Source organism: Mirounga angustirostris, unplaced genomic scaffold (genome assembly GCF_029215605.1).
Source record: "Mirounga angustirostris isolate CCGP_5_RB_7025 unplaced genomic scaffold, mMirAng1.0.hap1 SCAF_10, whole genome shotgun sequence".
NCBI lineage: Eukaryota > Metazoa > Chordata > Mammalia > Carnivora > Phocidae > Mirounga > Mirounga angustirostris.
This window is the reverse complement of record NW_026991718.1, coordinates 71,604,530-71,726,425: the sequence shown is the minus strand read 5'-3', so window position 1 is coordinate 71,726,425 and position 121,896 is coordinate 71,604,530. Positions and strand designations below refer to the sequence as shown.

Here is a 121,896-nt window from a genome sequence, read left to right as displayed (position 1 = left end):
TGATGCCGTCAGGGCAAGGGGGTGAGGGGCTGCAACGCCAGGAGAAGGCTGTGCCCTAAGACGTCTCCTGGCAGGAAAGCTCGATTCCACCCCCAGTGCCTCTGCGTTATGCCTGTTAATATGTTTAGAATGAACAAAACTGCCGTAATCATAATTTCCCCCCACTTTTATTATTTTGATTTTTAACCAGTGGAAAGGGAAATCCCTTACCGGGGAAGGTGAGGTGAGGATAAGTGGGCTGTGGAGGAGCAAATGTTCCCCATTTCTGGAACAGAGAGACTCTCTAGCCAGTAGAAACCTCCCTCCAGCCCTCTTGCCTCAAGCTCTGGGTGCTGAGAAGAGAATCTAGGGAAGTTGGAACATGGAAGAAGGAGACAGATTGAGAGACTCTTGCGAATCTTGGGGTGTTTGGTTAATAGTATCAGAACTGGGCTGGCAGAGACCCTGTCACATAAGCACTAAGTCAACGCTGGAGACAACATTTGTTAGAAGTGTAATAGGAGATGGCTGGAAATTTGTCTTTTTTTTTTTTTTTTTTTTGAGAGAGAGAGGGGAGGGGCAGGGTCAGGGTCAGAGGGAGAAGGAGAGAGATAATCTCAAGCAGGCTCCATGCCCAGCGTGGAGCCCAATACAGGGCTCGATCTCACGAACTTGAGATCATGATCTGAGCCAAAATCAAGAGTCAGATGCCTAACCGACTGAGCCATCCAGGTGCCCCAGAAATTTGTCTTTTAAAGGAAGGAATGTTAGGGCTTACATTCAGCTTCAGTCCTCTGAAGCCCAAAGTCAGCAAGGTGGATCAATGATGCCCTAGAATGGCCTTTTTTGCGGCCTTTATCTGATGAGTAGGGTCCCCATCTCGATCTGCTGGGAGCCCAGGCTTCTGCTTCCTTCTGATCCATCAGAACCTTGTCTTGGAAGAGGCTCCACGGACAGTCATTTACACTTTAGTGAGAATATGTCATTGTACTCTCTGTCCCACAGATGTCTGCATTCCAAGACTGAACTTTCCCATGAAAGTTGCTACTGCTACGAAAGACATCCAGCCCTCCGAGAGCAGGGAAGGAGTTATCCTGGGTCAAGGACAATGTTAGTTCACATTTTTTCAGTTGCAGGGTGACCTAACTCAGTCATAGACAAAGAGGGAAATTACTGGCTCGCACCAGTGGGAAGGAAGCTGAGGATCCTCCCAGATCTGGGGGAAGAAATGCAGGCGCCAGCCTCAGGGGGCACAGCTGGGCTAAGGCAGGCCTGCCTCTGCTTCCCTTTGCATAGAGGTTTCCTTCTCTCTTCCTGCAGGTTGATGCTCCCTGCAGCGGTGGCCGAGGGAGGACATCCACTGCCCCACAGTCCTTGCAGGCAGGATGTGGTGGACAGGCACTCAGCATCCATTCCACACTCTTTTTAGAGGGCTGCCCTGTATTGCAGAGACTAAGAGGCTGGAAGCTATGTTCCCCAGACTCTCTTGCAGCTACCGATCTGGCTGAGGTTTAGATTCTGCGTGTTAGATGCATTTGCACAAGATTTGAGAGGCAGATCAGAGGCAGAGCCTCTGCTTCCGCTGTTTGCTGCTGGCAGGGGGGTGTGTCTGATTTTTCTGGAGTGACTTCTTTGTCAGGGTGGCCTTTATGCAAACGGCTGCTTCCTGATTGTAGGAGAGGTAGTAACCCTCTTAGGGGCTTGGCTGCCTGGGTGTGTCTCTCCCCGAGAGTCAGTCCTGAGAGCTTCACCCAGAGTCTTTTCGGCTTTCCCAGTGACATACAGGCTATTTGATAGCCCAGGTTAAATACAAAGTAAAGCTCATTAGACCAAAAATAGAGTGAAAACAATGTACGGCCAAGCAGGAAACCTGATCCAGGACAGGGTCTGGGAAGGCTGTTCAGATGAGGTTTAGGGAGGAGAGATGGGTAACATCTTTTAAAATCAAAAGACTGCAAATTCTGTGTCCCAGAGCAGGAAAGCAAAGTCACCTAGTGATGCTGACAGATGTGTCAGTTGTGTAAGCACAGGGGGACTGGAAAGGGCCTGCTGGGGGCTGGTGGCGCCTGTCTCAGGATTATGGGTCCAGGTGTCTCTCTCAAGCACATAAGACCCTGCGGGGGCCTATGGCACCAGGGCCCTGCAAACTCAGTTAGGCTGTCAGTGTCAGTGACCTCGGTGGCCAGGTCAGGGTTTATCCCCTGTAATAAATCTCACCTGCTTAAACCAGCTGAACTGGATTCTGTTGCATTAACTTGGCCCTGACCAGGGCACCAGGCCTCGCTTGTAACCTACAAGAGGAAAGGGCCACTCAGTCACCCCTGATCCTTGGAAGGTCAAGGAGGTGCTCCCTGGCCTGGGCCATGTGCCCTCCCTTAGACCAATGACCGTGTCTGAGGATGTGGAACCAGGGGTGATCCGGCCTAGAGAGAGGGTGCCAGGTACTGTATGTGGGTGGTCTCACTCCCTACATCCTCTTGTAGAGGGACTGTTGCAGGTGATGGTGACCATCTTCTGGTCAATGAGATGTCAGCAGAATGGCCCCAGGGAGGCCTAGGAATGCCACCTCCTGGGAAGGCTCCCTTCCTACTGCCTGCTGCTGGTGACACAGACGTGGGACTTGGAGGTGTGGCTGCCTCAGCACCTGAGGTGACCAGCATGAGGACCAAAGACAACATGCTAAACATGGCAGGTGGGAAGAGAGGAGGAGCCGGCCTTCCTGCCTTACGGCAGCACCTGCCACCAGACTCTGGTTATGTGAGTCAAATCATCCCCTTCTTCTGCTTCTTTAAGCTCCTCTCTATTGGATTTCCTGTTACTTGCAGCTGAACACATTCCTAACTAACACAGGAAGCACCCTGGGATTGACAGGTCCACGAGACCACAGGGAGATGGGGTAGTTTTTCAAAAGGACAGGACAGGGACATATTGTTCCCAGAAGAAGGGGACAGGAGAACGCCCAGGACAGATAAAGGCAAAGGCTCCACAATGTACTCTGATGGGCCTTCTCAACACCATGGTTTGTGCCTCCTGAGTGGAAGCCAGCAGGGCTGGGACCTGATGAAGAAGAGAAGGACTTGAAGAACCTGATCTGGAGCCATCTGAGGGGGAGGAACAGAGAGGATGGGGGTTGGGTAGAAGAGGTCTATAAACTCCCATGTTCACTGGCTGCTGAGATTAAATACCAACTCCCCCCCGCCCCCCCGCCCCGCCCCAGGGCGGCCCTGGAGTTGGAGCTTTCTGACCCCGGAGCTCTCTCGAGCAGCCCTATGTAACAGGCCTTGCTATCTGCACCGTCCAACATGGTAGCTATTAGCTGCATGTGAGTGTTGAACACTTGAAATGTGGTTTCTGCAACTGAAGAGCTGAGTTGGCCATTTAACTAAATTTAATTTTAAATTCATTTGAATGGAAATAGCTGTGTGTGGCTGGTGGGCGCTGCACCCGACAGGGCAGCTCTCCAGCACGGTCCTGTATTGGTCCTGGAGGAAGCAGAGACACGTCAAGACAAAGGCCTGGAGCTCACAGAGGTTCGCACAGGGTGGGAGTGTGTGTGGAAGCTGCAGTTTTCAGCAGGAAGCCAGCCAGCCTGCCACGGGCGCGTTTCCTTCCATCCTGCATCCAGCTGGCCGGTCCTGCTCAGCGCAGTCCATGGAGAAAGAAGCGGCACAAATGGTCCATGTTGGGTTAGGCACTCGGCAGATGTTTGCTAAGTGTGGTTCTTAAAGGAATCCCCGTGGACTCCTTCTTTTCTCCCCTCACCCCCTGTTCTCCTGAGCCTCAGAGTGACAGAGCCCAAAGGCCCGGCCCTCACAGGGCTGACATGGACAAGGAGCCCCAGTGAGAGGGAGAGGCCTGCTGGCCATCAGCGAGAGGCAGCCACAGGGCAGAGGGGAGCCCTCGTGGCCCCTCGTTGAGCCTTTCTTTAGTGATTCCATCAACATCCGTTCTGTGAACATTTCCCTCCAAATGGAGTAGCAAGAGGCCAGGGATATAATTTGCTTTGCCCAGACTCCAGTTCTTTTTTTATTTTTTGTATTTTTTAAAATTTAAATTCAATTAATTAACATATAGTATATTATTAGTTTCAGAGGTAGAGTTCAGTGACTCATCAGTCTTTTTTTTTGACAGAGAGAGAGAGAGAGCACAAGCAGAGGAAGCATCAGGTAGAGGCAGAGTGAGAGAAGCAGGCTTCCTGCGGAGCAGGGAGCCCGATGCGGCACTCGATCCCAGGACCCTGGGATCATGACCTGAGCTGAAGGCAGACGCTTAAAGACTGAGCCACCCAGGCACCCCAAGGTTTTCTCATCAGTCTTACATAACACCCAGTGCTCATTACATCACATGCCCTCCTTAATGTCCATCACCCAGTTACCCCATCCCTCCACTACCCCTTCCCCCCTCCACTCCAGCAATCCTCAGTTTGTTTCCTATGATTAAGAGTCTCTTACGGTTTGTCTCCCTCTCTGATTCCGTCTTGTTTTATTTTTCCCTCTCTTCCCCTGAGATCCTGTTTTGTTTCTTAAATCCCACATATGAGATCGTATGATAATTGTCTTCCTCTGATTGACTTATTTCGCTTAGCATAATACTTTCTAGTTCCATCCACGTCGTTGCAAATGGCAAGATTTCAGTTTTTTGATGGCTGAGTAATATTCCACTGTGTTTATATATATATATACTACATCTTCTCTATCAATTCATCTGTCGATGGACAGCCCAGACTCCAGTTCTTACAGCCAAGGGAGCACTCCATGTCCTTCCCTCTTTGGTCTTGTCACTTGCCACTGCTCATGGCTGGGACACTCCTGCCCCTCGTCAGCACGCTCAGCTTGGACAGCCTGCCTCTGAGGGCCTTTCCTGACGGCGGGGCAGTGGGCTGGCTGCCTCCCCCGGGTACTCCCACAGCCCAGGCTGTCCCGTAGATCTGTGGCACCCATCCTGCGTAACTGCGGTGCCCAGTCTCACGAGCCTGGAGGTCAGGGACAGTGAGGACTGTGCTGTCTTTCTCCCATGTCTCTCCAGCCCCTGGGGCGGCTGGGTGGCTCAGTCGGTTAAGCGTCTGTCTTTGGCTCAGGTCATGATCTCAGAGTCCTGGGATCAAGCCCCACATGGGGCTCCCTGATCAGCAGGGAGTCTGATTCTCCTTCTCCCTCTGTCCCTCCCCGCTGCTTGTGCATGCTCTCTCTCTCTCACTCAAATAAATAGATAAATAAAATATTTAAAAAAAAAAATTCTGGGGCCATGTCTCTCCAGCTCCTAACAAGAGGGGGGTGGCTGGCCTTAAATTAGACAAGTTACTTACCCCTGTGACCCAGGACAAAATGGGGGAAAGTACCAAATTCCTAGGGTAGGTAAGGGACAATGAGATAAATATGCAAACTCTCGTCCAAGGGCCTGGCTTGGAAAATATAAGTTCTGTTTTCTTATCTTCTCCTCAGGAGAACAGAAAGGTAACTGACCATAGAAGGGAGAGGGTTGCCAGTCCGTTGGGCATGGCTGGCAGCGGGTCTAAAATGGCAGAAGAATCATAGGCCTCCCATTTGAAAAGAAGGTAAGGAGCACCTTGTGCAGGTAAATCCCCCGCCTGAGCTGATTACACAGCTGGGGCCCAGGGCCCGGAGAGACAGGAGGGTTGAGGGGCACCAGAAGCCAGGCCCCTCCCACGCCACAGCTGGTGAATGGGTCTTAGCTGGAAGCAGGGTAAGAGGACTCTTTCATTCCAGAAACACTGCAGGCCAGTGTTTTTCAAACTGCTGGGTGTGATTCATCAGGAAATCAATTTAACAGCTTTAACCGGCATTAAGACAAAACAAAAGAGAATGGAAAATAGGATACTGCGGGTCACTACAGTGCCATGAGACCTCTGGGGTTAGGGGAGAGAGAGTGATTTTGTAGATTGAGGTGGGCGGGGCCGTACTTGAGTGACCTGTAAACTACTTCTCAACTCCAGGGAGGGCACCCCAGGGAAAAGGATGACCCAGGGATGCTGTGGAGTTTGCACTATTATGATGGCACCACGGGCAGAAGCAATCATCTAGATGGAACCTTCTTCCCCGGCTGGCCCTGCAGAAGCAGTAAGGGCTACCTGGTCCCTCTCAGGGCAACCCTTTGCATTTGTGGAGAGCTGACACTTTTCAGTTCTCAGCCTCTCATTTACTTTTCCTAAGACTCCTGATGTGGGGGGTGGTGTACATGGTATCATTATCCCATTTTAGAGATGAGAAAATTAAAGGATCTGAGCCAGCAGAGTGACTGCCAGATGCGGAACTAGATTTCAGGCTTCCTGGCTTCTAAGTGGGTGCGCTTTCCACACAATGACCAGAGTGCTCTGTGTTTAGAGTGTGGGTTCAAGACACTCCATTAGGAGTACCTGGGCACCTTCCACAAAACTCCAGTGTCTGCCTGAGCTCCTCCTAGGACTGAAATCAGGATCTCGGGCCGGGGGGCCAGAGGCAGGAGCGGGACAGGGGGCGGGGGTAGGTGGGGGTGGGAGAGATGAGGGGTGGGGAGTAGGGGTGGGGTAGGGCCTGGGCATCAGTATCTTCTCAAGTTGCCTCTGGAGAATCTTGTGCATCACCAGGGTTGGCAACTGCTACCACAATGGGGCCAAGTTTCCTCCGTGCCCATCTTCCCACCAGGCTCCGCTCTTAGAAACTGGCCCCACCCAATTGGGTCAAGCTGCCCGCGAGATCCATTGGCACCTCCTGGCTCAGATGGATGTCACCGTTGTGTTGCTGAGTAAACGTCCCCAGGGAGCTGCTGCTGGGGCCCAATCTGAGGAGCTGAGGTCTCCTGGGGCCCCTGAGAGGAGGTGTGATCAGGGAGGTGGGGAGGCAGGAGGCTCTGACAGACAGACAGCAAACAGCTCAAAGGGATGGCAGGCTGCATTTTATTCATCGTTAATTTCAACACCCTTCAACTCCTCTCTTGGAGTACTGCTCAGAAAAATAAATGTATTGTTTAAGAAACCCTGCAGACTTGCCCCGCATGCTCTAACCCCCCTCCTGAGAGAACACAGTAGCATAGAAAATGATCTGTAAAGCGAGGGGGAGCTTCCCTAGGGAGGGGGGGCGAGGAGGAAGAGGCTGAAGGAAAGGGGAGAAGGGTCTCGGGCCCGTGAGTACAGAAATCCCATGGCTTCTCAGCGCTTAAGGAGGTGCCTGAAGGTGCCAGAGCTGCTCCTGGGAGGGGGCACGAGTCCAGGCCCCGAGTCCGCGCGGAGGAGCCGGCCCTGGCTCGGGAATGGTCTCCGCAGCCCTTCCCCCACCCCGGGCCGCAGAGCGGGCCGCCTCCGGCCGCCCCGCGAGCAGCTCGCAGTACCGCAGCCCTGCAACAGAGAAGCCCCAGCGCCTCTTCTGGACTCAGAAGGGCCCTAAGCAGTCTGTCTGGCTGTGCTTTCCAGACAGTGTGCGGGTGGAATTGTGCTTTTCGTTTGTTAAAAAGGTAAAAAGTTACAGTAAGACGGAACCCGCTGGCCCACAGCTCCCGGGGCCGCCGCCACCTCTGTGGGCTTCCATCTGCCTCGGTTCCCCAGAAGCTTCTCCTTTGGCTGTGAGGCCTCAGCCACCCTCACCCCGGAGCACGCAGGAAGAGGGCGTCTGCTAGGAGGCCTGTCTGAGGGGTGGAGGAGCCTGCGTAAATTTAGCAGCTATCTTCCACGGTTTGGCTTGGGTTTGGACGCCGGCTTCTATGTAAAACACAGATTCAAATTCATGCAAAGTGTACGCGAAACTCCCCCAAGGCGGAGAGGAATTTTCCAGGCCCTAGTAGATCTCCAGGGAGTTAAAAATGGGAAAGCTTTCTCCTCAACGTGATCTAGACTGGGATTTTTCCTTGGGGAAAGGGGCTAGTAGCTCTTGGTAAGGCTGGTGTGTGTGTGTGTGTGTGTGTGTGCGTGCGCGCGCACGCGTGTAAGTACACATGATGCTGTGATGTGTGAAGCTCCTGGGCAAATGCCCAGGACTGTCTGGCATTTTCCACAAGCAGAGGGCCTGACACAGCCTGAGCCTTCTGACTTTTTCTCCAGGCCCCGGGGGCTCTGGCTTCGATCAGAAGACAGAGGAGCCTGACCACCTGGCCTCATTAGCAAGCAAGGACATCAGGGGGGGCTTCCCTACCTGTCTGCTCATCCCAGAGAAGTCCCAGCTGCTCACTAAGACCCTGGCCTCTGTGTCACCACAGCAGGTGGCAAGGGCTGCTTAGAGCCCCAAAGCCCCAGCCCCAGAGAGGTGAGTATAGGCCTAAGGTGAGACAGCAATCCCAGGAGTTGGGGGGTGGGAGTCATAGACTGCAGGGAGCTACCAGCCGTGGGTCAAACTGGAGATCCCCACATGAAGGGAGAAGCCACAGCATCTAAGAGGATGGAGCCTTTGCTTAACCTGAGGTTCAGAAGAACCTGCACCAAAGAAAGGGTTTCCTATCAACATCATTATTCCTGAAATGATGGTAGGATCCCAGTCCTGGTATTCAACGCTCAACAGGATGCCAAGTAAGCTTGAGGCAGGGGTCTAGGCTCCAGCAATCCCCCTAACTTTGGGAGCCCGGCTTTTCCCCCCCAAGAAGCAGCCACTGACACTTGGGACACTGAGCTCTTCGGCCTGAGGTGAAGGACAACCAGGGAATGAATTTGGGTGGGGGGACTAGGGGAACATGGGCAAAAATACAAGCACGCCATGGGATCCTGAGCTACTTTTGTATGTTGGAGGGCTGGTGTTTCTCTGGGAGGTTGATGAGAGGGAAGGGTCCCTTCCCTGTCCCCATTAAGCCAGGCTTATGGCTCCTTCAGAAGCTTGCTCAAGCTGCTCACAATTGTCTCCTTCCAAAGGCAAAGCATAGAAGTGAAAACAGCTAAGGCTGCAGCATGAGCAATTTAAGATAGACTTTAAGAAGCACTGCTGACAGAGAAGACTGCCAAGGAAGGTTGTGAGGTTTTCTTCTCTGTAGGTGGGTCCTGCTCCCTCCCGTGGAGACACGGTTCTGTGCAGTCTTGTGCGCTGGTCAGTGGGATCCCCTGGACACCTCTTGGCCTGTCTAGCTCAGAGAACCTCGTTAGCTAGGTCTTAAGCTTCCTGTGCTGTTGCTGGGGCTCACTTCACTGGGTTGACTGCCGTTTTGCCTGCTGTCAAGTCCTCTTGGTCTAGATGCCTCCATCATGGGGAAATCTCACCCCCTCTGTATGCTTCAGATCCCCAAGTTATTGCTCGTTGCCTGGGTGACACCTCTAACTGGATTCCTTTTCATCTTCCCTTCTCCTAGAGGGATGGGCATGGCACTTAATTTCTAGGCCCCCCGAGAGAGCCTTGGCCTAGAGTGCGTGTGCGTCTCTCGGTGTGCTGTCACTGCAGTGTGAACGAAGCCATGGCTTGGGCGGGGCAGGGGTGCCACCAGCTGGCCTGAGCGCCCGTCCCGGTGACTCCTGAAGCGTGGCTCTCTGGAAGCCTACCCTTCAGGATTTAGCAAGACTGACCTCTCTCCTGGCCGCTCTGCCTCACTGGCCTCACCCGCAGATTAGGGCCTTTGTTGAAATCCCAATCCCAATCCCAATGAGAAATTACCTAGAGTAGCTAGAGAGTCATTCAGATCCCAACACATTTTCCCCTTCTGGTCATGAACTGGAGGGGGAGAGGGGAGGTTGACATTCAAGCAGGACTCCTAATGCTGTGTGCATGTGTGTGCATGTGGGTGTGTGTGCATGTGTGTGTGTGTTCCAGGCACATATGCTTCCTTCGCTGCCGGGGAGGGAGATTTCACGGCTTCCCATGCCTCGCAGGCATGCGGTGTGAGGCGTCCTGCTGCTTTTCTAAGACTTCCTGGCAGAAGCTGTAGATACTGGTGGGTCACACCGTGTCTGACTAGACTCTGGCATTTGTCTTGGGATCATCTTTTTAGATGAGGAAAATGGGCCGAAAGAGCATTGTTCCTTTACAGTTCAAGAACCCCATCCTTTCAATGAAGAAAGCATCTGACCTTCCTCCAGGTCAGGGACCCCTCTGCAGCAGTGGGCGGAGAACCGGTCCCTCAGCTTGAGGATCATCCAGCTCAAAACTAATTCCAAAACCGCTTCCATCCACCCATTCCATCAGCTCCCCGCCCCCCGCCTTCCTCCACCTCCAACACAGACTGTGAGTGGAGAAAACAAATTCACTTGACTATCAGTGGAGGCCAAACAGGGTTTAGAATGGGATCTGTCCCCAGAACATTATGGTCTCTGGAGCTAACTTCTCGGACATTTGCAGGATGGCTGCTGTGGGTTCCTGGTGCTGGGGAGCCCTGACTCAGAGGAGGAGAAGGGGGTTCCGGAGGCTGCACTCTGCACCCTTAGGGGGAAAACGAGTTGCTCAACGGCAGTTAAGAAACGAAATCCACACCAACAAAGCAAGATCTTGTCGGAGAAGACCCAGACATTCCTAATTAGTAATGAAAAGCATTCCCAAGGATAACGCTGGTGAAAGGAAGGAGGGTTGGGGGATTCTGAAATGGGCCCCCAGCCTCAGAGATCAGCTGGCTGAAGCAAAGCAGGGCTCCTGCAGCCTGCGTGCTCCCCTCCCTGCCGGCCACCCTGGGTTTCCGGCATTAAAAGTAGCTGCCCTTTGTGCTGGGCTAAATGCACCAACCCCAGGCTGAGAAAGGCCAGCTGAGCCCCTTACCATCCCAATTTCCAAATCTCGGGGAAATGCCACAGTCCGCAAGTTGGTGCTGTGTTTCATCTCATTGCATAATACTACACCATTCTCCGTGTGTAGCGGCTGTTCTATTTATATACATCGGTAGGCAACATATGGCTCTCCCCACCCCCACCTGTCAAAACTGTGACTACATCACTTCTGACGACCAGAAGGAAGCTGCTAGGCTGGGCCAGGATTCTAAATGCTGCGGAGGTAATTCAGAGCCATGAGAAGTTGCACCATATGCTTTGGGGTTGCCGGCTGCTTATGTGCATGGGGACGGGGTTTAGCCAGTCCGCAAAACCCAGGGATGGCCCTCTCCTCGCTGCGATATGCACCGGGTGAGGGTCTGGGGTGCCACTTTCTCTCCCTGGAGGAGAATCTGCCGGGGGCCACGGTTCTTCAAGAGGGGACCCACGAGGAAAACAGGCTCCCCCGAAACCTGCCCTGGATAACATCAGGCCTGGCCAAGTAGTATTTCTTTAAAAAAAATTTTTTTTTTTTTGGTTTGATTTTATTGGGTAAAGATTAAGAAAGCGCCAGCGTCTGAGAGAAGGAAAGCAAACCACGGCCGGCGGCACGCCAGCCTGCCGAGGGTCCGTGGCGCGGCCCGGCGGTCTACCTGGAGGCGCTGGTCTCCGCCAGCCGGTTGTTCATGATGCCCAGCGCGCCCACGCCGCCCGAGAAGCCGTTCTGGCGCGTGTTGACGCACACGCTGCGCGGGTAGCCGTTGGCCGTCTCGGACAGCTGCTTCTGCAGCAGCGCCAGCGACACCTTGTTAGAGGCCGTGAGGTCGCGCATGGAGATGAGCTCGCCCGACAGGCGGCGGCCCTCGGCGTCGCTGTCGCGGGCCGCGGGGTCGGCGCCGAGCGCGGCCAGGCGGCGGCGCAGCCGGGAGCCCGGCGTGATGGCGTTGCGCCGGGAGAGGGGCGCGCCGGGCGCCGGGCAGCAGCGCGCGCAGCAGCGGCAGCTCAGCTTGCGCAGCATCCAGTTGAGCACCTGCTTGATGAGGATGGAGATGACGTTGAAGAGCGAGTAGATGCAGCACACGCCGAGCAGGATGAAGAGGAAGTTGCCCAGGCGGTAGAGCCCCTGGTTCCGGTAGGCGGCGTGCTGGCTGCTCACCAGGTCCCCGAAGCCGATGGTGCTGAAGGTGACGAAGCAGAAGTAGAGCGAGTCCACGTAGTCCCAGCCCTCCACGCTGGTGTACATGGCCGAGGCGCAGCACGACAGCAGCACGGCGAACAGGCCCAGGATCAGCAGCACGTGGTACACCGAGGGCTTCCAGCCCGCCAGGCAGTCGGCCTCCGAGAGCGCCGAGCCGCGGCGGAAGGTGGCGGGCAGCAGGCCGCTGCGGCGCAACTGGCGCTCCCGGCAGGCGCGCATGATGAAGGCCAGCAGCGAGATGATGCGCTCCAGGAAGAGGTTGAAGAACAGGATGGTCCCGGCGCAGCCGAACAGCCCGTAGGCGATGAGGAAGGCCTTCCCGCCCACCGTGGCGGGGGTGGTCATGCCGAAACCTGCGGAGACAGGGCAGGGGTCAGCGAGGCCCTGGCTGGGCGGGTGGCGCCTGCTGGGCGGCGAGCCGGGCGGGCCTACGCAGGTGCTGCCGTGGCTTCCACCCTGAGTGGCTTCACTCAGAGGAGGGGAAACGGTGCTTGGACATTTCTCTCTCCTTTGGCACTAGGCATGATTCCAGATCGGGGCAACGCCTAAGCTGCTGGAGGAGACACAGCCCCTGGTCTTGGGGATCTGTAGATTGAAATGGGCGGGGCAGGATAGTCACTAGGAAGGACCCCTAAAGATGCAGGAAATGAAACCACTGAGATACCTACAAAGCTACAAAGAGATGTTTTGTTTTGTTTTTAAAGGTAACCAATGGCACACATGGGCCTACTTAGGACCGAATTCCATAAAGGCTTCACTTTAACGGGGATTATTAGGGACCAGGTAGAGTGTGTTCAGTCCAGGCAGCTATGTGCGATGCTCTCTGAAAGAGGGTTTATGAAACTGACAAAAAGATTGTTTGAGAATGAGTCCACATACTTCAGAGAGTGAGCTGGCTCTGTCGTTGAGTGTCCGACTTGGGGCTCGATCCCAGGACCCTGGGATCATGACCTGAGCTGGAGACAGCCGTTTAACAGACTGAGCCACCCAGGCACCCCTATCAACCCACTTCCATAGAAGGCTTGATTTCCCACCGGTGCCTGCCGGCCCCTGCCCTCCAGGGCAGCCCAGCTCTGCCCCTCCCACTGAGCTCTCAGCCCACTGCCGCTGTGGTCTCCTCGTAGGACCCATGGTTGCCTCACTCTGGTTATAGAGGGCGTTTAGTCTCTTGGCACAAAGATTCACTGCTGCTTGGAGCCCGAGCTGGAAATGGATCATCTGTCTGAGCAGTCCCGTGGCACCTTTCAGCCCCTATGCAGCAAAAGTTCAGGGACATCCTGTGACGTTTATGGCCCAGGTCAGGAGGGCTGCCTGTGTGCTGCTAATACTAGTGCGAGAGCCAGGCCTGGGAACTCGATGGAGAAGAGTTCTGTCTCCTTTGGCTTACTATTTCCTTAAAAGAGCCAGAGAAAAAATTGTTTTCAGTAATTCCTTAAGCCGATACACTAATCATTCTCTAGATTCCCTGGAGGAAATCTCAATTGCCTAACCGCGGCCTTCATCTTATGCTTAATGACTTAAGTTAGGAGAAAAGCTTATGACGATACCCAAGTTGAAGAAGATGAATTATATCCCTAGATTCAGATTTTGGCCACAAGAGAGGAAAAACAAAAACACCAAAACCATACTAGCAGCGTAACCAATTTAACAGAGGGATTTTTCCACACTTTAAAGCCAAACCCAAGGGGTGCCTGGGTGGCTCAGTCGGTTACGCATCTATCTGCCTTAGGATTGAGCCCTGCGTTGGGCTCCCTGCTCAGTGGGGAGGCTGCTTCTCCCCTTGCCCTTTGCCCCTTCCCCGCTCGTGCTCATGCTCGGGCTCTCTCCCTCTTCCTCTCCCTCTCTCAAATAAATAAATAAAAATTTTTTTAAAAAATCTTAGGAAAAAAAAGCCAAACCCAAGTTCTTGAATTCACAAAGAAATCAGCTCTGAATCCATATGATTATATGTGGAGTGAAAGTGTTTGTTATTTATGTGTCTGTGAGCACATTTATATGAAGTCCTAGATCGATGACCCAAATATCCAGCACCATACCCAAGTCACGGTCTATTCATACAAGGAAATAGACAACAACGAGAACGCATCAACCACAGCTACATATTCATAATATGAATGAACCTCACAGAAAGAATGTTAAACGAAGAAGCTGAACACCTTCTGTATTATTCCATTTATAAAAAACTCAAAACCGGGCGCCTGGGTGGCTCACTCGGTTTAGTGTCTGCCTTTGGCTCAGGTCATGATCCCAGGGTCTTGGGATGGAGTCCCACATTGGGTTCCCAGCTCAGCAGGGAGTCTGCTTCTCCCTCTGCCCCTCCTCCCTCGTGCTACTCGCTCTCAAAAAAAATCTTTTTTTTTAAAGATTTTATTTATTTATTTGACACAGAGAGACACAGCTAGAGAGGGAACACTAACAGGGGGAGTGGGAGAGGGAGAAGCAGGCTTCCCGCTGAGCAGGGAGCCCGATGTGGGACTCGATCCCAGGACCCCGGGATCATGACCTGAGCCTAAGGCAGATGCTTAACGACTGAGCCACCCAGGTGCCCCTCAAAAATAAATCTTAAAAAAAAATGCAAAACTAAACTATAGTAATTTTTTTAGGGATGCATTCTTGGTTGGTAAAATTATAAGAAAAATCAAGGAAGTGTTTTGGGTTTTTTTTTAGTTTTTATTTATCTGAGTAATCTCTACACCCAACACAAGGCTCGAACTCATGACCCCAAGATCAAGTGTTGGATGCTCTCCCAACTGAGCCAGCCGGGTGCCCCTGCTCCTTTTTTTAAGTTTTTATTTAAGGGAAGTAATTTCAATAAAAGTCAGACTTGGAGTTCCCCTGGGCGTGGCAGGGGGTTAAACGGGAGGGGATACAGGGACCTCTGGGGTGCTGGAAATGTTTTGTTAATCTGGATAGTGGTTACATGGGTGTTGTATAATTATCTGTGTGTTTTGTAAGGGTTTTTTTTTTTTTGTACTCTCATAAGAAAAACTGTAAAAAAAAAAAACTAGACTCTTAATGGTAAGGGACCTTAATTCTAATCCACCTCTCACTGTATAGGTGAGGGAGCAGGGGCAGAGGGGACATGACGTATAGCTTTTTGGGGATAGATACCATACATGTGTCCTGGCTTCTAGCCTGGTGCCTAGACCATTCTACCGGACACTGCCTCTACACACTGAGGAAAAACAGCACCTCTAATAGGGGATCCCTTTGCTAGATTCTGGAAGAAATGGAAAGTCCTGAGCCTGGAAAATTAATACTTGCCTGAGAGAATATTGAATGGGATTTTCCCAATCTTGAGGTTTTTTAGCTGAAGTTTCAAAGCTAAGAGTGACATGTGGTATGTTATACCCTATTTGAGAGAGAAGTTCTAGATACATCTATGCTGGATTACTAGAAGACCAAAACGGGTCTGGTTATTTAGCACACCCCACCCCACACCTCCAGGCTATATGGAAAGGCTAGAAATTATCCGGGGGTAATGGGAGATGGTCATGAAGCAGCAGAGCTTCTGTAGTAGAAGGTGCTGTGCCATCCCGCACCCACCCCCAGGGCAAGTGATGGGGGTGCGGTCAAGAGCACCTCAGGCTGCAGCAGAGAGCGGGCAGCTCACCCCCGGAGGCTAGCCGAGCCATGGACACAGGCAGGCCCAGCCAGGGTCACTGGCTGCAGTATAGTGACGGTTTGGGGAGAGCCGGAGGCATTTCCTAGAGTCTGAAACTGTGTTGGAGAATTCTCTGGATGGGAGGCTGGCTGGAGCAGGCCACGCAGGCAGGGGTGGGAAGGGGGAGCAGTCCGCACTGCCGTCGACGCTTGTTGCCTCAAGGGTGTGTGAGAGTGACACAGTGGAGCGGAAGGCAGCCAGATCCGAAGAGACTCTGCCGGACGGAGGGGCCCCTAGCAGTAAGAGGCTAAGGGGCAGGGTACTGGGGCAGCACTCCAGGTCCTCACAGGCAGTAGGATGGAGAGGGCATGCCCACTGAGGGAATAGCGCAGGGCAGTGGTCTCCAAACACCCAGAGAGGGGCCCCATGAAAGGGCCCATCTGTCCCAACAGTGGCCATGGCAGCGTCACCAGCAATAGCTAAAGAAAGGTTAGAGTGGGCCCAGCGATGTCAGACCAAGAGCGAACAGATGGGCCCTCCCGCACTGCAGGCCCCTGAGCGGAGGGCCAGGCCTGAGCGGGCGGGAGAGGCGGAGCTTTGATTAGAAGTGAACTTGAAGACTGGATTTAGATTGGATTGAGCTCAGACTGGATATCTGAGACCGAGTTTCAATTTTAAAGCGGCTGGTACTTAAAAAAAAAAAAGACTAGTTGGAAAACTCCAGCATTTGCCCAAGATGTGAAGGGAACCAAAGGGAAGTTCTTTAAGACAGCAGATGAAGAAGAGGCCATTTCCCGGGTCAGCCCATTGAATAAACTGGTTCCACCTGGATTTGCTCCCTGCAGGGAAGGCCACCCCCCCGACCCCCCTCCAGCGCCAGCCCTGCAGGCCTCCTAGCTTCATCTCTGCAACAGCAGTGAGGGAGGCACACCCCACTCCACAGACAGGAAACCGTGGACCAGGGGGTTAAGTCGTTGCCAAGGCCCCACAGCATGGAGGGTAAGCTGAGACGGAAACCCAGGTCTGCTGGGGCCCACCGTCCACGTCCTTCCCACACTGCCTTCCGAGGCACCGTGGGGCCTCCATTCCTCCTAGAAAACCTAATTTCCATCCTCCAGGGCTGGCAGCCAGGAGAGCGCTTTCACATGGGGAGGCTGACCCTCAGTCACGACTCCTGTCCCCAGCAGTCCTCTTTTCCCTGGTGGCTCTCTTTCCACTAACCATTGCTGGGGGGAGGGGCCACTGCTCCTCCTTAATGTTCCCACCAAGGTGGACTCTTCACCCCTCTTGTGGCGCAGTGAAGACAAGCATGGCTTTATAACCAGACTCAACCCCGGGGTTGGTTAGGGACAGCAGGAGGAATGCAATACCGAGGGGACCTCTACTTTTGGCTAAAGGTCGGGCTGACTGCCCACAGGCAGGGGACTCATCTGCCCCTTGGGTCCCTCACAGGACTGCCGCTACCTGACCTACCCCCCTGAGTCAAAGGCCATGCCCTCCATCAGGAGCATCCTCACATTCCTCCAAACTCCCCCATGTCTGGCTTTCTGGCCCCTCTCTGGAGCTGGATATCTTTTTTTTTTTTTTTTACAAAGATTTTATTTGACAGAGCACGCACAAGCAGGGGGGAGGGGCAGAGGAAGAAGGAGAAGCAGACTCCCTGCTGAGCAGGTAGCCCAATGCAAGGCTCCATCCCAGGACCCCAAGATCATGACCTGAGCAGAAGGCAGACACTTAACTGACTGATCCACCCAGGTGCCCCTCTCTCTCTCTCTCTTTTTTTAAGATTATTTATTTGACAGAGAGAAAAAACATGAGCAGGGGGAGGGGCAGATACAGAGGGAGAAGCAGACTCCCTGCTGACCAGGGAGCCCAACATGCGGCCCGATCCCAGGACCCTGGGACCATGACTTGAGCCCAAGGCAGACAGTTAACCCAACTGAGCCACCCAGGTGCCCCTAGAGCTGGGTTTCTTGTTGAGGATGTCTCTTCCCTTGACGATGGGACTGAGAATGAGATGAGTTTCCTCACCGACCTTCCCTGAGGGAGTGTGGCCTTATCCTAGGGCCCTATAAGGCACAGCACTAGATATGCTGCTGGAAGACCAACATCCACCCATTCACTCCTTCAGCAAACACAGTTTGGCAGGCTTTGTGCTAGGCTCAGGGATATGGTGGAAAACCAGACAGAGGCAGTTCCTGCCCTCATAGAGTAGCTGGGCTGTCTTCTTAGAGGTTTTGTACTGACTTCTATTCCCCTGCTCCCGCAGGCTCACCCCTGGGCTGGGGCACAGCGTTGCCCTGCTGCCCCCACATAGAGGCTGGGCCAGAACTTGTTCTGGGGTCTCCTCATGGCCATGACCACAGGCTCATAATGGTGCCAAATGCTTGATTGTCTGCGGGACCCTCCTCCCAGAAGGAAGGCGACAGACAGGTTAGGAGTCTCTCTGGCAGCACAGATGGTACCCAATCAAGTGTCCCTCTCACCAGCCCTATTCCTGAGGTCTGGCTCTGTGTCCACTGTACCTCCTTTTGCTTTCCTACAGACGACACTGCCTGCTCAGCTCAGGAGATAGGGTGGAGGTGGCATTTTACCCTCCTTCCCCCATTCACACCCATAGACTCAGAGCTCTGGGGGGGGGGAGGGCGCTGAGGCCTTGGGGTCAGGCTTCTTGCTGAGGGCTGGGGGGGGCAGGGGGGCTGTCTATGCCTGACTCTGCTGTCTAGCCAGGTGCTTCCCAGAGGGGAGGAGCCGTCTCCCCCAAGCCCTGGCAATCTGTGGGGAGCCAGGCTGGCCCTGGAGAGGGGCCTTGAAGCCTCAGCCAGAGAAAAGGCAAACCCAGCCATCCTGAGAGTCCCTTCCTTCCCCCACTCACACCCTGCAGAGGCGTAATCTGTCCCTGGGTTCGCACCAAGCCTGCTGTTTTGTTTATGCCACAATTGATCTGCCATCCCAGTTTGCAAAGAGCAGACACTTGGGGGCTTTATTATGCCACTTTGACAAAAGCTGTGAAGCTCGTTCCCACAGCCTGTCTGGTGCCGCCTTCGCAAGTGGGGCCCTGGTGACAGGGCCTCTGGAGTTCAGCTCAAAGAGGCTGGAATGGAGATGGGGAGACCAGTACTGATCTGTACCGGGTGCTCCTGGCGGGCAGCCTCTGGGCTGGACACTGGACACATATCCTCTCATCCAACCCCTCCAACCACCCTGTGAGGGAGGCATCATCAGCCCCAACAAGGACATGGGCTAAGGGAGCTGAAGGTGGTCGGCTGAGTTCCAGTTTGTAAGTGACTGAGCTGACCCTGAAGCCCTTTCCGCTGGGCCAGACACAGCGGGAGTCTTTGCTCTTCACCTGGGGAACATTTTCCTGCTGGCTCTACAGTGTCAACTTGGAGAAGGGGAGATATAATTTATAGCCCAATCCAGTATACTTTTGAGAGTAAAAGGGGCACTAGTAATAATTACCTCAGGACAGCATGTAGAAACCAGGGCTGATCCAAGCAATTTAACATTTGTTAAAATGCAGATTCTAAAGCAGAGGCCAGTTAGCTCAGTTGGTTAGAGGGTGGTGCTAATAAAAATGCAGATTCCAAGGCAGGTCCCCCTCCAGAGGTTTATTTTGTGGGTCATGAAAAGGGTGCAGGAATCTGCATTTTAACAAATGTTCCCTGATGATTCTGATGCAGACGGACTAAAGCCCAGTCTTTAAGAAACAATGTTATAAGATAGCCCTGAATGCCCTGCTGGTCTGAATCTGCCCGGTTTCAAATATTTTGATTTATATAATTTCTTAGTTTCTTTTAAAAAATGGCTTTATTGAGGTATAATTAATATATAAAATTGTAAGATATTTAAAGTGTATATTGTTGATTTAAATTTCAAGTGGCCTTCAACACTTGCGGTGGATATTGTAGCCGTCTCCTTAACCGCACCTCCCACCCCCAACGCCTACATGAGGCAGCAGGGCCACTTGAAGAACTGACCCAAGTCCAGGGGCGGGCTCCACGTTAGTCTAGCCAATGGAGATGACCCGCCCCTTACTGTGATTGGCTCAAGGATGGACAGGCCTAAACCAATCAGTGCAGGGCATTTTTCGGTCTCCAGAGATGGGTGTAGGAACGGGCGTGTGACCCCATTCAGGCGAATCACAGATGAAAGAAGAGTTTCTCCGATGGGTTTTGGGCAGAAAGATTGTCACTCTAGAGTTGCCCTGGATGTGGAGGGAGCAGGAAGGAGCCCCAGGAGTGGCTGGTAGCCATCTGTGGCCGTGAGGTGGAGCCAGCCTTAGATGAAGCCGACAAGGCAGGAAGCCAAGTGGAGGCAGCTGAAAGAAATGAGGCCCTCAGGACCCCAATGAGCGGTCAAATCAAGCTGGCCATGCTGCCCAGGCTACCTCTGGATTTCCAGTTGCTTGAGCCCATAAACCTCTTTTTCTGCTTACACCTTCCATGACACACAAAAAAACACCCTCCAACTAATGTGATGGTGAAGGGCCTGGGCGAGCAGCTCAGGGTCCAGGAAATAGGACCACACCTGAGCTCAAAGGTTTGACCTCTCCTGTGGCCTCTATGGGCCAAGTGTGAAGCAAGTCACTACCACGAACTTCTCTGAGCCTCCATTTCTTCATCTGTAAAATGTAAACCTCCCAATGTGAACGCTCTTTGTAAACTGTAATAGAATATGCCCAAGTATGCTCCTCAAGATGATAAAACAGACTTAATGGTGGTGGGGAGAATTCCCAAAATTAAAAAGAAAAAGTGGATGAACGTGAAACAAGTTTATTTATGGCAGGACTTTTCAGAGCACTTATTGTGTTACTGTGATTTATGAATCTGAGGGGGCTGTGCTAACACTATCCAGTGTTCCCCATACTAATCTGACCACAGATTGTATTTAATTGCCTCTGGTGAACTTGAGTGTTTCAAAGAATAACCTTTGGGAAATGCTGCATTCTACCCTCATGAAGACTTAAGGCTGAGACATTTTAAAAAATGCTTGAGGAGTACCCACATTTTTCAATAGTCACCGTGACAATGCAGTGCCTAGAATAGCCCCTGCTACGCAGAACGTGCTCGAGCTAAGCTTGTCGAGTGAATAAATAGACTCTCCCTCTGCTTGTTCAGAGCAGTGATTCTCAAACTAGATTGCCTAGGACCCACCTGGGGATCTTGTTGGATTCTGGGGCAGGGCTCCTGATTCTGCATTTGTAACCTGGCTTCAGGTGATGCCTCTACAGCTGGTCAGTGACTTTTACCTTAAGTAGCAAGCACAGATGACGTACCGCATGAATTACCTGCGGGGGCCTGTCTCCACAATGAGACTGGAATCCCTCGCAGGTGGGGCCACATCATATCGGCTCTTTGGAACTGTGTTTCTCAGGTTTGAATCCTAGCTCCACCACTCCCAGGCTGTGTGTCTTTAAGCAAATTAATTAACTTCTCTTTGCCTCAATGTCCTTATCTGTAAAATGCAGATAACTTAACTACCTCAATAATTTTTTGTATTGAGTTAATATATGCAAAATACTTAATGCCTAGCACATTAGGAAGCCCTTAATAAAGATTTATTATTAATCTTTCTGTGCTCTACAGTGAACCAGGGAATCTTATGTAAAGTAGGCATTGATAGTTATTTGTTGACCGAATGAAAGTAAAAATTTTAAGAACCTCTCAAGCATGAGAGTTAACTATCAGAGTGGGAAAGCAGAGGGGTGGGGTGGGGTCAACAGGCAAGGATGGGCAAGGCCTCATTAGGGTTGCCAAATAAACTACAGAACTCCCAGTTAAATATCAAATCACTTTTTAGTATAAGTATGTCCCAAACACTTCATCAGGCACACTTGTGCTAAATGATTCATTATTGGGCACCTGGTTGGCTCAGAGGAGCATGTGACTCTTGATCGTGGGGTTGTGAGTTTGAGCCTCATGTTGAGCACAGAGATTACTAAAAGAAATAAAATAAAAAAATGTTCTTATATTTTAAAAAAAGGGGAGGGTTATATATTAGGAGCGCCTAGCTGGCTCAGTCGGTACATCATGCAACTCTTCATCTCGGATTTGTGAGTTCGAGCCCCATGTTGGGTGTAGCAATTACTTAAAAATAAAGATTTACTTTAAAAAATTCATTATTTATCTGAAATTCAAATATAACTGGGTGTCCTGTATTTTTATTTGCTCAATCTGGTGACTCTACCCATGGCTGCTTGGCACAGTTCTCTGGGAAGCCTTTCCCAACATCCTCATCTCATTTGATCCTTTCTGACTGGCTGGAGGAAGGATTAACAGCCTCACTTTAATAATCAAGGAACCTGAAGCTCACTGGAGGCTGGCCTTACTCAAGGTCAGGCTAGCAGCCAGGCCCTCCCATGCCCTTCCCTCTCCAAGCAGGGAGCAGGGGGAGATTCCAGGTGGGCTGTGGGGTGAGGGGTCCGACTGCCGTGAGGCTGCTCTGTGGCTACAGCTAAGACACTGACTCTCAGGGAGAAGGAGGGCGGCTCCTCCTTGGAGGAAGGCTGAACCCTTGAGAGGGCATTAGGCTATCGGGCCAAAGAGACTTCCCCGGGACACGAGCCCCAGCCCTGGAACCTTGGGGCTGCCTATTCATCCAGCTCTAATCACTACCCTGAGGCCGGGGGAGGGGGGCAGGGGAACAACTCAGCAGCCTGGGTAAGCACCATTTTGGGAGAGCTGGGGCTGGAAAACTCACTAAAGCATTCCGTGAGGAATAAAAACGTGGCAGGGGCTAATAATAGCTGACATGTACTGAGCCCTCACTACTTCTGGGCCCTGGGCCAGGACTTCAGGTATATCCATGCATTTCATCCTCACGACGACTCCGTGAGGCACTGGGTTTCATTCATTCTAAGTCACAGCTTTTTTTCCTTGAATTTTAACATGCCTGAAACCAGGATGCTTCTTACAATGATGACCTGACAGTTTATTTGGCAACATTTAAAATTCTTAATGGCATACAATACTGGTGCATTTATAATCGATGGTGCAGTTATAATCTCAGATGGGATGAACCACAAGTGGGATGTTATTATCATTCCCATTTCTGAGATTAGCAGATGTAGTCTCATTTAATAAAGACTCTGAAGTTAAATAACTTGCCCAGATCACACAAGTGGCAGAGCCAGGATTTGAGAGTGGAGGAAGGAGCTTGCGATGTGCTAAGGGAGAGAGTCAAGTGCAGGGGAGTTCGGAAGAAAGAGAGGTAGGTTGCTTTTGGCTGGAGCAGCAGAGCTTCACTCCCGGCTGCACGAGAGAATCACCGGGGAGACTTAAAGCTGTCCCCAGTGCGCAGGCGCGCCCACACCGCGCAGGTCAGAATCGGGGCTGAGGTCCTCCGGCTGGAGGGTCTGGGAAAGACTGACGGAGGAAGGCCTCTTTGTCCAGAAGGGTGGTTGGGGTTTCGAGAGGGAGGAAGTAGAGGCCCGGCCTTGAGAAAAGCATGCGCGCTGGAAGGGTGCCGGGCAAAGGGCCGGGTTGCGGGGGGCTCGGCCTGGCCCCCAGGCAGTGTCCGGTAGCACTCGCCTACGGAGTGCGTGACCGTGTGGAAGAAGGAAGAGGACGATGTGGGAGAACTTCCCATCCACCTTGTTCTCAGGCTGAACTTTATGGGAGCGTTGTGGGAGTGAGGCCTCTAGAAGCTTCTCCAGCATCTGAGCCTGACATCTGGCAACATGCCCTACCTTGGACAAACTTACGGGCTCTGGAAACCTCAGGCTGCATGAGACAAAACTGGCGAGTCTCCATTCCCGTTCCTGCAGGCTTGGGAAGGGCAGGTCACCTTTCTTGGAGAGCTGGGAGCAGGGACTGTGGCGTCAGGCTCTTGCCTCACTTGCTAATGGGGCAACATGGACATGTTACCCCTCGTAAAGGGCCTGCTGCCTGCCTACCTCGGAAGGTTATTGTGAGCAGTCAGTGGGGAGGTGGTTCCCCCAGCTTCCCACAGTGCCTGGGGCCTGCTGAGTGCTCCCCAAGCAGCAAGCTTGACTGGCAAACAGCACGGGAGAGGCACGGTCCCTCCATCACAGCTCAGGGGCATCAGGTGAAACGTGCGAGCCAAGGGCCAAGCCGTGACTGGAAGTTTCAGCAGCCAGAAAGAGCTCCCCATCTACACACGGCGGACCCGACGCTCCCAATGAGTGCTTGCACCTCACCGGCCTCGGTTTGCTCAGGGCTCCAGGTGAGTGGCAGCACGCCCTGCGCGGGGCGGGAGGCCCGGCTAGAGGCCCGCACGCCTTTCCCGTCCCCACTTCCGGCATGGCCGCGCGGCGGGAGGCTGGGGACGCGGCTGGCGCGGCCCTGCTGTATTGGTTGGCGCTTGTGGGTTTGTCTAGATGGCAAACCCCATGGCCCGCTTCCCGAGGACGGCAGCCCTTCGTTCCCTTCTCTCCACGGCCGAGCGTGGGGTGGGGCTCACACTGGACGCTCGGTGACTCAGGACAAAGTGGCCCCGCTGGCGAAGCATCTGGGGAACGTGGGCCCCTCCTCTCCCGCGTGCTTTTGGCTTGTTCTGGGAAAGGCTTTGGGGTGACCTTTGTCTGAGGAGAGCAGGTGGGGGTGGCTGAGAGGGCAGAGGGCTAGGAAAAGAGGACTGAACCCCCCCCCCCGCTCCCCTAAACTGCAGGCTGATGATGTTTCACATTAGAAAACTTTTGGTAAACTGTGAGCAATGGGCAAGTGACCCCAAGAACTGGTCGTGAACCTTGGCACGGCTTTCCTGGCCCGCCGGGGCTGACTTGAACCTCCTCCTACTCTGTGCTGCTTCCGTGGGATTAAGGTGTTCTCTCCTCACCAGAAATCATTCAGCAAAATGAGTTCTTAAAAGCCAGTTAACTACTCCTGCCTCTGGGTAGCTCCCGCTTAACAACGCCTCCCGGGCAGCAGCTGTCAAAGCCGGGCCCGAGGGGAGATGAGTCATTTACATGGAGCCTGTCCTCCGTCCTGCCCCCCAGATCTGTCCCTGCCTCTCTGATGACTAATTCTTCTCAGGGATGAGATCACTGCCCCTCCTGCCCCCCCTCCCCAAAGAGCAGAGCCCTAGCCTCAGCCCAGGGCCGGAGGGGGAGGGGCGGGGGAGGAGGCGGACTCCAAGGCTAGGGAGGCAGAACGGCCCCTGATGGGACACAGGCCTTGCGGGCAGGAGCCTGGAGCCGGCCTGGTGACATGAGGAAAGCCTGAGGCCCGCCCTGGCCTCGCTCCTTGCTCTTGGACCTCTGGGGCCCCACAGGGCTGGGGTGAGGCTGCTCATTCAGGGAGGAGCTTGAGAGCGCGCCTGCTCGGAAGTGTCACTACAGTGTCAACTGAATCTCCTGTCACCTCAAGTCCTGTATCGTAGGGGAGCAGAGGTTGTCAAGCCCATGGCGGTTCCCGTACAGCAGAGTCTTGCTCTCGCACGGACAGTTCACCTCCTCTCAGTCAGTCCCGCTTTCATGCACCCCGTCCTTCATCCCTGCCTATGGAGCTGCAAGCCACATTTGAAGGAGGGCCTCCGTGCCCTGCTGAGCGGAGACACAGGGAAAGAAGTTGGGTGCTGGGAAGCTGGGTTCTGAGCCCTCAGGGACAGGCTTCCTGTGCACAGGGGGGGCACTCTTCAAGGCCCTGGTCTGTATGTGGAGTTGTCCCAGCACTTGGCTCCTCCCCCCACCTCTCCTCACAGAAGGGGGCCTGTGGGCTGCTCAGGGGAGTGACAAAGACAGGAGGCACGATGCGGACAGCGTCACTGTGGAGAGCTGCAGCTGGGGAAATGCTCCCGACGGTCCCCGCAGAACCCTGTGTCCGCCCGGGGGCCCACTGACATGCCCCCTGCACTGTAGACCCCACAAGCTAGAGGGGCTGCCACAGCGTCTCAGCACAGGGGTCTCTGTTAGGGCCTGGCTGTGTCGGGAGGCATTGGACTTGTGGCCTCTGGACTGAGGTTAAGGGGTCAGGAGCGCCTCTTCCTCCAAATGGGACAGGGTTGCTCCTGCACGTTCTGCTCTCAGCCACCTGCAGGGAAGGGTGGTTGATCACCAGCTCGCAGGAGGTGAGGGATGGGGGGACTGGGTATGGAGCCCTACCCCATGCCCGGCATTCTGCTCTTGCTTTCCCAGAGGTGCCCCCCAGAGCAACTCTTGGAGCGGGTGCTTCTGGTCCTTATTCAGGTGAGAAAACCAAGGCCCAGAGAAGTCAAGTAATGAACAAAAGAACACCAGCACACAGGTCCCAAACCCCACACCCACGGCTCTTTCCATTCCCCGCCCCCCCTTGAGGCCCGATTCAGCCTTTGGCTCAGAGAATACCCTGTGATCGGGCCCTGAAACACCACAGCATGATGGGGGAGCCGTGGCCAAAATGCCTATCCTGGGTCTGTGGCATGAGTGTGCCTGAAATCCTGAGTGACAGGAGATGGAGGCCGAGGCTCAGTGGTGTTAAGGACCTCGTCCAGGGTCACAGACAATGGCAGACAGTGGGATTCCAGCTCAGGTTTGCCCGTCCCCAGATCCCACATTCCTCATCAGCTTGCCTTTAGCCGCCTCCCGACCCCCATTCACAGAGAAGCCTGATGCCTTGGGGCCCTCCTTCGGCAGACTGTCCCAGGTGGACTGTCCTGCTCAAGCCGCAGAGAGCTCCCAACAGGAGGGCCCGGAATTTCTCAGACTGGCACTCAAGGCCCTGACCCACTTTTCTCGCATCATCTTCCCTCTCTGAACCGTCTTCCTGAGGCGCTCGGGTCCCCTCACTGTCTTATGCAGACACACATTCGTTCACCAGGAATTCACGGAAAGCCTGCTCTGTGTCAGGCACTGGTGGAGAGGAGGCGAGCAGGATGGGCAAGACTGCAGCCTGCACAGAGCCTAGTGTGGGGCAGATGCACCACAGACCCTCCCCCGCCGTGCCTTTGCATCTGCCGTTCCCCGCCATGCAAGGCCTGCAGTGACTTCTTTCCTTTCTTTATATTTCTCTGAAGCCCATTCATCACCTGGCAGCACGTTTAGCCCTGTGGTGGCCCCTGTGCAGTTGACCATGTTCCAGGGTGTTCGTTACCCCTTTGTGCTGCTCTGTGTCGCCTTGTCAACGAGGATCCAGCCCGTGTCTTATATTTCCTCTCTCCCTCCACGACGTAGGTGCTCAGGGAACAGCTGCTAATTCCCAAAGGAACTGGCACTTTGTCTAGTGGTCACGAACAGGGTCTGTCTCAGAAACATGGTTTGCACCTTAGCTTGAGTGAATTCATCTCACGTGTTTTTGAGATCTGCTCTGTGCCAGGCATGGGGCGCGGGAGGGAACACTGTGATGGACAGTATCTATCGTCCAGGCCTGGCAGCCAAAGGCCACCAGGAACACACCTGCAGACACACACAATTGAGTTTCCTGACTCATTGCGACAAGGGAGGTGTACACCGTGGGGAGCTGTGGGGCATCTCCACCAGCGGGTATCAGAAAGGACTTCTTTAGGATTTGGGCTTGAGTTAGGTGATTTTGGGGGGTGCTCAAGGAAGCAAGGCTTTGCTCCGGATTGGATGCTGCCAGGGAGCAGGGATAATTCTAGGAGAGGACATTTTAGTAACTGTTACCTAGAAGGTGGGAGTAATGGAGCAAGGCCAGAGCCGAGGTCGGAAAAGCAACTGTAGTCTACTCATCGAGACCAGAGGGGGTGTCTGGTCATGTAGGCGGCTTGGATGATGTTCTTATGTGGTCAGTGTTCAGACATGGTCATGGGTGAGTGGTCTTGTTTTTATCTAACTCCCCTGTGGTCCTCAAGTGGCCTTGTCTGCTGTCGGTGCCCTGTAGGGTTATGTTCCCTGTCCGAACACCCCAGCCTAGATGTGAGCGCCAGCCCCCTCCTGGCTCCCGGGGGCTGCTTCCGTCTTTCTCAAGATGGTTCTGCACTCAGCATTCCCTAACAGCATTTTATTGGATACCATTCATTTTTTTTAAAGAAATTCCTTCTAAGTCTTTCAGTTTATTAGAAAAAAAAAAAAAAAATATATATATATATATATATATTATGTATGTGTGTGTGCATGCACATGTATTTAATTCTATAAGTGGAACACACCTCTCAGTTGTAGAAATGGGGGTGATTTTTATTTAATTTTCTCCTGTATGCTTTTATAAATATTTCACATTTCCTCTGGTACAAATGGGATGGTCACTACTTTTGAAATCGTAACTTTTCCCCCCAACAATGATTTTTTTTTTTAAGATTTTATTTATTTATTTGACAGAGACAGACACAGTGAGAGAGAGAACACAAGCAGTGGGAGTGAGAGAGGGAGAAGCAGGCCTCCTGCGGAGCATGGAGCCTGATGCGGGGCTCGATCCCAGGACCCTGGGATCATGACCTGAGCTGAAGGCAGACGCTTAATGACTGAGCCACCCAGGTGCCCCCCAACAATGATTTTTTTAAAAAATTTATAAATAGGGGCACCTGGCTGGCTCAGTCAGTACTGTGTGACTCTTGATCTTGGGCTCGTGAGTTCGAGCCTCCTGTTGGACACAGAGATTACTAAATAAGTAAAATTAAAATGTATACATAAAAATGAATGAGATAAGGCCCCCATTCTCAAAAGAATGACCCTGATACTCTATGAAAATGGCAGTATGGGAGACATCACAAGAAGCTGGCAAATAAGAGAAGAGGCCTAGGGAGCTTCTCAGAGGAGGTATCATTGGCTGAGTAGTAAATCTCCCTTAGCCAAGCAGGTGGAGGCTGGGAGATGGATTCAGGGGTCATATGGGTTAGATTTCTCGGAGAGTGTGTACAGTATGAGAATAAGGGCATTCTCTGGGGAACCCTGGGGGTAGAAGAGGAGCCTGTGAAGGAGGCTGTCATGTACTCAACAAATATTTATTGAGGGCCTACTATGTGCCAGGTGTTAGGCTGGGCCCTTGGGATCCATCAGTAATTCAAACAGTTCCCTGCCCTCACAAGGCTTATATTTCAGCTTGGAGATGGATATTAAACTACAAACATAATATGTGAGTAAATTGTGTTAGGAAGTGGCTGGTGCCATGGAGAAAAGAAAAAACTAGAGCTGGCTAAGGGGGTGGGGGTGCCGTGGGCTGGGAGGGGGCACCTTGCAGCATGAAGTGGGGTGAGTCAGGGCAGGCCTCACTAAGGAAGGAATATTTGATGAAGTACTGGAAGGAAGTGACGTCTGGGGTAAGTATGTTCCAGGCCAGTCAACAGCCAGAGCAAAGGCCCCGAGGCAGGGGAGCTGGAGGAGGAGGACGAGAGCAGGAAAAAGAAAGAAGAGACTGGGCAGAGGGATTAGTCAGCGAATCTCTCATGAACCCTCTCAGAGCAAATTTTAACTCACACAGATGCCCCAGAACGTAAGAAAAGCTATCTCTCTCATTTGATTTTTTTTTTTTTAATTTTAGCATGAGGGATAAACAGATAAGCTTTAAAAAAGAGGAAGAAATATAGTAACTATTTAAGTAGATTTCAAAGGACAGCAGAAATGCTGCATATAACTGATAACTACCTTTTTTCTCTATTAGAATCACATGCCATTTTAGAGGGAATTAAGATTATAAGAACAACCATCAGCTGCTCAGTGTACAGAGCAAATTTTTATGGTTTATTTCCTTATTATTGAGAAAGAGTGCACACGAGCATGAGCGGGGTCAGGGTGGGGAGGGAGGTCGGTGAGGGGAGGAGGAGAGGGAGAGAGAGAATCCCAGACTCTGCACTGAGCACGGGGCCCCACTTGGGGCTCCATCTCATGACCTTGAGATCATGACCTGAGCCGAAATCAAGAGTCAGACACTTAACCAACTGAGCTACCCAGGTGCCCCTAGCTATTAAAATATTTACATGACAGTAACAACAACAACAACAACAACAACAACAACAGTAAAGCCAGTCTCTGGCTGCTGTGTTGAGGACAGCCTGAAGGGTCAGGATCTAGGGGTCCAGTTGAGAGGCTCCTGCACCAAACAGGGGGGAGTGGCCCCGAGCAGGGTAGTAGCCAGAAGGGGACTAGGAAGGGGGGGCCAAAGGGAAGACGCAAAAGCAGGAGAGAACAAAGTCACCGAAGCTAGAACAGACAAAGGGTTTGAGAAGCACGGATGATGGAGCCAGGGGTCAGAGACTTCTAGAAGGATCTAATCAGATAGAAACATGACAGGTCCCCGGGGATTTGGCAACTGGGAGAAGCTGGCTCTAGGAATGAAAGGAGGGGGTAGGGCCGCATGGCGTCCAGGCTGCAGAGGGGACGCAGAGGTCCTGAAAGGGGAAGAAATGGACACAGGGGAGGAGCCTGCCTTTGAAGCAGTTTATGGGGTGGGAGGGGGGAGGCTAGGACACCCCCACCTGGCAAGGCTCAGGTCCAAGACAGGTGCTTCACTTACTTTACCTCGGGGAGTGTTGTGGTCTTAATGTTTGTGTCCTAGCCCCTGAGGTGATGGCATTACGAGGTGGGGCCTTTGAGAGGTGATTAGGTCAGGAGGGCTTCTCCCTCATGAATGGGATCCGTGCCCTTGTGAAGAGACCCCGTGAGCTCCCTCATCCCTGCCATCATATGAGGACACAGAATAGGTGTCACCTGTGAACCACAAACTGGGCACTCACCAGACACTGAATCTGCCGGCACCTTGATCTTGGACTTCCCAGCCTCCAGAGCTGTGAGAAATTTAAATACTGTTTCAGCCACTCAATCTCTGCTACATTTGTTATAGCAGCCCAAACAGACCAGGTGGAGAGGTGAGTAACTTGCTCCAGTTATCAGAAGACCGCAGTGGTTAAAATCCCAGGCCCTGGAGTCAGAGGTTTAGGTTGTCCCCAGCTCCACCCTCACTCAGGGCTACCGGGCATGCCTGTGTCTTCATCTGTCACTTGGAGACAGCAGGACCTTGCAGGGTGGCTCTTGTACTTAGAGGAATGGACATCAGTGTGTTCAATGTTAAAGTTACACACCCTGCAAGGGCGGAGAGGGAACTGGGCAGACTTCTGTCTTGGAGGAAATGCAAACAATGCTCCTAAGATTTCAGGTGTCAGATCTTGCTTTTAGGCATTCACTCCCTGTCTTAGTCCGTTCAAGCTGCTATAACACAATTCTATACACTGGGTGGCTCATAAACAACAGAGATTTACTCCTCACAGAGCTGGAGACTGGGAAATCTAAGATTAAGGAGCCAGTAGATTCAGTGTCTGGTGAGAGACCTCTTCCTGGTTCACAGGCAGCTTTTCTCTGCGTTCATATGAAGGAAGGAGTGAAGGAATTCTCTGAGATCTTTTTTATAAAGTCACTAATCCTATCATGAGGGCTCCACCCTCATAACCTAATCACCTCTCAGAGGCCCACTACCTAATACCATCATCTTAGGGATTAGGTCTCAACATCTGAATGTTAGGGGGACACGGACATTTCAGACCATACCACACCCTCACTTACATATGCCCTCCACTGGTCTCTCGCTTCTCTAATGTAATGTGCCTCTATGTGTCCGCCATGAGGGATGTTCGCTGTGCCAAGGGGCTTCATGTCTGGCTCAGGAAGTGGGAGGACACAGGCTCACCCCATTAGAGGCTTGAACAGGAGGCTGGAGGCTCTAAGCAGCAAGCCCCCTCTTGTGGGGTCTCCAAATGCCATCTCTATGCTAAGTCAGGTCATCAGAAAACAGCTACTGTGGACTATACTGTCCTTGCTCCCCACAGAAATGCTTTCAGAAATGATTTAATGTTTTACCGCCTGCTTGTAGGAAGACCAGGTCTGTGTCTTCTGCAAAACCAAAGAAAAAATATTGCCCATGTCCCTGAGTAAAGATCCATGAGGGGCGCCTGGGTGGCTCAGTTGGTTGGGCATCCGACTCTTGATTTTGGCTCAGGTCATGATCTTGGGGTCCTGGGATTGAGCCCCGAGTTGGGCTACACGCTCAGTGGGGAATCCGCTTGAGGATTCTCCCTCTCTTTCTGGCCTTCCCACACTCTCTCAAATAAAAATAAATAAATTAAAAAAAAAATCCATGAGATTTGCTTCTCCTTGGATGTAGATCTGAAGTGTTGGTGTCCTGGGGGCACCTATGTGCTTGGTTCCTCTTCCTGAGCACGCTGAGCACCCAGTGTGCCTGCTCAGGGGAAGCTCGGGGCCGAGGTAGTGACCAACTGCTGTAGGACTGTGCCCCAGCACTTGGGACAACTCTCATCGGTTTTTAATTATTTTTTAGCTCCTTTCACCCCTCCCTCCCTCCTTCCCTCGTCCTCTTCCCCCTGTCCACAAGATCTGCCGAGCACCTGCTCTGGGCAAGCACCGTGCTAGGACACAGCCCTGCCCTCTTAGAGCTCACAGTTCAGCTTATTTCTAAGTTTTACCACTAAGGTTGCTCACAGTCTATGGAAAGAAGCTGGCTTTTAGGGTCCCTGGGTGGCTCAGTCAGTTAAGCAGCTGCCTTCGGCTCAGGTCATGATTCCAGGGTCCTGGGATCGAGCCCCACATCAGGCTCCCTGCTTCCTGGGGAGCCTGCTTCTCCCTCTCCCTGCCGCTCCCCCTGCTTGTGCTCTCTCTCTCTGTCACGTAAATAAGTAAAATCTTTAAAAACAACAACAACAAAACTGGCTTTTAGTTGTATATAACAAGCAGCAACAATTTCCAGAAATCAATTCACAGTGGTCTCACCAAATACATGGAATCTCTTTCTCTAAGGGGGTTTTTAAAATGCAGACCAACTCTCCTTCATCAAGGAAGGTCTCCAACAGATTTCATTCTAAAGGCAGGGGGATGACCTCGATGACCTCTTGCTCCCCCCAAATTCTTATGTTGAAGTCCTAACCTTCCAGTTCCTCAGAACATGACTGTATTTGCTCATAGAGCCCTTGAAGAGGGAATTAAGGAAATAGGAGGCCATATGAGTATGGGCCCTAAGCCAAACTGGGGTCCTTATAAGAAGAGGAGATTAGGACCCAGACACACACTGAGGCAGGACCATGTGAAGACACGCAGGGCAGATAGCCACCACCTATGTGTCAAGGAAAGAGGCCTCAAAAGAAACCAGCCCCAGGGGCGCCTGGGTGGCTCAGTCGGATGAGCGTCTGCCTTCGGCTCAGGTCATGATCCCGGGGTCCCGGGATCGAGCCCCACATCGGGCTCCCTGCTCGGCGGGGAGTCTGCTTGTCCCTCTGCCCCCCACCCTGCTCTTGTGCCCTCTCTCTCAAATAATTAAATAAAATCTTTAAAAAAGAAAAGAAAAGAAACCAGCTCTGGGAACACCTTGATCCTGGACTTGGGGCCTCCAGAACCGTGAAAACATAAGCCCCTGGGGCCTGTGGCGCTTTGTCCTGGGAGCCCGTGTGCGAGGCTACGGGGGCCCTGCGTCGCTGCACCCTCGCTCATCCTGGCGCTTGGAGCAGTGGTGGCAGCAGGGAGCCCGGATCAGGAGGCTGTGTTTATATTTATCCTGCTAACTGCAGGGGACTGTTTATACCCAGAGCAATAACCTCCCAGGCAAGATGAGGGCAGCCGAGGAAGCAGCGGCTTCCGTCAGGCCTGCTGGCATGCTGCAGCCGGGCCCACGCTGTCAGGCCCCGTGGTTCTCAGGTGCTGCCTCCCTGTAGGCTCTCTGTGATGCCAGCTCTCCTCACCCCCACACCGGGCTAGGCCTCAGGGGCCGGAGTGCTTTCCGGAGCACCGGCGGATTGCATGGAAGCTGACTACAGCTCTCACGCTCCCCACAGCGTGCACAGCCCAAGGACTCCTGCCTTTGCAGACAGGTCTCCATCCTAGTCTCACTCCAATTCACCAAGATGCTGGGTGTTCAGTAGGTGCTCAATAAATAGAATGAGGAGGGGTTTGGGTTTAAAAAAGCTCGTCTAGACGTCTACCTTCGTAAACTGTCAAGTGCTTGTGCCCCCCATCCTCCCTTCTTGCTCCCCTTCCTGGGAGCTCTGAGGGGAGGGTCTCCTGGGACTTGGGGACCAGCCACTCTGGGAATGTTCAGGGGTCTGACAGCCGGCCTGGACTTCCAGGAGCCGATGAGAGGTTTCCGCAGGACTCTGGCCCTAACACACAGATTGTTCTTTTATGGGAGAAATCACTGCTGCGCAGTGGCCGGGGAGGCCCCCGCCCGGGGAAGGAGTGAGATGCGCGAACCCAAGCCAGGTGAGGGGGCCCAGGCTTCTGCTGTCTGCAGAGAATTCCAGTGTGCGTGCACGGTAACAGGCGAGCAAAGACACAGGCCTACCGGTTTTCGGCACCGGCTGGAGGAGACACTGTCTGTACTCCTGGGTGCATAAGTACACGGGTCGGTCTCCACACTGACACGCACACGGGTTCTCATCAAAGGGGTTGTTTCAGCGGGAACGCTTACTTACTTGAGCAGCTGTGTCAGTGACGCTGTGAGAAAGGGAGCTGTTGGAGCCCAGCCTCACAGACCCCGTCACAACCACGGCCACCACCACAGGCCCAGATGACAACGACCTTGTTGAGCTCTGATCCCTACTCTGTGTCCCTTTCCTCACTGGGTTCCCATGGGGGTGTGCGGTTGTGAAGGTCATCTTCACGTACAGTTTATTTGCCTTTCCTCCCAGCCATCTGGGGTGGGTGCGATTACCCTGTGTTTCGATGCACAATCTGACAGGCGTGGTCTGAGGCAACAAAGTGGTGGAGGTGGTCTCAGAATTCGGGTCCGTGATCCCACAGTGGCTGACGCTACCCGCCTTTCGGGTCTCTGACAACACTGTCCCAGGGTTTCAGAGCAGAAACTCCTCGGAAGCTTGGCTGTCCCACTAGATGCTGCTGTCCTACCAGGTGCTCCTGCCCCTGACTGGACAGATGCCCCAGAAGCCAACGGGCCGTATTCCCCCAGGCATGTGCTCTGTTGGCTCTCTGGGAGGAAGGGCAGCGCAGGGATCCCCAGGGTCACGTGGCCCTGACCACTGGCCACGGACTAGCCCTTTGGGAGCCAAGCCAGCGAGCTAGGGCTTGGGGATGGGTCATTCCCTCCTCCCCTCTGCTGCTATGATTCTAGAGGTCTGTAGAACGTGTGCGATCTTTACAGTCTATTTCTCATCTCTCTGCCACACAGTGAGGCATTGTCCACCCAGACTCAATTCTCATAGCTCTTTCTGTCCCTGATGAGAGGAGGTCAGGGGCTCTTTCCACCAAGGAGCCAGGAGGACGTCCTGCCCATCACTGCTCCTAGGAGCAGGGGTCCCCAGATGTGGCACTGAGTCCCCAGGTCTTCCCTCAGCTCTTGGTGGCAGCAAAAGGGCAAGCAACATTCTAGAAACATGACCACCAATTTCACCTCTCTTTCTTTTGGACTGACTCCATGGTCTCAGAGGAGAGTGAAGACAGACCTCCACCCAGATGACAGACACACAGACATGCCCGCACTCCTGCTTCATTGCCTCATCCTCCCACCATCCCCCTCAACACACACAGGGTATAACAGGGATAAAGCTAGGCCAAGGGAATTCTCATCATCAGCTCTTCATATAGCTTCAGCCTATTCTTCGGCCAGGCCTCGTAGCCCGGGGAAGCCCTGGCCTCTGTGCACAGGGCCTGCACCTCACCAGCTCTGAATGACTGGGATTGTGGATGGCGGACTATGGGCAGCATCTTGGAAAGCCTTTCTCCTTCAGGCAGCACTTTCCCAGGCCCTAGAGATGGTTAGCTTTATTGTTCCCAGGGCTCTCACTAAAACACATCAGTCCTGTGTACTTTCCTGTCTGAGTAACTCGTAGATTGCAAAAGCTCTAATTTCATGGGATTTGTTTTAAATGCCCTTTGTTGGCAGACGTGGGCTCAGCATGAGCACTCGGTAATTTTCCAGCCTCCTAAGTGGGCCCCCTGTAGCTAACACGTACCACGCACCAAACATAACCCACCCTCTTTCCACCCCCCAGACAACCTGATTACTCACTCGCATGGTCTTCTCCAAGGCCCTCCTGGCAGGGTGGGGGTTGGGGGGTGTCCTGGCCTAGGTCTTGTGGGGGAAGCATGCGTGCTTCTGACAAGCTATGGCACATCTTCTCCAAAGAATACTATGCACCCAACAACAGGGATGCTTTTAAAAAGTTTATTTCTATATTATGTATCAATAATGTAAGACCTGAATTTTTTCTCCAGAAAAAAGACTCCAAGGCAAATCTCTGTCATAGTTCTATTTTAGCGGTAGAAATATTGGAACACTTTTTCACTTCTGTGTGCTTCTCTCTTTATCAAATGTTCAATAATAAGCATATAGTATTTGAATGGATTAAAGACTATGTCATTATTTTTTAAAGGCTGGGTGTAAGCGTCTGGTGGGAGGGAAGTCATACGTGTGTGGTCAGATAGTCTCTGGCAAGAGTGAAATAAAGGAGGGTCAGTGGAGGCTGAGTTATCAGGGTGGGCTCTGCTGAGGAAGAGGCCCTTGAATGCTGTGTGGGTTTTGGAGAAGTGAAGAGGGGAGGACGGGAGAGGGCTTTCTGGGCAGAGGTGATGTTGTAATAAAGAACAGAGGGACGCGGTACCAGGTCATTTGACTAGAGCTGAGGGCGGAGCAAGGAGAGGCTTGGAGAGGCTGGGGCCAGTTTCTAGAAGCCTGGAGGACACCAGGCAAGCTGCCACCAGAGGATGGACCCTTTGGGAGACCTGGATACAGCTCCACGTCTTTCCTCAATTCAGTCATTTACTAAGTCCCTTTTCTGCCTCTAAATCCCCCATTATTCTGGCAGCACCAGCTTTGTGGCAGGGCGGGGTGGGCGGTGGGCTGGCTGAGGAGGAGGCAGGGACCCCTGCGTCAGAGTCTCCTTTCTGTCACTCGCTAGCTCTTTGATCTGAGAAAGCCCTTTAACTTCTCTTTGCTTCAGTTTTCTCACCTGTACAGTGAGGCTTTGAATTGCACCTGTTTCCACAGGACCGTGATGAGGATTAAATGAAATAAAGTATGTAAAGCGCTTAGCATCAGCCTTGGAAACATTGACCATTTGTGCTGTTAGAGAACAAAGAACAGAATTTCTAGAGATAGGACATGAGGAAGAATGGAGAAGAGAAGGGTGGCAGAATAAAACTCCCAGACTGAATTTCACTAAGCTTCCTTTGTTTTCTTTGGGTAAATAATTGGCTCAGGAGGCCAGCTGGTATTGTCTACATGTTCTCTTGGGGAAGAACCCACCCACATTAAACTCCCAGAGAGAGACAGCTATGGACAGGGAAAAGCTGTAAGTGAAACCCACATCATAGGTGCCCCAGGAACAGAGGAACAGCCCCTCCCTTGTCAGAAACTTCCAAGGACTTCCAGAGCCTAGAGCTGTGGGTCCCAGTCATCTGGCTTAGATTCTCACAACTCTGCATTTATTGCAAAGGCGTCTGAATCCGTGTGTTCTCAGCCCTAATAACTTTCTCCTACATGCCTGTGCTATTAGTTTCCAAATATATGTGAAGTAAAACCATGAATGCATTTAAAAGTGGGATTGAATTCAGAGGACTTTGTGTGTGTCGGTATGTATTTTCCCTATTAACAGATACTGAAAGTGTATGTACTTCTATCATATGGGTTTTGTAAAAATATTCTAAATAAATAAAAATATTTTGGAATGCCTAGGTGGCTCAGTCAGTTAAGCGTCTGCCTTCGGCTCAGGTCATGATCTCAGGGTCCTGGGATTGAGCCCCGCATCAGGCTCCCTGCTCAGCAGGGAGCCTGCTTCTTACTCTCCCTCTGCCTGCTGCTCCCCCTGCTTGTGCTCTTGTGCGCACATGCTCTCTCTCTGGCAAATAATAAAATCTTTAAAAAAAAAATTTTTTTTAATAAAAATATTTATTATGTAAAAATATTTAAAGTGATCCTCACCTTTAAAAAAGGCTTGGAGACTTCTGGTTTTTAAGATGATCATCTAATCACCTGGATTGATCCCCTCTCCCTCTAAGACCCTGTTAAAATGACAGTAAAGGGATAGAAAGGCATAAAGCAGGAACACTGAAAATGGGGAGGGAGGTTTCCACTAGATGAGGAATCTCAACATACTTCTGGAAGGTGACAGCAGGTGAAGGTGGGTGTGGCTGAGGAGGCGAAGGAGATGAAGTGACCCTGGACAGGCTTGGGTGAGGGCAATACCACAAAGATAATGGCTGGCTGCTTACTAAAGAGAAACTTGAGCCGACAAGCCCCACCCATGCAGTCAGATTTTCTATTTTTAATTCGTAAATGTGAATGGACAGCCACAGTTCAGACATTCGCAGAAAGCCTGTGACCTCGGTTCTCCTCCTAGCTTAGCCACTTCTACAGCTTTTGGATCACTAAGACTCAGTCTTCAGATCACTTCTGAGTCCCATGATCACTCCCTTGGCTGCACATTGGAGTTACCTAAGGACTTTAACAAGATATTCATTCCTATGCCCTACCCCTAAAGAATATGATACAGTTAGATGGTGGGGGTAGGGTGGTGGTTGGACATTAGGATTTTAAAAAGCTCCCCAGGTAATTTTTTTTTTTTTAAGATTTTATTATTTATTTATTTGAGAGAGAGAATGAGACAGAGAGAGAGAGGATCAGAGGGAGAAGCAGACTCCCCGCCGAGCAGGGAGCCCGATGCGGGACTCGATCCAGGGACTCTAGGATCATGACCTGAGCCGAAGGCAGTCGCTTAACCAACTGAGCCACCCAGGCGCCCTCCCCAGGTAATTTTAATATGCAGCCAGAGTTGAGAACCACTGCCCTAGCTGATTTTTGGCAGGGCATCAAATGACACTTGTAAGAGTGGTTCTCACTCCTGCCTGCACAGTAGAACCATCTGGAGAACTTTAAAAAGTATCAGTTCCTAGGTCCAATTCCCAGAGATTCTGATTGAATTGGCTTAAGGTCAAGTCGAACATTGACTTTTTTTCTAAGTTTCCTAAGTGTTTTTAATACCACTGCAGTCAGGGTTAAGAACCACTGGTCTATAAAAAATTGGTATCTCAGCCCTGAACTCTCTCTTGAGTTCTAGATTTGCATATCCAACTGCCTGACATCCAACCTGAAGTCTAGCAGGCATCTCAAAATTATTATCTTCAAAACTGAGCTCTTGATTCTCCTCTCCATCCCAGCAACTCCCCTTCTTGATTTGACTACAGCCTTCCTTATCTCAGTAAATGACAAATCCATCCTTCCGGTTGCTAAGGTCAAGAATCTTAGAGTCCTTTTTGATTATTTTCTTTCTTTCACACCCTCTATCTGATCCATTAGCAAATCCTTCCATTCTACCTTTGAAACATATTCAGAATTTAACCACTGACTTTTGCTTCAGGCCATGAAGGAGTAGCTGGATCCAGACATACTTCCCACCATAAACAACGGGGAAACTAGACAAAATCTATGAAACAATTATTTTCAAACAGTGGAAAACAGGTAGTACAGGCTTATGGTCCCTGAGAGAAGGGAAACAACAAAGCGAGACTTTTGATTGCCCTAGTTTTCTGCGTGGGGGCAGTTTTCAGACAGCAATAGAGGAAATGGGGATTGAAATAGAGCCCAGCACTCACTGAATTGAGGAGACAGAGATTTGAGTTCAAGGAGGACAAGGCAGCTATCAAAAAGGCAGTACTTGTCGGGTAGTGTTTGGGAAAGGAAGGAACTACCGAGAGAAAAAGCATAGGGGTTTCCTTGAGTCTTTGGAGGAATAACAACCTGCGCAGGTGTAGGGTGAAACTTCTTAAGACCAAGAAAAGAACAACTTCCAGGAAAGGACAGCTGCCAAAGCTGTGTAAGCCAAACCATTTCCAGAGCTCTTACAGAGCCGGGAATCACCCGAATTCCCACCAGCAAAGGTTTTGGGTTTTTTTGTTTTTTTTTTTTGTTTTTAAAGATTTTATTTATTTATTTCAGAGAGAGAGAATGAGAGAGAGCACATGAGAGGGGGGAGGGGCAGAGGGAGAAGCAGACTCCCTGCCGAGCAGGGAGCCCGATGCAGGACTCGATCCAGGGACTCCAGGATCATGACCCGAGCCGAAGGCAGTCGCTTAACCAACTGAGCCACCCAGGCGCCCATCCAGCAAAGGTTTTAATGAATACACAAGGCATTCAGTAGAAACCCCAGAAAGGTTATGCCGTAATAGTGGGGCTAAACTAGCCCTAGAGAAAAGTCTCCTTTATATCTGTCTTTAAAAAGTTTAAAAACAAGCCTGGAAAAGATAAAATGTATCTCTCAGTAACTCAGCTGTCTTCCAGAACAAAGTCCAATCCTTTTTTAAAAACAAAAAAAATTGAGTGAGTGAGAGAGAGAGAGAGAGCATGAGCAGGGGAAGGGGCAGAGGGAGAGAGAATCTCCAGGAGACTCCCTCTCAGGCATGGAGCCCAATGCAGGCTTGATCTTGCAACCCTGAGATCATGACCTGAGTGGAAATCTGGAGTCGGAGGCTTAGCCAACTGAGCCATCCAGGCGCCCTGTCCAACACTTTTTAAAGGAGTACAGCATAATCATCAAAAATGTAAAATTCACAATGTCTCTAATAAAATTATCAGACATGCAAAGAAGCAGAAATCCACAAACAAGAAAAATTTGTCAGTAGAAAATGATCCAGAAATTCTAAAGATTAGGGAACTAACAAAGACATTTAAACAGCTATTTTAAATATGTTAAATATGTTCAAGGACTTAAGAAAAAGATGAACATAATGAGAGAAATGGGAAAAAATAACTAAGAATTTCTAGAGATAAAATAAACTATCTGAAGTGGAAATTTCACACTGGGTAGGATTAACAGTAGATTAGCCACTGCAGGAAAAAAAAAAAAAAAGATCGAACCTGAAGACATAGCAATAGAAACTATCCAAAATGAAGCACAGTGAAGAAAAAAAAGTCTGAAAAACAAAAAAAGAAGCAAAGATAAGAGCTGCTGTTACCTGTGAGACAGTATCAGGTGGTCTAACATATATGTGTAATTGGAGTCCACAAAGAGATGGTGGGGGTAACAAAAAGAATATTTGAAAAACTAGGGCGCCTGGGTGGCTCAGTTGGTTAAACGACTGCCTTCGGCTCAGGTCATGATCCTGGAGTCCCGGGATCGAGTCCCGCATCGGGCTCCCTGCTCAGCAGGGGGTCTGCTTCTCCCTCTGTCCTCTTCCCTCTCGTGCTCTCTGTCTCTCATTCTTTCTCTCTCAAATAAATAAATAAAAAATAAAATCTTTAAAAAAAAAAATTTGAAAAACTAATTGTCAAAATTTTTCCAAAGTTGGTAAAATTTATAAACACACAAACCCAAGAAGTTCAATAAGATTCAAGTAGGATAAACACAAAGAAAAAACCATGCCAAAGCACATCAAAATCAAATTCCTGAGAATCAGGGTTGAAGGAGAAATCTTAAAAGCATCCAAAGGAAAAAAGGAACACTACTTACATATAAACAAAGATAAAAATCACAGACTTTTTGTCAGAGACCATGTAAGCCAGGAAACAATCTTTAGAAGGCTGAAGGAAACAAAACAAACAGCCCTTCAACCTAGATTTCTATACCCAGTGAATATATCTTCTCTGTAATCTCTTTTGAAAGATCTCATCACTTCTTCCTGGCTCCACTGTTAAAACCTGGTCCAAGTCACCATCGTCTCTCACCTGGAATATTACAAAAGCCTCCTAACTGGTTTCCATGCTTCTACACTCACTCCCCTAAAGTTTTTTTCCTGAACAGTAGTCAGAGTGATCTTAAGATATAAGTCAGATCATCTCCCTCCTCTTCTCAGTACCCTCCAGTGGCTCCCCATTTCACTCAGTGAAATACAAAGGCCTTGCCTACAGACCCTGCATGATCCAGTCCTCGGTGGTGGTTCTGACTTCACATTCTAACACTCTCCCACTTGACCCTCCTCCAAACACTATGCCAGCCACATGGGCCTCACTGCTGCTCCTCCAACAAACCAAGGAAGCTCGTGCTTACGAACAGTGGCTGGAATAATCTTGACTAGGAAGCCACATGGCTCACTCTCTTACTTCACTCCATGGCTTTGCTCAAGGGCCATGTTGTCAGAGACACTTTTAGATCACCCAATCAAAAACAGCACCCCCATTTCCATCACTCTTTATTCTCTTAACTTGCTTTTCTCTTTTTGTAGCCTTTATCACCATCTGACACTTACTTTTTTAAATTTTTTTCCTTGTGATGAGATTTTTTTTTTTTTAAAGATTATTTATTTGACAGAGGGAGAGAGAGAGAGAGTGGGTGTGAGGGAGTGGCAGACAGAGGGAGAGAGAGAAGCAGGCTCCCTGCTGAGCAACAGCTGTAAAGAATTTTTTATGCAAAAACCATTTAAAAAGAAATCAAGCAGATTTATTTGGAGGTGAAGGTGGTTCTAGGAACAAAGAGGCTGTGAATTAAGGTCGCTGCTACATACCAACCTCTGTTGCAGACTTGCCACCCTTCCCTAGCACCTTTCTCACCTGCAGGGCACAGGAGGCTGCCCTCTGCGATCTGTGGGCTGCCCTGCTGAGCCCAGATTTGGAGGAGGGGCTTTCTCCTCCGGCCTCAGCCTGACTTCACTCCCCACCTTCTGTGCAGTTGGAGCATCTTCAACTGCCTTCCCCCTATTATTTGACACACACAACTCTGGATGTATTGTAGAGATCCCCAGGCTCACTTTCAGTTCCTTACCCTGCATCCTCATGTGTGGCCTTGATGTGGAGAAATGGCGACAGAACAGAGAACAAGAAAACCCAAGAGTAGTAGAGATGGTGTTAAGTCATGTTGAGCGCCAATCACTAGATCCTGCCATTTGGTTCCTGAAAACACCTCTCTCAACTTCTTTTCTGTTCCCTTCCAAAGGCCACAGGATCCCCGGCCCCCGTCCCTAGCCCCTTCCACCCAATTCACTCTGCACACAGATATTCAGCATCCTGGGTTGCCATATAAACAAATGAACAAACCTTTATGGACCCCTGGCCTATTATGTGAGGGTCTTCCCTGCAACCCTGTGAGGCAGACATTATTGTGGGAAGGATTTGTATGTAGCTGCGAAGTCTGATGTGCCAAATTCTGCTAGCTCTTTGTTCAATGTGTGTATACCAGTAGCCATAAAATAAAATTATAACCTTCATAGATCATGAGCCACTTAGAGCTCATGAAGAAACAATACACATTGGCAATCCTTTTGAATGAGTTTGGAATCACATTGCAGTTCAGAGCTAAATATACAAACTAAGTACCTACTCCTCAAGGATTTACCACCCATATAGACATGTAAGCTCCCCAAAAAGTACAGGGGACAGCTGGTAGTGGGCTGATTTAAATGTTTGAGGTGAACAGCCAAAACGAGGTACTTCACAATTATCTGGTGGTTTCCAGGCAGTCTAGAGAATGACAATTTGGACTAACTAGATTGCCTGATTTTTTGACCTACTATATAGTGACTAATCAGCCAGAAATCTCCTCCGAAACACTCACCCTCACGTTGCCCTCCTGCTCAAGAACATATAATGGCTCCTTACTGCTTTCTACGCCAAGGCTAAACATTTCTGCCTGGCTTTTCAAGGCCCGCTGATATGACCCAAACCTATAAGATCAGTTTTACCTGTCACTGCTCCATAACATGCCTAAGACAGGCTGGTCCTCATGTCAATCACTGTTCCTCCAGGCTCGCTACCCTGCAGCCTGAGAGGTGGTGTCAGACACAGAGGAACGAGCAAAGGCTCTGGGGTCAGAGAGCTCAGCTCGGGGTCCAGCTTTGCCACTCACGGTGTGACCTCAGCCACATTATTTATTAATAAAAACACTAGCTCGGGACGCCTGGGTGGCTCAGTCGGTTGGGTGTCTGCTTTCGGCTCGGGTCATGATCCCAAGGTCCTGGGATCAAGCCCCGCATTGGGCTCCCTACTCAGCAGGGAGCCTGCTTCTCCCTCTCCCTCTGCCTGCTGCTTTCCCTGCTTGTGCTCTCTCTGACAAGTAAATAAAATCTTTAAAAATAAATAAAAAATAAAAACACTAGCTCACTTAGAGCGCTTATTAAATGCCAGGGCTAGACTAAGCACCGCACTCATTATCTCCTGTCATTCTCTCGACAACCAGTGAGACAGGCACTATTATTACTTCCATTTTCTAGATGTGAAAACTGAAGCTCTGGAAGTGCATTCACTGGTTCAGCAAACACCTGGTGCTCTGCTCAGCAACAGGAATATAACCGTGCATGAGAGAGAGAGGAACTCTGCTCTCAAGGAGAAGGCAGTGGCCAGAGGTCAGGCAACTGACAAGCAAACAGATACATGAACCAGATCATTTATGAAAGCGGTTCCTGCTCTAATAAGACATGGAAGTGTGATGAGCGGGGGTCGTCAGGGGGGTCAGGGAGGACTCCTTAAAGGGGCACATTTTAGCTTTCGACATTGAGACTTGAATGCGGTTGAGCAGTCAGCCATGCTGAGACACAGGGAACAGTGCTCTAAGGAGCAGGAACAGCAAGTGCAAGTCCCTGAGGTCTAATATCCAGTTTGGGTGGAGTGACAGGAGCAAAGGGGAGAGCGGCACCAGTGAGGCTGACAGCAGGCAGGGCCAGATCCCACAGGGCCTTGCAGGTCACAGTTAAGGAATCCGATTTCCTGCAATGGGAAGTCATTGAAAGGTTTCACGTGGACAACTGGACAAGAACTTGATCTGATTAGACCTTTAAAGATCTCTGTGGCTGCTGTGTAGAGAAGAGGTTGTCAAGATGCAGGCAGGAAGCTGAGGGTTGGTTAGGAGACTGATTCAGTCGCCCCAGTGACAGGTGGTAGTGGTGGTGGTCGGAGCAGACAGTACTGATGGGCATGGGGACGAGGGGATGGGATTGGCATATATTTTGCAGACTGAGCTGACAGGAGTTGATGATGGATTGGATACGGAAGGTGAGGGAGAAAGAGGAATCATGACAGCTCCTTATGGTGACATTTATTCAGATAAGGAAGACTGAGCTGGGGCAGGAATCAAGAGTTCTTTTGTTGGTCTTTTTAAGTTTTGATACCAAATTAGCCATCCACATGGAGATGTCAAGGAGGCCGTTGGACCTATGGTCTTGAAGCTTAGTGGGGAAGATTGGGGTTATTCTTCTGGAATTCATCAGCAAATAGGGTTTCAAGCCATGGGCTGCAAGGGGATGGGAGTATGCAGACTCAAAATATGCAGCTTTGGTGTAGGATTATTTTGAGCTGAAGGCAATGGAGAATCAGCAGATGCAGGAAAAGCTCTCTACCCTTCCCCTATCTGCCTAAATGTAGGGTATAAAATTTCCTTTGTGAAGATGTCTTCCCGTCCCTCAACTGTACCAGAAAGAACTCTTAATCACCAGAGACCCTCTTATCACCCTGATCACCAGAGACCCTCTTATCACCCTGGTACTGCATGAGATTGAGTCTGCATAAGAAACCCTACTAAAATAACCCTTATGTTTCATTAGTTTCCCTGCCTACAATTTATCACTCCTAGAAAGCTAAACCCCCTTTCCTTTGTCTTATAACTTCACTATTTATTGCTCTTCATTAAGATGGCATATAAGCCCCTGGCCTAACTGCTTCTTTGGGTATTCAGTTCTTTCCTTAAAAGACCTCCACGTATAAACATAATAATCCCTTTCTACTGCAAACCTGGCTTTTGTCAGTTTAATTTGCAGGGCCCCAGAAACTGAATCTAAGAGGGTAGAGGAAAAAGACCTTTCCTCCTCCACAGGTGAAATGAGATTGTCTGAAGAGAGAGCAGAGAGAAGGGTCTGAAGACTGAGCATGGGGCTCTCCAACACTGAAAGGCCACACAGAGGAGGGGACCCAGTGAAGGAAACTGAGGAAGGCAGCCAGTGAGGATAAAGAAGAGCATGGTGTCCCAGAAGCCAAGAGAATAGAGGATTTCAAGAAGGAGGAGTGGTCAGCCATGTCTAATATTGCTGGGATGCTGCGTAAGATGAGAACAGGGAAGTCATCATCGGATTTGCAGGAGGCTGCCGGGGATCTTGCAAGCTCAGACTCTGGAAAGGTGGCATGACCTCTTGATTGATGAGGATCCGGAAGAGAAGGGAGGGGAGGAAGGGAGATGTTGACTACCCTTCTGAGAAGTTTTCCTGTAAATGGGAGCAGAGAAAGGAGGATGTAGCTGGAGGATGATGCAGGGGTCAAGGGAGGGGTCTGTTAAGAAGGGGGAAAATGCAGCATGTTTGCATACTCATCGAGGACACCCTGATAATGCATGGGAGTGGGTAATGGCAGGAACAGAATCTTTGAGCAAGTTAGAGGGGATGGGTGGACAATTCATCTGCTGTCGTAACAGGGAAAGCAGCTCCATGTGATGAGTGGATTTAGGGGTGTGAAGATAAGAGAGTCCCTGTCTGATTCCTTTTATTTTCTCTATGAAGTGTGAGCAGAGTGAGGGGTGTGGGAGGCTGGAGGTCGGAAGACGGGGAGAAGCGGTGAACTGATGTGGTAGGAAGGCGGTAGGAGGGCCTGCCAGCTGGAGTGTCCAGCCGGCACCCATGGATCACTAACATAAAGTTGGATCAACCAGCATGTTGGCATTGTTTTCTCCCACCACATTCAGCTGCTTGGGTGCAGGAGAGGGATGGGTGGAAAGCTGGTGCTTTGATGGTGGCAGAGTGGGGGTAGGGGCACAGCACATAGGGAGAAGGGCAAGGAAGTTAAGGGTCCCTGCAGAGGGAGTAAATCCAGGCTGGGTTAGAAAAGAAGTGAGGGCCCAAACAAGATGACGGGAACATAAGAGCAGGACACCGTAGGTTCTGAGGTCCCAGGATCGCTGTTTTGGGGCAAGAGAGGAGGAGAGCTGGAAGGACAGGAGGTGATGGTCAGAGGGAGGGATGTTTGGAGTCAAATGCTTTGAAGGTAGGGCAGGATCATAGCAAGGACAGTGGGAGAACTGCGCACCTGCAGAGGGGGACAGAGAAGAGCATGGTGGTAGATGAGATGTTCAAGGGACATGAGCCCTGGGTCTTCGACGGGTCCCACTCGGCAGACGGGAGTGGGGTGCAGAGGAAGGCAGTGAGCAAGGCTTCCTTAGTGATGGAGCAAGAGACGTGCCCCAGCAACTGGCTAGTGAAGGACAGAGCTGAAATTCAAACCCCGGACCAGGGCTCTCGGCGCTCTCCCTGTCCCCTGTGTCCCACTGCCAGGCGTCTGCTGGCGATGCAGATTTCCTCATTCTGCAACACCCGCCGCCCGCTGACCAGTGCGAGCCAGGGAGATTCGTAAAGCATTTTGCACGCACAGCAGGTGCGCAGTCCAGTGTGCAGCCCCGTGGGTACAAGGGCGTGCTAGCCACGTAGACTCTTGGCACTCCTTCTCAGATGCCCACCGGGCCGTGCGGAGTGCTCACTCATTTGACCACAGTCACCTGCCATTAGGGACTGCGCTGCCTCAGGGGTTTAAGGCTGGTGTGTAGGTGGTGATGGCAGCAAAGGGGACTGTATACGGCTGCTGGGCCCCTGACATACTGTTTGCATGGTGCGGTGCACTCTACATGCACTGAGGTGGCTGGCTCTACTTCCAGAAGCCCTGGGATGACTCCCTCCACAAACTGAAGCTTTCTTGGACACGGCAAATCGCCGGATTTTCACATTTTGCTTTTTCATAAACGGATGCCTAGGTAGACTTGAGAATCTTGCAAACAGCCATTCAGCTCACAGATATTCCTGGAGCCCCTCCCATGTGCCAAGCCCTGTGCCAGCCATGGCGGCAGCCGGGAGCGGCCCCCCCCCCCCCCGCCCCCGCACAGCAGAGATCAGAAGATGCAGGAAACCGCCCCCCACCACCCCCCACCGGCTGCTGGCGGAGTTCTGCATCCAAAGGCAGCATCCTCTTCCCTGCCTGCTACCCGGGGCTTTCAGATCTTCCCCAGCACTGGCTCACCTGCCATCTCACCTTTCCTTCCCTACCCTCCACTTAAAAATAGAAGCTAGCCATCAAAACCTGCATGGTCTCCAAAGTGCACCCTGACCTCCTCAGAAAAGCCAACAAGTTCAACGTGAGCAGAGTTTTGTGTATTCCTTTCCCTCTGGGCCCGGGCTGTCTCTGCAGCATTTCTGGCAGGCCCCGGTGTGAGGAGCTCAGAATTCAGAACACTTGGCAGCAGGGAATGAGATTGCGGCCATTTGGAAAGGATTAGGAAGAAGTTACACGGAGTGCGGTTTGGGGTTTGTGTTTATCTCAACTGTAACTTTCCAGAAAGCTGGGACACCCAATTCCAGTAAAAGCCTCCCCAAGTATTTTTGGGAGGCATTGTGATGCCGCTGGATTATGTGGGTGGGGGTGGTTTTCCCAGTTTGTGCCGTGTGTTTAGTTACTGGGAAAACTTCTGTCCAATTTGTGAACCAACATGTGATTCCCAAGGGATGTGCCCTGGGCAGTTGAGGAAGGTAGCACTGCTGGGCTGAGGGGTACAATTCAGCAGGGCCTCCTTAGAGCAGGGGCTGTGGCCAAGGCCAGGCCAGACAGGGAATCAGAGTCGGTGGGAGAGCTGGGACCAGGAGTCTGCTACCACTCCTAGGGTGACGGGCTGAGGCTCTGAAATCGGCTGGTGTGGGTTCACGCCAAGGATCGTGTAGGGCCCCAGGCAGGGTAGGAAAGGACCAGGTAGACTCAGAGAGCCTTGGAGGCAGCGCTGCAGGCCCAGGGAAAACCCCCCCAGCACGAGCTGGCTGCCTGGTGCACATCTGCCAGCCGCTGAGATCGGTAAACCAATGGCCCAGCAGAGGGGCCAGGGCCCAGCCCGCCCCTCTGGCTCCAGGGCAGAGGGAGAAGGAGGTGCAGGGAGATTCCTGGAGCCCAGCCTGGGCCCAGCTTTTTGCATTAAAAAAAAATTTTTTTTATTACTATGTCTAGCAGTCCAAGGTTTTCAGTTACTCACACTCATTTATTCATTCCATCCATTCAACATACGTTGATTAATCACCTATTTTGTGCCAAGCATTCTGCTCCATGATTTACAGAAACTCTCTCTTTGCTTTAATTATCTCCATCCATCTCCAGACACAGTGCCCCTTTATAGTAGTCGTTCAGCGCACGGCCATTATTAACTGTAGCAGTGACAAGCCCTACTAAGACGGAGTTCCTAACGTGGAGGAAGAGGAAGGGAGAGTAACTTCTGACACCTACTGCGTGCTGGGTCCTGTGGCAGCTATTGACATAGCTTGCATTATTTCCAGGGAAACTGGCATAGAGACATATAGTTACCACAAGTCTGGGAGCGGTAAGGGGGACTTCATAGAAGGTCTCGCGCTAGTGGCCCCCTTTGAGCTGGGCCTTGAGGACCAAGTTCACTGGGTAAAAGAAGATGGAGAGAAAGAGAAGAGTATTTCAGGTGGAAAGAACAGCACAAGCCATGGCCTGGAGGCTTGAAGTGCCTGTAGTTTGGGGGTGGGGATGAGTGGGAAGGGTTGGGGTGGAGTGGGGTAGGGGAGGGACAGCGAGAAGTTAAGAGTGGCTAGAGACGGAGCGAGGGGCGGGTACATTGGTAGGTGCCTGGTTTCATGCGCTCCCCTAACATCTGGGCAGGGTTGCCTCCAGGACATGACCTTGAGCAGAGTCTTCCATAAAGCAACTGGCCCTCGGGAGCTGAGCTGGCCGAGTCCCCAGACTTTGCTGGCTGGTGTGCGGACCTTCTGGTTATTTGGTTTTGTGTTCCCACCTCTCCGTGTCCACTGCTGCTAGCCCAAGTGCAAGGCTGAGGGCCCTCAGGGCCCGGGGTCCCCTCTCTGGGCAGGAGCTTGGCACAGAGTTCCACACAGGCTCCCAGAGTTCTGGTGAGCTCTGCACAAAGCACTGTGCTCGTCTCCCTTCTCTCATCTGCCTGGCAGCCCCCCTCACAGAGAGGAGTAGGCTGTAAAAGATGGAAAGCAGGCAGCCCTTGGTTCAGTGTAGCCACCGGGGCTGCAAGGAGCACAGCAGAGCTAAATCTGGGTCCCTAAATTGTGCTTAAACCCTTGCTGATACCTCATGTTCTCCTCCTCCACCCCCACTACCCAACACACCTCAGAATGGGCTCTGATCCTTCCCCATCTGTGGTAATGCGGGGCTAAAGGGCAGAGAGGATGCCGGGTGGTCAGGAGTCCTGAATCCTCTGTGCTGCCAATGACTCACTTGCTGTGTGACCCCAGGCAAGTCACTTGACCTCTCTGAGCCTATTTCTTTGTCTGTGAAATGGGATAATAGCGTCCTCTTTGGTGTCCTGAGTAAACATGGGTGAGAGCACAGTAAACCAGCAAGCATGGCATGTATATGAGGGGGAGACCATCAGTGAGAGTAATGAGGCTTCCCTTCCCTCTTGCTCCCCACAACAAAGGCCCGGGCTGCTGGCAGGGTAGAGTCTGGAGCCAGGTGGGGGGTGGGGGGGAGGACGGGTTGCTGGCAGGCCCTGCAGCCTCCCCTGTCCTGCCCTAGGAGTCTCTGACTGGGCGTGCTTTCTCTGCTGGTCAGGGGCGCTGAGGTAGCCCCCTGGGGAAAGAATGTAGGTGCTGTCAGGGCCTGAAGACTGGAGCGCCACCCTGGCTCCCTCCCACAACTGGGCTGTTTGCTGCCGTGCTGTCCTCCAAAGGCCTCCACCCGCAGTCCCAGCACCAGGCCCGCCTCAGGGAAGTGTGGCCGGGCCCGACTTCAGCCGGCGCTGGGCTCTGCCCGTCTCAGCTCTGCGCCCTCTCCCTAAGCCCGGGCACTGCCAGGAGGCCCCAGCCCACTGGGAGACCACGAGGGTGGGCAGGGGGTTGGCTTGCCTGGGCTCTGTTCTGGGAGTGGGGAACAGAGAAGTGCCAGGGGACACTGGTCTAACCCACCACTCAATCATTCATTCAGTTATTCACTACATATGTTCTTTAAAAAGATTAAAGAGCACACAGACGTGAAGAATTATTAAGACAGTCTAGTTGAGGAAGCAAAGAAAATGCATTTTAAAAAGCACCCTCCGGGGCGAGTTATGTAACCGTGCAGGACAGCAACACACCCCCGAGACAGTGGCCAATGAGAGGGCAGCAGATACCACACTGCAGGGGTAGCTGAGGCCCAGAGGGCTGTGCACAGGGTGGTGTATGCGGCTGAGCTGCGGGGGGATAAGTCGTGCCTCAGTTTCCCTCCTGCGCAGTGAGGCAACTCGGGGCTCACCAGTGGGGCCAGCCCAGCTCTGGGCAGCTGATGCTTCCTGAGGGCTGGCCAGGCATGCGGTGCACACAGCCTAGCTCGTTCGGTCCTTACAGTAACACCTCGTGGGGCAGGAACCCCCAGTATCCTCACTTCCCAGAGGAGACCCAGGTGCGGAGAGGTGTATCCCCTCGCCAGGAGCACCGGGCTTGTAAGTGGCAGAACCAGGCCTGGGACTCAAGCAGGCGGGCACGGCTGGCGTGTTCAGTCTCTACTACACTGCACTGGGACCGTGGGAGCAAATCGCCTTCCGGGACATGAGGACATCAGAGCTGGAAGGGACCCCAGGGACTCTGGGTCCTCGTTCCTTTTAGGAATGGAGAAACTGAGGTGCCGGGTGGTAATGTGTCCTGCCCAAACCACACAGCTCATGAGTGGCAGAGCGGGGGTCTCAGCTGCAGGTCCGCTGATCCGCCACTGCTTCTCTCACCCTGGCTAGTACAGGTGCGGCCTGGGGACCAATGATAGGGGGATCCCTGGGAGCTCATTAGGAATGCAGAGTCTCGGGTTCCCCCAGACTTACGGGGCAGAAACCTGCATTTTGACAAGAGCTCAGTGATTCACATGCACTTTCTAGTTTGAGAAGCAGTGCTCTGTGCTGCTCTATGTTCCTGGTCTGTAGTATCTGTTACCGTGAGTTCCACGACATTGTATCCAGACACAGGAAAGCCTGACATTAGGCAATTCTGGAAGCTCCATCCCATGCTCACATGGGGGTGAATCCTCTGGGGTCTGGGGGAGGCAGATGGAGCAAGTCCCCCAGAGCTTGGTCCTCTTGGGCTCAGGCACACCAGCCCCCCACTGACCTGCTGCTCAGCTGGGAGCTGAGCCCTGAGCTGGGGCTTGCCAAGCCCAGGGAAGAGGTAGCACTCAGACAGGGTCCAGAGCATGCTCCAGCATCGCCGTTGATGGCCAGGGAGGAGGCCTAGACTCCTGTGAGGAAAACCTAGGCCCGGAGGCTGGCCTGGGAATGGCAGGTTCAGGATAGAAGTTCCTGGCAGCAGGGGTGGTAGCCAAGAGCTTGGGCAGGGCTGAGGGCCAAGGAGCTTTGGTTCTTTCTCTGCTCTCTCCCAGCACCTCCATGCACACTGTGAAAGGCTCTTCTCAGTCCCATGGAAAGGCCTATGTCCTCACAGCCTGGAGACCCTCCACCTCCCCACTCTTATCTGCACAGAAATCCTGCCACTGCCCCTGAGTGAAGTCAGAGGTTGAGATGACCCAGCGTGCCCACCGCAGTCCCACACTCATCCTGGTTTGCTGGCTGGCAGCCCCTGTCCTCCGCGCTGGGTCCTGGGGAAGTCAGCGAATCTGGGCAGAAGACTGGGGAAGACCCCGGGCTGGGAGTGACCACAGGAACACAGTGGCCTTTTGCTCTGTCTCCCGGCTCCTCTGAATCTGAGGCAGCTACGCAAGGGCAAGGAGAGTCCCACTGTAGCTAGCAGGGCTGGGGGCACCAAATCCACCTTCATACACAGCCCACCTTCAGATGGAGCAGGAGAGGACACCTCCAAGGCCCCCGGCTTACTTGCTGCTCCTCTGATGCCCTAGTCTCCTCTCTACATGCTCTTCCCCTTTCTCCTCCATGTACAGCTTAATGCTCCTCTGACTTGCTGTGTAACCTTGGGCAGCCTCTCCCCCTCTCTGAACCTTATGTGAAAGGAGGAACAAGGCTAAATTAGCCCTCTTCAGGTGGGTCTTGGAGGAGCTCTAGGGCTCCTCGGAGCAGCCTCTGGGGAGAGCATAGCATCCAAGGGTAGGCCTGATGGGCAGGGCTCCAGCCCTTACCTCCAATCAGAGCAGCTTTGCTACTCTCCGATTTCTATAATGGGATGTTTGTTGGCTTTCCTTTTTTTTTTTTGGCAAAATGGTCTAAATGCTTGGGAGAAGTTCTGGAGGACTTTTATAGTACTGTCCAGCTGGAATCCCCTAGGGGTAGATCTTTGCTCCATGTGGCACAATTCTGGGCCGTTCCAGACTGGGGCCCAGTCGGGGCTAAGGGGAAGGATGCTCTCCCTCAGCTGGCTTGGCCCAGGAGTGCAGAGGACTGGAAGGAAGAGGGTTCAGGTACTGGACTTCTCTCTCAGTCTTTGATGGCCCGACAGCTACTCCCTTCTGTTCCTCTTTCCTGCCCTCCTTCACTCACCCAAAACTTCCCAAAGGCAGCAGCTCTCATTAAGTCAGTGGAGGCTGACAGCCTTGTTCAAGGGGTGGCTCAGCCCCTGGGACTGAATGCAATCCCGGTGGAAACCAAGTGGCCTGTTTTCCATGGAATAATCAGCTGGATAACTGTCCAGTCTCCGCTAGGCCATGTAGAGGTGTTGGCTCAGCTCGGGGGAGACCAGACAGTCCCTCACTCTGAAGGGGCTGGCCACCGAAGCCAGGAAGACAGCAGTATCCACTGACTCAGCAATTTCATCCTGGGAATTCAACCCAAGGCGATCTTACAGAAAGAAAAGGCCATCTGCATAAAGATGATCACTGTGGCATTACTCAAAATAGCCCTAAACAGGGAACTACCCAGCTTCCCAGCAATAGGGGTAGTAAATTATAGAACATCAACCAGATGGAATATTATGCACCCACTAAACTTAGCATGTGAAGGCTATGTGGAAACATGGAAACAACACTGATGGTAAAATGTTAGCGAAAGGGAAGCGGCTCCGCACACATCAGTACTCTTTCTTTCCCCTAGCAAAGGTGTGACAGAGAACGGCAGCTGTATTATGAGTGACTCGCTGTGTCATTCACTGAAGAAATAATGATTGTCTCCCATGTGCTGGGGCCAGGGCTGGGTGCTGAGGATGGTGCGCGGCTGAGAACACCTCTCCTGCTCTCCATCTAGCGCCTCCAATCTAGTCCTGAAGCTCTTCCCTAAATGGCCTTCAAAATTGTCACAGCATCATCTTTGAATAAGAAGTGGTTGATGAGGGAAATAAGGGAGGAGAGGTGCTCCTCTCCTTCCTGGGAATGTTCGTTGGCTCCCGGGATCAGAGCCACCTCCGGCTGGAGTACATACATGTCAGCAGAAAACCAAATGTCAATGTGGTAGTGACATTTCGGTCTTATAATGTCTTAGTTTCCTTTGAAGCAAAAACCGTTTTAAAAATCCATGTTAAAAAGGAGGAAAAAAGTTAGGACTTGTTACTAATCTCGCGGCTGAATAATTAAGTGTGCCTAATTCTGAAAGTAGCAGGCGAAATTATGCAGTGCCAAAGTGACAACTCCCATACCTACACCATCCCATCTCTAGCAGCGTGGTTTTAACTTTATAGCTAAACTACGCTGCCAGAAAACCTAATAAAAGGAAGCAAAAATATTTCTGTTTATATCAAGCTGCCATTTGAGAAAGACTTTTAAATATGTTCTTCCCCATGTGTAAATCTGACAGCAGTTGCATAATTAAAACCCCAGTGGAGAGTTTCCTTTTAATCTTTTGAAAGTAAACCGGTAAGACGTCCTTTAGGATGTGAAATGATGGATTAATACTTGGCTATCTTTGAGCCTCTGAGAATATTGTTTAGTGCTGAAAGAACACAAGCCACCATCTTTATCTGTAGGAGTTCCTGTAAGCACAGGAGATGCAGATAACGATGTGCCAAAGGGCACACAGGCACCTATGATGAGTTCTGCTCATCTCGGATTTTGTTAAATGGAGGACTGAATAAACGAATGCATTCACATGAAAACAAACTTGATTTCAGCCCCTTAGGAATATGTCACATAGCATAGATGAAAGAAATAATAATTACCCAGGATTTCAGTTCAGTGTGAGCAATCAATATGAATGATTTAGACCACAAAGTGGTTTTTTATTTTACTTGAGCTGTTCAGGTTGACTTTCTAAACAACCTCAACTACTGCCGAACAATCACTGGCAAATTTTTCCTGGATCTGTACCATGTGGACACACATGTGTCTCTACAGTTGCAAGCTGCCTAGCTCTGGGGATGGGGCCCTGTTCAAGCCAAATGTCCAGACAAAGATTCATCTTATCATGATGTTCCATCTAACCCTGAATACACATAGCCACACCTGAACTTTTCTTCTGTGTCTCCCTGTAGCTGAAGGCCCATTCCTGCCCCTTCTTCCCCTTCCCTGCACGTACACGTACACACACACACACACACACACACACACACACACACACTGGGGCAAAAGAAGGCAGAAGGCAAGTGGTTTCTGTCTTTGTACCATTCTGATAAACATCAGAATGTCTCCTACTTGCTAGCACCTCTGTCTCTGACCTTGGTATTGGCTCTTGCCTTCTCAGCTTAGACCCGCCAGATGCTTCTAGTCTGTCTGACCTCTTAAGATACGTTTGATCCTTCACATTTTCTCAGGACTCAATCAGTTGTTGGCCTGACCAACAGACCAGTCCTCCTGCCCAGCCCTGCCCTGCTGTCAGACCCACACACACCCACACCCATTATTAAATACTCCAGTCTCAAACAAGGATGTGCCCACTAATTATATGCATGAAATTGGTAGACCAAGCACTGCATAACATGGATTCTGGACCCAGCTGAACATATAATTAACCGTGACCTGAGACAAGTCCCTTAACACTCTGCACCACATGGGATTGGACTAAAGGTCTCCTCCTTGTTCTAGTCATCTTTAGTGAAAATAGCCAGGATATGCTGCCCATAAACACTGTGATCCATTTGTTCCTGGAACATGCTTTAACCTGTGTCTTGTAGGATAAGCTTTAACTTTTCAAAATGTAGCACCAGGCCTGACATACACAATTCATCATATGTATAGAATAAATAAAAGAAGTTTTTTTTTTTAATACTAAAATCTAGATGCATCATTTAGCAGGGTCCACACAACACAAAAAAGGAATGTCCACACTACAGCATGGACCATATACACCATGATCTTACACTGATCAGATAAAACTGAGTGCATGTGAATTTCCCTCTTCACTGGATGAAGTGACAGGCAGAGAATCCTGACTGCCCATTTTGGACTGAGCTTTGGCTCCCTGAGCCACTAAATCCATAAAAGCATCAATACTAATAATTGTCTCTGAAGACTTAGGGCATTTAAGGGAAAGAAACTATATAAGCAGAAGAGAAACTGACGTATGTAGGTCTTTAGTTAAATCTCATTGAAGTACATTTTGCAAGAGAAGGCTGAAATGACAACCATGCTACTTTGGGATTCAGCAGAACTTATCGGACGGACAGAGTGACTGATTTGAACCACTGGCCCAGACCACTAGAGCAGGTGGATAACTGACAGCGGTCCTGCTACTCGCGTGGTTGTCCTGCCATCCCCGCAAAGGTCTGTTTCGATGCTAAGCTGTCTACAGCCTAGTTCTGATCCCTGAGTGCAGCTCCCCTGAGAGATACATGTCTCCCTGCGGCAGATTTTGGAAACAGTGTGCTGGGTCATTCGTAACACAGCCACATGCTTGAGTGTAGCCCTCCTACACTGCTTGCCTACATCTGAAAACACAAATCAAGAAAGAGAACATAGCTCCTTTCTGCTTGACTAAAGAACAGCCTATTCTGCCAGTAGATTAAAGGCTGGGGCTTGGAAAAATTTGCCAACACACAGACTTGATTTTGTGCAAAGACTGAGAGAAGCTTTAGGAGCTGTGGCTGGGCAGTGAATGAAGAAATTGATGGGAGCTCCATCAGAGAGGCGCCAAGACCACAGGTCATTGGCATGGGACCCCATTCAGGTGGACTCACTGCCTATAGGGGAAGAGGATGCTGCTAACATCTTTCCCTTTAGCCTGTGAGTTCCATTAGGAAGCTAAAGCCAGAGTGTGTAAGTGGGAGAGAAATGCTGTCACCACCCAAAATGTGCACAGGTGTGCCTCTAGGTGGAAGAAAGCAAAAGGGTATGTTTACAAGAGGAAGAGCACAAATCAGTAATGAGCGATGAAGGCATGATGTCATCCTCTAGGACTAAGCATCCTTAGTACTTTTAAAGCACTTAAAAAAAAAACTCTAGTTGCTATAGCAACTTGATGCAGCTCTTAAAAGGGGATTTTTTTTTTGAGGGGGTCATTTTATATCTTCAATCACCATAACAACATGATATAGCTTTTAAAGGGTATTTTTATCCAATTTGTGTGTGCTTTGGGCTTGGGCCATATTTGCCTTTTCTACTTAAAATAATCAGATCAAGCATGACACATGAAAAATCATTGAAGGAAAGGAAGCCCTTTCGTAGACTATACATATACACTCAGAGAGACATCTCTAGCTGCTCATATCCTGCACATGTATGAAGGCTTTCTGTCTCCCAGCAGCCATCTGCGATGGCTTACACTGGCCAGTTAGTCTGTGCCTGTCTCTGAGCTGGCATAGCAAACTAGCCCAGAGCCTACCCATGGAAGTTGTGTCCATGCAATCCCTCACTGCTTAGTCCTGTGAATCCAGCCCCCTCCTCCAAAACTACCACCAGGAGATAGTGCCTAGGGGTGACTAGTGATATGGCCAGCCGAATGCCTTCTCCTACTCTGGGACTCAAAGCAGGAGCAGATGGGACACACAAAATCTCACCAAAGTGGAAATCCTGTATTTATTCTGCACTCTCTAGTAGCTGGGGAGGAGATCTGTTCACGTGACACCCAGGGTCCAGGGAAAGGGGGGATGGGGAAAGTGGGTGCCAGGAGAAGAAGTAAGACAAGGAAGGGGCAGAGTGGGGAGCAGCAAGGGACTCCAGGTTCTCTACAGGAGAGGTTCAGAGGAGGGGTAAAAGTGGAAGAAGTGGGGGGCTTATTAAAGGAGTATTTAAACAGCATGTTGTGTATGATTGTGAAACCGTGAGCTGTTTATCCCAAAAATAAGGAAAAGGGATAATAAGTATAGAGAAGCCACCCCCTCCCCCACCCCACCCAGCTACCCCTTGGTGCCACTATTGGTTGGAAAAGATGGCAAGGTAACAGGAGAGGTCAAGAAATTGGAGAAGTCGGGAAGGGGGCAGAGGGAGAAGGGTGAGAAGGGGTGGGGGGAGCAGAATAACAGCGCTGAAGTCCGGGCCTCCAAGTCTAACGGGCTTTTCTTTGGGGGAGGTGCGGTGTGGACCGTAGGAGAAGCGGGTGGGAAGGAGGTCAAGGAAAGTGGTCGCCCTCCCCAGGGTAAAGGGCTAGAGGATACTGAAGGAAAACGCGTGGCAAAAGAAGAAAGAAAGGAGAAGGAGAGAAAAACGCTATGAGTGGAGGTAAAGGGGGCTTCCCAAATCCTCTGGATGAGGAAACAGACCCAGGGGGCGCGAGAAATGCAAGGAAACAGCAGGCCCTGGACGCTTGTTCTCACGAGTCCTCTTAGAGGCGAAAACTGAGGCGCACAGAGGTTAAGTCATGGAGCTGGCAAGCGCTGGAGCGCGCGGGCGGCCGCCGGTCAGCCCAGAGCCTGGGTGAGGGTTCTCCCCGTTCGGCCGCACTGCCTGGCGAGTCACCGCTGGGTGAGCGCCAGCGATGGACCTCTCAGGCTTCCCGCGCCGACAGCCGGTTAAGAAAGAGAAGGGTCAGGAGGAGGGGGACGGGCAGAGAGGTGAGGGCAAGAGGAAAGTAGGCGGTGGGGTGTTAGAAGGTAAGGGGGGAGCCAAGGGACGCGGACCCAGCCTCTTAGCGGTGGAAAGGGCGGCAGGTGAAAGGCACGGAGAGGAAAGACGCGCGCGGGGCGCGCCGCTCACCTATGGTCGATACCACGGTGCCCACGAAGTAGAAGGCGCCGGGGAAGTCCCAGCGCGGGCGCAGCGCGTCGGCTCGGACGCCGGCTGCCAGCGCGGCCTCGTAGTGCCGGAGGAAGGCGCGCAGCTCCGGCTCGGCCACGCCGTGCGCTGCGCTGAAGTTGCGCAGCGTGGCGCCCCAGCGCGCCCGCGCCTCCGCCTCGCCCGGGCTCTCGAGCGCAGAGAAGACTGTGGCGCCCGCCACCAGGTAGAGGCCGATGAGCGCCGCCAGCAGCACGAAGCGACCCGTGTCCTCGTTGAGGTGCGAGCGGCGGCAGCAGCAGCAGCAGCAGGAGGGGCGCGGCAGGCGGCGGCGGCAGCGGCGGGGCGGGGGCCGGGGGCTGCGGGAGGACATGGTCCGGAGCTCAGCCCCGGGGCCGGGGCGGCGCTCGGGGCCCGGGCCGCGACATCCCCCCCGCGGGAGCAGAAGCGTGAGGATGGTGGCCAGGGGTCGGGGGCCGCCGCGGAGCCCCTTGCCGCCTCCCCCAGAGCCCGGACGGCAGGGCGCCTCGCCCCCGCCTCCGCCTCCGCCTCCTCGGCGCTCAGGCCGCACACGGGTCCCGCGGCCCTTCGGGCGCCCGGGCTGGGACGCTCCTCGCCGCGCCCCGACGCCTCGCCGGCTCCCGCAGCTCCTCACCCGCCACCCTCGGGCGCAGGGGTCTGAAGCTAGGCCCCTGCCGCCCTGTGGCCGGCGTCCGCGGGGGCCCGGGCCTCATACTCCTCTCCAGACAGGCCGCGGGCGGCGGGCGGAGCGGGCTGGGGAACCCGGGAGCCTAAGACTGGGACGCCGCAGCAGGGCACGAAGAAAGCCCCCGGGGGCGTCCCATGGGGCGTTCCCCTCTCGGCGGCTCCCAGGCGCAGCCTGCGCGGGCAGTCCGCTCCGACCCCCGGGCCTGAGCTGGCGGCGTCGGCTTCGGAGCCTCAGAACAGAGCCGAGTCCCGGGAAGCGCTCCCTTTCCAGCTCCAGGCGGAGAGCCGCCCGGCACGGAGAGGCGGAGTCACCGGCGCCCGGGGCGGGGTGTTGGGGGGGAGATAAGGATGGAAGGAAAGGGGTGGGGAGTTGGGCTGCTGCGACGCCTCCCGGTCGTTCTGGCGGCACTAAATGCGGGGCACCGAAGCAGGTGTCGGGACTGCGGTGCTGGCTGTCCCCCTGCTGGGGAACCCTGTCCGGCCCCTCCCTGAGCTTCGGCTTCGGAATCCCTTTCTTGTCTCCAAGCTGCCGCCAAACTTTGCTCAACTTGACGGTGCCTTGCGGTCTTCGGGGTTGGGGGCCACACGACGCGCGAATCTTCCAACACCCTGTTCTCGGGCTGCAGTCCGAAGTTTAAGTTCCCTCTTGCTTCTTCTTCTTCTTGGATCCTTCCGCAGTGCTAGGTCTCTGAGGGTTCCTTTGGGGAAATGATCCCGCCTGGGAAGGAATGGGGGTGGGGTCACTCGGCTCCGGGCGACCTGGGAATGAGGGCGTCTCCTCCCCTCCCGACCGAGCGGGCGGCCGGCGTCAGCACCGCGGACAGCGCATCGGTGCCGCAGCTCGGGGGCGGGCGGCGCTAGGGCTGCGGGGGCCTGCAGCGCGGGGCGAGGCCCGTCACCCTGCTGCGCGGTGCTCCCCAAACCCTGTTTCCCTTTCTCCTTCTCCTATTCCACCCCCCCCCCCGGGTCGGTGGCAGGTACAGTTGCTGAGCAGCGTGCTGACAGGGCGAGGACGCTGCGGAACAGAGACAGGGGAGGAGTCAAGTGCGAGTAGGGGATCGAGGTGCCACCGGAGGAGGAGGCGTCCAGACCCACCCTACTGCTGGGTCTTCTTTCGCCACCCCAGCTCCCTGACTTCTCCAGCCCGGGATGGGGGGGCCTGGATCGGAACCTGGCTGCTTCAGGGTGGGTAGAAGAGGTGCAGGGGAAGCTCCCTAGCAGGCTCGCTCCCCCGAGGCCGGCGTGGGGCGCGGAGGAAAGGGTGTGCTTTTGGGAGCGGCGGGGGCGGGCAGTCGTCGCCCCCTCGTCCCGCCGCGACCGGGAAACAGCTGGTGCTCCGCGCTACCGCGGGAGCTTCTCCGCGGAACACAATCCCGGCTTGGCCTGGGTCACAAAGTTCTGTGGCGAGTGAGGAACACCCTCGGTACGGAGGGACGGAAAAACATCCTCTTCGGGCAGCCAGCCCCTTCTCTGTCTGCCACCTTCCCATGATGATGATGAGACTACGCAGATAACAGAAAACAAAAACAATAATGGTGACTGTGTTTAGACACGCTAGGTGGGTGAACTGTAAATGTAGAGCTATCTCCCCACCCATTTCCCAGCCTGTCTGGCCTCCACACCAGAAAACACTCAAGCTAAGGTCAACCCAAAGTGGTGGCAGCATCGTCAGGCCCCTTAAGGGTCGGGGCGCTCAAAGTGGTTTCTGAAAGAGCCTCCGCTACTCACTGAGCATTTCCTAGCTTAGAAACTAGGTACCTCTCATTAAAAACTAATGATGTAATGTGTGGTGATTAACATAACAATAAAAAAAAAAAAACTAGGTACCTCTGAGCCCATGCCACCACATGGAGACTGGGGTGGGGTAGGGTAGGGTGGGATGGGAGCAGGAGAGCTATTAGAAAGCTAAAAGGCATCTGACTTGGGGCATTGGTTTTCTTAAACCAGGCACATTGGAGACTTGGATCTTCCTAGAAATGCTGTTCCAGTTTGTAGATAGAGCCAACTGCACTCCCCTATGCTTTAGGGAGGGACAGATGAGAAGAGACTCCACCACCATAGTCAGAACTAGGATTTCTGGCTGTGAGTGGCATGTGTCAAGTTTTGCAGTGATCTTCTTAGAAAGGAGCGGGGGAACCTTTGCATGAGGGGGAGAATATCTCATTCATACTAGGAGCTTTAAACAAACACAAATTATTGCCATTGCACACTATTGCTATTATTTGCAAAATGCACTTCAATTATTCTCTTTCCAGGTCTTTGCCTCTCTTGGGCTTTACAAAAGTGCTGTTTCCCCAACTTCTTCTCTCTTCCCTACAATACCCCCATCTCTACGAGTTCCTGCAGGCAGGGAGGACAGCCCAGCCATGGACCTTTGGAGCTGGATTCCACTTGACTGGTCAGCCCTGACAGAAACCCTGAGAAGTGTCATTCCAGGAGTTGGCACTGGAAGCCTCCAGATGCAGCTGAAGGGAATTGCCAGACCTCTCAGTGGCTTTCTTTGCCCAGACTCCCAGGGCAGGGACAGAGTGCTTTGCTGCAGTGTTCTGTGCCTCTGGACCAGTTCCTTGCCCAGTTGGCAGAGGACCTGCCTTGTCCTCCAGCTTGTTATTCTAAGTTGATTAACAGCAAACCCCTGGCATCAATCTCAACTCTGAATGATCTAATCAATTTATATAATAGGAAAATGATGAGTTCCCTGCACATAGGCACGGGGTCCTTTGGGGGACTAGCCCCATGATGAATGCCACTTGTGCCCACTGAATCAATATTTAAGTCACTGATTTCCAGCTGGCTATCCTCAAAGCCTTTACCTTGGCCCCGAATTGCTGCAGGAGCCTCCTAGGAATGAAGGCTTGCTATCTCAGATGTCTCCCCTTTTAGCTCCATCCTGCTTGCATCTGCCAGTCATTGCTGTGATCATGCCATTTGATCTGATCATGTGACTAATGTCCCTAGATTACAGTCTTCCATGGCTCCCCCAAAACTATAAAAATTTAGTCTTTAAACCCTCGGGGCTGCTATTCAAAGCCCTTGCTGATGTGATTCCCAGCAAATCATTCCAGCTTCACCTTCTGCTATGTCCTGCTTATCCCCCAAGTACTCTATACACAGCCCAATCATCAGGCCTTTGCTTGTGCTGTGGCCCCTGCTGGAGTGCCATCTTCTTTCTCCTTCTCTCCAGCTCTTCAAATATACAGCTCAACTCAGGTTAAAACTTTTTTCCAGAAGACTTTTCCTTTGAAGGATATTTTGACCCAATCACTTTGATGCCATCATTTCAATCCTAAGATCATTTGATTCCACTTTGTCCTTGCGAACTTCAGATAAGACACTTGAGCAGGTACAGGTCTTCACTTTTTCTGTATCTCTCTGTCTTTTATAAAAGAAAGCACAATGGCAAGAGCATTAACCAGGAAAATTAGGGAAGGTCAAATGCGCCCAATTGGCAATTCTACCCCTACCCGTATACCCAAGATTAATGGAAAGATATATCCACACAAAAGCTTGTCCATGAATGTTCATAACAGCATTTATCAATAATAGCCAAAAAGTGGAAACAACTCATCAAGTCCATAAGTATCCATCAACTTATGAATGATAAATACAATGGGATATATCCATACAATGACATATTCAACAATAAAAAGGAATGGAGTACTGACACATGCTACAACATGAATGAATCTTGAAATATCACACTAAGTGAAAGAAGCCAGTCACAAAAGATGACCTATTGTATGATTTCATCTGTAAGAAATATCCAGAATAGGAAAATCCACAAAGATAGAAGTAATTTAGTGGTTGCTTTGGGCTGAGGAATTGAGGAGGAATGGGAGTGACCGCTAATGGGTCTTTGGATAAGATAAGCTCAAGTGTCTTATCTGAAGTTTCTTTGGAGGTGATAAAAATCTTCCAAAATTGTGGCAATGATTACACAGTTCTGCAAATATACTAAAAAGCACCAAATTATATATTTTAAATTAATGAATTGTATATTAATTACATCTCTAAATCTATTAAAAATACAAATACAACTACTTGATCAATTGCTTTATTGAAAAAATAGAAATAGATGGGCGCCTTGGTGGCTCAGTTGGTTAAGTAACTGCCTTCGGCTCAGGTCATGATCCTGGAGTCCCGGGATCGAGTCCCGCATCGGGCTCCCTGCTCGGCAGGGAGTCTGCTTCTCCCTCTGACCCTCCTCCGTCTCATGCTCTCTGTCTCTCATTCTCTCTGTCTCAAATAAATAAATAAAATCTTTAAAAAAAAAAAAAAGAAATAGAAAAGAATTGATCCCAAGGAAAATGATTTCTTTTTTTTTCAAGATTTTATTTATTTATTTGAGAGAGAATGAGAGACAGCACGAGAGGGAAGAGGGTCAGAGGGAGATGCAGACCCCCCAGCTGAGCAGGGAGCCCGATGTGGGACTCAATCCCGGGACTCCAGGATCATGACTTGAGCCGAAGGCAGTTGCTTAATCAACTGAGCCACCCAGGCGCCCAAATGATTTCTTTAAAATAGGAAAAATTGGGGCGCCTGGGTGGCTCAGATGGTTAAGCATCTGCCTTCGACTCAGGTCATGATCTCAGGGTCCTGGGATCGAGTCCCGCATCGGGCTTCCTGCTCCTTGGGAGCCTGCTTCTCCCTCTGCCTCTCTCTCTCTCTCTCTCTGTGTCTCTCATGAATAAATAAATAAAATCTTTAAAAAAAAATAGGAAAAATTGTGGAAAGTTTAGCTGCACTAAAGAGAAAACTGATTATGAAATTAACTTGAATAAAATAAGTTTGCTCCAGAAAGTACTTTCTCTTAAAAATTAATCTCTGTTGGTAAAATTCTCATGAAAAATTCTGCATTCCAAGTAACAAATTCAGAATTTCCTGGGCGCCTCCAAACCTCTTTGATCTTCCTGATTTCAGAACTCCTCTATTATTTATTATTCATTTGCAATTAGTTGTGTAACAAGATATAAATAAAGTCTGGGTCTGGAGAAGCTGATCATCTCTATCATGTGAAGGGTCACTTGAGTTGTATAATTGCAGAAACCCTTCTCCCCTCATTCTCCTGGAATTAGGAAAAAGGAAGACCTTTTATGTTTTATGTGATTTGGCAAAAATTCCCTCACACCATGTTTTACAGAGCTGGTGGCTGAGGAGGACCAAACCGATTCCACCCAGGACCTTCTGGGATGGAAAGGAAAGATGTCTGATTTGTCTTCCCTGAGTTTGAGGTCAAAGAGGCTTGTTGAGGAAGGGTACAGAGGGCAGTGGCTAACCACAGCCCAGGAGCTGGGAGAAAGGCCCTTTGAAATGAAATTATTCTGAGGGTGAGGAGTCGGATTGGAAGCTAGGCTAAGACAAGTGTCTAAATGCTTTGGTAGCAGAGGATGTAACTGATGCCACATGTCCCATAGGCACATCTCCCTAGCACTGTGTGGGATCTGAAACCCAGAGTTGGTTGAGCCTGGGCTTGTGACCTGAGAGGAGAGTATCCTTGGTACCCAAGGTGGCACCTCATGTGCCACTGAGCAGTGCGCATGAGGTGCGTCTCATGTGCATCTGAGCAGTGATAGATAAGGTGGCACCTCATGTGCCACTGAGCAGTGCACATGAGGTGCGTCTCAAGTGCGTCTGAGCAGTGATAGATAAGGTGGCACCTCATGTGCCACTGAGCAGTGCACATGAGGTGCGTCTCAAGTGCGTCTGAGCAGTGATAAGGTGGCACCTCATGTGCCACTGAGCAGTGCACATGAGGTGCGTCTCAAGTGCGTCTGAGCAGTGATAGATAAGCAATGTTGCAGATGGTACAGAGGTGCTTACAATAACAGGGTCGATCATGTTCCTTTTCTTTCCAATTTGCATTTGGGGGAGGGGGTTCCTTTTGGACTGAACAAGGCTTCATTTTCTTACTGATCCTCTGTCTAGATTTTCTATCAATTATTAAATGTGGGTATTTAGAGGCACCTGGGTGGTTCAGTCAGTTAAGAGTCTGACTTCAGCTCAGGTCATGATCTCAGGGTTCTCTGCTCAGCAGGGCGTCTGTTTCTCCTTCTCCCTCTGCACCCCCCACTCATGTTCTCTCTCTCTCTCTCTCTCTCTCTCTCTCTCTCTCTCAAATAAATAAATAAATAAGTGAGTATTTAAGTCTTCAACTATTATCATTAAACTCATTTCTCCCTTCAAATCCGTCAGTGTTTGCTTCATATATTTTGGGGCTCTGTTATTTGGTGCATATGTGTTTATAATTATTATAGCTTCTTGATAGATTTACCTTTTTTTCAATATATAATGTCCTCTTTTGGTCTATTGTAACAATTTTTAATTTAAAGTCTATTTTGGGATGCCTGGGTGTCTCAGTCCATTAAGTATCTGCCTTTGGCTCAGGTCATGATCCCAGGATCCTGGGATTAAGTCCCACAAGGGGCTCCTTGCTCAGCAGGGAGCCTGCTTCTCCCTCAGCCTGCTGCTCCCCCTGTTTGTGCACTCACATGCACTCTCTCTCTCTGATAAATAAATACATAAAATCTTTAAAAAAATTAAAGTCTTGGGGCACCTGGGTGGCTCAGTTGGTTAAGCGACTGCCTTCGGCTCAGGTCATGATCCTGGAGTCCCAGGATCGAGTCCCGCATCGGGTTCCCTGCTCAGCAGGGAGTCTGCTTCTCCCTCTGACCCTCCCCCCTCTAATGCTCTCTCTCTCTCATTCTCTCTCTCAAATAAATAAATAAAATCTTAAAAAATAAATAAATAAATAATAAAAAAATTAAAGTCTTTTTTGTCTGAAGAAGACATCCAAATGGCCAAAAGACACATGAAAAAATGCTCCACATCACTCGGCATTGGGGAAATACAAATCAAAACCACAATGAGATAACACCTCACACCAGTCAGAATGGCTAAAATTAACAAGTCAGGAAACGACAGATGTTGGCAAGGATGCAGAGAAAGGGGAACCCTCCTACACTGTTGGTGGGACTGCAAGCTGGTGCAGCCATTCTGGAAAACAGTATGGAGGTTCCTCAGAAAGTTGAAAATAGAGCTACCCTACAACCCAGCAATTGCACTATTGGGTATTTACCCCAAAGATACAAGTGTAGTGATCTGAAGGGGCATCTGCACCCCAATGTTTATAGCAGCAATGTCCACAATAGCCAAACTATGGAAAGAGCCCAACTGTCTATCAATAGATGAATGGATAAAGAAGATGTGGTATATACATACACAATAGAATATTATACAGCCATCAAAAAATGAAATCTTGCCATTTGCAATGATGTGGATGGAACTAGAGGGTATTATGCTAAGCAAGATAAGTCAATCAGAGAAAGACAATTATATGATTTCCCTGGTATGTGGAATTAAAGAAACAAAACGGAGGATCATAGGGGAAGAGAGGGAAAAATAAAACAAGACAAAAACCAGAGCGGGAGACGAACCATAAGAGACTTTTTTTTTTTAAGATTTATTTATTTATTTATTTATTTATTTATTTATTTATTTATTTATTTGACAGAAAGAGAAAGCACAAGTAGTCAGAGTGGCTGGCAGAGGGAGAGGGAGAGGATGAAGCAGACTCCCAGCTAAGCGGGGAGCCTGAAGCGGGGCTCGATCCCAGGACCCTGGGATCATGACCTGAGCCAAAGGCAGAGACTTAACCACCTGAGCCACCCAGGTGCCCCAAGAGACTCTTAATCATAGGAAACAAACTGAGGGTTGCTGGAGGTGAGGGGGGATGGAGGGATGGGGTAACTGGATAATGGACATTAAGGAGGGCACGTGATGTAATGAGCACTGGGTATGATATAAGACTGATGAGTCACAGGCCTGTACCTCTGGAACCAATAATACATTATATGTTAATTAATTGAATTTAAATAAAAAATATTTTTTAAAAAATAAAGTCTATTTTGTCTGGAGTAGAGCCACTCCAACTCTCTTTTTGTTACTATTTACATAGAATGTCTTTTTCCACCCATTTACTTTCATTTGTTAAAAAAATTAAAAAAATATTTTTGAGAGAAAGAATGTACACAAGTGGGGGAAGGAGCAGAGGGAGAGGGAGAGAAATCCTTAAGCAGACTCCCCACTGAGAGCAGAGCCTGATGTGGGACTCAATCCCAGTACTCTGAGATCAGGACCTGAGCTGAAACCAAGGGTCAGATGCTTAATCTACTGAGCCACTCAGGTGCCCCATCACCCATTTACTTTCAATCTATTTGTGTCTTTGGATCTTAAGTGAGTCTCTTGTAGATAATATATAGTTGGTACATGAGATTCCTAATTGAACTTGTTAAGAATGCCTATGATTGGGGCGCCTGGGTGGCTCAGTCTTTAAGTGTCTGCCTTTGGCTCAGGTCATGGTCCCAGGGTCCTGGGATCAAGCCCTGCATTCGGCTTCCTGCTCGGTGGGAAGACTGCTTCTCCCTCTCCCACTCCCCCTGCTTGTGTTCCTACTCTCGCTATCTCTCTCTCTGTCAAAAAAAAAAAAAAAAAAAAAAAAAGAATGCCTGTGATTGTTCAGCTGCTTCCTGGTATATTCCCAAATAATCAATGAATAGATATTTACTGAGAACCTATCAAGTACAAAACAATGTGATGTAAGTGTGTGTGTGTGTGTGCATGTGTGCGCATATGTGTGCACGTGCTGAGCTCTGCTGTCCCTTCAAGAGCTTAAAGCCTGGCTCAGGAGTCAAGATACACATATATGAAGCAGTAAGGACCATGACACAGCAGGTACAGGTAGGAGCTGACCGTTTGGTACTCATCATAGATGAGAGAAAGGAGCCTGTGGTGAGGACCACAGGAGTCAGAAGAAGCTTTGGGTAGCAGGCAGAATGGCGGCTTGTCCTGAAGGATGGGTAGAATTCAGATGGACTGGAAGAAAGCGGACATCCCAGTCAGGAGAGTGGATCTGAGTGCTAGTGTGGAAGCAGGAAAGAGCATATTGTGTTTAAGGAACTGTGGCAAGCAGAGAGGAAAGTTTCTCTGTCTTTTACAATCCATGACTCCATTGGCTGGCCTGTCATCCTTTTAATACCCCTTGAGTGCATGCAATAACCGGCCTGTGAAACCCAATGGGGAGTGTTTTTCTTCCAGGATGTGTCAGATATCGAATATAGGTGGATTCATGAAGCCAATTTTATGGCAAACTTTTAGTTTCCCCATAGACACACCACATTGAGGGGACTGTTGATCAAGTTGTATCTGCAGAGGAAAAAAGGGACAAATGAGGAACATATTAGGTATAGAGCCACAGGCTCTAGTGTTTAGACCTCCCTGGGCTCCAGTTTCCATATCTGTCTTTGCAAAGAGTGTACATTCTTCTTCTTCTTCTTTTTTTTTTTAAATTTATTTTAGAGAGAGAGAGAGCACGAGCGAGGAGGGGCAGAGGGAGCCCTCTCTTCCAATGCCAAATCACTTCTTAATTTTTAAATGTCTATTTCAACTTTTATTTTAAAATCTGACCCAGATTTTTTGTCCTGTAGGTAAGACCATATGTGTATTGATTTGTCCCAAGTGGACTTTGACATAAGTTTTTAAAGACTGTATAAATAGGCCAATTTTGGACCGCCAGGGCTGGTGCGTACCATGGGTTCCCCGGGCGGCTCGCCTCTGCTCTCCTGGGCTCTGGGATGATCGGCCAGAAGATGCTCTACTCCTTCTCCCTGAGCCTTGCGGGGAAAGGACGTGCCCACAGTCCTGAGCCGGCCCACCAACGGACCGGCCTGGCGGCGGCAGCTCAACAAAACGCAGATGCAGCGGCCAGCCCTGCCAAGACGTCCCAGGTCGGGCAGGAGGACCCCAGCACACTGCCCTCCTCGCGGCTGAGTCCCTCCAAGTTGGTCCGCTTCCGGCTCAGACTCGCCGCACGCAACGTGCCCGTGGGTTTCGGTGAGAGCTGGCAGACAAGGCTCGGCGCAGCGTTCGGGAAACCGTATTTCATCAAGCTAATGGGATTTGTTGCGGAAGAAAGAAAACATTACACTGTTTATCCACCCCCACACCGAGTCTTCACGTGGTTCCAAATGTGTGCCCTAAGACATGTGAAGGTTGTCATCCTGGGTCAGGATCCGTTTCATGGACCCAATCAAGCCCATGGGCTCTGCTTTAGTGTTCGAAGACCCGTTCCACCGCCGCCCAGTCTGGAAAACATTTATAAAGAGCTGTCTACAGACCTAGATGGTTTCGTTCATCCTGGTCATTTATCCGGGTGGGCCAAGCAAGGTGTTCTCTTACTCAACGCTGTCCTCATGGTCTGGCACATCAGGCTAATTCTCATAAGGAGAGAGGATGGGAGCAATTTACTGATGCGGTTGTGTCCTGGCTAGATCGGAACTCCAGTGGCCTTGTCTTCTTGCTGTGGGGCTCTTACGCTCAGAAGAAAGGCAGTGCCATCGATAGGAAAGGCCGCCACGTTCTCCAGGCTGCGCAGCCCTCCCCGCTGTCGGGGTACAGAGGGTTCTTCCAATGTAGACATTTCTCTAAAACCAATGAGCTGCAGCAGAAGTCTGGCAAGGAGCCCATCAACTGGAAGGATCTGTGACCCTGAGCTGGAGGGCTGTCTCTGGGCAGTTTCTAGAAGCTGCTATCGAAGTATTTGCCAGGAGTGGCAGCTTGATCCAGACAGAAGCAGTGAAGGCTCTACCGTGGGACCAAATGGTGTTTTTGCAACATGGCTCTGGCCTAAAACTTGAGGTCACAGTATCTGGGAGAGAGTGGAGGTCAAATACACTTAAGACTTCTTCTGTCACCTTTATGGTAAAAGGGGACAGGGGACAGAAGCACCTCTTTGGTACAGCCAGCTGCTATTTGTTTTTACCTGGCAGATTAGACTTGAGGTTGTAAGGTGTCAGGTGTGTTTATCTAGAAAGCCCCCCCCTCTTTGCCCCACCTGGCATTCCAGTTCTTGGCCAAGTACACTGCTCCCTAGATCCTTCCCCAAGCCCTCAGGCCCCTCCTTGAAGGAAACAGGAGGACAGTTTGCAAGTGCCCAGAAATTTAGGGATGAAAATTCCTGAGGACTGTTCCTCTGTGTGAGCCTTCACAGACAGGCAGAGGGAAGTGAGCTGGAGTTTGTTTTTACAGTTATCCTGTGGGTGTTCCTAGGAATGAACAGTAGAAGTTGGACTGGAAGAAAGAGAAAGGGACATTTTTTAAATTTTATTTTTTTTAAGCGAGGAAATGCTTTTCTCCTAGGTGTATCCTGAGTTGGAGTTTTTATTTTATTTATTTATTTTTTTAAGATTATTTATTTATTTATTTGAGAGAGAGAGACAGAGAGAATGAGAGGGGGGAGGGTCGGGAGGGTCAGAGGGAGAAGCAGACTCCCTGCCGAGCAGGGAGCCCGATGCGGGACTCGATCCAGGGACTCCAGGATCATGACCTGAGCCGAAGGCAGTCGCTTAACCAACTGAGCCACTCAGGCACCCGAGTTGGAGTTTTTAACACAGCAGACTGCCAAAGCCTGTTTTTTATGGACTGAAATCACATGGGGATTTTTTTTTTTCCTGCAACACTGGTGAATTTTGCTGTTTTAAAAATACTTATGCAGATGTATATATATATACATATATGTATATATATGTATATATACATATATGTATATATATGTATATATATGTATATATATATACATATATGTATATATATGTATATATATATAGTAATCCTTTGTTGGGGAGACAATTTTTGTTAGGTCTGCACCTTTATCCTCGATCCTATTAGAGATGCTGTTGATGTGTTAGCCAGGGAAAGAGTTAACCCCGAGTGAGTTTGGGAATAAAAGATTGTTGGTTAAAAAAAAAAAAAAAAAGACATGTATAAATACTGTGTAATTAACATAGAATAATTGAAAATTCAAGGGACGCCTGGGTGGCTCAGGCGGTTAAGCGTCTGCCTTCAGTTCAGGTCATGATCCCAGGGTCCTGGGATCGAGTCCCACACAGGACTCCCTTCTCAGTGGGGAGCCTGCTTCTCCCTCTACCTGCTGCTCCCCCTGCTTGTGCTCTATCTCTCTCTCTCTGACAAATAAATAAATAAAATCTTAAAAAAAAGAAAAATTTGATAAAGCAAAAAAGAAGAAAACAAAAATGACCCCAAATTCCATCCCATTATCCTGAGAGAATTACTGTTGTTAATCATTTTTTCCTTTTTTTCTTTTTTTAAAAGTAAGCTCTACACCCAACATGGAGCTTGAACTCATGACCCTGAGTTCCAGAGTCACATGCTCTATCAACTGAGCCAGCCAGGTGCCCCTGTTATTAATTATTTTAATGATTCCTCTGCCTGGTTGACTGGCTCTATCTGTCTGTCTGTCTATCTATCTACACATATTTAATTTTGCTAAAATGATGGGATATTTTACATTATAGGTTGTTCACAATTTTTTCAATTATTTCTCCCCCCCCAATTTTAATTCAAATATATTTGTTGAGCACCTACTATGTGCCAAGAACAACTGCCCCAGTACCTGGGTTGATTAATGATCATGGAGCTTATGTAACTTTCGTATCTGTATCTATACCTCTGTCTGTCTATGGAGAGAATATCGTTTATTGACATTGTGTCCACACTGGCAGGTCTTCCTCAATTTTTTTAGGTTCCCCCTCTTCCCTCTCCCTTATCTTTTTTCATCACTCTTTCCTTCCCCATTAAAATATCAGTAAATGTTTCGGTTTGCCTTCTCAATGAGACTGCTGGTTCCTATTCAAACCCATTCTCCACCTCTTTTTCAGTAGTAATTTGTTATAAATTAACATTTTCTTGGCACATACTATGTTGCAAGCATTATTCTAAATGCTTTAGATAGGTTAATACTTTTAGTCCTCACAACAACTCTATAAAGTAGGTATTACTATTGTCCCCATTTTACAGATGATAAAATCGAGGCACAGAGGTTAGCTTATTTGCCCAACGTTATACAACTAGCAAATGGCAGAGCTGGAATTTGAACCCAGGCAGCCTGGTTCCAGAGTCCATCCAACAAATGGAGTCCACAGGGCTGTGGGGTTAGTGGGGCAGGCAATCAGTGCAAACATGCAATTTTGACTGAAATGCTCAGGATGGAGGACATAGCTCACCGAGGTAGATCTGCGTTAATAGGATGCCACAAGAGGTGAATTTGTGATTGTAAAAGGCTTTCTGTTGTACAGTTTGCTTTTTTCCCCCCGAGAGGGAACAGTCTGTAAGGACTGTTTCTGTATGTTTGTGAACTGACCAGGTGGGTTGGTTAAAGGGTTAGGAGCCAGTGGGGAGCATGGTGAAGCTACGTGGGTGCAGAGCAGAGCAGAGGCAGGGAGGTCAGCCTTGTTTTCTAGCTCCCAGCCTCTCCATCCTACCAGGCACTCTCCACAACTATATTCTTCATTCACCTCCTGTCCTTTCCTCCAGCACCCTGGATTCCTTCCACATTTCAGAAAGACTGCAAATCATCTCCCTTGTACTCTTGAGAGAAGTGTCCTGTTTCTTAGACAAGGAGCTAGACAGAGGTGGTTAATTAAATTTTCAAGTCAGTAGGCAGTGGCTTCCTTACTCTGCTGGAATGGGGGTCAGCACTGGTTCTTTAAAAAGAGCTTTGTAGAGACTCAGCAGATTCTGAATATGAGTTGGATGCTTGCCTGACTTGGGCCGGGACAAAGGGCCTAGTTCGCACATTCTCCCTGCTTCTGGCCTACTCCCACCTCCTTACTTCTGGAGGAGCTCAGTGCCTGCAGTATTCCTTCATCCAGGCACAGGACTTGAGTGGGAACAGGGGTGAAGTCCCTGAGGCAGGTCATTCCCTGCCCTGGAAGATGGAAGCCTCCTGGAATGAATGCCTTCAGTTGGATATATTCCTTAGTTAATCATCACCGAGTATATAATGGGGGCCCTCATGGTTCTAACTGTGTGCACAAGAGAGACGGAGCAAGGAAGATCTTGGGTTGGGCCACAGGTTGCAGAAGGAGGTCCGGGAGAGGAGGACTTGAATCCTGTGTGAGAAAAATGGCAGCCTCAGGGAGGGAAAGGACAGGGAAAAAGGCACTGTTCTTTTCTCTCTTTTACTAGCTCTATGTTCCTGGACCCAAATCCACTATTCATCACTGAAATAAAACTCCAAAGGGTCAGCTAGTTCCTGGTAGAGGCAAGACTGTTTGGTGGTCAAAAAAGTGATTAGGGGAAAGCCCACGTAGTCAGTGGGGCTGTGAGGGCCGCCAACCGTGTTTTCTAATCTAGAGTCAGGACACATGGTCTGATCCAAATGTGATATTGGGACAGATGACTAAAAGTTAGGACTGCCAAAGAACTCAAGACCTGTAGTCAGGTCCACATACATAGAAATCATTCTCCTCGTGCTATGTCCTCCAAAAATGTCTCAGCAGGAGGAGAGGGGGAGCAGCAAAGAGAAGGACATGAGAAGTCACTCTCTTTGTGGTCCTGGAGTAGATATTGTTGTTTTTGCCCATCCAGACTCCCTCCCCTTCTCAGTCTTCTGCCTTGGGTGGGGCAGGTCCTATGCAGCTCACCCCCACTCCTACCCTATCCCCACCATAGGGATGGCAAGATCCAGCCTATCCAAGTGGTGCACTCCATCCACCTGCCATGGGGTTGGCTCAGGCAAATGAGACTTAAACCTGGGACTTTTAACAGGTCCTTTGGAGAAAGTGAAGCTCTCATTCAATGGGGATCACTAACTTTAGGGACAGTGTCCGAGTGGAGGGTCCAGAAGCTAGCATGTGGCCAAGCCTGCCAAGGGGGCAACTACTAATCAACTTTCTATTTCTATGGATTTACCTATTCTGGATATTCCATATAAATGGACTCATACAATGCCTGACCTTTTGTGACTGGCTTCTCTTACTTAGCATCGTGCTTTTGGGGTACATTGACACTAGCATATGTCAGTGCTTCATTCCTTTGTAAGGCTGAATAATATACTGTTGTATGGATGTACCACATTTTGTTTATCTATTCACTTGTTGATGGACACTTGGGTTGTTTCCACCTTTTGACTATTGTGAGTAGTGCCACTAGGAACATTCATGTACTTGTTCAAGTGTTTGAACACCTGTTTTCAATTCTTTTGGGTATGTGCCTGGGAGCGGAATTGTTGGGTCATACATTAATTCTTTGTCTACCTTTTTTGAGGAATTGCCAGATTCTTTTTCCACAGCAGCTGAACACAGATCCCCTTTTTATTGTCCCATGTGACTCAAGGAGAGGTGAGATGCCAAGGCTGTGCCCTTTACTGTTCCCAGGGCCCCCAGGAGCATGGTCCTCACTGGTCTGGAATTGTTCTTGGGCTGGTGACTGTGATGGTGCAAACTGACACCCAGGAGTGATCACAGCTGAGGAGCCACATCCCTAAGACCCCTGAGGAGCCATGTCCCAGAACAGCCTCTCTCTTCAGCTGCTGGGAGAGGCACTTCTGGACAATGTCCCTTAGTCTGTCTATTCATACTTTCCTCCTGGGTGGCCTCCCCCAGAACAGTGCTGAGAGGTGGCAGGCTAATTTGGGCTGAATTTCAAGGAGGGTCGAGGCTGTAGAATGGTCTCTCTCTCCATAGACCCAGGCCTTTGGGTCTATCCCTCATAAGGTGTGGGAACGACAACCCAGGTGACTGTGGAGAGAGTCAAGCCAGGGCCAGGACAATTGTGCTTTATCTGCTGCCTACCCACTATGTGACCTTAAGTAAGTCCCTTCCTCTCTCTGGGCCTCAGTTTCTCAAGTGTCAAATGAGAGGGGCCGATGATCACACTGACCATCTTGGGGCTGGCTGCCTCCCACCCCACTTTGCTCCCAAACTTTCCTTCTCTGAATCTTCATGAAAGTCTAGGATTTGGGGGCACCTGGGTGGCTCAGTTGGTTAAGCATGTGCCTTCGGCTCAGATCTTGATCTCCAGGTCCTGGGATCAAGCCCCGCATCAGACTCCCAGCTCAGTGGGGAGTCTGCTTCTCCCTCTGCCTCTGCCCCTCCCCCTGCTTGTGCTCTCTCTCTTTTTCTCTCAAATAAATAAATCTTTTTAAAAAAAGTCTAGGATTTTGCAACTGGCCAGAGGCACAGCAATAATCCAAACCACCCAGTCTGGCCCCCCGTTCCCGCTCTTGGTGTGTGCATGCTGGTTTTGACTGGCCATCGTGTGTGGGAGCTGAGCCCCGTCTACGGAGGGCATTCATTATCAGCACCGGCGCCTTCCTGCAGCTGCTACTCTGCAAACAGCAGCTGCCCGGCAGGTGCATGATGAGATGTGCCCCTCACAGCTGGCCCCTAGTAATGTTGCGACTTCCGGGGGCTGCATGGGGAGGTGGCTCCCTGTCTAAAGGCTCAACTCACAGTTGTCAAGTTCTTCTGTCTCAACAGTGGCACAGCTGGGTGCCCCCAGGTGCTCATTGCCAGGGGCCTGGGGGGGGGTTAAGCAGCATTTGAGGTGCCTGTCTGTGTGTCTGTCTGTCATACACATGCAAACAGCTGTCATGGAACCTGGCCCTCACATACTAAGTAGCCACCTGAGAATACCTCTCTCTAATATTCTATTATTCTAATCAAATGTTCCCTCTGTTTTACAACATATATAAGTGTATTTGACACACCCAAAATGCTATGATAGAGTAAGGTGTGTTATTTCTATTGCTATTGTTATTTTTATTACCCATCTCTTAAAAATCCAACAGTCATAAGTGACAGTTTTCTAATTGCAGTTTTTTTTTTTTAAGATTTTATTTATTTATTTGAGAGAGAGAGAGAAAGAGTAGTGAGACAGAACACGAGCAGGGAGGAGAGAGAGAAGCAGGCTCTCCACTGAGCAGGGAGCCCGATGAGGGACTCGATCCCAGGACCTTGGGACCACAATCCGAGCCAAAGGCAGATGCCCAACTGACTGAGCCACCCAGGAGCCCCTCTAATTGTAGTTTCATAATGACTCTCAATTCCTAAATATTTGTAAGTTTCTGTATAGAAAATCTAATGCTCTTGAACTGGTCTTTTGAATATGACATAATAGAAACCAATGCTCAGACACCCTCTGTCTCTATGGGAGGGGAGGCATGTGTGGTTTGGGGAATGTTCTATTCATGTCACAGACCCCTGATTTTCAAAGGGCCAGTAAATTGCCTTATTGAAAGATGGGTTTTACGTGATCCCTGGGGCTCCATTGCCCTATCCCTTGATGTCCTCTCAAGGAACAGATGTTACCAAGGCTACTGATGGGGTAAGTGCCCTTGACCACAGGTAGCACCAAGAGGCCTTAGTAATGAAGGACGGAAGGGGTGGGCAAGGCCATGGTGGAGAAGATGGGCACTGGAGCTCTTGCTCTTTTAGTACTATTGATGTTCACAAGGGGATGCAGGAGATGGATGGGGGTGGGGGTGGGGGCAGGGGGATGACTAAATGACCCCTAAGCTGTTCCCCACCCTGAGATCCCAGACTCTGTGGTAAAAACTATTAATTGGGACTGCATCCCCTGAGGATTTTGTGCCATATGGCCCCACCCTGCCCAGGGAGGCACTCTTGGGCTCTCACCTAACCAGCCCTCTGCATCTGCCCAGGCAGGGTAGGGGGATGTGCTTTTGCCCACAGAAGGTGGCCCAAGGTAGGCACACGTGCCTATAGGAAGGACTCGCTCTTGATGGAGTGACTGACTGTGGGTGGCAGTGTCAGGAGTGGGCACGCATGTAGGAGACCCCTGCCCCTAGCATTATCTTTATCTTTGTGGCCCCCAGGGACTGTGCCAACTGGCAGAGCAGGACAAAGGCACAGAGAGGGTAAGGCTGTGTGTGTGGTTGGGATGCATATGGGACATCCATTCATCAATCCAGTCAGACCCATGCAGGCTTCTTCCTGGATCCCTCCCTGCTCTCTGTCCCACAGGCCAGGGCTATGGACTGCCCAAGGCCAGTTGGATCTGTACCAAGGGGAAAGGGCTCGCAGAGCCCATGAGTCCCTTCCTTCTCATTTCTCCAGTGAGCCAAGAGGCTCAACCCAGGGGAGAACCCTCTGACCATGATGACCAGGAGTCTGTGTTGAGCTTTTGCCTAGGCAAATAGACAGCAGCCCATGTGGTATAACTTACGAATTAGAAAAAATTTCAGTGCCACTCTCAATATATTTCTCTTTGTTGCCTGAAATCTCATCACTAGCGGTTCTCACCTTTGAGTTTTGATGACTTAAATGTTTATGGAAAGGGCAATGTTACACTTGAAGACCTGTCCCTCCCACATTTTATTTTTCCCATGATAGAAGGGCCCTGGAGTGACACAGCTCCCACCCCCACCCCTGGTGTGGAGCAGGATCAGGGGAGAGGTCCCTCAAGTGGGGCAGGTGTGTAGAAGACTGATGCTCTTGACTTGCCTTTTCTGCTGTGAGCATCACAGCAGTGCATGGAGGAGTGGACAGGAAGGGGAAGGGGGGAGGCTTGTTGTGAGTGGCTGCTGTGAATTTTAATTCGATTCAATCTGGCTGGCTTAATGATTCAATGTTGGGAAAACACAGTGCTCTCCTGGGAGGAGAGGTATTTGGTATAAATAGAAGGTATTATCATTGTGAGGCAATTGGGGGACGTCATGTAGCTCAGTACAACTCAAGGCAGCAGAGAGAGTCCCAGCCGTGGGCTGTAGGGCTGCAAGCGACGTGCTTTCATTTGCTTGTCCCAAGAGAAAGAGCTCTACCTCTATTCAGGGCTCACCGTCAATGTGGTCTGAGCAGATCCAGTGCCCTCTCTGGGCCCTTAGCCTCTTCACCGTTGGGCATATTGGGCCACATCTGTTCTCAGGGAGCACTTGATAGGGTCCTAACCATGCCGGTGAACGAATAGTAGCAAGGGCTTACCACTCTCCACTCAAACTCTGAGCGAGAGCTTTGCCTTCCCCTGATACTGTGTTCTTTATTTTTTTTTTAAGATTTTATTTATTTATTTGACAGAGAGAGAGACAACGAGAGAGGGAACACAAGCAGCGGGGAGAGGGAGAAGCAGGCTTCCCGCTGAGCAGGGAGCCCGATGCGGGGCTCGATCCCAGGACCCTGGGACCATGACCTGAGCCGAAGGCAGACGCTTAACGACTGAGCCAACCAGGCACCCCCTGTGTTCTTTATTTTTAAACAGCTTTATTGAGCCAAATCATTATACCATACAACTCACCCATTTAAATGTATGGTTCAGTGGTTTTAGTATATTCACAGATAGATACAACCATAACCACAATAGAACATTTTCATCACCCCCAAAAGAAACCCTGAACCCTGGGGCGCCTGGGTGGCTCAGTTGGTTAAGCGACTGCCTTCGGCTCAGGTCATGATCCTGGAGTCCCAGGATCGAGTTCCGCATCGGGCTCCCTGCTCGGCAGGGAGTCTGCTTCTCCCTCTGACCCTCCCCCCTCTCATGCTCTCTCTATCTCATTCTCTCTCTCAAATAAATAAATAAAATCTTAAAAAAAAAAAAAAGAAACCGTGAACCCTTTAGTTATCCCCTGCCATCGCCCTATCAACACCCAAGAAGCAACTCTACTTTCTATCTCCATAGATTTGCCTAATCTGGACTTTTCATATAAATAGAGTCATTTAATACATGCTCTTTTGTGACTGGCTGCTTTCACTTAGAGTAATATTTTCTTTTTTTTAAATTTTTATTTTTTTTTAAAGATTTTATTTATTTATTTGAGAGAGAATGAGAGAGAGAGAGAGAGAGAGCATGAGAAGGGGGAGGGTCAGAGGGAGAAGCAGACTCCCTGCTGAGCGGGGAGCCCGATGCGGGACTCGATCCCGGGACTCCAGGATCATGACCTGAGCCGAAGGCAGTGGCTTAACCAACTGAGCCACTCAGGCGCCCTAGAGTAATATTTTCAAGGTTCATCCATCTTGTGATATGTGGTTCTTTTTTATGGCCAAATAACATTCCATGGTATGGATATACCATGTCTTATTTATTACTTGGATATTTGGGTTATTTCTACCTTTTGGCCCCAATTATGAACGATTTTTTTTTATGGACAGGTGTTTTCATTTCTCTTGGGAATATATCTAGGTATGAAATTGCTGGGTCATACGGTAACTTAATGGTTATCATTTGAGGACCCTCAAGTTGTTCTTAACAACAATTGTTAAACAACTTAGATTAATCGTGGGCCTTCCAGGCAGTCATTTGACAAATACTTACATAGCTCTTTCTTTGTTCCAGGCCCTGTTCTTGGAGCACTGTGAATAATGGAGGGCCGCCAGCCATGCCGCTTTGCCACGGTAAGAACTTTGGCTTTTGCTCCCCATGAAATGCAGAGAATTTGGAGGTTTGTTTTTTCTCCCAAATGGTTTATCAAAATATAATTTACAAACAACAAACTGTACACATATAGAGTGTGCAGTTTCATGAGTTCTTACATGTGTATATATCCATGAAAATATCACCACAAGATAGTGAACATCATCCCCGTAAGTTTCCTTGTGTGTCCCTTTGTAATCCCCCTCCTGCCCCTCCCTCTGTACCTACCCCCAGGCAACCACTGACCAAACTACAGATCGGTTGCATTTTCTTTTTCTTTTCTTTTCAAGTAAACTCTTTACCCAACATGGGGCTTAAACTCATGATCTTGAGATTAAGAGTCACATGTTCTACTGACCTGAGCCAGTCAGGTACCCCTAGTTGCATTTTCTAGAATGAAACAGTATGTGCTCTTTTTAGTGTGGCTTCTTTCACTTGGCGTAATTATTTTGAGGCTTGTCTATATGGTTGGTTGTATTGATAGTTCATTTTTATTGCTGAGTAGTGGTCCATTATACATACGTATGACAATTTGTTTATGCATTCCCCAGTTGGTGGACATTTGGAGTGTTTCTAGTTTGGAATTATTACAAATAAAGCTCCAATGAGCATTTGTGTACAAGTCTTTGAATGGACGTATGCTTTGGTTTCTCGAGTAAATGCCAAGAGTAGAAAGGTGGGATCCTATGGTAGATGTATGTCTAACTTACCAGAAACTAACAAATTGTTTTCTAATGTGATTGCTCCATGTCTACTTCTACCAGCAGTATGAGAGTTCCAGCTTCTTAATTTTAGCCGTTATAGGTATGTAATGGTGTCCCTCATCATGATTTTAATCTGCATTTCTCAATGACCAGTGATGCTAAGCATCTTTTTGCGTGTTTATTTGCCCTGTATCTCTTTGGAGAAGTAAGTGTCTGTTCAAGTCTTTGCCAATTTTTTAAAAAATTGGGTTGCTAGTTTTCTTGAGTTTTGCGAGTTCATGTTATATACCAGATACAAGTCTTCTTTCTGACACGTGATTTGCAAATATTTTCACCTAATCTGTGGCTTATCTTTTCATTCTCTCCTTTTAAAAAAAGATTTTATTTATTTATTTGAGAGAGAGAGAGAGAGCACAAGCATGGGGAGGGGCAGAGGGAGAGGGAGAAGCAGGCTCCCCAGAGGACCCTGGGATCATGACCTGAACCAAAGGCAGACGCTTAACCGACTGAGCCACCCAGATACCCTGATCTTCTTGTTCTCTTTACGGTGTCTTTCAAACAGCAGACTTTTTTTTTTTTTAAGACTTTATTTTTAAGCGATCTCTACACCCAACATGGTGCTCGAACTCACAACTCCAAGATCAAGAGCCACCTGCTCTACCAACTGAGCCAGCCAGGTGCCCCACAAACAGCAGAAATTCTTCATTTTGATGAAGTCCAATTCATCAGTTTCTTTCATGCTTCCTAAGCATGAAAACCTTGCCTAACCCAAGGCCACAAAGCTTTCCTTCTGTTTTCTTCTACAAGTTTTATAGTTGTAGGCTTTACATTTAAGTCTATGATTCATTTTGAGGCCGTTTTTTCATATAGCGAGAGGCATGAATTGAAGTTCATTCTTTTGCATTTGGATCTCCAGTCGTTCCAGCACCGTTTGATGAAAAGACTATTCTTTTTCCTCTGCGATGCCTCTGCACCTTTGTTGAAACTCACTTGTGCATAGATGTATGGGTCTATTTCTGGACTCTCTATTCTGTGCCATTGATCTATTTGTCTGTGTTTATGCCAATAACAGCCTGTCTTGACTAACTTTATAATAAACTTGAAGTCAGGCAGTGTTCCTTCAGCTTTGTTCTTCTTTTTCAAAGTTGTTTTGATTAGTCCATGTAAATTTTAAAATCAGCTTGTCAATTTCTTTCTTTTTTTTTTTTAAGATTTATTTATTTATTTATTTATTTGAGAGAGAGAGAGCACATGAGAGGGGGGAGGGTCAGAGGGAGAAGCAGACTCCCTGCCGAGCAGGGAGCCCGATGCGGGACTCAATCCAGGGACTCCAGGATCATGACCTGAGCCGAAGGCAGTCGCTTAACCAACTGAGCCACCCAGGCGCCCAGCTTGTCAATTTCTACAAAAGAGCCTCCCAGTATTTTGATTGGGATTTCATTGACTCTGTGGAACAATTTGGGGAGAATTGACATCTTCACAGCATTGAGTCTTATGAGCCATGAGCACAGGATATCTGTCCATCTGTTTAGATCTTTGACTGCCCTCAGCAGTTGTGTCCCTTTCAGGGTCCAGGTCTTTGCAGGGTGTATGCGCTCCCACATCTCAGCGTAGAACGGTCGCCTACTAGGTGAGCTCCACACCTGTAACAAGAATTATTCTGGTTGACTGATAGAGCAAGGACCCCCACCTGGGGCCACTTGCTGGGGATGGGGAGGTGGTGATGAACTTGTAGTATCAGCACCTGCCCACTTTCCCTGCCAGAAAGCACATGCTACTGCTGCTTGGGCACTGATGAGCTTTTCTGGCTGCCATCCTGCACGCCTGCCATCCAAGTGCTGTGGAGCTTCAGGCCCGACCCAGGCCTGGCACTGACATCCACAGAAGTAGGGCTGAGCCTGTCCTGCAGAAAGCCAGCTCCTTCCTCATACTCAGCTTTGTGCACGTCCTACCTGACGTGGACTCATCATCTCAGATCTGCATGTGTCCCCTGAATCATTTTCTTGGACACTACTCTAAGTTTTTCCAGGAAAACACCCACAGATGAGAAATAGCCAGATCGGTTCTGTTGGTGCCAAAAGCCAAGAAGTAGCATAAGGTAGGGTAAGTCTGGAGCCCAGAAGGACACGTGTGGATTCTTCCTAAGATTGGTCAGTTCCCCTCACCCATGCTACATCCCCTCATGCTGGGTTAAAGCCATGGATGCCAGGCTGGATGCCTCTAGACTCTCATCTCCAAATAATTTCTGCCTGGGTTGGGCTAGATTTATCCTTATATATCACTGTATATTAATCAAGTTCCTCTCCTGCTCAAGAACCATCTGTGATTCCCCAGTACCCTCAGGTATATAAGATTCAAACTCCTTGGCCTGGTATTTAAGGAAACCCAACATCTTTTCCTTCCCCACATATCCCCAACACTCTATTCCAGCCAGGCCAATCTTCTCACTGGCCCCAGCATGCTTCCAACCCAAAACCTTTGCTCATGCGTGCCCTGTCCTGCCCTTCCCCACACTCACCTTCTCAGATCTCAGCTCCCCTTAAAGATCAGTTCAAATCCTATTTTTCTATGAATGTTATTAACAATTCTAGCCCACCCAGCCACCTTCTGTTCCTTAGGCTTAACCAGGTTTTTTTTTTTTTCCCAGATTTTATTTATTTATTTGACAGAGAGAGAGATAGCGAGAGCAGGAACACAAGCAGGAGGAGTGGGAGAGGGAGAAGCAGGCTTCCCGCCCAGCAGGGAGCCTGATGTGGGGCTGGATCCCAGGACCCTGGGACCATGACCTGAGCCGAAGGCAGACGCCTAACGACTGAGCCACCCAAGCGCCCCTAACCAGGGGTTTTATTTACAACTTGATTTCATCTTCATTAATTCTACTTAAAATAATTTATTATATAAGGGCACCTGGGTAGTTGGTTGGTTAAATGTCTGACTCTTAATTTTGGCTCAGGTAATGATCTCAGGGTCATGAGATCGAGTCCCACTTCAGGCTCTGCCTCCAGCTCCATGCTTGGCGGGAAGTCTGCTTGAGATTCTCGCCCCACCCTGCTCGTGCTCTCTCAAATAAATCTTAAAAAATAAAAATAAATAAAATAATTTATTAACTAATAATAATTAATAAAATTTCCTACTTAATGAGAGCTCTGATATCTATGCCAGACACCACACACACACACATACACTTGCACATTTTTTTGCTTAGTTTATAAACGTTTGTTTCCTTGTAAAAATTGTTCCTAACTCAAACATCAAAAAGTCTGGAGTCCCAATAGCCCTAATTATAGATGGTGACATGGAGATTCAGAGAGCCTACGTAACTTTCCAAGTCCCATAGCAAGTGAGTGTTGTAGGTGGGATTTGAGCCCATACCTGTGTCCTTCCGACTCCCATTCCTGGAGGATAAACAGGGCTGAGAGCCTCATGTTACAGAGGAAGGGGATTGAAGCTCAAGAGGTTGTTCCCTGGGACACCTGGGTGGCTCAGTTGGTTAAGCTTCTGCCTTCAGCTCAGGTCAGGATCCCAGGGTCCTGGGATGGAGCCCTACATCGGGTTCCCTGCTCAGTGGGGAGCCTGCTTCTCCCCTGCTTATGCTTTCCCCATCTCTCTCTGACAAATAAATAAAATTCTTTAAAAAAAAAAAAAGAGGTTATTCCGTTCAAAGTCACATAAGAAAAACAAGTGGGCCCTTCCATTTTTTTAAAAAAGATTTATTTATTTTGAGAGAGAGAGAGCATGAGTGGGAGGGGCAGAGGGAGAGGGAAAGGGACTCTCAGGCTGACTCCATGCTGAGCATGGAGCCCAGTGTGGGGCTCCATCGTACCATCCTGAGGTCACCACCTGAGCCAAAACCAAGAGTCGGATGCTTAACTGACTGCGCCACCCAGGCACCCCAGGGCCCTTCCATTTAAAAAAAATTGTGGTAAAAAAAATAAAAAATTTTGGTAAAATATACACAACAAAATTAACCATTTCAAAGTGAACAATTCAATGGCATTGACTACAATCCAGGTGTTGTACAACCAATATCACTATCTCATTCCAAAACATTTTCATCATCCCAAAAGGAAATCCTGTGTCTGTTAAGTAGCCACTCTCCATTACCTCCTCCGCCCAGCTCCTTCCTACCTCTGTGGATTTGCCTATTCTGAACATCACATAAAAGTGGAACCGTGCGATGTGTGGCCTTCTATGTCTAGCTTCTTTTCACGGGGTTCTTTCATTTTAATGCTGCCATGTTAGATATACCATCTTTGCTGTAGTTTGAACTCATGTGTCAAATGGCTGTATCAAAATGGATAAGCCCTAAATGGTGGCCCTCAGCCTGGAACCTAGGTTTTATGATACCTAATGGCCAAGAAAACGCATCCTGCTACCTGCCCTGGTGCTTTGAGTCTGGCCCACAGCCTTGCCTTTCCTCTATTTCGGAGAGGCCCATCTTGCTTTTCCTCCAGACCCTACTCCCACCCAAGAACACCCAGTACTTGACACGGAGCTGGGCAGCATCGGTGTTGCCTGCAGCTAGCAAGGTGTCTGGCCCCCTGTGGCGCAAAGGGCCCAGCAGGCAGAGCTCAGGCCTGCCTCCGCTGCTCCAGCCACAGTCCCTACTCCGCATTCTCCAGGTCCAGCCATCAGCATTGGAGCATGAGGACCCTCTCGCCTGTGTGCTCTCTGAGGCCCACGCTGACTTACCCCGTCCGGAGGTTGTGCAGCCCTGGACCGGGGTCTTCCCTGTGCGAGCCGCTGGAAGGAGCACTCCCTAGCAGCTTGACTTCTCCTCCTACACTCTTTGGATTCCTCGGCTTCCAGGGGAAACGTTATCACCCATACATGCAAAGCTGGTTAATTCTGAGTCTGGGGCAGGTGCTGATGTGGCTACGGCAGCTAGATGTAGAATCTAGTCTCCTGCCAGCTCAGCAAGTCGAGGAGCAGGTGACCAGCCCTTGAGACTGCTAGAGAGCACTTCCTGCCCACGTGTGATCTTCTCGCTCAGCTTTCTCGACCTGGAAAGCAATGCCTGGCTACTCTTGCTCTCTGCTCACTTAGCCAGAGAACATCTTCTGTTGAGTGGGATTGGAGCATGATTTTCTGCTCTCAAGGGACCTCACCTCCCTCATCAAGTCCAGTTTTCTGCACTTACCTCTGGTGCTCAAACCCCCCACCATTTGCGGATCTTCTTTGGTGGATAAAGCAGGACTGTCTTTTTTTTTTTTTTTTTTTTAAGATTTTATTTATTTATTTGAGAGAAAATGAGAGAGAGAGCACATGAGAGGGGGGAGGGTCAGAGGGAGAAGCAGACTCCCTGCCGAGCAGGGAGCCCGATGTGGAACTCGATCCTGGGACTCCAGGATCATGACCTGAGCCGAAGGCAGTCGCTTAACCAACTGAGCCACCCAGGCGCCCGGCAGGACTGTCTTTATGCTTCCGGTCTCCAATAGAGGTAGCGTCAAGGATGGCGGAGAGGGTGGTGAGCTATAACCTCCATTTACAAATAAAAATGCTGCACTTGATAGGCTGACATGGCTTCCACCCACGCCCACCGGCTTCCTCCTAACCAGATTGCACTCCCCAAGCCCTTCCTACGTACACATCCCGGAGCCACCCCTGACCATCAGTATGAACGAGTTTATCCAGCCTTTCCCTGTGAGGGAGACCCACAGTGCAGACCTGTTCTAGTTGCTGGGTTTCTGCACCTCAAGCTCCAGGCGTGGATATGAGGTCGGTCCTCTGCCTCTGTCCCATGTGCCTCTATGCACCTGCAAGCAGATGTGCAAGAAACAGACCCAGGTGTGCCCCACCCACCGCTGTTTGCCTCTCCCTGGCAGCTGGCAGACTTTGCTGTGTGGGGCCAGCCCTGATTTAAGGAGCTGTGTGGTCATAGCTCCTCCACCCGCCACCCAGTCCCAAGTGCTGCATTGCTCTTGAGGTCTCCCATGCCCCAGCCATTCCTTAGGCTTCCCTAGGCCTGGATAAGCTAATGCTGTGCTTCCCACCCTCTTGCTGCGGTATTACCCTGTGTGTGACTTAACTGAGAGGCAATAATTTCTTTACTGGGCATTTCATTTGTCTCCAATTGTTAGGCTGTTATAAATGATGTTCCAAGGATCATCTTCATGCGTTCCGTCTGTCATTGAAATGGCCTCAATGGGAGCCAGACAAAGACAGGAGGGATGCTCAGAATCCAATTGGATTTAAATTTATGCAAGAGGTGTGGCCCTGCCAGATTGGGAGAACATTAAAAGAATTCAGAATGACATTAAGCAGTCAATGGAGGAGCTCTGATGTAGTGAGGAAGGAATGGGGGCTGGGGGCGCAGTTTGCAAACTTCGACCAAACATGATGAGCAGGGGGAGGTGCCATCCAGGGCACGGGCTGTGAGGCCACTCCGTTTGGAGGGTGTGGACTGGCACTCACAAAGTTTAAGCAGAGCTACTGTGTAATTGTCCCTGTTGTCATGAGAAAAATCTCCTTAGGCATCTGTAGCCGCAGATCTCATGTCCCACCCAAAACTGTGGCCATAACATCGGTCCAGCAAGAGAATGGTAGTGCTTCAGTGTTTTAAGTGTTTTTTTTTTTTAAAGTTTTATTTCATTTATTTATTAGAGAGAGAGAGAGCTCTCTCGCATGAGTTGGGGGAGGGGCAGAGGTTGAGGATCTGCCTCTGAGTAGTCAAGTAGACTCCCCACTGAGTGTGGAGCCCAACATAAGGCTTGATCTCAGGACCCTGAGATCATGACCAGAGCCAAACTCAAGAGTGGGGCACTTCGGGCGCCTGGGTAGCTCAGACGGTTGGGCATCAGCCTTCTGCTCGGATCATGATCTCCAGGTCCTGGGATCAAGCTCCACATCAGGCTCCCGGCTCAGATGGCAGTCTGCTTCTCCCTCTCCCTCTGCCTTTCCCCTGCTTGTGCTCTCTCTGTCTCTCTCTCAAGTGAATGGATAAAATCTTAAAAAAAAGAAAAAAAAAGAGTGGGGCACTTAACTGACTGAGCCACCCAGGCGCCCCCATAAGCATTTGTTTGCTAACAGTGACTGCTAGATTCGCCAGGGAGCCCCTTCCCCGGCCCTCCCCCACAGTGGCTCAGCCCAAGGACGGTATTAATTTTGCTCTCCTCAACCAGGCAGAATGGGGGCCTGCCCAGTTTCAGGGGGCAGGGGAAATCAATGTTTCTGTGGGCGGGAACTTGGTTCCGGAAGAGCGCATGGAACGGGAGCGCTGCTGTGAGCTGCCAGGGCCATCCAGCCTCTTTGAAGCCATGAGCTTTGCATTAGCCCCTCCCCAAGGCCCTTCTGGCCTCATCCACCACCCAGTGCCAAAGCCCCACGTTTCAGGCTTGACTGTGGTAGCGCCCCAATCTCTCTCAGGTATCTGTTGCTACACACTTTACCTTCCCCAAACATAGTGACTTAAAACAATGACACTCCTTTTTTCTCATGAGTCTTCATTTCGGGCAGGACTTAGTGGGGACAGCTCATCTGTTTTCCACTCAGTGTCAGCTGGGGCTGCTGGAAGCCTGGGGCGTGGAATTCCACTCCGGAGGCTTTCTCCACATGCCTGGCCGTTCATCCTGGCTGCAGCTAAGGCTGAGACCGGCAAACTCACCCAGCCCTTCCCCATGTGGCCTGGGCCTCCTCACAAATGATGGCTGAGTTCCAAGGCCAAGTGTCCGGAGACAGAGAGAGAGGTTGCTGGAAGCAATATTGCCTTTCGTGGCCTAGCCTCATAAATCCTAGAGCCTCCTTTTCACCACATTCTGTGTTGAGGTAGTCATAAAGGGCGGGAAATAGACTCCACCTCTTTTTTTTTTTTTTTTTTAAGTAGGCTCCACACCCAGCATGGGGCTTGAATGCATGACCCCAAGACCATGCTCTACTGACCGAGCCAGCCAGACACCCCTAGACTCCACCTCTTGATGGGGCAGCAACAAAGTTCTGGAAGAATGTGTAGGACAAGAGATATTGCTGTGGCCCTTCTTGGAAATGATCATCTTTGCCATGCTTCTGCACCAGTCTGTCCTTGGCTATGGGCTACCCCAGTGCAAAGGAATTCCCAGGTGCTTGCAGCTGGGGAAGGAGTGACCTAAGGGCTATCTTTCTGAAACAGTCACTGGCATGGGGTGTTCAAAATAAAGGTGCATGGAATTTGAGCAAAAGGTGCACAGAAACAGAGGTAGATCTGGGAGCTCTGGGAGCTCTGGGAGACGTACCAACGGGGTCTGTTCCAGGATGATAAAACAGAATACTGACATATCAGAAGGCAAGGTGAATTATACCCCTGTCCCTTACCTCATGTGATCACAGAAATCTTGGTCTTTTAGTGAACATTAAGTGACAGAAAATGTGAACTCAAGATCAGCTAGAGGCTCATTTGTAACCAAGAGCTGGCCCAACCTAGCATGTCCATCTCTCAAATCCTTGTGATCTCTGACCACTGAAGGGATGGATCAGTGACCCTCCCCTAAATCATGCCATTACTTATCCATGACTCGTTTTGATCTAACATAGACTGGAAATCAACCAGTTGGTTTTTGCACATGATCATATATGCATGCAAAATGAAGAGGCCTTTATCTGCTGAACATGTGTTTAAATAAGGGTTTTTTTTTAAAGGACTTTTTAAAGATTTTTATTTTTTTTTTTATTTTATTTTTTTTTTTTTTTATTTTTTTTAAAGATTTTATTTATTTATTTGAGACAGAATGAGAGAGAGAGAGCACATGAGAGGGGTGAGGGTCAGAGGGAGAAGCAGGCTCCCCGCCGAGCAGGGAGCCCGATGTGGGACTCGATCCCGGGACTCCAGGATCATGACCTGAGCCGAAGGCAGTCGCTTAACCAACTGAGCCACCCAGGCGCCCCAAGATTTTTATTTATTTATTTATTTCACAGAGAGAGAGAAAGGGAGGACAAACAGGAGGAGCGAGAGAGGGAGAAGCAGGCTCCCTGCTGAGCAGGGACCTGGATGTGACGCTCTAACCCAGGACCCTGGGATCATGTCCTGAGCTGAAGGCAGATGCTTAACTGACTGAGCCACCCAAGTGCCCCAAAATAAGGTTTTGATTATAGCTACCAAAATCTTTTTTTTTTTTTAAGATTTTATTTGTTTGAAAGAGAGACAGAGACAGAGCGTGAGCAGGGGGGGAGGAGGCAGAGGGAGAAGCAGGCTCCCCGCCGAGCAGGGAGCCCAATGCAGGGCTTGATCCCAGGTCCCTGAGATTATGACCTGAGCTGAAGGCAGACGCTTCACCGACTGAGCCACCCAGGTACCCCTACCAAAATGTATTTAAAGATCTTTGTTGGGCCACAAAGACTGTAGTGTTTTGGGCATGTAAACTAGCTTCTCTGAGAAAACAGTGAAAAAGATCTTTTTTTTCCTAATGAGCAAACATGTTCATGGAAAGCAGGCATAAAATAGCTATAGACCGTGCTCTTTGGCTGCTGACACCAGGAAGATTGTTTCATATATTTGTTAGGACGGTGTCATGGAATAGATTTCTCTACTATTATGCTGCATCTAGAAGTTTTTTTCTTCCTGCCCAAATCTCATAGGCACTTAGACCCTCTCTGACCATCACGGTGTAGCTCCCAGAATGCTCTGAATGAAGGGCGAGAGGACTCTCCCCGAGGGGTCCTAGGCCATCAGGGGGCTCATGAGATGCCGTTCCCAGCTAGAGCAGCCACGTCCTCTGCTCTGTAACGCTGTCTCTGAAGGAGTCAGCCTGACTCCAGTTCTGACATCACGGGGAGAAGAGTCTGTCAAGCTGCCTCAGTTTCCTCAGTGTAACTACGACTAGACTGGTCTGAAGAGACCCCACTGGAGACAGGAACACTGAGGGTCAGCTGTACCACTTGTGCCTGGAGGTCCAACAGGCGAGCCACACCCCACACCCCCTTCCAGAGGGGCTGTGGCAGGGTGCTGGTGCTCACAGGACCAAAGGTAAACATTCAGTGGTATCTCTGGGGACCATGAGCTTCTGCCGCTCTAATGTCCCAGGCCTGGGACTGGGACCTCCACGGCTAGATTCTATATCTCTTCTAAATCAGACTCTCTTCTTCTGATCCATCTTGGAGCCTTCAATGGAGAAAAGTCTTAAAATGCAAAGTGCCTTCTCTGGAGAGAGCACTCACCTAAATCCAGGCCTCTGTCTCCTTGGAAAAGTAATGAACAACCCCAAACCATAAGGGAAAGCCATTGTAAAATCCCAACGCATGTGTCTGGGCAACCCCGAAGAAGGATGACCAGCAGTAGAGAGATAGAGCAAATTCTTCTACGGGATTCCAGGGTAATATTCAGCCCAGACCTCCCTCCTTTCTCTTCCTCTTTGGTGGATGCCATGGGAGTGAGCAGATCTGCTCTGAGCTTTGCTGCTAGCATGGTTCCATTGGGCAATGGGGAGTGCACCAGATTTGGAGATGGAAGTCCTGGAAATAAGCCCCAGTTCACCCCTTACTAGCTGTGTAACTGGGGCAAATCCCTTAGCCTCTCTGGGCCTGCTTCCCCATCTAAGCCTGCCTTCCCTTCCTCATAGGAGGGAGGTGGTGGACAGGTGAGATGCATGGAAAAGAGCTCCGCAAGTCCCAAAACTCTCTGTCAGTATAGACGGTCATAACTGGCACTGACTCGGCAGAAGGCTCCAGGTTCCCTGTCTGGGACATTGCACAGAATCTCTGCAGGACATTCCCGAACAGAATTGAGTGATGCCTCCTTTCACTGGGCTGTCCTGAAGACAGATATTGCAAGGCCTGGCTCCCTGGATGCATCCTTGAACTTCTCAAACATGCAGCATCTCAGAGCAGTGCTGTGGAGGGTGGACTGGCTGTGGATATGGTGAGAAGAATGAGTTCCCCCTGTTACTGGCTGCTGACACAGAATGCAGAAAGCTAGCTTACAGAATTCATGAAAATCTCAGAGAGAAGCAAGAGCTGGGATGAAATGCTAGCATCATGCTGGGGGACGAGGTATGATCAGTGAACTTGAATTTGTGGCTTGACCTGGGCACCCTCGTTCTTCAGCTGCCTGGGGCTCCCACCTACCAGGATGGGTGCTCGGGAAAGGCCAGCTGTCAGTCACTTCATCTCTGAAGAAATGGAAGCCACTGGACCCTTCTCCTTTAGGTTTCTGCTCTCCCAGTGCAGAATGGAAGGCATTGGCCCCAGAATTAAGGACAATCAGCCCTCAACTAGCAGGTCAAGGATGATTCTTAGGGGTAAGAGGGCTCTTTGGTGTCCCTGAAATTCCTTGCTTTCCGTTTTTGGGTCAGGCTGAGCTTGGAGAACCCCAAGATCAGGGCCACAGGGTATCTTGGAGATCTTGGGGATGATTTTCAACTCTCAGATGAAAGAAGCGGGTCTACAGAAGATCTCTGCTCTGATGCAGATGGGGCACTCAGGGATCATCTGACAGCTGCAGGGGTCACCTCCTGAAGCCCGGCTGTTTTGCCCAGCTGTCTATATAAAGGGGCACTTATTGGGGTGCCTGGCTGGCTCAGTCGGAAGGACGTGTGACTCCTGGTCTTGGGGTCATGAGTTTGAGCCCCCCATGTTGGATGTAGAGATTACTTAAATAAATAAAAACTTTAAAAAGAAATAAAGGGACACTTATTAGAATGGAGGTTCCTCAAGGTCAAAGGCCACTGGGGAAGGGTCACCAGGAGTCCAGACATGGGAGACAGCGGTAGTGCATGGTGCTTCCAGGAGGTGGGAAGGAAGCCTCGCCTCTCCTCCACACCACCCAACTTAAAAAAAAAAACAACCAAATTGTTGTAATCTGATCCTTGGGCTGCAGCTAAAATGCCAATTCCCCTGGGAAGGTCATATTACTTTAGTTACTGGCAATTTACCCTGAGACATAGCCTCAGAAATCTGTACTGGAACAAAGCAGGATGGTGAAAAACAGGAGCTAACAGCTGTGGAATGTGGGGTACCAGGCAGTGGTACACACTAAAGTAAGTTTTCTCATGTTGGTCTCACAGTAACTAGGTAGAGGTGGTCTTACCCCGTTATATAATGAGGACATCGAGGCCCAGCAAGCGGTCTGAGATCGATCAGCCAGTAGCCATCAGCAGCCAACACAGCTGATGGGGGCAAGCCTGATCAACCTGGCCCCAAAGCTATAAGCATCCGTCTGCCCCTCCGTCCTTCTTCAGGGCAGAGGAGAGGAGAGGTGGGTAGTGACGGAGGGGAAGAGTGGGGACCCGACAGCGGGTGAAACATCAGGCTGTGAGCATGTTGGTTTTGTTTTTACAGATTTATTTATTTGAGAGGGAGAGAGTGTGTGCGCTCACGTGCTTGAGTTGGGGGAGGGGCAGAGGGAGAGGCAGAGAATCTCCAGCAGACTCCCCGCTGAGCGCGGAGCCCGACGTGGGGCTCCATTTCAAGACCCAGGAGATCAGGATCTGAGCCAGTCAGACGCTTAACCGACTGAGCCACGCAGGTGCCCGAGGCTGTGAGCATCTCAGCACACAGCCCCGGGACTTCAAGGAGAGGCTGTTGTAAATCACCCTCCGTGCCAGTGTGCTCTGCAGTGGTTGGTGCTGGGAGTCTAGAAGAAAGGAAACCCAGCTCAGTGGTTCTCAATCTTCAGTGTGATCGGGGGGGCTTGTTGAAACACACATTGCTGGGCCCCATCTGCAGAGCTTCTGATTTAGTAGGTCTAAGAACGAGGTATGAGGTTGGCAATGAAAACAATTTCCCAGGTGATGCTGATGCTGCTGGTCTGGGGACCACATTCTGCAAACCACCGACCTAGGGCATGTCTCAGGGATTTTCTGTATGGTTGAAGGCAGAACATACACCCGTAAACCAGCAGAGAGTTTTATCAGGTAGGGCTGAGGCGAGGCTGCCGTGATAAAGAGACCCAACGATCCATCAGTGACTTAGAGAACATAGAAGTTTCTCCCTAAGTGACAGTCTGCAGTAGATGCTGTGGGGCACACCCAGAGACCCCTTTCAGGACTGAGGCACCCTTTGCCCAGATGCTGGTGGAGGGTTGTTTTTGCAGGCTCATAGCTGAGTCCCTCTCTGGGAATTGCCCTTGGCCAAAGGGATCTGCCTCATCCAAGTTACACCCTTTTATGGGGACAGTCTGCATCCAAGGAGGACAGATAGATACGGAGTTCAATAGTCCCACCCCCTTGTCTCAATCTAGGATAACTCTGAAGGACCAGCCTAACTCCAGGGCTCCCCACTGGATCAGCTGAAGCCTCTTGTCTGACTTCATTGCAGTTCAACTTCTGCCCTGAAAACTTACGGTTTCTGTTCCCGAGAGTGTACCCAATAAACCTCCGGGACAGAGTCTGCTCCAAGTAAGCCCACCTAAGACACAGTCTGAAGTGAGCATCCCCGGTTGGCAGGTAGCTTTGCTGTGCTTAGCCAGTGAGGGGCCAGGTTCTTTCCATCTTGTTTCTTCACCATCCCTTTGGCTTTGCCCTTGGCTGAAGCCAGGTTTCAGGTCCCTCTATGATCCCATTTGTGGAAACAGGAAAAAAGAATATAGGGGGGGCCTGGGTAGCTCAGTCGGTTAAGCGTCTGCCTTTGGCTTGGGTCATGATCCCGGGGTCCTGAGATAGAGCCCCACGTCAGGCTCCCTACTTGGTGGGGAGTCTGCTTCTCCCTCTCCCTCTGACCCTCCCCCCATCTCATGCTCTCACTTGTGCTCTCTCTCTCAAATGAATAAATGAAAAAAATCTTAAAAAAAAAAAAAAGAATATAGAGGCAGCACAGCATGCAGGACACCAGGCTGGGGGTGGCACACATTACTTCTACCACTCCAGTGAGTTACTTAAACTTAGTCACACGGCTACACATGACCGCAGGGATGCTGGGAAATAGTGTGTGGCTGGGCAGCCGTACCGGGCTGTAACTCCTACTTTGGAAGAGGAAAAGAGGAAAAGAGATGATGGTAGATGGCCAAGGGCCCCCAGGGCAACCTCTGAATATGAATTTGGATGGCCCCAACTACATGAGCCACAAAGCTCTGCAGCCGGAGTAGAAACATGAGCCTGCTTACCGGGCACAAAGACCCCTAAAGCATTGCCTTCCACATGCATAAAAGACCCCAGAGCTACTCGGGTGTGGCTCACTGTGGGCTCTGCATAAAAGGCTACACTGCAGGTTCTGCCCGCTATCTAGAGTGCTATAACGCTAGTCATGTCTCTGCCAATCCACAAAAGCTTTGCCGGACGGAGGTGAGAGAAGGGGACCCGGAGAGATAACCCTAGGTAGGCTCAATAAAAAGGAAATAATTCCCTGGGGCGCCTGGGTGGCTCAGTCGTTAAGCATCTGCCTTCGGCTCAGGTCATGATCCCAGGGTCCTGGGATCGAGCCCCTCATCAGGCTCCCTGCTCAGCGGGAAGCCTGCTTCTCCCTTTCCCACTCCCCTGCTTGTGTTCCCTCTCTCGCTGTGTCTCTCTCTGTCAAATAAATAAATAAAATCTTAAAAAAATAATAATAATTCCCAAGCTTCAATTTTTTATTATTAGCTACAAATGACTTGTAAAAACCTTCCATTTGGTCATGACACGCAGTTGCCTGCTTTCACCAGTCCGCTCGTCACCCGGGGAGAGGGGGCTTGACAGCGCTCTCTCTGGCGGAGGAACTGCGTATTGCATCGGGATGGGGCAGATTGTCCTCCATCCTCCTCCCGGGAATCCTGCCAATAGGCCTGGGGCACAGGGTCACATCATACTGACTCCACCATCCCCCCCTCCCCTCCCCTTATCTGGCTTAGAGTTCACAGTCCATCTTGTCATGCCTTTGTTGCAAATACCCTTAACTTCCTGGTCACCCTGCTTGAGCCCTAGCCCCCCCCTGCCCCCCCACCCCCTCACCCCCTGCCCCCCCACCCCCACCCCGGTTGCAGAGGTCCATCATGCATCCAGGCTTTGCCGCCTCTTTAGGTCCCCAAATCTCAGATGTGCACTCAATACCATCAGGGAATCCTTGTACCCCTTCCTATCCCAGGGAATCCCTTTCCTGCCTGCCCTCACAGTGTTTGGCCTTCTCCCCTCCCCTCACAGCCACATCCCCCTGCCCCCTTTGCAGACGTCACATCCTTTATGGAGAACACAGCCCATCGGAGGGAACGCCTCACTGACCCATCACCCATATGCCACCATTGCCCACCTGCACCTCACTCCTGTCCCAACAGAGGAACCGTCCCTGTTTCTGTCCGAGGCCAAACCCTCCTCTTGGTCTGTAAATCCTATCCCTAAGCTCTGGTGTTCACATCTGCAGCCACGCCTTCTCTCTGAGCCGGAGACTCAATCTCAGGCACCTCCACTTGGGTCCACAGGGGCAGAGGAGGGAGACACAAAGCCAGATCACTGCCGGGTCAGTTATGGGGGAAGGTGCCCACAGAGGAGGAAAACTCACCTCCCAGGCTGTTGAAGAAGACATCACTGAATTGGGGAGATGACTGAGGGGGAAAGCCGTGGCAGGTTATCTCTGCTAGGAGGGAGCAGCCCGTTTCCTACGTCACAGAACAGACCGTGAATGGGAGGGCTTGGCAAAGGCCCCCTTCACTTCTGCTCCCAAGGTCCTGCCGGTGGCTGCCTTCCAGCCTCCGAAATGACCCTCTTCTCTGGGGGGGGATGTCAAAGCTGACCTGTTGCTGAGCAGGCAAGGGATTGGGGCCAGACCCAGATGCTCATCCCACTCCATCTCAGGAGGTACCTGAGAGGAATTCTTGACAACCTTTGTCCTGGCATTGCTTCTGAGTGGGGAGAGCAAGTGTTGGGGGCGGAGGGAGACCCCCACCCCTGCCTCCCTGCATGCCCAGGCTCTGGGAGCTCTAGACTCCAACACTGTCAGCAGAGGCACCTTGTTAAGAAGCCACCTGGCCCTGGGGGAGGGGACAGGCTGTTCGGTCACCCTACTCACTGACCCATCCTCTCTCCAACTCCCCCCACTTTCCAACTAGCTTGTACCTTGGCCAGCATCTGGGAACCAATTTATTCAGGCCCTGGAGTTTGTTTTGTTAAGGACTTTAAAATGTATTAAAAATGTAGAACGGGCTTTGTCATCATTTTTCCCTTTGGACTGTACCTGAGCAATTGGATCAGGAAGTCCCTGCCTGCCAGCCAGCAGGGGTGGTCCCAGGATGAGGCAGCCAGCTGGGGCTCAGTCCCCTTCGCCACATAACCTGGACTATAATGACCTGAGCCAGGAGTATGAGGGGGCAGTGGGGAAAAGGGGCTTTGCTCTGTTGTTTCCCCACTCCTTGTTTTATAGGGACTAAGTTCCCAGGAGGCAGAGCCCAGGACTTCAGGACCCCAGCACCCTGAGTGTCACTGCATGGCACAATAAAGACTTGAGTCATGATGATGGACTGAGATGGGGGCAAGGCACCTGTCTATGTCCCGTCCGGCTCTCCGAGTCCGTCTCCCATGCCCCATCTCTGGTACACGCTCAGGCACGGCAGGTCCCTAGGATCTCTCCTGGGAGTTCTTCCGTTGGAGAGGGTGTTTGATGTTGCTCTGATCTGAGCTCAGTCACCGAAGAGAGAATACTCATCTCAAAATGGGTTTAGAAGCTCTTATGGGTCCCATCATATTCCCCTCAAAACGATATGTTCAAGTCTTCACCCCCGGTACCTCTGAGTATGATCTTATGTGGAAATGGGGTCGTTGCGGAAGTCATTCGTTAAGATGAGATGGTACTGGAGTAGGGTGGGCCCCTTGTCCAGTATGACTCGTGTCTTTACAAGAAGAGACCAAGGTCACCCAGAAGACAGCACGTGACCATAGAAGCAGGGATTGGATTACACCCACAAGCCAAGGAATCTCACAGATTGCTGGCAAACACCAGAAGCTGGAAGACGGAAGGAAGGACTCTCCCCTCCAGGGTTCAGGGAGAGCATGACTGTGTCAACACCTTGATTTCAGACTTCTGGCTTCCACAACCCATTTAAGCCACATTAAACCTGCCAGTCGATGGTGCCAGTATGGCCCGGAGTCTCATCAGTTACCCTCCAACTAACCGCTCCACTTCCGGAAGGCCCCAGGTGGGGTCTGGTCACAGTCAGGGCAGGAAGCCTGAGTGATGAGCCCTACTGGAATCGTGGGCAGAGATCAGGCCTGAGGTCAGGGATTGATGGTCCGTAGAGCTGGATTCTAGTCCAGGCTCTCAGTATGTCTGCTGCAAATCCTCAAGAGGGCCCACTCCTGGGAAATCTGCAAACACAGTTTTCTCACTGAGTTAATGTGATTCAAATGAAGGTGTCAGCAAAACAGAAATTATTACAGGTCACGAATCTTCAGAGTCAACTGAAGAATACTTGACACTCTGAATGTTAAATGTGTGAATGCCGAGGGCATGGCAATGACTCTCCCAGCGTATCTGTAGCCTGCCCTCATGCCCAGGTTGGTCCTGAGTGTGCACACCTTTGCTGGGTATCATGCTTGGGGGCTCTGCTGTACTTCTCTTATGCTTGCCACCAACCCAGAGAAAACTCAGCTCTCCTAAAACCACCCCTGAATGGTCTGAGAAACAAATTCAAATCCTTGGTGATAATAATAAGCCTCATTCTGTTCACCTCCTAAGCACTGTTCCTGGCCCCAGGCCATTTCACCCTCGAGGCAGCTCTCTAATGTGGCCTTTTATCTCCTGGTTACAGATGAGGACAGAGCTGCTCAGAGAGGTTGAGGACTTGACTCAAGGTCACACAGCTAGTAATAGGCAGAGCCAGAACAGAGTCCCAGTCTGTTTGACTCCACGGCCCTGATTCTGTCGGCTCTCTCCCAACAGGGGCTCACTCTGCCCTCTTCCCACAACAGCTGCCTACTTTCTGACAGGAGCCTTTTAGAAAAAACCATAACCCTCAGGAATTTTAGGTACCGTGATGCGCCGCAGATTGGAAAATGTTGGAGCGGCCAAGTCCTTCTGGGGCAGCCTTTATGCTTATGCCTGTGAATTCAGAAAAGTCTTGATGCTTAGTTCAGGATCTATTTTTAGCTCCTCTCAGTCTTGCTTGCGGCCCAGGCGTGGCCTGAGGCTCCGCTGGCCTCCTCGGGCAGAGCTGCCAAGCCAATTGAACCCTACCTATTGAAATGCTCATGGCATTTGAGATGAGGTGCTCTTCCCAGTTAATTCCAACCTGTCAGTATTCATTTTTTCCTTTGAAGCCCAAATAGCAACGTGTCACCTCCCTAAACAAATGGCCTGCTTTGACTTTCATTCCCCTTTTTGAGTTAGAGTCATGGAAGGTGCCAGAATCCGGGAGTTAGGGCTTGTGTTTGTGTGTGGAGGGGGAGGGATCATGGGGTGACATAAACTGTGGGGCACCTATCCCATGGAAAGCAGTGCAGCATTAAAATGCCAATGTTTATCAATATGAAAAGGTGTTTATAATATATTTTGGAGTAAAAGAACTGTGTGCAGCATAACCCACTTTGTATTTTAAAATATATCTACACATAAAAATTACCAGGAAGACATATTCTGAAATAATTATAATTGTTATCTCTGGGGGGTGAGATTTTGGGTGATTTAGTTTTCTTTTATCCACTTATCTGAGTTTTTTTTCCTTTCTAATGTTTCCCCCAAATTAAACACATATATATTTAAATTCAAACACAATACATTTACTGATAAATGTGGAACTGTAACAGCAGACCCTGGCTCTGACTTTGAGTGGTTACTGGTTTCTCTCAAATCAGGTCAGAAGAAACTTACATTTGGATGAATTTCTATTCAGGCCTATAGTATATTCTTTTTTTTTTTTTTTTTTAAGATTTTATTGATTTATTTGAGAGAGAGAGCGTGAACGAGAGAGAAAGCACAAGCAGGGAGAGGGGCAGAAGGAGAGGGAGAAACAGATTCCCAGGACCGGGAGATCATGACCTGAGCTGAAGGCAGAAGCTTAACCAAATGAGTCACCCAGGCTCCCCAATTTTTTCTTTTTCTTAAGGTTTTTTGTTTGTTTGAAAGAGAGAGTGTACATGCACACATGAGGGCGTGGAGGGATGGGTGGGGAGGGGCAGAGGTAGAGGGAGAAAGAATCCCACATGGACTCTGCAAGCCCAGAGCCTGTTGGGAGGCTTGATCTCACGACCCTGAGATCATGACTTGGGCTGAAATCAAGAGTCAGGTGTTCAACCGACTGAGCCACCCAGGTGCCCCTCTATTCTTTTTTTAAAGATTTTATTTATTTATTTGACAGAGGGAGACACAGCGAGAGAGGGAACACAAGCAGGGGGAGTGGGAGAGGGAGAAACAGGCTTCCCGCGGAGCAGGGAGCCCGATGGGGGCTCGATCCCAGGATCCTGGGATCATGACCTGAGCTGAAGGCAGACGCTTAATGACTGAGCCACCCAGGCGCCCCATCTTATATAACTTTCATTTGTATTTGTTTTATTGTGGCTAAGTCTGAAGCCAGTTGCATTTATTTATTTGAGAGAGAATGAGAGAGAAGGAGCAGGGGCAGACAGAGAGGGACAAGCAGAGTCCCTGCTGAGTGGGGAGCCCATATATATATATATGCCTAGTTTTCTATTTTGAAAAACTTAAAAGCCAGAGAAAAATTGCAGGAATGGTACAAGCAACACCCAAAGTCCTCTCACCTAGGTGGATGGATTGGTCGCAGTTTTGCCACCTTTGCTTTATTTCTGTATGTTGTTGTATGTATTTCTAACCCCCAGCACCTGTCAGTGTTTTCTGTGAATGAATGAATGGCTGTAATGGCAGGAAGGCCAGTCCTTCCAGGGCAAGGAGTCCTGAGCAGGTGAGGCGATAGAGAGGTAGGGGCCATGGCTCTGGGTATGGTGAAGGGGAGGACTCTGGGATGACTCCTAGGGTCTGGCTCGGAATGTGTGAGTGGGGCACACAGAAGGAGGAAAGGCCCGTGCTCAGGGGTGAGAGAAGGGGGAGATGCTGACTTCAGTTTTGACGCATTGTGGTTGAGTAGACTGCTGGATATCCAAACAGAAATGCCCAGCAGGCAATTGACTAGGGCTCTGGATGGAGCTCAGGGCCAAGGACAGGTCTGGACATGGAAATTTTGAAAACCTAAGAGTGATGTGGGTGGTTGACCACCGTGCTGGCTGGCCTGGGCAGTCCCTGTTCGTGCCTGTATTCTAATAGTTTCTCCTTTCACTTGCCCAGTTTAGACAATAATTTATAGGGCCACCCTAAAAAGTTGAGGCCAGTTGCATCCTGTATTCACCTAATCCCTGGCCTGGCTCTGTGGGTGTTTTATTTAATTTATTTTTTTTAAGATTTTTATTTATTTATTTGCCAGAGAGAGAGAGCACAAGCAGGGAGAGCTGCAGTCAGAGGGAGGAGCAGACTCCCCGCTGAACAAGGAGCCCTGATGCAGGGCTCTATCCCAGGACCCTGGGATCATGACCCAAGCCGAAGGCAGATGCTTAACCAACTGAGCCTCCCAGGCATTCCTCTGTGGCTGTTTTATATTGTATGCAGTGAATTACTAGAGGTCCATGTCCTCTGTCCTTGGGTATCCCCCAGTGTGTTTCACTTGGTATCCTTCAGGTAGATGGTGCCTAAGAAACATTTGCCTGTCCTATGGTTGAGAGATCACAGGTCCCCATCTCCTGAAAGGAAAGGGCGTGGGAGAGGTTCTGCGGTCTTTCTTGAGGGAGGCTGGTGGACTGAGCTGCTCCCCTTAGACCAAACCACTATTAGGTATGGAATTTAGGAAATGTCGGAGAGGTGAGGAAACTCTAAGACATTCTCTGTTCTCCCCACTGGCCCACCTGCTCCATTCCCTCACCCTCTGCTGGGACTGTGACAGCTGGAGTGCTGGTAAGACCTGTCCCTACCAGACCTCCTCAGAGACCCTGTGGCCACCCAGTTCTGAATAAGTCCTTCTGGAGCCCGCCCTTCTGAGGAGAGCCACATCTTGGACATATGTTTGGACAAGCCCTGTCCACCTTTACTTTCTGCTGTTCCCTCTATGTGGGCTTTTCAGCCAAACAGCCCACAAACACATCGCAGCACTTTTGCCTCTGGGACCAGGAATGGCTTTTTCCCATGCCCTCATGCCTCCCACTCTCATGTCTAACTGTTGAAATCTACCTATTCTTTCTTTTTTTTTTCTTTTGAGAGAGAGAGAGAGAGCATGGAGGGTAGGGTGCATGGGAAGGGCAGAGGGAGAGGGAGAGAGAGAATCCTAGCCTGGGTTCCTGCCATTGGGCGCCCAGCCCAATGCAGGGCTCGATCTCATGACCTGAGCCGAAATCAAGAGTCACCTAACTGACGAGGCACCCAGGCATCCCGAAATCTACCTATTCTTTGGAGCTGACTCAAATGTGACCTGGTGCCCCAGGAGACTGTCTTGGATCCCTCCCTGCTGGGCACAACACTCACTTCATCTGGAATATCCAGGGGCACCCACTGTCTTCCTCATTGTTTCATCTGGGCTCTTGTTTAACTCTTTGGAACTCTGGGTGGAGATCCTTTCTTTTGTATTTTTGTAATTTTCCACAATGCCAAACATGGGAGTGATTAGTCCATGATGTGTACAGAAAGTGTGTGTAATGAATTGCCAAGGATTTAGTCCCCAGGTAAGAGGCCCCCATTGAGGGTTACGAAGCAGGATGAAAACCCAGTTTGCATCCACTCATTCAACAGATATTTATTGACAGCTTGGACCTACGAGACACTGTGTTTCATAAGGGATTTACAGAAATAGTCACTGCCTTCAAGGACCTCATTATTTAGAGGTGAGAGGGAACAAGACTGACCTGCAAGTAAAGAGTTACCAAACAATGCCACATGTGCCATAATAGCGCCAAGACTGGCTGCACAGTGGAGTCGGGAAGGGCTTCACCAGGGAAGTGACATTTACGCCGGGTTTTGAGGCATGCAGAGGAGTTTTCCAGGCACGGGGGTAAGTGTGCTGCTAATAGAGGGAACAGAAGAGCAAAGGCACTGAGCCTCAGAAATGATTGTGAAGGGGACTGGAAGAAGTTCAGTGCAGGGCGGGGGACGATGTCAGTCTGTGGGGGGAGGCAGGAAATGCCAGGGAGATCAAGCAGGGGAGAAGGAAGGGAGCCCGACACTGGAGGCACGGGGCAGGTGTTTAAGGAGAGGGGAGTCGTGGTGGCTGTAGCAGCGAGGAGAACGGAAGAGTGCTTACCCCAGGGCTGCCCTGACTGCTGTGCTTGCAATGGATAGGAGGGCCCTGCAGGGAGCTGCCTGCCTCACACCCCTGAGTTGCCAGCAGCAGCTACAGATCCCAGTTACCTCCTCACCTACTCTCCTGGAGGAGCACTTCTGGGGACAGAGACCTTGGCAGGACTGGTTTCTGGGCTGAACCCCCCTGTGTCCCCGGCAGGAAGATGCACGCACCCTCGGGGGAGTGCAGATGGTGAGGCCCGCTTCCAGCTAGGCAGCTGCCCTGGGCTGCCAGTGCCCTTTTGAGCATGGAGGAGCCAGCAGGGGCCCACAGGCCAATCAATATCCGCCCTCCCAGGTGTCCACACTTGGCAGCCCCACCTGTCTCCAGCCAACTGTGTCCTTGCAGATGAAACTGGCAGAAGGAAGGAGCTGGGCTCCTAAATGGATTCTTGAATTTTTTTAAATCACAACTTGGATGTTTCCCGTTCTGTCCAGTTAGACTGTCAGTCCTTTTTGGACTACCTCTTAAAGCTTCCTTTGTGCCCTTGGTCAGCCTGGGGTGCGGGGACTGTCCCCCTCCCCCAGCCCCCAGCACTTACCTAGTCTTCCTGGCCTGCTAGGAGAGCAGGTGGGTCTTTTAGTCTTGTGGGCAACATTTACACAAATGGAAAATGCCAGCATTTAATCTGTAAAGGAGCCCAGGCTGGGAAGTTCCAAAAGCAAATGTTTGAAGGTGCAGTGTGCTTCCTCTGAGCGAGGTCCACGAAGGAAAGCTGGGTCACGTCAGCTCACAAGCTCCCATTTATTCAGCACATTCTGTGGGGAAGACCCCCTGGGAGACTGGGAAGACATTCTGCCCTCCCGGAGCTTCCACAACAAAAAGACAAATTTACAGCCTGTTAAATCCCAAAGTCCACACCAGGCAGGGAGAGTTTGGTGGAGGAAGGGCTCACTGTGAATTGGGCTGGGAACCAGGGTGGGGACTGAGACACTTCCAAGGGGGAGACAGGAGGAGTGAGGAGAGCATGTCAGGCTATCGTAATAGTACGACCAAAAGGCTAAAGGAAGAGCTCAGGGATGGGGTGGCAGGCCTGGAGGGTGGTGGACAGACTCAGGGAGCCTTGAACACCTGGCCAGGGAGTTGGGCCCTTCTGTAGGTAGAGAGGTGGCACAGGCCTGTGGGCACAGCTAGTCCTGGCTCTGCCGCTAATCAACCAGTTTGAGCCTTGGGCAAATTGTTTCTCCCTCTGGGCCCAGGTGACAGGGGTGGGCAGAGGCAGAAGTTCCCAACCAGGATGACAGGGGTGCTCTTGAACAAATACACACGTCTAGTTGCTAGTCATCCTGGTGAATATCTCTGGGGCATGGCCCGGCCATGTCTTTGTTTCAAAAGATGCTGGAGCTTCTTGGATGAATTCACTTCTAAGATCCCATTAGCTCTAAAATGAACATGTTTCTGAGGTATGAGAGGATGGTAATGTGGTGAAGGAAAAACTTTTCCTCTACCCTCTTAGGTTCAGGGACTAGATACTGCAAATTAAACCGACAACAGACAGCAACAGGAAGAAGATGTTTATTTACACGTGCGTCACGCATATGTGAAGGAGTTCTCAGTCATGAGTAACTCAAAAGGGTGGTTGGAATTTGGGGCTTATATACTTAATTTACTAGAGTAAATGGAGAGAAGGGGAAAGCTCCTTTGGGAAGAGCAAATAAGTTTCTTAGGAGAGCAAATGGGAGATAAAGTTTGTGATGACATTTGTTTATGCAGATGTGAGTGGTCTTTCTTCCTTCAGAGCCATAGAACTTCCCTGGGGAGGGGATTGATGGCTTGTTTGCTCTTGATCTGTCTCCTGGGAGTAGACCGACACCAAAGAGGGAATTTATGGCAGTCCTCATTTCTCAGCAGTTTCTGATTTTAGTCAGATAAGAGAAGCTCCGAGAAGGCTTTTATCTGCATCTGTTGAATCTCAAAGGTCTTTAGCTTAAAATAATCTTTATACCAACACTGAGGGTCTGAATAGAGCCCCATGGTGAAATGGCTAACACGAAGGAATTCTTGGCCAGCCTGGAGCCAACCTTCACAACCAGTGGAAACCAGTGGCTGAGGATTCATTCTCACTGTGTAGACCATGCATCTGAATTGCTGGGGTTATATGGATATTATAGGGGTAATTTCAGAGCAAAGCTGATGCAGGGGGGTGAAGAGATATTTTGGGGGCTCAATGATCCAGATAATTGCAGTGGTGCTGATGCCCTCCCAGCATGCCCTGGGGTGGTGGGAGCACATTAGTCATGGGTTGGGGTAAGGAGAGGTGGTTGAGGAATAGGGAATAAATAAAAGGAATGAGCAGTCATGTCTCAAGTGGGCCTGCGAGGGCGGGGGGTGGCTGCCAGCATCCCAGGCAGGGAGACATGAGTCACACCCTGAGACGCTGACCTGCCAGCACCCAGCCTCTCTAGAAGGAGGGTGGAGGAGGCAGGCTCTGGAGATTCCAAATGTCAGGCTTTGCCTCTTGCTATAGCCTTGGGCTTGAGATTTTTGTCATCCTTCATCATCAACCTTCACAAAGCTACATGACAAACTGACCTCTGTTCATAGGTCTTCTGCTGCTCTTTATCCTTAAGCCATCAGAAGCTCTACTCCTGACGTTAAGGGCCACAGCCACGCGGTCACTATCCTGGGCTGTAGTAACCAGGGTACTCTTACCTCTGGGGCTGCCCCTTGGGACTGCTGTCTGTTCTAGACAGTGGGGCTGGTTGGTGACATTGGGAGGAAGGAGAGACTTGTCACTGTGTTCTCAGCATCCTGCTCCTTCCTACCCAAGGCCTTCCTCTGTGCGACCCCTGGCCTATCCAGGAGGTCTGGAGTCACTATTTGGTCAGCTCCTAAGCTGACCTTCCAGATCCTCCTGGTACTGAGCGCTGGAGTTAGTGCCCCTTTTTTTTCTCCGCTCTGTGTTCTGTGACTTCTGAGGTCACACCCTCACCCTCACCCCCATCCAGCGGCCCCCCCATCCCTCTCCTAGATCAGTGCCTACACCCTGCTCTGTGCCCTGGCCTCAGGCAGCTCTGGAGTGCAGGCCCCCGGGCTGCAGGCCTTCGCCTCGCCAGGCGCAGCCTGGGTGGAAGTTGAAGATGAAAGTCTTTTGCCAACCTTGGCAGAGATGTGCCGAATCTGTCTCAGGTAATTGAAGCCATTTTTTGCCTGTGTGAGGGATTTTTATTCCCAGAGATTCTGCTTGACCGTGTGGGGCAGCCCTATAGGGCTAGCTGAGGGTTCATATTTTTTCCCACAGCTGGATGTTTACAGTGTCTATGATGCACTTGCCTTTTAAAAATGTCATCGTCAAGAATAGCTCCGTTTCATTTTATGCTCAATCTCCCTTTTTATCTTTAAGTGGGAAATGGGGAGACCAGCATGAGGGAAGCAGTTACGAAGCTCGCCTGTGTTCCAAGCAAGGGACATGAGACTGCTTCCCGCCCCCCCTCCTCCGCAAGTGTTTTCCAGAACTAAAGAGCAGAGCTTGTATTCCAGCCTCGGACAGGCCCCTTGACCCTGAACCAGGCAAGGCAGACAGCCCTGGAACAGGAGTGGCTGCTGGGAAATAACTGGGAGACGTTGTCACCTCTGAGCAGAGAAAAAGCTGCAAGGAGACAGGAGGCTTCACCTCCACAGCCTCTGGCTTACACAGTGCCTAGGTAGACAGCCCCTGGGACGGGAAAGAGGAGCCATTTCCCCCAGGGAGAGCCCCTGGGGGAGCTGCCTCCCTCCCAGCGCCGTGATGTGGTAGGTAAGGTGAGCTTCCCGCTGGGGCTGACCATCCGACGCCGCGGTCACAGCCCTGCGAGGTCGTGAAAGCCAAATTCAAATAAATTACAGTGAAGTAAAGTTTAAGCATCAGTTCCTCGGCCGCACTAGCCGCATCTCAGGTTCTCCATGGCCACGTGTGGCTGGTGGCTGCCTCAGCAGGCAGCACAGATACGGAACGTTCCCGCCATCGCAGAAGGCTCGCTTGGAGAGCCCTGCAGGTATTCAGGAGAGCCTTGACAGAACTCATGGAATCGCCTTTACAGTGACCCGACTATAAACTCGATGCTGCACACATGCCTCTCCCACCCTTGGTGGACGTTCAGAGGCTTCGTTTGTTCTACAGGCTGTCCCAAGCTGCTTTCTCACCCCAGAGAACTGGCTGCGATGGCCTCCCTTCTAGAAGGAACAGGTAGCATGCCTCTGATAACCAGACTGGCTCGGCAACCCTCGGACACCCCAACCATCAACTAAGAGCCTGACTTTTACTGCCCAAACGGAGACCTCTGTGTCCAGCTGATGAAGTTTTGGAGTATGGGTGAGGGTTGGTGGGGCGGGTCTGGAGCCGACGACCAAGAAAGAATTCTTGAGGTGTCTTTGGTGCAGAATGGTGGTTTCTGAAAGCACGGGGACAGGACCCGTGGGCAGGAAGAGCTGCTGCCCCAGGGCTGTGAGCGATGGCTGATTATGTACTATGGAGTTGGGGGAGGTAAGGAAAAAGGGAGGTTTCAAAAGAACTTTCATGTGTCAAAGAAGACTCACAGGATACCAGAGTCCTTGCCATTGCCAAGTTCAGGTTGTTTACCCCTCTAGTAAGGCATTAACATTAAGATAGTAGGGAGCTTCCTGGAGGAACTTTACACTCTGCCCTCTTCAATTATCTGTCAATGGGCTGCAGGTTATAAGGACATTTAATTGTATTTACATTTCCTTCTGCCTCAGCCTCCCTCAATTTTATGGAGGGGAGGGTGATGGTAGGGCTTTAGGAAACTGAGTTATGGGTCTCTGGAAGTTAGGCTATTGATTAGAAAGCTTCTTCCTTGTAAATCACTAGGACATTTGTAAACTTAGGGAGACTCAGGTCTTGCAGGACTGTGATCTCTACAAATTAACCTTTTGTTTTTCCTTTAGGGCAGCCAGGAGTGCCTGAGGAATGTCACATATATCCCATGGGGAGGGGGGTTGTGGGGTGTCAGCTTCTGCTTTGTCCTAAGCTTGCCTTCTGTTCCCTCATCACAGAAGGCATCCTTCTGTCCCACTGCTACTTAGTAACTGGTTCACACTGGATGACGGGACCCATCAGACACACTGATGTCCGAGTGTATTTCCTTCTTGGCTCCTGAGTGTCACCCCTGCCTTCCCCCAAGCACCATTACCCAAAATAAAAATGTCTGTTAATATCCTAGGTGCGGGCCACGAAGCTCCTGCCTCAGAATTCCTTGGTGGGGAGGGGCTTGTTTATTTATTTTTTTAAAAGACTTTTATTCATTTATTTTATAATGAATAGAATGAATAGAATCAGAGAGAGCATGAGTGGAGGGAGGGAGAGGGACAAGCAGACTCCGCGCTGAGCACGGAGCCTGATGTGGGGCTCGATCTCATGACACTGAGATCATGACCTGAGCTGAAATCAAGAGTGATGCTTGGGGCGCCTGGGTGGTTCAGTCGGCTCAGGTCATGCATGATCCCAGGATCCTGAGATCGAGTCCCGCATCGGGCTCCCTGCTCAACGGGGGATCTGCTTCTCCCTCTCCCACTGGCCCCTCCCCAGCTCGTGCTCTCTCTCTCTCTCTCTCTCTCTCTCAAACAAATAAACAAAATCTTTAAAAAAAAGAGTGATGCTTAACCGACCGCTGCCCAAGGTGGGCTTGTTTAAAAGGCAGATTTCTCAGCCAGCGGAATCAGAATCTCTGGGGTGGGTCCACTGACTTTGGGAGCCACTGGTTGGGGGGGGGGAAGTAGCTCAGGAATCACCCCAAGAGTCCCTGAAAACTAGAAGTCAATCCCTTTTGCATTCTGGGGTCTCTGGTATATTGCAGACCAGACCACCTCTAGGGCTGAGAGCCGGATGCTGGTGGGGGGTGAGTGACGGCTGCTTCCCACCCCCTAGGTACACACACTACTTGCCTATAAGGTCTGCTGGGCAAAAACAGAACTTCACCTAAGAAAAGCCTGCTCCAGATCTGGCCTTGGGGAGCGGGGATAAGTGCCTGGCCTTCTCTCACTCCCCTGCGGCCTGGACTCCCGCACCCAGCCCCCACGGCCTGCCTCGGAGAGACTGTCTTCCTTTTCCCTAAATTAGGGTTTCACAACCTTTATTAGTCCTTGCTTCCCTTTGGTGAACATAAAACTCTACCTCTGGGATTCTAATGTGCTGTTGTCTCCTTATCTCCCCTCCCAAATAGTCTGTAGTTTGTGTTATGTTTTCCAAATGTAAAATTATATGCACATAATACTTAACAGAGTATGAAGGTATAGTTCATTACAGGAAAGAAAGTCATCCTCCAGAGCAGGGTTTCTCCAGCCTGAGCCGTGAATCAGAATCCCCTGCAGGGCGTGTGAACCACAGATGGCTGGGCTCCACCCCCAGAGGCTGATTCAGGAGGTCTTGGGTGGGGCCCGAGAATTGGCATTTCTCACACATTTCCAGGTGGTGCTGTTGCAGCTGGGTGGGGGGATCACACTTGGAGAATCACTGCTCTAGAATGATTATCCTCACATACTCCCTACCTAGAGCCCCCAGGAAGGGCCAAGCCTTTTTTTAAAACGCCCAGATGGGGGCGCCTGGCTGGCTCAGTCTGAGGAGCATGCGACTCTTGATCTCGGGGTCATCAGTTCCAGCCCCAGGTTGGGTGGAGAGATTACTTAAATAGATACAACTTTAAAAACAAATAATAAAATTAAACACCCAGATAATCACATGGGGGAGGGTCCCTTCTCTCTCTAGTCTCCCTCCCTCTTCAGACTGGAGCATCTATAAAGCAAACCAAACCTGTTCTCAATAACCCTGATGGCCTTACCGGGTGTTATTATTCTGACCCAGTCTATCCCTGCAAAAGATGTTATCCACACTGGCTAGCTGTGAAAGGAGAAAGGAAAGGTGACGAATGAAGAACCCTTTCTTGCCAAAATAATACTGAACACAGGTTTCAAACTCCACGTCTAGGAGGTTGGGGGGGGGGGTTGTGTATGGTGTGTGTGTGTGTGTGCACGCACGCGCATGTGTGGGCATGTGTGCATGTGTCCACGCCTGCACGTGGGACCACATGTGCTCATATGCATGTTTACTGCTCTCTAGATTTCTGGGCACAATGTGTAGTAACCAAAGCCGAAAACTCCTACGGTGAATCAGAACAGCACGGATGGAGAATGCAGGCCTCCTATCCCAGCCAGGGCTTGGAAGGAAAACAACAGCATAGCTTGCATATTTATCTGAGCCTTGGCGTCTCAGCAATGAAAAAGTTTGTGGAGTAAATGAGCAAAAGATGGAGAACTTTTCTGCTCTGTATTTATAGGTTTTGGCTTTCCCCAAACAATCCATCTTGAGCTATCCCCATAAAGCAGGCAAGCAGCCTCTGACGCTTGCATCTTGTTAGAAGTTTTACACTATTTATTTGATTTTTTATTTTTTGCCCTGGGAAACAATCTAGTTCTCTGCCACCGAGGTTGTCAGGCAGTAACCGAGTGCCTGAGCTCATGCAGTTGTTTCTGGGGCTTTCTCTGAAACCGTCAGCCCTTTTCCACAGATGGGGAAAGCAATGAAAAATCTCTCAGCAACAACCGTTGAGTGGTCCATCTGTCCTCAGCTGTCCCCACGTCGCTGCTTATTTGGTATCTATCATGCTGTTTAGCTAGTCTCACCTGGGCTGCTCAGTCTCACCTGGACAGTTACACTCCGTTACAAGAATTTGAGAGGAGAAGGACCCCCATGGGGAAGGACTTTAAATGATGCCTTATGAGGAAAGACACAGGGGGCGTGGAAGGTGTCATCCAGAGGCGTCTACTCGGGGACACTGCCCCGTCTTCAAATATCCAAACAGCTATTATGTGGAAACATCTTGAACTTGCTTCCTGTGCTTGCAAGGGATGTCCTGACTCCTAAGTCAGGCTATTTGCTGGGGTATCCTCCTCTCCAATCATCTAACGTTAGTGTGGAGCCTTTTCTCCCCCTCCTTCCTCTGGAGGCAAAATCATTGCTTCTCGTGGCTTTAAATATCATCTTTGAGCGGGCGACTCCCAAATGTATATCCCTAGCCCAGATCATGTATATCCCTAGCCCAGATCATTACACTAAAATATAAACTTGTATGTTCAACTGCCGACTCACATCTCTACTTGATGTCTCCCTGACATCACCAACGTAATATGTGCAAAAGTGAGCTCTTGATCCCCACCCCCCCCAAACCCAAGTCTTGTCTTCCCACGGCTTTCCCCATCACAGTCAATGGCACCAGCCTCCACCCAGTTGTTAACTCAAGAACCTGGGAGTCAGTTTTGGCACTTCCTTCTCATTCATACCCCACATCCAATCCATCACCAAGCTTTGTTTATTCTCCCTCCAAACTATGCTCTGAGCTCCTCTACTTCCCTCCCCTTCAAACCCACCACCCCCATTCAAGCCTTTCGCAGGCACTAGTCCATGGCTCTCCAGCCGGTCTTTCCTGCCTCTAACCCTGAGTCTAATATTCAACACACAGCAGCCCACACAACAGCCAGAGAGGCACCGAGATCTCCCCATCTAATCATGCCGCCCCCTGCTCAGACCCTTCAGTGGTGCCCACTGCAGTTAGAATACAGGCCAGGCTCCTTCGGAGACCTGCAGGACCTCGCTCTCACCTCCCCACTGGTCCCACCCTCCCCATCACTGTGCAGTGGGCCTCTTGTCGCTCTGCAAACTCGCCAAGCTCTGTCCTGATCCCTCTGCCTTGGCTTGCCATCCCCCGGCCCCCCATCCCCACTCCTACTCAGTCTCTGGCTGTTCATCTTACATGCCACTCTCCCAAAGAAGCCATCTATTTTAGTTATCTGCTCTGCATAACAAACCATCCCCAAACCTAGTTGCTAAAAACAACCACCATTTTATTATTTCTCACAATTCTGCAAGTTACCCAGAGCTTAGCTGGGTAGTTCCTCTGCTGGTCTCGCCTGGGGCTCTCTCAGGTGGTTGCAGCCGGATGGGAGCTGGGGTTGAAATATTCATAATGCCTACACTTGCATGTCTGGCATTTTGGCAGGAACATCCTAGCTGGGACACTGGGATGGTTGGGTCTTTCTGCGTCACCTCAGGGGCTCGCCCTCTCTGCATGGTCTTCCCGAAGGATGGCCGGATGGATTGGGGCCTGGAATGATCCCACTAAACGCCTTGTTAGAATAGCTGTGGATATGTGTAATTGTCAACGTGACTAACTGGTTCCCGGGAGTGATGGTGCGGAATAGTGTAAAAGAACCAGACTTCGGGGCCCCTGGATGGCTCAGTCGTTGAGTGTCTGACTTGATTTCGGCTCAGGTTGTGATCTCAGGTCATAAGATCAAGCCCTGAGTTGGACTCAGCGCTGCTCAGATATACCCAGAATCCAATTGGCTTAGGATTCTCTCTCTCTCAAAAAGAAAGAAAGGGAGGGAGGGAAGGAGGGAGGGAGGAAGGAAGGAAGGAAGGAAGGAAGGAAGGAAGGAAGGAAGGACGGAAGGACGGACGGAAGGACGGACGGACCAGACTTCGAAGTCTAATGTTCAAATCCCACCTCTACCATATGTGATTCTTGCTTACTACTTAAGGCTGTTTGGTTGCTAGCAATAGAAAGGATGTGGGCTAGCTCTAGCGCAAAAGAAAATTTGCAGCAAGGACCACATGCAGGACTGACAGCCACAACTCAGCCGGAGCCAGCAGTGGCCCTTGCTCCGAGTGTTGCCCCTAACCTGCCTTAGCTTTGTCTCAGTGTCTCTCATTCTTGAGTTTCAAGTCATGTCTGCGTGTCCCTCAAGACTCTATTTGACTCACTTGGTTCCAGCATTGGATTCCTGGTCAACCAACGGAGGCCAGGGCACAGAGTCAGGTGGTACAGACAAAGTTGCTGGAGGCCCCTGAGAACGGGGTGCAGGGCCAGAAAAGGAAGTCAGTGTGAGACCCTTGGCGACCTTAAGCTGGGTTCAAGGACGCTAGGTCAAGTTACTGGTAAGCCTTTGTTTTCTTCACATATAAGTTAGGATAATCTACTTCTCAGAGTTATTGTAAGGATGAATCAAAATAATATCTGAAAGTGCCTGACACATAGTGAACACTAAATTTATGGTAAGTGGTATTAATGTTTTTACTACAGCAACTTTAGCACTGCCGAAGAACTGAACAAACACGTTAATAGCTTCAGAACATTATCATGGTCTTCAAGGAAGGTTCTGTGCTCATCTTGTGCTTGGCTTGCTCCCTCCCCCTCGGGAATTAGCTGTTTCTCCAAGGAGTGCTCATTCCCCGGAGGTGGTATGGAAAAGGCTGTTCAGAGGCCAGTTCTGGGCCCTAGATGTGCTCACTGCTATTGGGATGTCACTGTCTCCAGGGGCTGTCAGGGGACAGAGCTAGAGAACGCACACACCTGTCTGGGTCCACATTTGTTCCTGTCTCTCTGTAAATGGAAAACCACGTGCTCACACTGGTACTTCTAATTCCAACCACCACAGGGTTTATTCTTGTGTTTTCCTAAATTGTTCATTTCCTAATTTTGATGGCTGTGCTGTGGTTATGAAGAAGAATTTTTATGAAGGAGAATTATTTGAAAGAAATACACACTAAGGTATTTACCCAGTAGGGGGGTCATGAGGTCAGCAAATTACTCTCAAATAATTCAAGGAAAAAAAATGTTCCTTGAACCATACTTGCAATTTTTCTTTAAGTGTGAGATTTTTCAAAATAAATGCATTAAAAACAAAATCGGGGCGCCTGGGTGGCTCAGTCGTTAAGCATCTGCCTTCAGCTCAGGTCATGATCCCAGGGTCCTGGGATCGAGCCCCACATGGGGGCTCCTTGCTCAGCCGGAAGCCTGCTTCTCCCTCTCCCAATCCCCCTGCTTGCGTTCCCTCTCTCACTGTGTCTCTTTCTGTCAAATAAATAAATAAAATCTTAATAAATAAATAAAATAAAAATTAAAAAACAAAATCAATCATACATGAATAACGCTGTACATATATCATTTCCTACATGGGCAGGTATATTCTAAGAGAAGAAATGCTGTGTCCAGGGCGCCTGGGTGGCTCAGTCCATTAAGCTTCTGCCTTCAGCTCAGGTCATGATCCTAGGGTCCCTGCTCAGCAGGGAGTCTGCTTCTCCCTCTCCCTCCGCCCCTCCCCGTTTGTGCTCTCTCCCTCTCTCTCTCTATCAAATAAGTAAATAAAATCTTTAAAAAAAAAAAGAAAAATGCTGTATCTAAAATTACATTTGTAATTTTAATGAATGTTGCCCATATCGTTCACTATAGCGCTCTTACCAATTTATATATACTCCCACCCGGAGGCAGTGAGAGGCCCTTACCCTCCTTAATACAGTGTCTTATCAAATTTTAATTTTTAAAAATAATTCAGTTGGTGAAAACTGTTCTCTTATATAATTTTCTTTTCTTTTTAAAGATTTTATTTATTTGACAGACATAGCGAGAGAGGGAACACAAGCAGGGGGAGTGGGAGAGGGAGAAGCAGGCTTCCCATGGAGCAGGGAGCCCAATGCGGGGCTCGATCCCAGGACCCTGGGATCATGACCTGGGCCGAAGGCAGACGCTTAATGACTGAGCCACCCAGGCGCCCCATCTTACATAATTTTCATTTGCACTTGTTTTATTGTGCTACGTCTGAAGCCAGTTGCATTTCCCTTTCCTGAGTGGCCAGCATGCAATTTTTACCCATGTTTTTATTGATTATTGTTCTTTTATTACTGTTGTTATCTTTATGGATTTAGATATGAGGGAAATTAAAGTGAAATGAATAGTAAATATTTTTCTCCATCTGACACTTGTCTTTGGACTTTTTGGAGATTGTTTTGGTCATGCAAATAGTTTTTATTATTATGTAGGCACATTTTTCACTCTTTTTTGCTTTATATCAACAAAGGGTTGTTTTAAAAACCTTTCCTCGGGGCACCTGGGTGGTTCAGTCAGTTAAGCAACAGATTTTTGACTTCAGCTCAGGTCATGATCTCAGGGTCATGGGATCGAGCCCCATGTTGGACTCCATACTCTGCACAGAGTCTGCTTGAGATTCTCTCTCCCTGTGCCCCTCCCCCCACTACACTCTCTTTCTCTCTCCATCTCTAAATAAATAAATAAAATGTTAAAAAAAATACCTTTTCTCTATGGTTTCTTCTAGTATATGTTTTAAAATTTTATTTATACACTTAGAAATTGGACACATTTGAAATCTATCCCATCCAACACTTTTTTCCTCAGACGGCAGCCCCATTTACTGAATAATTCCTTTTTCCCCACTGGCCTGAAACGCTGCCTTTACTGAACCCCGAATTCCTCTAAGTACTGGGGTCTCTTCCGGGGACTTCTGCTCGGTCCATGGCTCTGCCACAGGCACCCTCTGGAGACATGATTGGAGAGAACCTTGTCTCCTCTGGTTCTCACCATGTCTCTGGCCGCTCCTTCTCAGCCTCAGCTCAGCTCTCCTGCCCTCCCTCTCCTGTCTCACGGCACCCACCACCTGCTCTATCCTGGTACCTTTCCCTTCTCTCTCTCTCAGGCAGGTCTTACCAGCTTCACTGCAAATGCCTCCTGTGCTTGGATGGCACGTAGTACTCACTTCTCTGGCCCAGACCTCTCTCTCAACTCTAGACTCCTGTCTTCTGAGTCTCCACGTAGAGGCTTAATCTGCATTCGGACTTAACATTTCTGAATCCAGGCTCTTGATCTTCCCCAGAACTTGCTTCTCCTACAAAGTTCCCCACCTTCAAAACAGTAGCTCCATTCATTCCAAAGCTCAACTCAAAAATATTCAAGTGTTAACTCCTCTCTTCACATTGGTTCCTGTCAGCTCAGCCCTCAGATATACCGAGAATCCAATCGGCTCCCACCACCTCCATCCCTGCCCCACTTTCTCTTACCTGGGTTATGGCAATAGCTGCCTAACTGGTCTTTCTGTAGCAGCCCTGATTCCACTTCCCTTAGATTTAAAAATCTAAATTAGTTCAAATCCTCCTCTGCTCAAAACACTCCAGTGACTCTCAAAGTCCCATGAAAGTCCCCAAGACCTACTTGACCTGCTCCTCCCCTCAGACCTTTATCCCCTTCCACATACCTACTTTCTTGCTGAGCTCTAGCCACACTGGCCCCCTTCTGTTCCTTGAACATGCCAAGACAACTCCTGCCTCAGGGCCTTAGCACATGCTCTTTCCTCTACTTACAATGCCTTTCCCCCAGCTTTACACATGCCTCTCTCCTTCACCTCCTCAGGTCTCCACTCAAATGCCACCTTCTTGGAAGGTCTTCTCTGAAAACTCTATATCAAATAGAAACCCTATCCTGCACCCCCACCTTCTGTCCTCTTACCCTGTCCTTACAACCCTAAAATATTATAAACAGTATCAACAGTATTCATGTATTTATTTATTATATACCTATTCTTGCTAGCAGGTAAGTCCCCACGAGGGCAATAGCTTGTTATTTTCTTTTACTGACACTCTTCTGCATCTGAGAATGCCTGGCATATACCAAGTATGTCATAAATACTGTTGTTGACTAAATAAATGAATGAATGAATCTGTTGCACTCTAGTAGTACAGTGCTTGAATTATTGTTGCTTTATAATAACCTATTTTTCATTTAATCCAAGATGCCATTGATTGTAAAGTCCACTACTATTTTAGGTACCACCAAGAAAGAAATGAAACCAATAACTGCTAGTTAAAGCATAACACAATGCTTAAAATTTAAAATGTATACTTACAATTTTAATGTAAATGTTTCAGGAAGTCCTGAAAGAGCACTTTTAGACTTATGTAGACATAGAAGTTTATCATATATCACACTTGGACGTACATAAGAAAGAAAATCTAAGCACAGTAAACTGGCTAAGGTAATTCTAAAATGTCCTCATATTCCTATTTTGATTCTGAGCACTGACGTCCTTGTTTTCCAACAAATACTATCCTCTGTGTCTTCAAGAGTGTAAGTTTGGTGATATAACATTTCTTTAAAGAATACCCCACTCTTGATCCAGGATTTTCTTCCAAGTCTCTGACAATCTCAGCCAGTGTTATTGATGTGCATGGACAGGCAATGACTACCACCTCAAGGACACCCCTTAATTTCAGACGTGTTAAATTGTAAAAATGACTACAAAGAGAAAACAGTGAATTATGGTACTTTCTCGTAGGGCGAATTCCCCCTACTTATTGCTCTTTTCTGAATTTTTTTCTAATCTTGCTTATTTTTCCTTTATGAGTAGTTAAATTCAAAAATCTTATTTATACAAATAAATGACAATAAATGACAAATAAATGATAGTATCAGCACAGAAGAGCCAGATCTACAGTTAATGATTTTATGTATCAACCCTGCCTTTTGCATTAGAGTGAAATCAACAAACACCTGGTGGTCCCTCCCTCTCCATGGCCTTGGCAGACATTACTAATCCATCAAGGTTCTGTTTTTCACCCATCTCAGAAGAGGCCTTCAAATCCTTCTCAGTGCAGCGTTGCTGGCGGCGACTAGCAGTTGAGTAGAGTCTGTACATAGGACTGAATCGCCCCCAGCTAACAGTCACCCAGGGGAGGTGGAGGTGAAAGGGCAAACAGTCGAGGTCTGTTACCATTTCTTCAACCATGCTGGATGCACACTCTATCAAACTTAGTGCTCCCCCCTCCTTTGGGAAAAATCATCCAGTATCAGTTGAAGGATATTTAAAGACTCCCGCCGGGTGCCTGGGTAGCTGAGTCGATTAGGCGACCAGCCCTTGATTTCAGCTCAGGTCATGATCTCAGGGTCCTGGGATGGAGCCCCACATCCAGTTCCACGCTCAGTGCAGAGTCCACTTGAGATTCTCTTTCTCCCTCTCCCTCTGCCCCTCCCCCCACTCAGGTGCATGCTCTCTCTCTCTCTCTCTCTCTCTCTCTCAAGATTTTTTATTTAGAGATAGAGAGCATAAGCAGGGGGAGTGGCAGGCAGAGAGAGAGGGAGAAGCAATGAGCTTCTAGGCTAGCTTAGTTCAGGGCAGTAGCCCCCCCAGTAGACTACCCATGAACAGAGTTGTGTAAGACCTACTTCTGGCAAATTTGAGGGCCAAAACTTTTTTAGTTTTGAAGTGTTCTCTTTTCCCACCCTAAAGTATTCTCCATAGAGAATCCCTCATTCATACTGAGGAGTAAATGACTGCTAGCCCAGGGGCCAAACACCTTATTCTAATTAGAGTGCCTGAACCACCTGGCCCTCCTGTTACAAGGCAGGCTCCAATGGGGTGGGCTTCCGGTCAGGCTGGGTGCTGATGGTTCATAGACTGGAGAAGCTAATTAGCTCACACTGCCATAACAAAATACCACAGGCTGAGTGGCTTGAACAACGGAAATTTCTCACAGCTCTGGAGGCTGGGAAGTCAAAGATCAAGGTACCAGCAAAGTAGGATTCATTTGGAGACCTCTTTTCTTGGCTTATGCTGCTGCCATCCCACTGGGGGCTCACATGAGCCCTTCGGGTGAGCACAGGAGAGATCTCTCCGGTGTCTCTTCTTTTTTATTTTTATTTTATTTTATTTTATTTTATTTTATTTTTAAAGATTTTTGTTTATTTGACAGAGAGATAGAGAGAGCACAAGTAGGCAGAGAGGCAGGCAGAGGGAGAGGGAGAAGCAGGCTCCCCGCTGAGCGGGGAACCCGACTATGCGGGGCTCGATCCCAGGACCCCGGGATCATGACCCAAGCCGAAGGCAGATGCTTAACGACTGAGCTACCCAGGCACCCCATCTCCGGTGTCTCTTCTTAAGAGGACAGTAGTCCTATCTGATCAGGGCCCCACCCTTATGAACACATTTAATCTTGCTTCCTTCCTTAGAGGCCCCATCTCCAGATAACCGAGAGTGAGGGCTTCAGCATATGAATTTTAGGGGGACACATACATTTAGTTCATAGCACTAGGGAACAGAGGGAGAATGTCCTACTCTGTCCTGTTCCTGGGGAAAGCAAGTACTCCCCGACATCTGCACTGGGACTGACCTCGACACCAGGGATGATCAAGCTGAAGGATTTATCAGTGACGGAGGCCAGCAATATTTGTTGCTGGCAGGAAAAATGCATTGTCTAATTATGAACCTCGGCATCCTAGAAGTATGGGGCAAAGCCTGTTTTCAGTTCGTTTTAAGAGCGCTTCTCTCTGTGGCAATTCTAGCTAATTAAGCCAACTCTGTAGATGCCCAAGCAGGGAGGGCTTTGTGTATGGGCTATATTTAGTGCCCAGGTGGCAGGTGGACATCTGCCACACTGAGCCCAGCACTACCTTGTTCCCCACCCTGGCAGTGTCGAGATGACGCCTGGGGGCTTGTCTGGCAACGTGCAGGCTTCTCCTCCCCCCCTCAACCCTGCACTAACCCAGACCTCCCCCTCCCCCACAGTGGCTTTGGAAAAACTGCCTCAGGTGGCACAGTGCCTCTTTATGGGCACCTTGCTCTGGGCCTGCTGGCTTTTTAAGGGCCTATAGAAAATATTTGAATCCCGAATTTAAAATATATGGCTCCAAGAGACAAAATATTCTAAATTGAGAGGCGCCTGGCGGGCTCAATTGGAAGAGCTTGCAACTCTTAATCTCAGAGTTGTGAGTTCGAGCCCCAGGTTGGGCATAGAGATTACTTAAAAATCTTTCTTTTTTTTAAATTTTATTTATTTATTTGAGATAGAAGGAGAGAGAGCACACAAGCGGAGGAGGGGGCAGAGGGAGAGGGAGAAGCAGACTCCCCACTGAGCAGATCCCAGGACCCAGGGACCATGACCTGAGCCGAAGGCAGCCGCTTAACCGACTGAGCCTCCCAGGCGCCCTGAGATTACTTAAAAAATCTTAAAAAGAGGGGCGCCTGGGTGGCTCAGTCGTTAAGTGTCTGCCTTCGGCTCAGGTCATGATCCCAGGGTCCTGGGATCGAGCCCCACATCGGGCTCCCTGCTCAGCAGGAAGCCTGCTTCTCCCTCTCCCACTCGCCCTGCTTGTGTTCCCTCTCTCGCTGTGTCTCTCTCCATCAAATAAATGAATAAAATCTTAAAAAAAAAAAAAACTTAAAAAGAAATTTCTAAATTGAAATCAGTAAATGTTAATATCCAGAAAATGTCAGTGGGCACCTGCAATTGAACTCTACTGTTATATAAATGCCTACTAAATACAAATTATGTTATTATATATTTATATATGACAATAAGGACAGCATGGATGTTTTAGAAAGCTAACGTGGATAAAAGCCCTTTCCAATTTCCTAGAGCAAAGAGAGATATTTAACGTGGGGTATGGGTGTGTTTTAATGTTTGATATGGTGTGAGAGGTCCATTCATGTCAGCACACCCAGGCCTGGCCCAGGCGTGTTTTCTAATGGCCGTGAAGACCCTGACCCTTGGGCAAGGCCTGATTCTCACTCAACCTGTTGCCAAGGTTGTGAGGACGCTCAGCTTGGCCCCATGCGGTCCTGACGCGACCCAGGCCTCAACGCTCTGCAGCAGAGCCTCTCAGAGGGCCCTCTAGGAATCCCCTACAACATGTAGAGTGCTTGTTCAGCACGCGGTTTGGGGGCCTCGAGACCTACTGGGTCACATTCCCTGGGAGAGGGCCCCGGGAAGCTGCACTTTCACCAAGCTCCCAGCTGACTCAGATACACAGTCAGGTATAAGAACCCAAGCTCTGGAGGCTTTGCCTCCTGTTTGTGGAGGGCTGTCCAGAGTCGGTACGAAGCGGTTCTCGGGGTATGAGCCAGGACCTCGGGGGTGCCGTGGCAGAGCCCTAGGACCAGGACCAGGACCCAGGCAAGGCATCTAGGGCTGGAAGGGGCAGCAGGTAAGACCAACAGACTGGGGCTTGGGCCCTTTCTGGCTCCTGAATTCTCCCACCTGCCCTGGGCCAGTCTGCAGGGCTCAGGCCCTAACAGGAGCTCTTTGGGGCTAGATTCGATGTCCAGAGCAAGATCAAAGGGACAGACATGGGGGGTGCAGGAGGGCCTATATGCACTCATTGACCCATTTATTTGGTATACATTCCTTCATCTGATATTGATTGAGCACTTATTCTGCACCAGACCCTGGGCCAGTCCCTGGCCATACAGCCATGAACGAAAATGAATATTGTTCCCTGCCTTGTGGGGCACACAGATCTGGCACAGCCGCCGGGCAGATGCTAACAGGGCTGCTGGGGCCTGGTGAGAGCTTCTGGGAAGTGGAGGTGGGGTCATGGGCCAGAGGAAGGGGTCCCTTTCACTCCAGGTAGGAAAGGGCCCGGCCCAGGTGGCCTCTGTGGAATGTCGGCTGAAGGTTCTGCACCTGCAACCGATTAACCTGTAAGTCTCAACACCTGCCTCTTTCCCCTGTTCCATCCACCTCCAGTTCCTGTCCATTCTGCTTCCAAAACTTCTCTTGCTACTGTCCAATTGTCTTTATTTCCACTGCTTCTGTCTCAGCCCAAGCCATTGTCCTCTGCCGCCAAGGATGATGGCAGGAGCCACCCACCAGCCATGTCATTGCAGCCCTATTCTTCATCATCTCCAAAGCATAATCCTCTTAGCTTCCTGCCAGGGACATGGATCCCCTGTGTAAAGCCCTTTCAGTGACTTCCCCATGCATTCAGGATAAAATCAAAACTACCTCTAACATGGCTCATAAGACTCCTGATAATCTGGCCCTGGGCTTCCTCATGGACCTTGTCTCATGCCAGTGTCCTGCTGGCTCACTCTGCTTCCTGCCAGAGTCTGTCAGGCCAAGGCCCCTCACACGCCTGGAATGCCTTTCCTCACTTCCTTTCCCATTGCCCATAAGTGATTGCTACTGATCCTTTTGTCACTTCCAGAAGAAGCCTTCCTTGACCACTCCCCACCCCCAAGGTACATGAGGTCCCTTAGCTTTTACCTTTATTTTATTTTCAAAGCATTTATATGATAATTATATATTGTGATTATTTAATGACTGGAACATAAGCTTTTCCAGGCAGAGACCTGATCTATTTCGTCCTTTTTGGTAGACACGGTGCCCAGCACATTGATACTCAATAAATATTTGTTGAACAAATAAGCAAGGAAGGACATGGTGTGCATGTTCTAAAGTGTCCATCTTTGTGACAGGAGTCATGGGAAATGCGAGGAAAAGGAACAAAATCATAGTCCCTGAATTTTAACAGATTTAAGAAAGTATTTCTCGATCAAGACATTGTATTAGTTGTCTACTACTAAATAAAAAATTACCCCCAAATTTAGCAGCTTAAGACAAACATAATCTCACACTATTTTAGTAGGTCAGGTATTTGGAAGGCATTTAGCTGGGGGCGGTCTGCCTCTGGGCCTCTCATGAGGACAAGACTGTAGTCATCTGAAGGCTTGACTGGGGCAAGAAGATTCATTTCCAAGATGGCTCACTCACATGCCTGCCATTAGTACTGGTTGTTGCGTAGTAGCCCCAGTTTTTCACCACGTGGACCTTTTTATAGGGCCACGTAAGTGTCCTTCTGACCCTGATGTGGCGGTTAAATTCCTCCAGAGCAGGTGATTCAAAAGAGCACAACCTAGAAGTCAAAATGTCTTTTATGAGCCTTGGGATTCACGCTACATCATTTCTGCCACCTCCTATTGGTTGTACAGGTCAGCTCCACTTACTGAGGAAGACTACACAGGGGCACGAACACCAGGTGAGGATCTTGGGGGACTATCGTGAAGGCTGGATACCAAGTGCTGAAGTGTAGCACCCTGCGTGTAAGCATGAATTCAAGGAAAGGGACAATCTCTGGTCTGATGAAAGAGGTTGATTCACTTTGTATCCTGAAGAATGACTAGCTACTGGAGAATTGTCCATAAGTGGAGGGAAGGCAGGCAGGTAGGAGCATAAGCAAAGGCACTGGGGCAGGAAATGGACATCATGAATTTATTAATCAGAGAGGAGCATGGTGTGGCTGGAACAGAGAATGTTTGAGTTTCAGGTAGATGTACTAAGACAATGTAGTTAGGTGCTAACTAATTGAAGAGGACCTTGGAAGCCAGGCAGTGGCATTCTGTTCTGATGGGTTGTCAATGAGGAGCAATGGTGAGTGTTATGGATTCTGACCCGGATGAA

At 50.0% G+C, this 121,896-nt stretch overlaps 2 protein-coding genes across 2 annotated transcripts; one reads left to right on the top strand and one right to left on the bottom strand.

Annotated features, from left to right (window-relative positions):
* Positions 1-8,018: 8,018 nt before the first annotated feature.
* Positions 8,019-59,136, bottom strand: KCNK12 (potassium two pore domain channel subfamily K member 12). The gene is made up of 2 exons (XM_045886198.3): positions 58,107-59,136; positions 8,019-12,166 (listed from the first exon to the last, which is right to left on the bottom strand). The coding sequence occupies exons 1-2, from the start codon at positions 58,495-58,497 to the stop codon at positions 11,265-11,267; spliced, it is 1,293 nt and encodes a 430-aa protein (XP_045742154.2). The 5' UTR covers positions 58,498-59,136; the 3' UTR covers positions 8,019-11,264.
* Positions 59,137-68,461: 9,325 nt separating this feature from the next.
* Positions 68,462-69,372, top strand: LOC123850513 (uracil-DNA glycosylase-like). Its single transcript, XM_045883782.1, is given in 2 exon segments — positions 68,462-69,083; positions 69,086-69,372. Coding segments are annotated over 2 exon segments (909 nt in total).
* The last annotated feature ends 52,524 nt before the right edge of the window (positions 69,373-121,896 follow it).

What these genes read in the sequence shown, in the direction of transcription:
- KCNK12 (XM_045886198.3), bottom strand. Translation starts at nt 58,497, where the DNA reads ATGTCCTCCCGCAGCCCCCGGCCCCCGCCCCGCCGCTGCCGCCGCCGC. An exon ending in CACCGTGGTATCGACCATAG is followed by an intron (nt 12,167 to 58,106) that starts GTGAGCGGCGCG and finishes CTGTCTCCGCAG; the next exon opens with GTTTCGGCATGACCACCCCC.